General features: G+C 39.9%; 2 protein-coding genes and 1 long non-coding RNA gene across 6 annotated transcripts; 2 read left to right on the top strand and 1 right to left on the bottom strand.

The window, feature by feature from the left end:
* Positions 1-3356: 3356 nt before the first annotated feature.
* Positions 3357-68721, bottom strand: Jam2 (junctional adhesion molecule 2). Of its 4 annotated transcripts, XM_045150147.1 has the most exons (11): positions 68332-68349; positions 60152-60268; positions 29608-29670; positions 21629-21736; positions 19118-19270; positions 16592-16794; positions 14006-14105; positions 11990-12097; positions 9187-9202; positions 6822-6864; positions 3357-4691 (listed from the first exon to the last, which is right to left on the bottom strand). In XM_045150147.1, the coding sequence occupies exons 2-11, from the start codon at positions 60186-60188 to the stop codon at positions 4659-4661; spliced, it is 864 nt and encodes a 287-aa protein (XP_045006082.1). In that variant the 5' UTR covers positions 60189-60268; positions 68332-68349; the 3' UTR covers positions 3357-4658. The 4 variants fall into 4 exon arrangements, with proteins under 4 accessions (XP_045006082.1, XP_045006081.1, XP_045006083.1 ...); XM_045150146.1 differs by lacking the exon at positions 60152-60268 and having other exon boundaries at positions 68332-68720; XM_045150148.1 differs by lacking the exons at positions 11990-12097; positions 60152-60268 and having other exon boundaries at positions 68332-68721.
* Positions 68722-69146: 425 nt separating this feature from the next.
* On the top strand, positions 69147-82077 carry LOC123460788. The gene is made up of 3 exons (XR_006637196.1): positions 69147-69225; positions 78355-78455; positions 81525-82077. It is a non-coding gene; the product is annotated as an uncharacterized LOC123460788 (long non-coding RNA).
* Positions 82078-101843: 19766 nt separating this feature from the next.
* On the top strand, positions 101844-119204 carry Mrpl39 (mitochondrial ribosomal protein L39). The gene is made up of 10 exons (XM_004654376.2): positions 101844-101929; positions 102391-102597; positions 104534-104673; positions 106997-107096; positions 108767-108834; positions 112455-112567; positions 113569-113634; positions 114727-114880; positions 117846-117893; positions 119104-119204. Exons 1-10 carry the CDS (start codon positions 101857-101859, stop codon positions 119149-119151), a joined length of 1017 nt encoding a protein of 338 aa, XP_004654433.2. The 5' UTR covers positions 101844-101856; the 3' UTR covers positions 119152-119204.
* Positions 119205-122989: the final 3785 nt, after the last annotated feature.

The following is a 122989-nucleotide window of genomic DNA, read 5'->3' as shown; positions in this document are numbered from 1 at the left end:
GGAGTAGCAGCACATGTTTTAAATCCAGCACTTGGGAGGTGAAGGAAGATCACTACTTTAGGGCCAACCTGCTACATAATAGACCTTATCTTAGAACAACAAAAACTTGAGAGATAAGAACTCTACTGTAGAAAATGGAAGTTTGCTCAATGTCTGTATATGTTTAAGAATAAAGTAGTACATTACATGTAAAAAAAAAAAAAAGGATCACAAAATGGACTGTTAAAGAATCTGCCTTCAGACCAAACAAACTTGTTGACACTTCATTGTTTTAAGAGTATATTTTGTGTAAGTATAAAAACATTTTATACTATGTTTTATGCATTTCTTCAAATTTGATAATGTGAAAATTTTGTGTGGGAATGGACACCTAATTATGGAAATGGCTTAAGGGAAAAATGAACTCTGTCTGTCCTTAATTTCATGTAGCAATAATAGTGGTCTGGAGAGATGGCTCATTGGCTGTGATGTGTACTTCCTATGCAAGCATGAGGGCCTGAGGGGGCCTGAAACCACTGCAGTTCAAATCTCTAGAGCCCACATAAACAGTTGGGTGTAGCCCTGAATCTTTAATCCTAGTCCTACAAAGGTAAGCTGAAACCAGAGAAACCCCCTCCCCAGGAAGACTCCTGTTTAAAGAAGAACATGCAGAGATCGATGGAGCTAATGCCAAGAAATGCTCCTTTCTCCTCACTTCATCCACTGTGGGTGAGCTCAGGAGGAGCTGCAAGGGTCCATACACGTACATATACCATGCACATACCACATTACAAACATGCAAATGCAAAACTATTTGTGTAATTCAGCGTAGTATAAGTGAACTGGGTTATGTTGTAGGGGACAGCATTTTATTAATAGTCTAAGTAAATCTATATTTTATCAGTATTCTTTGCTCTTTAGAAATATTCTTTTGATTAATAAAAATTATTCAGCATGTTAGAAACTGACTATTGGGTACTGTTGAGTTCCTTGGTGTTTATTAAGACCTGTATAGCATGGATCTCAAGGTGTTTACAGATTGGTAGTGGTGTCAGACAGTGTACCTACCTGTACTATGACAGAGGAACCAATCAACATAATAGGATCAGTCAGGCACGTTGGAAATTTCAGAGAGGCAATCCCCAGCTTAGAAATGGAGAGATGTCATGTAATGGGAAGACTCTGCCCTGTCTCTTCAAGAACTTGTGACATGGAGAACTAGTATATCAGGTGGAAGAACTGTTTATAAGTAAAAACATGCTGGAGAGTGAGAATGAGCTGTTGGGATGAAATGAACAGTTTGGTTTGCTGGATACATATGGCAACCAAAGAGGAGGGTGGAGTGTGGCTGAACCAGGTAAGTTGTGACAGTGTGAGAGCATATGTGGGAGGATCTAACTCCCACGTAAGAAGTTTAGACCTTAGTAGTAAACAAAGGAAGAGTGAAAGACTTAGCCAGATGGAAGAAAAAGGCATAGGAAAAAGCCAGATTTGGCAGGGAGTTAGAACCTTTAGAACAGTAGAGAATAAAATGTGACTAAAAGAAAAGGCTCCTGAGACAAGCCACGGGAAAAGGTGAGAGAATGACAAAAACCTATGATAAAAAGATGAAAGCAGTGACAAACTGCCACCAGTAAATGATGGAATCAGAAAGGGGGGGGGGGGCTAAAAATGGAGAGATTTAGAGATGGGTGATGGTGAGGCTAGAGTTTAAATATAATCCTCACAGTTAGCTTCAGCATTTTAAAAAAGATGATTGATTAAGTGAGGAGAGAATGGATGAAGATGAAATGTCCCACCATGACACGTGTACTGGGGGCTAGGTGAGAGGCAACAGGCTTAGGCTGAGAGTGGGGTATGGTGAATGTGGCAGAGATGACTGAGGATAAAGGGGAAGGTATGAGAGAATTTAAAAGCAAGTTATCAAGAGTAGAGAAGAAAAATACTCTGAAACATCCTGGATCAGATGAACCTGGGTACATAAAGACCTTGACTCCTCAGTTAACAGCTCTGAGCCTGTGAGGTTACCAACTGTGTCTACATCAGGGTCCCATGACATTGTCCACTTCATAGCATCTTGGAAAGGAACGAAATATGTCCTTACCCACCCTGCATGCACCAAATGTCCATAAAGAGTTTGTTGTTTTTGTTTTCAGAACTTTGTTTTTTTTTTTAAATTTTCAACATTTTAGAAGTTGACAGGCATCCAAGCTGAATGCTGACAAGATTGTAATCTTCAGTGGCTCAAGCTAGTTGCAGGTGGTAGGAGGGTGTAGTTTCCTGGGTTTCATTTAACAATAGGTGCGTGACTCTTTCCCTGCACTGCTACATGAGGCTGAGCAGTATAACTGTGTGTGGCTATTTTTAGAATAAGGACTTTAATCAAGCAAAGCCAGCTGTAGGGTGAAGGAAGTTCTTTGCAAAGTTGTATTAAATAATAAGTAGTTCCAGATTTAGTTATGCTAACACTCCCTTCCCCCACTGCTACAAAATAAATTGAATCTGGTTACAATAGCAACAATATTAAAAACTTGGTCAGAGCTCTAATCTTAACAATTTTACTGCATGAAAATGCTCTATCAGAACTGTGATGAGAACTACCTGTTATTAATGTTCAAGTCCCTTTAAAAAAAAAAAAGCAAATGGAAATAAATCTAGACACCAGTGACCCACAGGTAGAAATTCTTTAATAATTAGGTAATTAGTGCTCATAGTATGACCTTTGTAGAAGAAAATACTCTTTACATAATGAGTTCTATGTAGCTGTAGACAGTAGTTTAAGATAATGTATAGTATGTTTTGGGGCAATGATAATGTCTGATGTCTGCACAGCATGAAGTGTATCTTCATCTTCAGTGTCCTGTGAAGCTTTTTGTGTATTAGTGAAGTTAAGGCACTGCATAGTTTTCCTTTCACAGCCTGGATTTGTGTCACTTCAGCAGAAGCAGTGGGTCTTGGGGAGATCGGTGCTCCTGAAGTCATCCTTGAGAGCCATGTGTTTACTGGCGGTGCAAGAGGAAAGCCCTACCCGAGTGGGTCCTTCAGTCAAGGCATAGGCAACGTGTGGACTGGTTTTGTATGGACAGGGCTTCTTTGTCTCTTGCCACCAGGAGCTAGGAAACTGCCAACCAGATCCTGCTTGTGCTGCTGTTTTTCTGAAGACTGTTTCCTGCAACTCAGGCTTACTTTCTGATCTCTACTATGTCACTATGGTATAGCAGAGTAGCTACAATAGGAACCATGCGGTTTAAAATATTGACTGTTTGCTCTTTGTGGGAAGGTTTACTGGCCCCGCAGCTGATGTGATGATCTGGCACTCCAGGTGGAGGCCTGACCTCTAGGATGGAGTCTAGTGAGAAGCACTGAAGTCAGCGGGGGGGGGGGGGGGGGCAGAGGGGGGGGGCGGGAGTAACTCTGGGCATCTCCCCAGTTACCGGGTGCCCACGCCATAAACCCAGTGAGTGCTTATGTGGATCCTGGACATCTGTTTTGCCAAGAAATTTGCCAGAAAGCAAATTCTTTTGAAATCAACTTAATCTTGTTCAAAGATGACAGGTAGTAAGTGACCTTTTCATTCAGATTTGCCCAGAATAGGACAACCCTGGTTGTACTTTATCTGTAAGATGGATTGGACAATGTAAAGTGGTTCTGGATAATAATTTTTTAACACAGATGAATTGTTTTTACTACTAAATGAATCACTGGAATTTTCATGTTACGACACTAACTGAAGGCCTTTGGTTCATCCACAAAACATGATTAAACCCATTTGTCATTTCAGCCATAGTTTCTCATGTGCCTTTGCTGATTCAAGCAGGTTCCAGATGCTGGAACTCACAGTGAGCTCATTCATTCATACACATTTTATCAGGCAGATATTTTTTTTTCCCTTTGTGTCCCTGCTTTGTCATTTGTCACAAGCAGTATTGGCCACACTTTAACAGTGAGGTACTAGACCCGGTCTAGAATTTCATCCCATGATGTGTAGAGGCAGATGTGGAATCATCACACATACAGGGAGGGACTGCAAAGCTGTGGATCTAGTACCACATTCTGAGGAGGAGTCACTGAGCTTCTCCAAGGGCATCTTAGGAAGTGGAAATAGCAGCCAGCAACTCCTCACCTTGCTTTTGGGTCTGGGAAGTGAAAATAAACATGAAGTGTAATCCTTGGGAAAGAGACCAGCTCTGCTGCTTTCCTGTATATGTTTGTTACACGTGAGCACTGGTGCAAGGGGCATTCTAGAGAACAAAGAGGATGCTGGTGGAAATGAGACCAGAGGTTCCTTTTGCATCTGTCAGTATTTTCTGAACCTCGCAAATCACTCCTGCACAGAGGGCATATACAGTTTATATTTGCATGCTCTATGGATTAACTTCACAGTTAGGAAGGTATAATAACTTTCTAGAAGTTGGGACATTTTGCATTTCACAAAACTAAAATTACCAAGTATTTTGTTTCTTTGGGACACAAGATTATAGACTGTATTGCAGTGATAGCAGAACTTTTTGCATACAAGAACAACTTTAGGTGCGCTAGAGGTCCTAAAAATTGTAGCAAAATGTCCCTCATTTCCTCATCCACCTCTTTGCAAATGTAAGACGAAGCAGATTTTTTTTAAGACTTTAATAACTTGTGTAACAACTGTGGTTTTGGTGAATCTCTAAAGTGAAATTCTCTTAAATTATGAAGGATTTTGTGTGCTTGAAATCCTAGGACAAGAAAGAAAAACAAGTTTAAATAAAATGTACTACATATTTAAGGAAATATATATAAATATTATGAACTATCAAACTTAAATTATGAATAAATAACTATACTATAAGGTTCTCAGTGATCTAACTAGCATACGTGCAGCCCCAATTTTGTAAGCAGTTAAAAACCCTAGACAACAAGACACTTGTAACATGGCTGTGAGAAAGGCACTAGGAGCACGGAGTCTGATTGGTCAGGAGCATGCTGCTGGCACAGTTGCTGCACACCCCACAGTGCACAGGGAATCCCTACTGCAAGCCAAGCAGCCAAAGGAGAGGAGCCCTGAGCTGACGGGACAACTGAAAGGATGACCAAGGGGCAAGGTCCCTCTTCTTTTCAGTTTAGAATCAAAGTGTCCCTTACTGTTTGGTGGCATGATACCATTTTGTTCCATGTCTAAGGAGTTCGTGCTATAAATGGTAGGAGTAAATTTCAAGTATTATTGTCTCAATTAAGGAATACTACACTTCCAGTATAGAAAACTCCAAAACATGGTGCCTTCTGTGACAGATTCTGGAGTGGATAAGTTTAAGATATTAGAATTTTTACAGAAAACATATGGAGTAATTCAATTGAGTGTTACATACTAGTATCTATTCGAATCACTTAGTTTACTGAGTTCCAAGATTTGCTGAAAGTAAATCTTGAGACTCCCTCCCCCAGAGTCCTAAAGAGTTCTGGGAACCTTTGCTCCATTTCTCAGGAAAGGCTTTAACCCTCAAAAATTGGAGGGCTGGAGAGATGGCTTAGTGGTTAAGCGCTTGCCTGTGAAGCCTAAGGACCCCGGTTCGAGGCTCGGTTCCCCAGGTCCCACGTTAGCCAGATGCACAAGGGGGCGCACGCGTCTGGAGTTCGTTTGCAGAAGCTGGAAGCCCTGGCGTGCCCACTCTCTCTCTCTGTGTGTCTTTCTCTCTGTGTCTGTTGCTCTCAAATAAATACAAAAAAATATTTTAAAAAAAATTGGATACATCTCTCCATTACATTCTTGCAAAGAAGTGCCTTTAACCACTGAGCCATCTCCCTAGCCCCTTTCATTATATTCTTAAAAAGAATCCAGGCTGGGCATGATGGTGCAAACCTTTAATCCTAACACTTGGGAGGTCAAGGTAAGAGAAGAGCTGTGAGTTTGAGGCCAGCCTGGGACTACATAGTGAATTCCAGGTCAGCCTCTGACAGAGTGAGACCCTACCTCAACAAAACTGCCCCCCCCCCAAAAAAATTGCAGGAAATTTAGTGTTTATCCAATGAATTACTAAATCTTAGCCAGAGTGTTGTTTGCTGCTTCACTATGGCATCTGAAAACATAAAAGTAAGCCAGGCATGGTGGTGCACACCTTTAATCCCAGCACTTAGGAGGCAGAGGTAGGAGGATTGCCATGCCTTCGAGGCCACCCTGAAACTACGTAGTGAATTCAAGGTCAGCCTGGACCACAGTGAGACACTACCTCGAAACAGTAACAGCAACAAATGTGTGTGTGTGTGTGTGTGTGTGTGTGTGTGTGTGTGTGTATAAAGGTACAAATAATGTTCTCTAAGCCATCTGAAATTGACAAAATTTTTTAAAGGATTTCTGAAATGCTCCTTTTTTTTTTAACCATAGCAAAGAATATTTTATATCCCTAAAATTTCCAAGTGCTTGGAATAAGCAAAGACAAGTCCTAGAACCATAGACATGCAGGTATCTACTTGGTTAGGCTGCCAAGAAACAGGGTACCTGGGGTTCCCTTGTTTGCTATTATCCTATGAGAACGTGTGCCTCAGTTTCCTCACCTGTTAAATACAACTAAAAATACCGTACCTCATGATATTAAGGAAGTGGACTGAACAGAATACCACATGAGAAAATATAATGATACAATAAAGATCACTTCCTGTCATTGCTTTATAGATGTCAAGCAGCTTTATCCTGTATCCCTGGTAGGGAAGGGAAGCTAAATGCTTTGTAGATCCTTTAAAGTACCAGGGAAGGACACTAATGCCAAGTGTATGCAAAGTAAATCCACAATGTCCACACAACTGCTTTATTTCCCTGCCCTGCTTCCTAAATGCACCCATGTATCCTGTAAATGTGCTTTACGAATACTCACGTTTTCACTCATTGTAGGGGCTTGAGCTGCAGAACTGTTCTTCCTGTTTGTGGAATAGAAAAGATAGCCTTTACTACATTATCACTCCCAATTATGCAGTACATATCCTCAGTCAGCAGGAAGATGAGTATCTTAGCCAAGCTGGGGGTGAGGGAAGCAGGCCAACAACCCAGACTGAATGTCTTACATTTGTAGATAGTAGTCACAGTGAAAGCTATGCAACACAGTATAGGTTTTGTGTGAAACCCTATGCATCTAAATGTAATCCAAGACTAACACGATAAATTTATTTTTTAAATTTTAAACATTTTTATTTATTTGCAAGCAGAGGGGGGGCAGTGAAGAGAGACAGGCAAAGAGAGAATAGGCTCACCAAGGGCTCTAGCTGCTGCAAACTCCAGATAAATGCACCACTTTGTGCATCTGGATTTATGTGGGTCCTGGGGAATTGAACTCAGGTTGTTAAGCTTTGCAGGCAAGCGCCTTAAACACTAAGCCATCTTTCCAGCCCTAAACATTTTTTATGGGATATACAAACTAAAGATTTTTCAACTTAACGTTAAATATTTTTGATATTTGGTCATGGTAATCTCAAAATTCATTTTGGACTGTGGAAAGTTTTCTGTGGTGAATGGAATTCCAGTAGAAGATCAGTAAAAGGTGAAGAATAAAGATTTCACAAATGGAAAGTGTGATGGTTTGAATCTCATGTGTTTGAGTGGTACTGTTTGGGAAGTTTGTGGAACCCTTAGGATGGGGAGACTTGCCGGGGTTAAGGGTGTCACCGAGGGAGGCGGGGGCTGTGTTTGTCCAGCTCTGCTTGGTATTCTATCACTCTTCTTCCTCCCTGCTGATGTAACGACATCACACAGACTTCTTACGCCTGTCATGCTTCCCCCACCAAGATGGACAATCTCTTTGAAACTGTAAGCTGAAAATAAACTCCTTCCTTAAGCTGCTTCTGGTCAGGTATTTTGGTATTTGGGCACAGCAATGATCCAGAAGGGAAAGCTATGAGGAAATAAAGACACTCCTTTCCTGATTGAAGGGCTCCCTCCTGATTTAACAGAGACAGCAGTGGAAGGGAGCCTAAGTCTTCTCTGCCTACACCAGAGCCTACTTCCTCTCTGTTTCAAACCCTTGAATTATTTTCCATCTTACTCAACAGAAGGTGGAAGTGCTCAGTTGCCTGGGGGCTAAGAGTGGGATGGGCTAAAGTCAACACTTTCAAGCTTCTTTTGATCGCCTGAATTACTGCTACTGGTAGTCTTGATATCTTGACTTGGTCCTAAATTTTGACTGGGATATCATGAGATTGAGAAACTAAGGTTGAGGCAGGCATCTAGGAACAGGATTCAATGGCAACCGAGTCTACAGGAGGGAGTTAGGAGATGACAAGCTATCTGCAGTCAGGCAGCAGAGAATAAGGGGGAATGCTGACAGGAGGTCTGCCATGTCTACGAACAGGAAGGGCAGCCACACATCCACTGCACAAAAATCGGGCTTTGGCAATCTCAGCCATGTATCATATGCCAACAGCTCCTACAAGGTGTTCCTCTGGTCTTATGCCACACTTACTCTGCTCTAAGCACACAGTGCTCTTCTCCATGTTTTCAGACCCTATAGGCAACTGGGCCTTGAACTCTTTCCACTCTTTCCCTTCTGCAAGCACACTCCTGTGGATATGCGTGTGACTTGCTTCCTCATATCCATCAGGTCTTTCCGCAGCATCATCTCAGAGCCTTTCTTGACCCTCTTGACAGTGATACACTCCACGTCTGCTTTTCGTGTTTACTTTCTTACTTGCTTTATGCGACAGTACACCGTTCGCTTTGCCTTGCTGCTACTAGAATAGTCCATAACCAGTATTTTGTGAGTGTTTTGGCCACTTCCCCCCCCTCCCCACTACTACATTTCCAGTGCTGAGAACAATGTTGGGTGCAAAGTGATAGTCAACTAAATATAATATGACTAAGGAAAAGTTCTTTTGAGAATTTTCAGTTTAGCAAAATATGACAAATAAGTTTTTGAAGTTGTTGCTTAGAAATGTCTACAAAGTAAAATTAATGACCACTTTTCTTTTTTAGGTAATTGATTGTCATTTACAAGTAGTCATAATGACTGAAGTAGGATATATATGTATTTTGTAAATTTGAGTAACTTCCCATAGGATTAATCTGCACAAATAAGTTACTGTTGACTTTAAGCAGATCATTAAAGAATATTAGTTGTGTGAGTCAGAATGTAGCTCAGTACCATGTACAGGTCCGTGGGTTCAATCCCCAGCACTGCCAAAAAAAAAATAAGAATATAAGGAATATATTTATATGGATAAAACCCATGCAGTTTAAGAAAGTATACTTACTGGAAGGAGTTTTTTTCTGAAAAAGAACAAGTATATAGAGTTAATGCAAGAATTAATATGGTATGACACATTCATTCAAAGTAAATTTGGCCTTAATTTTTTTTTTAAAAAAGTATATTTTAAGTCTCACCTATATATTTGGACCTTTTAAATCAAGGGTCAATGCATGCTTTTTCTATAAACAGCAAAACATATAGCAAATACTTTTAAGTTTTCTGGGCTCAAAGGCAAAATCAAGAATTTTCTATGGTGGGGAGGAAATGGGAAAGGAAGAGAAGGGACAGATACAGAAAACTGAAGACCATATGAATTAGTACTATAGAAACCTACTTATTTGTTAGCAAATTAAAAGATACAACTCTTAGAAAGTAGATGACAGATAGACGGATAGATAGATAGACAGACAGACAGACAGATAGAGAGATTAAATGGATGATGGATGATAGATATTGGGCAGAAGGATCCTGATGGGGTAGAGAAAAATTAACCCTAAAACCGTGAATTGCGGCTGGTAACTCCTGCTACCACAACTAGCTCATCTTCTCCACAGTGAGCTGTTGGTCATGGGGTTCTATGAGACCCCCATTATTACAGCAACTTGAGAGACTGAAGCAGCCTGTCTCAAAATACAAAATGAAAAGAGAGCTGAAGGTGTTGCTTAGGGGTATAGAGCTTGTCTGACATATGCAAGGCTCTAGATTCAATAACCAGCACTGGAAAAAACAGGAGGAGAGAAGTGAAAGTCAGGTATGGACTGACTGAATTTGGTCCAGAAGTCATAGTTGGACAATCCAAATTTTAAATTCAAGTTCAAAAATGTTTCTCTATGCCAGGTTTTTTGCCAGATGAAAATTGAAGTAATATTCTTATTTAATTAACTGTAAATGTCTACATCAGCTCGTTACTTCAGCATTTCAAGAAAAATATTGTTTACTGCCTCCATTAAAAAATACTCTGTATTTGCAAATAGTAAAATATACAATAATCGTGTCTTGTACTTTCACTGTTAACCAGCAGGGGGACACAGCCAGATTCCATTCATAAAATTACAACAGACTTCAACTGAAGCAGTGCACACATGAAAACTCACAAAACAGGGTTTCTTATACTTAATTTTTTTCAGATTCTTTTCTTAAATTTATTTTTATTTATTTGAAATGGAGAAAAAAGCAGAGAGAGGGAGAGAGAGAGAGAATGGGTGCACCAGAATGGGCACACCAGGGCCTCCAGCCACTGCAAACAAACTTCACATGAATGTGCCACCTTGAGCATCTGGTTTACATGGGTCCTGGGGAATTGAACCTAGGTCCTTTGGCTTTGCAGGCAAGCACCTTAACTACTAAGCCATCTCTCCAGCCCTCAAGATTCTTTTGATACAAGGTCTTCCTATACAGACCTATCTAACTTTGAACTCACGTTCCTCCTGCTTCAGCCTCCTGAGTTCTGAAATTAGATGTATGCGCCACTGTACCCACACCCAGTGAGTTATTCAAATAAGAATAGCTTTATTATGATTTTTTTTTTTTTTTGGTTTTTCAAGGTAGGGTGTCACTCTAGCCCAGGCTGACCTGGAATTTACTCTGTAGTCTCAGAGTGGCCTTGAACTCATGGTGATCCTCCTACCTCTGCCTCCCGAGTGCTGGGATTAAAGGTGTGGGCCACCACATCTGGCTATAATTAATTTCTTATATTATAATTTAACTTTTTTATAATAATAAATTGCCTTGAATCAATATTCATGGATATTTTCTGACATGTGAGATTTATTTATAAATATTGTTAGGAATTCCCTATAATTTTGTTGTACTTTTAAATATATTATTTTCAAGATTAAAATTTATTGCTAATAAATTTATTATTACATCTAAAAATTCAACTTAATAATGTGCTGCCAGACCCAATGGAGTTCTGCAGATTTTGAGATCTCAGAAATGTAAATGCTGGGAGTGAAGAAATGCATTAAGAGAATAAAATATTACTTTTAAGTCTCATATTTACATCAAATCTATTACATCTTCAAATGTAGCCTGAAGTTACAAGAGGTATAAACCCGAGGACCTAAATATTTGTTCAGAAGCATCTCCAAGATAATAGGTTTTCATGTTGATTTTGCCTTCCTTCCTTCCTTTTCTTTTTTATTTTTTAAGTGCTGAGATTAGAGACATATATGCTATCTCACTTGACTAGGTTTCTGGCTTTGACTGAACAATTTTCCTTTACAGTTGTGCTAAATTTTATATTTCATATTGTACCATTTTGTAGTAACAAAACATTTTGCTGGTGCATTTTGATGAAAATGCTTATAAAACTAGAAACCAGTACATATATTGCAATACATAGTTCCTAACTTAAAACACAAGTATCTTACATGCATGTAAATGTACATTTTCTATCTGCCTGTATTGGATATCTGTACTGTGCCACTCCAAGGCTGGATCTCATGTATTCTGTTGAGTTACCTAGAATTTTGCAACAAGGAAACTCTCTTTGTACTCTAAGGTCACCAAGGTGAGTCATAATCCACCTGCAGGTTCTCACAGCCCCTTATAGTATGTAACATAGCAGAAAATCAGTGAAAGATACTCTCCAAAGGGAACACTTCTTAGGAGGAACAGTATTCTAGAAGAAAACCCCATAGGGTTGAGGATATAGCTCCAGTGGATCCCAGCACCACAAAACAAAGGAAAGAATGAATGAAGGGCGGGGAGGAAGGAAGAAAGAAGAGAGAAGGAAGGAGAGAGGGAGGGAAAGAGATTGCTCTGTAGAGGAAATCATGTATCAAAGAAGGGTGAGTTTCACTTACTTGAAAAATAGCCTTTTCTCTGAGCATAGCACACACCAAGGCCACATAGAGAAATTGCAAAGGCCACGCCTACTACGGCTGCTATGATGCCACTTACATTAACAGTTTCTGGAACATGAATAAATCATGCTTAAATTCATGTCAAATGAGTAGATGCTGTCATTACCAAAAGCACTTGCAAAAGCTTTCCTTTGCAGCTATGCCAAGGAGAGGTTTATGTTTCTGAACTGGGTCCAACTAACTCACTTATGTTTACAAAGAGTCTATATGTGGAAATCATGTTCAAGGTGATCCTATGAGGGAATACAGTTTTGTATCTTGTTCTTTTTTATTGTGTGCTATGAACAAAATAATTGTACATCAAAACCATGACACATTGTTACTTTTCTATTTTTTGCTTCCAATTTTATTGTTTTTATTTTTTTAAATATTTTTTATTTATCTGAGACAGTGAATGGGCATGCAGAGCCTCGTGCCACTGCAAACAAACTAGACACATGTGCCACTGAATACTGGGGAATCCAACCCAGGCCGTCAGCCTTCATAAGCAAGGACCTTTAACCCCTAAGCCATCGCTGAGGCTCCTACTGTTCTTTCTCTTACCTTCTTTTCTTTCTTTTCTTTGCATCATCAGAGCCTGCATTCTAGACATGCTCTACGACTGAGCGGTATCCAAAGCCCAATACTATTTCTTATAAATGGAACTGAAAATACTACATGTGCCAAAAGGTTATGATTTTAAAAACCATGAAGGTAGTATGTGAATGAGTGAGGTTAGAAAAACACTTGATTACATATTAATTTTTAGGTATGTTCAGGTAAAAATGTCTAAAGGTAGTTCCAAACCACTGTCTCATAATCCTAAATCTGCCTGTGTTTCACTATAATGAAACTTGAAAAGTTCTTGATTGATCTGTACTCTCCGGTGTGTGTTTGCTCATGCACTTGTGCGCACACATGCACCAGGATCTCTGGCTGTTGCAGATGAACACAGTGTATGCACTACTTTGTACCCGGCTTTGCATGGCTACTGGGGAATTGAATCAGGCTTCCAAGCTTTGCAAGCGACAGCCTTTAACCACTAGGCCCATCTCCCCAGCATTCCTGAACTTAATAAAAACACCAAAAATTAAAACTCATAAAAGCTAGAATACAAAGCAATGCTAAGTGTTTATGCACGGGTCCTAAAAATTCACGAGTCCATATCTGCCATCCTCTAAGAACCTTGAAAAATACAAATTTCCGAGTTCACAGAGCACATACTCTCCTGCAGCAGGGAAGCCCTTCCGTACTGTGTTTAAACGTGAAGCCCACCTGAGTGATCTGACTCCTCTTGGTATCAGTTCTAGCATGACTCTTTCTATTGCACATCTCTAGGTAAGGCATATAGCTTTCACCTCAAGAAAAACTAAATCCAACTATTGAGAATTTTGTGAAATACATTATATGCAACTAGACTTTACAACAAGCTAGATCTGTAGCTATTCCTTGTGTCTTTGGAGAACCTACTCTGCAATCAGTATAAGTTTAGCACTTCAGGGTATTGAGAAAATTAACATTAGTGAACTGAGAACAGTAACTGCATACACTGCTTCAAGTGTACTTTTACTCTTCATCGTAACCCCATGAGGAAAGCAGATGACTGCTGCCACTGGTGAGATGGAGGCATAGAGCATGTACAGGCCAGCTGGACATGGAGGTCCTATACAGACAGGCTTCTGGACCCTCAGAAATTTACACGCTACATGACACTTAGCCTTGGTTTGAAAGACAGATTTCTCAGAACAGCACATTTTTTTAAAAAAATGCATATTTAAAGAGTTTAAAACTTAATTGAATACAAGCTAAATTCTCTTCCCTTGGTTAGAAGATGGATTAAAAAGGACATTGACGTTCCATTGTGATCTTTAGCTAATTTTATCCATCCTTAAGATACTTCAGATCACTCAATGCAACCACCAACTACTCCCCCATTCTACTTGAAAATGATCTCTTCTTCCCGCACGCTGTGCTTACCTACTTGCATTCGCTTCCCGGGACACCTGCGATGTCCAATGGAATTGCGGGCTTCGCAGTAGTACTCTCCACTGTCCTTCTTAGAAACGGTGTTAAATTGCTGTTTGCAGAAGGGAAAATGAATATGCATTTAAATTGCAAATCTCTGCATAGGCTTCTAAAATAACCAAGTCCCTTGAACTTTATCACTGAATTGGTATCTGCCTTTTAATGACTCAGGACTTTATACGTTTGTTGCCCAGGCTGGTTTCCAACTCTTGATTGTACCTGCCTTCAAGAAGCTGAGATTACAGAGGTGCGTAACTTGGTATTTCTAATTCCTGATTAGGTGCTACTGTAGATGAATGTCTCCCCAATGAAAGGATTAATGCACTTTTCTAAGTCACAGGAGTTCTCTACAGGAGCAAGCATGAACAGTGTCTCCAAAGACCCATAGCTACCATCACGGAGGAGTGCAATGTAAAATTCTAACAATTCCAGAATGTTTGCATATTTTATAAACAGTCCAGCCCTTGCTTCTTCTGCTCCTTACCTGAGAGATAAGATTTTGCTATCAAAGGCTCCATAATTTGTACCATTGAAGAATTTCTGGAAGGAATGAGGATGCACAGGAAGGCAGGGAAGAAGGAAAGAAGGGAGGGAGGGAAAGAAGAGAAAGGAGAAAGAAAATGCAGTCCTGGATACCTGGAAGGTTCCTGCAGAGTCGGTACCAAGGGTGAAAGTGACCCAGTCATCCTTCCAGAACCCTTCTGAGCACATTCTCAGCACTGCAATGGTCACTGCTACCCACATCCATGGAGGCCCCTCCTTGTCTCAGATCCTCCTGAAACTGCTGTTTCTAAAACAGCCAATGCTGGTCACTCCTTTTCTGCTTTCACCATTCCATGCTTACTATCTCTAGTCCCTTCTCTCTCCATAGTTCAATGTAGTACGATAGAAAACTCTTCCTAGCTTCCTTCACTCTACAGAATCATGTCCCCTTCTCCCACAAGAGCTGGAATACTTTTAGACTATTCACCATAAACACAGGGTCTGGGTTGCATATAAAAAACAAGTTAGACTCAAATCCCAAATCATATTGCCCTATATTGTAACCTGTCATCAAGAGGAAGGCACTGAAGTCTATATACTGGCGTCTGTTCATTTCTCTCAAAAAGAACCCACTCTAGCTCAAGCTCCTTCAGCTTTACAAGACACTTCAAGGGTTCAGACGCCCTGAGGAAAGGGGATCTGCATCATCACAGACTTGCCTTAGGCTTTTATCACCCTCTCCGAGAAAGAATAAATGTGAAGAGTAAATATAGCAGAGTGTGACTGCAGGTTCTGTGCCCAGTTTCACAGTGTAAAATCACTCGGACCTGCTGACTGTGCCTGCTGACTATGGAAACGGCCAGAGTGTGGCCTCACTCAGGGGGCAGCCGCCTCTACTGTGGGGTGTTCTCATTAGCCACCGAATCAATGTGCTTTACTGGACATCAGATGTAGTTTTGAAATATTACTGTGAGCTAGTTGATAGAAAGAAGAAAGGAAACATTACATGTCATTTCAAAGCTCATTAAAGCTGTTATTACCTCACCTGGAACAGGCTTTTTTCATAATGGCTATGGCAGTAGTTTTGTACTGTTGGAAATTAGACATTTAAAAATGAATGTTACTTTTTTACTGGGAAGAAAAAGCTTCAAATTAAATGTCCTTGCTTTGTTTTTGAACTCCCATATCTATGCTGAAAAGTCACAGGTGAAACATAAAACTATGTTTTTGTCATTAACTTTGAAGAGCGCTTTTTTCCTAGGGCCCCATCAATACCCCTAGAAGGGCATTTATTAGAATGTTTTTAAGGAGGAAACAATCAGAAAATCTGGACTTAGTTTAAAAATAGATTCTTAAGTCACAGAGACAGTTGTCACTGATGTGGAGCAAGGAAAAGTTTAATGACGTAGACTTCCGAGCATGGTTTTATTATGGTCGTGTTCTCACATGGTCAGTATCTCCTCACGAGTGTGCATACATTTCCTTGGTGTTACTTGGAATTGCACTTAGGAATTTTCCAAGCCAAGGAAGTTACTGCGTGAACTGTCATGAACCAGGCTATCAACCACATCATGTGTTCTCAGCATGGAGGTTTCCCGTACTATCTGAACCTCTTGCAGTAGTCTTTTATAAAAATGACTTATTTATGTATTTGAAAACTGAAAGACAGACAGACAGAGAGAGAAAGAGAGAGAAAGAGAGAGAGAGAGAGAGAGAGAGAGAGAGAGAGAGAGAGGGCGCAAAGGGATGGGGGGGAGAAGGGCATGGCCTCCAGCCACTGCAATCAATCTCCAGACACATGCACCACTTTGTGCATCTGGCTTTGCATGTACTAGAGAATTGAACCCAGGCTGTCAATCAAGCAGGCGAGTGGGTGCCTTTAGCTGCTGAGCCATCTCTCCAGCCCTCTTGTAGTCGTCTTTCGCATCACACCTCATTACATGCAATGCCTAACGATCAATGATAGCAATCTTCTGTCCTACATCATTTAAATCCTCAGAACCTTTTTATCACAGTGCCAGACAGTTATTAGGTCAGTGCCTGAAATGACCTTACCAGTGTTCCAGATTTCGTATTCACTGTGTATGAGATGTTGGAGTTGTGTAAGCCAGGTTTCGCATCCCCCAGCAAACGGACACCGTCTTTAAACCATGTGTACTCAGGAGCTGGATTCCCTTCTTCATCTTGACATCGTAGCTCTACCACAGTCCCACTCAGAGCAGAAGTGGGCACTTCACATGACGGGACTGCTGGAGCCACTGAACAATGGAAGCCAAAGGGGATTGGTTACTCATAAGCGAAGCATGGGCTTTAACAGACAGTTGAGATGTACTTACTAGACCACCAAGATAAAAAGTGGCCAATGGGGAGGTTGTGCAAGCTTTGGGAGGAAGAGCCTCATGGGAGCCCTTGGCGATTGGCCTTGAGGCTTACAGCTCAGCCCTGCTTCATGTCCCATGTTTGACCTGCTGAGTGTGAGCAAGCAGCTTCATGTTCTGCCAGCACAGATGAACTGTCCTGCCCTGGCTTCCCCACCATGATGAGCTTATGTCCCCCTCAAACTGTGGGTCAAAATGAATCCTTCCTACCTTATATCGCTTCTAGGCAGGTATTTGGTCGCAGTGATTAGAAAAGTAACTTATACATATAATAACATGATGCAATCATCACCTCTACCCCAATTATCTAGGCCTCACTTAAGTGAGAAAGAACTTTCTATTAAGTCACTCATAAATAGTTCAGGACCTAGTTATTCTCACACCTAGCATTACCTTACCTAACAGCGATTATTTTAAAGATCATTTCTACTGTTTCTTTTACCAATGACTTTAATGTTTATTACCAACTATGTACAAAAGAAATCTGAGGATATTTTTCATCCCTGGTATTCAACTAAAATCCTACTCTATTACTGGCCAATTAAAAAAAAAAAAACACTTGCTCTAGAAATTTCATTTATTTTGGTCTTAGGGATTTACATAGTAAAGCAGAAATTATTTGGTGACCTAATGTCTTCGAAAATCCAGAACTGTTGGTGTTATGCAGAATTCTAAGACAGTCCCCAGCATCCCCATCTTTAGTAGACATATATGCTGTCTTAGTCAAGATCTAATTTAGGAACTACTGTGAAGAAATTTGGAAGATGTCATTAAGGTCCCCAATCCATTGTCTTTAACAGGGAGATAAGTTTAGCCTAATGACATGGGACCTTTAAAGAGAAAGTTCACTCCAGCTCATTTCAGAGAGGAAAGGCAGTAGTTCAAGTGCAAGAAGGATTCATCGTGTTTTGTTGCACTGAAGGTGAGAGAAGGGGCACAAATGGCAAGGAATAAGGGCACCTTTTAAGAACTGAGTGTGGCCCCAGCTGTTAAGCAGCATGGATCTCAATCCTACAACTTCAAGGAAATATGATCTGACTATGTCAAGAATGCTCCCAGCAGATTTTCCTCAGAGACTGGAGACAATTCAGCTCATCCAACATTTTGATTTGAGCCTTGTGAAACCCTGAACAGAACCCAACCTTGCTGCCAAAATTCTGATGGATAGAACAGTGAGCTAATGAAGGTGAGTTCATCTAAATTACCAAGCATGTGATAATTTTCTAGACAGCCATAAGAATGTATGGACCAGCTGGATCTGCTGAGAGGGATTCTGTGAACTTTTCTCCACACCAACACAATGCCAGTGTGCTACACTTGGCCTTAGCTAAAGGCTATTTCAGGGAGACTGGAAAAACATAAAATTTTCCTTTGTAGCAGCATTTACCAGTGATTCTTGTCTGATTTCAACATAGAAGCCTTCAGTTAAAGTCATCTGCATCCAAGTCCTGGAATAGACATTTTCTAACTGTATGGCACAGGGGAAATTGCTTAACTTCCATCTCTAAATTCAGTTTGATAGTGAATATCAAATAAAATTAATATGTGACATATAGTATCCATATACATATGTGGCCTAACTACCAATGAATGCTAGTTATTTTCTTTACCAAACACTTTCAAATACTTCTGCTGGTTTGTTTTTTCTTTCTTCTATAATCTTTTGTGGTAACATTTTATTTTTATTTTTTAAAATATTGATTTATTTGTAAGGATATAGAGAGAGGGAGAGAACAGGTAAGCCAAGTCCTCTTGCTACTGCAAACAAACTCCAGACACATGTGTCACTTCATGCATCTGGCTTTATATGGATTTGGGGGGGATCAAACCCCAACCAACAAGCTTTGCAAGCCAGTGCCTTTAACTTCTGAGACATCTCTCCAGTTCCTGTGATACCATTTTAGATGATATGCTGAAAGCTATTAAAACTTGGATCCTGGAAAAGATGTTCCAATACACAGGAATTGCCTCGATCAATTTTAAGCAAAGAGAGAGAAGTGTGTGGCAATGGGTTCATGGTAGCAAAATTTCAGCAGCCAATGAGGTGATGGGAATGAGTAGGCAAGATCTCCCTAGGAAGGTGATGCTTATGGTCCCTATGACATTACTGGCTAGGGCTCTGGGTTAACGTCACTGCCTCCAGGGCTGGGTTGGAATAAGAACGGGTTGAGTGGCAGTAGTTACAAATGTTCCTGCACATTACCCAGTACTTCTAGAATGACAGTATCCTCTTCCAGGTTTTGGCCTTGCTCAGACGGAGCACTAACTTCACAGCGATACTTCCCGGCATCATTTCTTGTGACATTTTTGATCCGTATATTGAAATTTCTCATCTCAGCTCGATCTTTAAAATCACCTTTAGAAAATGAAGGCAATTATGTTAGAAATAATATGAGGAACTTTCTCTCTCATGTCTTCAAGTCACTACATCTGATAACACATTAACTTTCCTACTAATAAACTTAATTTTCCTCCTTAAAACTTACACATGTATGCTATGACTTTAAATTCCTATATTTGGAAGGCATTTTAGGCTGTTCAGAAAAAAAAAAAAAAACCACCATAGTTTAATTTAAAGAACTCAAGCGAGAGCAGGGCAGTATGGCACAAACCCATAATCCTAGCATTTGAAAGGCAGAATTGGAAAGGTCAATACAAGTTTGAGGTCAGCTAGAGGTTCCTAGCAAGATCCTATCTCAAAAAAATCAAGCAAAAAAATAAAAAAGGAACTCAACAAGATGCCTCTCTGACTCCTATCTAGTAGCCATATAAAAGTATTTCTGCTTTCAAATATGAAGAGTTGGTTTAATTGACCAGAAAATTAGCATTATGTGTGTGGTCCAAATGATGGTAGCAGAGAAGAATAGATGATTGGCATTTGTCTTAAGTATATTATCTTGATTATATTTTAACAATGATATGTACTGAATTAAAATAGAAATTTGTGCTAGGTGTGGTGGTGCACACCTTTAATCTCAGCACTTGGGAGGCAGAGGTAGGAGGATCACTGTGAGTTCAAGTTCAGCCTGGCTACAGAATGAGTTTCAAGTCATCCTGGGCTAGAGTAAGACCCTGCTTCAAAACAAAAATAGAAAGTTTGTGTAATATGCAAGGGTTTGAATTGGCAACTGTCAAACATTTAAGGGGAGGCAGCTGCACTGTTGGCACTCCAGCCTAATCTCAATGGATAAGAGTCAGAGGGATGTCTTCAATGTTCCATGAGCTTCAAACATTTGTTCTACTTGATTCCTTAAAATTAAAATAATAAACCAGGTGTGGCGGTGTATGCCTTTAATAGCAGCACTTAGGAGGCAGAAGTAGGAGGGTCACAGTGAGTTTGAGACTACCCTGAGACTATACAGTGAATTCCAGGTCAGCCTGAACTAGAGTGAGAACCTATCTCAAAAAAAAAAAAAAATTAAAGTAGTAATAGTATTTTAAATAATCACATGTTGGCCATGGAAGTACTCTAGTTACTGTCCAGCCTGCTGATATCTTACAAGGTGCTCAGTAAACTTCCTTAAAAATAACATGTTATAAGCCAGGTGTGGTGGCGCACACCTTTAATCCCAGCACTCGGGAGGCGGAGGTAGGAGGATCGCCGTGAGTTCAAGGCCACCCTGAGACTTCATAGTGAATTCCAGGTCAGCTTGGGCTAGAGTGAGACCCTACCTCAAAAAACCAAAAAAAAAAAAAAAAAAAAAAACAAAACATGTTATCTTTATTAAATTTTACTTACAACTTCAAAAGTATGGTGGAAAAATTCAAACATATAGAAAATTAGAGAACAGAAGAAAATGACCCTCATTGTATCCACTGTCCAGCTATAACAGTAATGAATGAATCTTTCATCCACCATTATCACCTTATAATTAAAAATTTGTCACATATTCAACAGAAAGAGTAGAAAATAAAAGAAATGTACAACTAATAGAAAAGTAGTTATTGAGGATCCTTGTAACTAACAACATATGTCTTAACTCTGTAGGCTCCTCAGTGGTGACCTCACTTTATACAGGGAGAGAGAAAATAGGGCAAGACCCTGCATTCCAAGTCCTCATAATTTGCATTTCCCTTCTGTTGTAGTTACCTTCATGTTGCTGGGACAAAACACCTGACCAATAACAACTGGTGGGAAGAAGAGTTTACTCAGGCTTATAGTCTAGAAGGGAAGCTTCGTAATTGTAGGGAAAGGGTAGTGGAACAGATACTAGACATCACTTGCACAAAAAGTGGAAGACAGCAGCAAGAGAGTGAGCTGACTTCTGGCAAGGAAGAAGCAGGACTATAACATCCGTAAGCCCACCCCTAGAAACATAAATCCTCCAACAAGGCTCCACTTCCCAAATTGCCACCAGCTGGGAACCAAATATTCCAAACATGCATGTTTATAGGGGGTCATTTGATCCAAACTACTACATCTTCTCTTGAGAGTTCAATTTACTGGGATGTCAAAATAAGCGTGTTTTGCATCTTGTAGGACTGAGCTAAGAAACTAAGAGTCAAAGGAATAAATAGAATTCACCTCCTTTTGTTCTCTGACTTGTTTTGTGGCAGTTGCATTTTAAGTCTCAGACACAACGTTTTTCATCTTATGCTTGCAGAAGCACATTTTCAGTGGTCAGTCATGTCCTGCTCTCATTTGTAAGTTAAAGGGTGTGAATTGTACTTGCTGCTTCCTTGCTCTGGCCTCATCAAATCTATAGCTTCTCACCTTTGAGAGCCTGTTGATAGTAGACAAAAGAGACATCATCTCCCAGTTTCTTCCACTCTAATCTGGAGGAAGGTGTCTGTTTTGGGGTCTTACAGGTTAAAATAGCATCTAGGAACAATAACAAAAGTATTTATGTTATAATTGTTCTTGTGAATTTATACCTTAAGTTTTTGTTGTTTTTTATTTGTTTGAAACAGGGTTTTCTGTATTCCAGGAGAATGTAACTTAAAGCATCCTTAAATTATACACATCTTCATACATGCATGCATACATACTTCCAGTCATCTATGAATTCATACATCTAAAAGTCACATCAACAGGTAGGGTGACCTAGCTCAAAGATGAACTGGAAACATGACATCTCTTTCAGATTGCAAGTAAGTGACATGATCCCACTGTCTCTGGTTCTGTTTTGGGGGTAGGGGGTGGGAAGTGTTCAAGGTAGGGTCTTGCTATAGCTCAGGCTGACCTGGACTTTACTATGTAATCTCAGGCTGGCCTTGAACTCACAGTGGTCTTCCTTCCTCAGCTTCCCGAGTGCTGGGATTAAAGGCATGTGCCACCTTGCCTAGCTGTCTCTGGTTCTTGAGTCTAAGTTTTCATCAGCAAAATGGAATAGTACCTCATAGAGATCTTGTGAGTTTTCAAATGCAGTAATAGGTGCAGAACATGTAGGCCTAAGCACAGAACTTGACACTAGCTAAGAGTATTTATCTTCTTGTTCAAAATCTCAGTGTTTGAGGAGTCTAAAGTTTGGTATAAAAGGTAGAGAAGATAATATAATTTCAGTTCATTGTTGGGCAGTGTCAAGATGAAAGTCTAGGGAGAGTAATTTAGACTTGTACCTAAGACAGTCACTTAGGGGGGTGGAGAGATGGCTCAGTAGTTAAAGATGCTTGCTTGAAAAATGTGATGGTCTGGATTCGATTCCCCAGGACCCACATAAGCCATATGCGTGCATCTGGAGTTTGTTTGCAGTGGCAAAAGGCCTTGGCATACACATTTCCTCCCTTCCCCTCTCTCTCCCTCCTTCTTTCTCTCACTGCTTGCAAATAAATAAAGCAGGATACATGTATGCATGTGTATATATGCATATATATGTGTGTGTGTGTGTGTGTGTGTGTGTGTGTGTGTGTGTGATGAAGGTTTAGGCTATACTGGGGAAGCCTTAAGAAACTCCCTCAACAGACAATTCCCACTCAGATCCCTTCTTTGCAGAATCACTACACAAGTACATTAATAGAAGTCCAATTAGTAAATTGTTAAAACCTACTGCATAATGACTCCCTGTAACTGTCTCAACCAGCATCAACTATTAAAAGCTTGATTTGGCATCAAGTTTGCCTCAGTGTAGCTAACTTCATTTTTATTACAGGAAATTTGCCACAGCTGTATCATTAAGGAATTCCTGAAACCTTTAAGGGAGCCACCACTTTTTACCGTGTAAACAAGGTGACTAAGGCAAGGAAAACCCCATGCTGGTCTCAGAACTGTTCCAAGTTGCCAAACCTCTAGTTATAAACAGTTAAAAATTATGTTTTTAAAAAGTGTCTCTAAAATGTTAGCTTCATGTTTCTAAAATGTTTTTGTCTCCAAAGGCAAGTGGTTTGGCATATAAAAGCATAGGATTGCTAACTAGAAAGAAACTTATGTTAAAATCCTTTAACATACCTATGATTTTGTTATTATGCCATTTTAAAAATATTAATCCAGATCTCATTAAAAATGCACACATAGTCACAGACAAAAGTCTGCAAATGTCTCTTTGCAAACAGTAGCAGCACTGATTTCGGTGTGATGGATTTATGATTATTTTCTGTTATATGTAGCTTCTAAGTTGTACTCAGAAATACAGAAATAAAATAAAAGGTAACAGAAAATAAAGAAAAGAAAGGCAAGGGGAAACAGAACCAAAAGCTCTATTTTAAAGGTGCTTAAAGTTTTTAAATCAGCTTCCATCTCACAAAGAGGTGTCATTTCACAGAGGTGTTGACAAGTGTGCCACACTGACAAATGTGTGCTGAGGGACCTGTCTGAGGAAACAGTTCTGGTCTGTTGATTAAGGAGAATGGGTGGTAACCTTCCGGAGTCTTGAGTTTTAGATAGGCTTCCTTCCCGTATTTTGTTGAGTTTTCCAGCAATTAAGCACACACCCACACTCATTTTTCAGTCATGCTCCATGTCTTACTCCTGTGTCATAGAGAAGATTTTCAAACTGCATCACATTGCTTGTTTAATTCAACACACACACCACCTCTTTTACAAATCAGTCCTGATTTCTCTCCTCATTGATCTATGGGGAAACCTCTAAGGAAATCATATTAGAAAATGTAACTAATGCTGGGTATGGTGGAGCATGCCTATAATCCCAGCACTCGGGAGACAGAGGTAGGAGGATTACCATGAGTTCAAGGCCACCCTGAGACTACTGAGCTAGAGTGAGACCCTATCTAAAAAAAAAAAAAAAAAAAGAAAGAAGAAAGATGTAACCAATGATTTTCCTAACTCTGGCGTCCTCGCTTTTTCTTCTTTCTCTCTGACCATATAAAGTGTCGATAGGTGGTCTACCTAGTTGTTGGAAACATGTCCGGTTGGACTGTGTGGCCAGCGTTCATCTTGAGCTTGTCCTTCGGTATCTTACATTCTGGCAGGGAAGTCAGTCTAACAAAGCAATATCATGAAGGGATTCCACAGTACCTGAGAAGGTCTGTGGCCTGGAGATGGAGTTTCAGAGTAGTTTGTGAGGTTTGGGAGTGCTGAGGACAAGTATGAAGTTAAAAAAAAACAAAAAACAAAAAACAAACAAGGTAGTCAGAGCTTACTTTTTATAGAGGGTGACATATGATTAAAGATTTAGAGGACAGAGGGGCTTGATCATATGACTTTGTGTAAGAGTGCCGTGAGCAAGGGAATAGCTGCGGCCTATACTCCAGTACCAATATCCTCCAGTCCTAATACCCCCAGGACCAGTATTGTCCAGTGCCAGCAAAACTACTCACTTCCAGAAATGATTGATAGTAAATTTCTGTTATTTTAAATCATTGGGTTTGCAGAATGTTGTGGTAGCAGCTCTGAGAAATTAATGTAAATAGTAAGAATGCTGAAAGTATGGGGTCAGTAAGAATTTTTAAAAAACCTAGAATCTAATTCAATAGATTCTGTCCCTTCAGCTAAAATTCAAAACCCATATCCAGCATAATTTTCCACATCTGGTTTCTGGCTTACAGTGACACCGTAGTTCACAGCACAGGCTTTCAAGTTAGATCTCTGTTGTGCACTAGGTATGGGGAATGGTAAAATTACTTGAATTTTTTTTTGTTTTTTGCTTAGGTTTCTTCAAGGTAGGGTGTCTATCTCTAGCTCAGACTGGCCTTGAACTCACAATGTTCCTACCTCTGCCACTCAAGTGCTGGGATTAAAGGTGTGCCCCACCACAACCGGCCGAATATTTTGAACAGTACTCTTTTCACAAAGTTCTTGTAAATATTAAACAAGATAATGTATGTGTATACTTGGTACACAGTATACTTTACATATATAGCATGTGCTTCAAAAATGGTCATTATTTTCATCTATGAGGAACTTCCCCTTAGTTGTAATTGCAAGGTTACCTTCACAATATAGAAATCCACACTTTAGTCATTTCAATAGATGTTGATATATTTGGTCAAGAATATCCATGTTCTTGGATTTCTATGTCGTGAACAATGGATATTTAAACACATATGTCTCATTCAAATATATACTCTTCCATATTTGGTTTTAATATATACATTATAAGCTATATGTCATTTTATTTAAAAGGGACAATTGGCTAAGTAGCTTATGGTCTCTGAGTGGTAAGATTCGCACCTCAGAGGAGCACTCAGTCGTTTAAGGACAATGGATAAGCACCTGGAGGTGCCTTTACCTCATACAAATATCTGATGTCACACCAATGCTCTTGGACCTCCCTGACAGCCACACCTGTGTTTATTCTGTAGAATATGCTCATTTATTTCATGCTGGTGATATACCAAATTCATTTTATACAAAGTCTTTTTTTTCTGTAAGATTTTAAAATTGCATTTCCTACTGTGGTTTTAGGAAGGGCAATTGTTTAATTTTTTTGACCTTAAGGTTATTTCTCTTCCTGTTTGAATGTCTAATTATTATTCAGAGGAATAATGTAAAAGTTACTTGTTCTTGTGAAAACTACTCATTAGACTTAAATCATATATTTCAACTGTTGATATTTGGTATAAATATTTTTGTTTTTCAGTATTTTCTTATTGGAAAATTCTTATTTTATCTGCCTGAAGGAAAAATATATTTTCTATATAAATAAACATTTAAAAATAATTGTAAAGTTGAATACAAATGTAATGGTGAGAAATAAGATCACAGAGGACTGTATGTAATGCTGTTGATGTGTGAGGTTGTGTGAACTCAAACTGCTGTTACAAAGTACAGTGAAATACAAAGACCCAAACCTCAGCAAGATCTGAGGCAAACCAAAGTGCTATGAAATTGAAATAAATGCCTTTTTATAATTTCATGAAAAAAAAAAGAAATCCACACTTTATATCATTACACATTGTCTTACTCTAAGCTATGCACATCTGAGCTAAAATGTTGCCTCTGTTTCAGACAGTAGAGGAAGAACCTTAACATACACCATATTTTTCTTAACAAGAAATATTCACCCAGGAAAATGTGCTACAGTTTTCTATGAAGGCGATCATTTCATTGCCGAACAGCTGTTTCAGCTAGATTGAAAGAAGATAATTGTTTAATAAAACGCTCATTGTTAAACACTGAGCACTAGTTTCAAAGTTGAACACTGCAAGAGGCTGCTCAAGTAATTTATAAGCCTGCCAGAGATGCCCTGGTTTCAGTCCCAATCTGCTTCTGGCCCTGCCAAGGGAAGTGAGAGTGGCATCCCAAGAAGCAGGAATTAACTCACAATATTTTGACATCAAAGAAACAATAAAAAAAAGTGAATGAAATAGGTAGACAAACACATACATACATACACATATCACAAAATATAGAATTAAAATTTAGTTACTGCATAACATATCCTAAAATTAAAATGTTAAAGAAAATAGAAATTTAGTTTTGTTCGTTTGTTTATTTATTTATTTATTTTAGTCAAGCCCAACAGACTGGCCTTTTCTTATGTAAGAGAGAGGAAGAGAAAGCGAGAGAGACAGAATTGGCACGCCAGGGCCTCAAGCTACTATAATAGAGCTCCAGACATGAGTGCCACCTTGTGCACATGTGCGACCTTGTGCATTTGCATCAAATTGTGCATCTGGCTTACGTGGGAACTGGCAGATCAAACATGGGTTCTTATGCTTTGCAGGCAAGGGCCTTAATCACTAAACCTTCTTCCCAGCCCTTATTTTTGTTTTATGGAGAGCCAAGTTTTTATAAATAGGGCACAGATAATATAGACTTAAAATATAATTCTGAATTCAAAGGGGAAGAAAATTGAAATAAGAAAGTAGGAAATGCTATTTTCAAGTAAATTAATTATTATTATTTTTTTTGGACATTGGGATTAAGCTCAGGGCTTCATACAGCTAAGCATTTGCTCTACCACTGAGCAATCACTCAATCCTAAGATTTTACTTCTGACTTGCAATAAATTATGAAAGGATTTTCTGTTTAAAAAATAAAGAATGCATTAAAACGTAATGTAAATGGACATAGTGTTTCATGTTGGAGTGATAGAATGTTCTGGAACTACATACATAGAGTGATGGTTCTAGAACATTGTGAATAGATCAAATGCCACTGAAGTGTTCATTTTGAACTGTGAAATTTTTAGTTACAGAAATTTTGCCTCAACAAAATTGTTAAAGTAATGTAAGATGAAAGAATCTAACTTGACATTTTAGTTCAGAAGTTGTGGCCCAGTGCCCAAGGGACAGAGTTGTATATCTCCTCATCCTGCTGGGCTCAGAGAAACAACCTCCAGGAAAGTGAGAAGCAGGACAAGTGGATTTCATTTCTTTTGTCCCCTGGCACATATGTCGTCACCCACTGTGAGCACTCTTTGGCCTCCTTTCTGGCATCTTGCCCAGCTCCAGTTACCTTCCAATAGATTCTCCGTAGTCCAAATTACTCCAGGTCATTAATTCCCTCTTCCCAACACCCTTCATTTAAAACTACCCCACAATAGAGTGTGTCTTACTAGCTTCATCATACAATATATTACAACTTCGAAGAATCTTACTGAAATAAAGTGATTTTGTTACATAGCTGTAGTCTTGTACTTCTTATGGTGCTCTAGGGGAATTCTGCCCTGCCCTGGCTTGCTTATCTTTGAGGACAGAGTGCTGGAGGGCCTGAAATCCCTCTTCAAGTGGAACAACTAAAAAATGATTGGATTTAATAAGGCTGTCAGAGTGGCCACGAGACAAGCCCTAATTTTATTATCATCCCATCTACATGCTAAGTGACACACTCTCTCAGCTCATGACTGTTAATAGTCACCATGACAACACAGTTATTTAAGGAAGGAAAGAAATGGTACCTGAATTAATAGAAAATCTTTACCCACTACATGTTTTTAAGAAAGGAAGAAAGAGGGCTGGAGAGATGGCTTAGCAGTTAAGGTGCTTGCCTGCAAAGCTGAAGGACACAGGTTCAATTCCCCAGGATTCACATAAGCCATAAGCACATGGCAGCACATGCATCTGGAGTTTATTTGCAGTGGCTGGAGGCCCTGGTTCTCTCTCTCAAATAAATAAAGATATAAAATATTTTTTTAAAAGGAAGAAATAAAGAACATTCCTCCATTTATTGGTCAGGCCATTAACTTATTTTTCTTACTCTTTTGTAACCTCCTGAGCCTAACAGTGGAGAGGTTGGATGGTGACTCTATCTCCCACGTCTCTTTTTCTTAGCTAAGAATAAAAGTCTCCCCTTCCCTGCTCAATCTTATTAGTTGCACAATTCTGAGACAGGGAAAGGACACAGTTTGGGGTCAAAATTGGAAAAAAATTCTTCAGTGACTCTTTATTTAAGAATGATAAAATGATGCTTGTAGAAGCATATTTCTACCTCACAAACACAGAGCACTAATGCGCCGGGGACAGTTGTGAATACTATGGAAGCTCTCACTCCTTTTATCCCCACACAGAGCACTGATGGGCCGGGCACAGTTGTGAACACTATGTCAGTGTTCACTCATTTCATCCCCACACACTTCTCTTTCTTCCAACTCCAACTCCGTAAGCTGAAGATATACCTGAAGGTGGGAGATTGGACATTTGGTACTTGTATCTTAAATGTTTATAACCTCTGTTATAAACAAGCCATTCATTTAATAAGAAACACTTATTCTGGTTGTTTTGCATTATTAGTTGTTTAAAGAAAACTTGTAAAAGCCATTATATGCTATTTTTTATTTTTTAAATATTTTTGGCTGTGTCACAATGAGTACATTTACTACTGTAGTCATTTTAAGTATACAAACTGTTAAGTGAATTTATGTCATTATTCATGTAACAATATTCAGAACTTTTTCATCTTGCAAAACTTAATCTTTATACCCACTAATAAATACCCTTTGTAGTTATTTTTAATAAACTATATTAAATAAGAAAATGATACCTCAAAATAGGCTATATTAGCATCATATCAATACATAGACTGAGGTCAGAAGTATGAATTTACACTAACCATTTCTTATGAGCTATATTCTTTTCAAGATTTCTATCTCTGTTTCATAAATAAAATTTTCTTTGCTGCAGATAATTTATATAGTAAGAGATCTTCTACATATATCCAAGTCTTCATAATCTTGCAAAATTTCCTCTGTGGAGGTGGAATAGGTTACCAGGGCAAAGACAGTGGGGAATACTAACTCAGGAGAAAAAATACTGTGGGGTGGGACAGAAATTGTCAGAAAGTGGAAGCACAGTATCATGGATGCCATCCTTGCAAGGCTCTTAATACAATTCCAAAAGATTTGTCAAGTGCCTTACCTTGGTACTCTGTTACCGTAACTACTCGGTCTTTGGGGGCAGAGGATCCATATGCCTTATGATCTGAAAGATTTAAAAAGATGCATGATTAAGTAACAAAAAAGCCCATTTTGAGCCAGGCGTGGTGGCGCACGCCTTTAATCCCAGCACTCGGGAGGCAGAGGTAGGAGGATCGCCGTGAGTTCAAGGCCACCCTGAGACTACAGAGTTAATTCCAGGTCAGCCTGGACCAGAGAGAGACCCTACCTCGAAAAACCAAAAAAAAAAAAAAAAAAAAAAAAAAAAAAAGCCCATTTTGAAATGGTTGAATGGTATGAAATATTCAACAAAACTTCCTTAGGTTGTGTAACAATTTTACATTATTCATAACACATGGACTATCAAAATAAGAAACCATGTCATGTATGTTATGTTAATGTTCTTTGTAGTGGTTTCAACCTTAACATTTTTCCCCAAAAGCAGAACCTATGACTGTGTTCAGTTCCCACAACAGAACACACTCTCCCCAGCCTCACTGAAAATAAGAACTTAAAGCATTAATTCACCTGACTGCAGTGTGGTGTCCATCCATCCACCCGCATAGACAGAAACAGCTTCTTGAACTCAACTGCCTCATTTTCATATAGGATTTTATTTTCTCATTGACTCAGTTACCGTTATTTGATAAAGAAAGCTCTCAGATCCACACTCTTAGCTCTGATCTCTCCTCTGAGAGGAAATCCACAAGCCCCCTTTCTTCTGGGCATCTGTACCTTCATTTCTTCCTTACATCACAAATTCATGGGCAAACATGAACTCAATTTGCCCCCAAACTTTGTTTTATTCTATAAAGTACATCACATATGAAGGCATCACAATATACAAGGTCATGTAAGCCCAAATATTGTGCATTTTTCCAGAATATACCTGCCTTTTCATTCATAGATTTAGCATCATGTGTCATGCACAGCAATGTTTTGAAATATTTGTCTTTTTCCCCTTGCTCATCTTTCTGAATGCTCTTTGTCTTAGCAGGAGATATAGACAGACAAAACCAAGTAAGAGAACAATAGGGTAATTATTTTTCCTCTTCACATGTCAAGTCCTTAGAGAAGTTTAAAAAACAAACAAACAAAAAAACAAAACCAAAAACCAAAAAAAAAAAAAAAAAAAAACCCTCATAGCATAGGCAAACATTCCAGAGAAACCACTATGCCTAAAATATACTTGTTCCTCCAACTTGGGCAAGAGAGAGGAAGAAGTGAGTTAGAGGATATGGATCCTAGCAGGCTCTTTTTTTTTTTAATTTTTATTTATTTATTTATTTGAGAGTGACAGACACAGAGAGAAAGACAGATAGAGGGAGAGAGAGAGAATGGGCGCGCCAGGGCTTCCAGCCTCTGCAAACGAACTCCAGATGCGTGCGCCCCCTTGTGCATCTGGCTAACGTGGGACCTGGGGAACCGAGCTTTGAACCGGGGTCCTTAGGCTTCACAGGCAAGCGCTTAACCGCTAAGCCATCTCTCCAGCCCCCTAGCAGGCTCTTGAGTAAGAACAACAGTAGGTAACATTTTAAAGTATGTAGGTATCAGGCAACATCCCCAGTTCATTTTTTTCAATTATTTATTTTCCAGCAGAGAGGAGAGAGAAGAGGGTGAGGGAGGCGGAGAGAGAGAGAGAGAGAAAATGGGCACACCAGAGCCTCTAGCCACTGAAACATGAACTACAGATGCATAAGCCACTTTCTGCATCTGGCTTTACGTGGTACTGGGGAATCAATCCCAGGTCATTAGGCTTTGAAGGCAAGTACCTTAATTGCTGAGTCATCTCTCCAGCCCCCGCCCCCACTTCTTTACTAAAGTACTAAGTCATTTAACCCTCACAAAAATACCTATGATGCAGATTTTGGTCGAGTGATTTCTGCCAACATTGCGAACCTGACAGCAACAGTAAAATTGGTATGGAGGAGTGGTGGCATTTGCTGCTAGACACCTGACTTTGGCATTGTGGAGCTGATTTCCAAGAGGAATATGGAAGGATTTGAAACCTTGACCTAAGAGATGCCTTGAAGTGCTGTAAGTACAGCTTGATGGACTATTCTGGTCAGACTTGAAAGACCTGAATGCAGTAAGAACTATGGACTGTGAGGTTTGGCTTGTGAGGGTGAGAAAGAGCTTTGCCTGGACTGGAGGCAGTTTGTGTGAAAGGCTTGCTGTTATGGCTGTGTCCTGAGAAGTTGTGCAAGGTTCTTTGTGTAGAAATGGACTTGTGTGAGCAGAGGGATATGGCACAGAAGAAAATAAAATCTTTGGGTGAATGACTGCCTGTTTAGCTGCAATTGAGAGATTACAACCTTTAATATTGGGCCACCTAACTTGCACTTGGGCAACAAGAAGAATGTAGACTCTTTTGAAGAGGATGAGTGCTTAAGGAGTGTTCCGTTCTTCAAAGTCTGTTTTATTCCCCCCTGGATTAACAAATTGGCACCTTACCTGGTATTGTGGAGTATAGGAAATGCAGGAAAGAGAGGGTCATTGAATTTTCAACGTGGTCTTGTGTTTTGGAAATGGCCATGGGCATTGTGAAACAGGTTAGTTGGATGCCTACATAGAGACCCATTGGGGCTGTGAGGATGAACCATGGGTTGCAGTGGGGACCCAGTGAAGATTCTGGGACCAGAGATAGCTGCTGAGGGTAGCTGCTGGCCCCAGATGAAGTTTGCCAGGACTGTAAATCGCCTAGCTGCAGGGGTGGCATTGGAACTCCAGAGACTTGTTGCAGGTTAGAGTTACTGGACTTGGAGATTTGTCACTGACTAGAATTGTTGGACTTGGAGCTACAGAATTTGATATTTGCCTTGTTTAAATCTTGTATTGGTTGAATATTTCTTTGCTATGCCCAATACTATCTTTTGCAGTGTGTTTATTCTGTGTCATTATGGTTTTGAGTGGTGCTTCTTTTGGTATTATGGCTCAGCTAAAAGACCTTAGATTATGGGGATGTTTGAACAGCATTGGGATTGATAAAAACTATGGGGACTTTTAAAGATGGACTGAATGCATTGCCTTTTACATCATGGATGGTTATCAGTTTATGGGGACCATGGGCAGAATGTAGTGCTTTGATTCAGGCGTCCCCCATAAAGCTAGGTGTTCTGAATGCTAGGTTCCCAGTTGATGGAGATTTGGGAATTACTGCCTCCTGGAGGCAGAGTATTGTTGGGGGCGGGCTTATAGGTGTTACAGCCAGGGTCCCCTTGCCAGTGCTTGGCACACTCTCCTGTTGCTATTGTCCACGTTATGTTACTATTTAACTAGTCAGATTTTCTCTGTGACTTTTTTTTATTTAATGAGAGAGAGAAAGAGTGAGGCTGGTGGGGGGGGGGGGAGAGAATTGGTACAACAGGGTATCCAACCCCTGCAATCAAACTTCAGACACGTGTGCCACCTTGTGTGCATGTGAAACCTTGCATGCTTGCATCACCTCGGGCGTCTGGCTTATGTGAGGTCTGGAGAGTTGAACATTGGTACTTAGGCATCGCAGGCAAGCCCCTTAACTACTAAGCCATCTCTCCATCCCCAGATATTTAATTCTAGATTACAAATATCTCCCAAACAGAAACTATGAACCCTGGTAAGTTGTGTGAAGAGTAAGCCTGAACTAATCCTTGTTACTGATGGTTGCAAATGCACATACAGTTTTGGAAGGTCATGAGCCATGTGATTCAGTCACAGCAGAGAAGAGTCAGGGCCACTAAATAAGTTTTCAAACTAATTCTTTTGCTTCTGTATTTTAAGAACTCTAAAAAGGAATCAACTACTCTTTTTAAATAAATATCTTTTTTTTCAGGCTGGGGTTTAGTGGATAAAGTGCTTACCATGTAATTCCCAGTGCATACCTAGGGTAAGAAGGGAGGCAGAGACAGGAGAATCTCCCAGAAGTGCAAAGGTCAGATAGCCTTGTGAATGCTATTGGTGAACAGGAGAAATGTGCACCAAACAAGGTGGAAGGCAAGGACTGACATCTGAAGTTGGCTTCTGACCTACACTGTGACACACACATACTTACACACACACACACACACACACACAAAATCCTTCTCCATATGTGTGTGTGTGTGTGTGTGTGTGTGTGTGTATCTGTGTGTAAGTGTATATATAAATCCCTTATCTCACTTTTTTCTATATACTTCATTCTCATATAAATTTCTTTTTTATCCTCTTCCTTTTTTCTCTTCTCATTTTGATTCATTTCTTTTGCTCTTTTTCTTTTCTTTGCTCCTCTGAAACCTCTCATTCTTACTTTCCCCAAATCTGTCTTTTCCACCTTTTCCTTCCCTCCCCTAATGTTATTCTCTAAAGTTTGAAGGGAGACTGCCCATCTTCAGAGAGGAGAAGGGTTAGACCTGTGATATACCCCCACACCCTCTGAGGTGAGCTGATGCATGCATCCTTGTGTTACCATGCACTGATGACAACAGTCTTTGGACATTTGTGCACTAAGTATGATTATAGACTGTTATTTTGTGAAAATTTCAAAGGACACTGTGAAAAAGTTGCTTCTCCATTGGCAGTGAATGATTAGTACCCCAGAAAAGCTACAAATCCTATGATTTTTGAAGTATTTTAGAACAATTCATAGACAAAACAATACAGATTCATATTCCTTGGAATCCATTTAGGAGAAGTCTGGGCAAAATAGGAAAAGATGATTTTTGTTCTATCACTTCATCCTGTACTTGAACTTTTCAAAAACCACACTGCCCACTGAGAAGGTTTATTTTCTTCATTTGTCTCTGCCCTTCCTTCATCTGAAGCAAACTTTCACATAAACTGAGACTCAGAAGTCAATGCAAAAGTATGCATTTTTCTTCTTTCTCAACTCATTTTCCATTTGCTAAAACTTCCTTTGAGATATATTTTAAAATTTTCAAAAATCCCTATAACTAATGGACAATAACATAAAATTTACTTCAGAAATTTAATCCATTCCTTCATAAATTTTACATGCATATATTTGAGTGATTTTTATTTAACTTCTCAAATGGGCTCTCACTGTGTTTTCTAGGCTGATCTTCAAATTTGGAGCTAAAGAAAACTTGTCACATACACTTATTTGAACATACAAACAAGGAAAAAAATGTCTTACACATTAAAAATGTTGAATTGGTAAGGTGATAAAGGCAAAAATGGTATAATAAAAGGATTGGAAATTTTGTTTATATATTTTACATTAAAATATTTTTTTTTTTTCTAGGTAGGGTTTCAATCTTGCCCAGGTTGACCTGGAATTCAGTATGGAGTCTCAGGGTGGCCTTGAACTCATAGTTATCCTCTTTCCTCTGCCTCCAGAGGCTGGGATTAAAGGCATGCACTACCACACCCACTTCATAAAAATATTTAAAATAGCACATGTTACTAGAATAACAAGCAATGATTCAATACATGAATACCTTGTGTGATAAAATCAGATTAAATATATCTGTCTTCTCACACATCTATCCTTCCTTTATAATAAAAACCTTTTAAGTCCTTTCCCTTTTAAGTCCTTTCATCTAGCCTTTTAAAATTTGTAGTGGCCAGGTGTGGTGGCACACACCTTTAATCCCAGCACATGGAAGGCAGAGGTAGGAGGATCGCCATGAGTTCAAGGCCACCCTGAGACTCCATAGTGAATTCCAGGTCAGCGTGGGTTAGAGTAAAACCTTACCTCAAAAAAACCAAAATTAACTAATTAATTAATTTAATTAAATTTATAGTGTATTACTGTTTTCTGTGGTCACCCTAATGTACAATAGCGTGCCAGAACTTCTTTCTCCTTTCTAACTGTAACTTAGTGCCTGCTGACCAACCTCCCCCATCTCTCCCTGCTACTGTCCCCGCCTCTGGTAATTGCCATTCTCCTCTCAACTCCTAGCTCGTCAACTTTTGTGGATTCCACTTATGAGTGAGATGATGCAGTACTTGTCTTTCTGTGGTTTATAGACAAGTGGGTTTTTATTGATTGACCATTGTGAATATTGCTACACTGAACTTAGGAGTACAGATATCTCTTTGACATATTGACTTCATTTCTTTTGGGTGTTCACTTCATATTGAGGAGGCTTAATTTTTATTATTATTAATAACATATTTTGTTTGGATACATCATGTGTTGGTAGCCTCTTTTCCCCATCCTTGCCCCCATTCCATTGGGGATGTTCCTCAGTGGGGTGACAGGTATTCCATATGGGGTTGTGGTTTATGCATTGTTTCAAGGTAGGGTTTTACTCTAGGCCAGACTGACCTGGAATTCATTACATAGTCTCAGATTGGCCTTGAACTCACAGCGATGAGGAGGATTAATTTTAACAAATTAATACATAGGTAGAATTTGTTGGTACCTGAATATTTATTCTTGTGTTATTAAGAATCATATCCTTTTGCAACATAGTACTGAGAAGAAGGCACAGAGGAGTGTCCAGCACTGAAACATCTCACACCTTCCAAGGATCAGGGCCCATTGCAGAAGAGGTGGTGGAAAGAATGTAAAAGCCAAAGGAAGGGTACCACTCCTTACGTATAACTGTCCAGGCATAAATTAGCCTCGATATCCAGTATTGCAGTGCCTAGCAATACCTACACAAGACCCTCCTAATGGGAGGAAAAGATGATGACATCTAATTGAAAGAAAGACTAATGGAGAGAGGGAGGGGATGTGACGGAGAGCAGAGTCATGAAGGGGAAAGCGGGGGAGGGGAGGGAAATACCATGGTTTGTTGTTTGTAAGTATAGAAGTTGTCAATAATATATATATTAAATATATATATATATTAAAAAGAATCATATCCTTTTAGTGAGCTTTCCTCCTTGAATTTTAGTTACTTCCAGGATTGCTTGTAAGTTAAATAAAACCTTCTAAAGATATGATCACTTATGTTGGCCTTATCCAAGTAAAATCTTCTGGATCTTAAAGTTTGTAAAGTAGTTAACATTTCTTCCTTGTTTCAGGCTATATACTTCTAGAGTTCACTTTTTAAAACTTGTACCTGATAACTCTTTATGAAAGCAAAATAGTTGGTTTCATCTCAGCATTTAGGTAATAGATGTTATGAATAGTCTTTATTGGCTGCTTTACTGAACTAATATTTTCTAATAAAAGTAAACAAAAAAAGTTATGTATGCCTAATGGTTGAGGTGAACAATTGTTCAGTTAGCTACAAAGTATTTTTAATAGCTATAGATGTGTCCCATTATGACTGTCAGAAGTTCACCAAATAATGATGCATCTCCAGCTGCATTAATTCCTAATCAAATGGAACCCTTTGTGCCCACTCCTCAACTTAAAGGATAAAAATTCTTATAGTTTCTATGACTCACCTAAGAATAACTACTTCATTTGCAACAATTTTTAAATTTCTATAAAATATTATTTTATATTTCTAATTAAACATTGAAAACAATTGAAGTATTATAGACATTTATTACCAAACTATAGACAATGACATGTATTAAACCAAATTATAAAAACTGGAAATAAGCTGGGTATGGTGGCACATGCCTTTAATCCCAACACTTGGGAGAGAGAGGTAGGAGGATCACCAGGAGTTCAAGGCCACCCTGAGATGACATAGTGAATTCCAGGTCAGCCAGGGCTAGAGCAAGACCCTACTTTGAAAAACAAAACAAAAAACAAAATAAAACAAAAAACTGGAAATAGCCAGGCGTGGTGGCACATTCCTTTAATCCCAGAACTCGAGCGGCAGAGGTAGGAGGATCTCTGTGAGTTTGAGGCCACCCTGAGACTACATAGTGAATTCTAGGTCAGCCTTGGCTAGAGTGAGACTACCTGAACTCCCGCCCCCCCGAAAAAAAAAAAACCCTGGAAATAAATTATTTGATAAATTTTAAAAAGTAAATATTTAAACAGCTATATGTTTTGACAATAACTGATAAATAATTATTATACTAACAAATTTTACAGACTCAGGCTGTAGAGATAGATGGCTTAGCAGTAAAGTGCTTGCCTGTGAGGCCTAAGGACCGTGGTTCGAGGCTTGATTCCCCAGGATCCACATAAGCCAGATGCACAAGGTGGCACATGTGTCTGGAATTCGTTTGCAGTGGCTGGAGGCCCCTCACCCATTCTATCTCTCTCTCTCTCTATCTGCCTCTTTTTCTCTCTGTCTGTCACTCTCAAATAAATAAATAAAAATAAAAATAAAAAATTACAGACTCACGGGGCAACAAATTACCATGTAGGATTTATTAAGGGCAGTGACTTATATGGACAGAAAATACTCCAGTGAAGTAGGAATTAGAAAGTAGATAATTTTTTCATGTGTTTCACAATAGTTCAACCAGACTAAATCTAGGCAGTTAGTGAGAGAGAGAGAGAAGAGAGAGATTCTTCTATATGATGGCCCTTACTCTTGAGGCACGCAATTCTACTTGCAGGAAATGGAAGTCACAGCCAGAGATGGCACTCTTGACTTTATAACCACTGACTGAATGAACTTTCCCTTGAGAACTCATCATCTGAGTCAGATATGAATTCTTTTTGTTAGTATCATCATAGAGCATGTGATGATTGAGAGAGCATCAATATGTTGCACAAGGCCTCAGCTGTTTAGAAAATAAGGAAGACAAAATGTCCATCTAGTTAGTCAACCTCCATAGCTCTCTGTCACTCAAATCATTGTCAGTTATCATGAGAAAGCAGTATCAAATATGATACTGCCAGACACTGTGAATGGCTTCATACTCAAACTTTACTGTTGTAATGATACGCAGAGAGTATATTACAGGAGGGCTGGAGAGATGGCTTAACGGTTAAGGCATTTGCCTGTAAAGCCAAAGGATCTCGGTTCGACTCTCTAGGACCCACGAAAGCCAGATGCACAAGAGGGCGCATGTGTCTGACATTCCTTTACAGTGGTTGGAGGCCCTGGTGCGCCCATTCTCTCTCTCCCTCTCTCTCTCTCAAATAAATAAATCAAAATATACTTTTAAAAAAGAAAGTTGATTACAGACAGTGTAAATGGATATTAATGGTAGATAGAATAATTAATGAACCATGTATATTTATTATATACTTGACAAAAGTCACATAAATTTCCCCTTTTCTGGTTCTTCAGCAACTTAGTTAATTAACTGGTAGTTCAGAACTGAGTATAAAGTTGCCTTTATATAAGATATATGAAAGGGTAAATTCAGTAAGCACCCAGAGCATTCCATTATCCTCAAAAACTTGATTAAAAAATTTCACGTGATATTATAAAGAAACAAACTACTATTAGTCTTAAGTCTGTAATCCCAGTACTCAGAAGGCTGGGACAAGAAGATCACCACTTGTTTGAGGCTGGCCCCTGTCTTTTAAAGCAGAAGTAGGGGCAGCATAATGAGTTAACTTTTCAAAGTAAAATAAGTCCTCAATAATTTCAAGAAATACATTATTTGGCACATCTTCAAATATTTAATCATGGTTTTGGTATGGAACACCATCTGTACTGATTTTCTAAATAGGGATTCCTTGGCAGGATATGAGAGGAGTTTTAGGATTCTGTGAGCTTCCTTCAGTATTTCCCAAGAGACAATCTCAGCTGAGGTGGTTTGAATGTAAAATGTCCCCATTGGCCTCAAGTCTTTGTGATTAAGTCTTACACTTGATCCCCAGCAGGTGAAGCCTTTGGAAGGTGGAGCCTTGCTGGTGGAGGTGTGTCAATTGGGGCAGGCCTTGCGACTTGATAGTCCTGCCCACTTTCCATTGCTAGCTCAGTCTCTCAGACTACTTTCTTCTTGCTGTTGTGACAAGATGTGACACCCCAACTGTCTGTTCGGTCATGCTTTCTCTGCTGTGATGAAACTTCCCCTTAAAACTATAAGCCAAAATAAACCCTTTCCTTCCATAAGCTGCTTCTGGCCACATGTTTCTGTCTCAGAAACAAGAAGGTAACTGCTACATTAGCCAAGCACAATTTACTAATCAGTGACAATATCTATAGATTTTACATAGACGATAACAGTCAAATTAGAGACCTTCATTCCAAGATGCAGAAGCATCTTCCAAAGGTGATGCTCACGAGAATGTCATACTCAGTGGAAGCCACAGTTGTTGTCCATTCTATGCTCTGCCTGGTTCCCTGTGAGATTAAGGTACCAGGAAACAATAGCCACATGACTTCACTACTGTAAGTCAGGAAGTCATGTATAATGTCAGATACTGTGCCGGGAGATGGTTCAGCGGATACGGGAGCTTCTGTGCAAGCTGGCACACCTGAGCTCTATCTCCAGAGTCCACATAAAAAGCTAGAAGTTAAGCCAGGCATGGTGGCGCACGCCTTTAATCCCAGCACTCGGGAGGCAGAGGTAGGAGGATCGCCGTGAGTTCGAGGCCACCCTGAGACTCCATAGTGAATTCCAGGTCAGCCTGGGCTAGAGTGAGACCCTACCTCGAAAAACCAAAAAAAAAAAAGCTAGAAGTTGTGACATACATCCGCAATCCCAGAATGCTCCACCAACTTTGCAAGACAGGAGAATTTCTGGGGGGGCTCAGAGAAAGTGGAAAAAAACTGCAAAAGGAGCAAAAACCCTGCTTCTAATGAGGTGAACAGGCAAAAACTGCCCCAAAAGTTGTCCGCTGACCTCTACATATATGCTACAGCATGCTAACATCCACTCTCCTCACATGAATGTGCACACACATACATACACACATTAAATATTTTTTAGAATGTCAGACACCAAAATAAGCACCTGATGTGGTGATAGCAGACTTTACCTCTATCCTCCTCATCAGTGAGATAGGTGGTCTAGGGTGTATAACAGGCACTCACACTAAGATTTTTGCCCTTTAATCTGAAATTGTAATTACCCAATTCCTACACCTTGATATGGCTTTTAAAGATTAAAATTCCAGAACTCATGTCAACATGTGGCAGTTCAGTACAAAGGAAACAAGTAATGATCAAACAAAGAACTTTTGAGGTCGAGTATTATACATCTCTCTGTCAGAGTCTGATCAGCTCTGGGTACAAGGCTGAAACCAATTTCTGGACCTACCAGTTCTAGTTCTGAAATACCCGAGAACTTAGAAATTCGTACAAAGTGTCCCCAAAACAGGTTCATACCAATTATTCAGGGACCCTCTGAAGACAAATAGTTCACAATTATTTGATATTTATGAAATCACATTAAAATGTTGCTTAAACTACTAAACTCTCTCCAACTCCCCACATAAATACTGGCTGTTGTTTTAAATTTTCTTTATTCCTTTCAAGTTGTATTTCTTTGTTTTGCTGAGCAAGTTTCAGGGGTTGCTACTGACAGTTAATGTTTTGCTTATAGCACTTATGAATACAAATTATGTTTTGTAATAATTAGTATGAAAGCATCAAAAGATTTCTTGATTGTCAAATGGTTATATTTATAATCTGTGCATTTATAAAACAAAGATAGCATTGGTAATGTTTTCAATTTTCCTCTGAAATAGAAAATTCATAAGAGATAAGTGGATAGACCCATAAAGGGAGAAAGAGCTGGCCATCACAACAGAATCTAGAAATGTATGCATGTTTTGGGAAAATTGCAAGAGTAATTTTTGTGGGCTGGAGAGAGAGATTGCTCAGTGGTTAAAGAACATTTTTTTTTTTTTTTGAGGTGGGGTTTCACTCTAGTCTAGGCTGACCAGGAATTCACTATGAAGCCTCAGGGTGGCCTCCAACTCCCAGCGATCCTCCTACCTCTGCCTCCCGAGTGCTGGGATTAAAGTTGTTCACCACCATGCCCAGCTTTAAAGAATAATTTTTTTGTGCATGTGGTTCAGGACATTGAACCCGGGGGCTTTGTATATGCTACGCAGTACTGCAGCATTGAGTTAAAGCCTCGGCCAGCAGTGGTGGTGCACGCCTTTAATCCCAACACTCGGGAGGCATAGGTAGGAGGATGGCTATGAGTTCAAGACCAGCCTGAGACTACACAGTGAATTCCATGTCAGCCTGGGCTAGAGTAAGGGCCTATTTTGAAAAACAAAAGAACAAACAAACAAACAAAAAGATAAAATTTGCCAGGTGTGATGGTGTACATCTTTAATCCTAGCACTCAGGAGGCAGTGGTAGGAGGATCGCTGTAAGTTTGAGGCCACCCTGAGACTACATAGTGAATTCCAGGTCAGCAGACACTACCTCGAAAAAAAAGACTAGAGGGCTGGAGAGATGGCTTAGCGGTTAAGCGCTTGCCTGTGAAGCCTAAGGACCCCGGTTCGAGGCTCGGTTCCCCAGGTCCCACGTTAGCCAGATGCACAAGGGGGCGCATGCATCTGGAGTTCGTTTGCAGAGGCTGGAAGCCCTGATACGCCCATTCTCTCTCTCTCCCTCTATCTGTCTTTCTGTCTGTGTCTGTCTCTCTCAAATAAATAAATAAATAAAAATTAAAAAAATATTAAAAAAAAAGACTAGAGTAATCTAAAGCCTCAGGCCAGCAATAATAATTTTCTTGTATAGAGCATACCATTATGGGCTTCTCCTCATTAACAGGTTAATTCAGCTCCATAAACTTTGGTTATAGAGCTTGGACAAAGGAAGAAGTCCCAAGGGATTGTGGTCTGATAATTCAACTTTTAATTCTCAATCTCTCTCTCTAACTTCAATTTTCAGAATGTTAAGGGTCATTTGGATTTTACTGTCCAAAGCTCTTGTTGGGTGATGACTCATGAAATCTTAACCCTAACATTTCACACATGTGTTGTTAATTATATTCTACTGACATAGTGCTTACAGAAGAAATCTAAAAACTGAGGGAACCTCCCAGCTTATTGTTGCTTCTTGTTTCCTTTGATTAGTCTTCAGGAAAGCCAAAGAGAAAGAACCGTTTATTTTGAAGTGCAGAGCATGGAAACAATGGATTGGCAATGCTCTACTGTCGTATTTGTGATTGGCAGACAAAATTGCTCAGATTTAGCTACACTGATTCCCAATGTATTTTAAATCTAAGGACTGTAATTTCTTTTTCTTTTGGTAAAGGCAGTTCTCTGATTCACTCTTTTATTTCAAAACTAGTCACACACACACACACACACACACACACAAAGCTCTGAGCTCACAGAAGCATGCATTTCTCTCTCTTCTCTCTCAAATAAATAAATTAAAGCAAATATTTCCTGATCAAATGAGAATGTGGTGAATGGTGGTGAAAATGGCACAATATAAAGAGAATGTAGCTTTAAAATGCTAAAGGCAGGATAATTATAATTATATGATGAAGCCATTGATTTTTGCAGCAGTCCATCTTGAAACTGAAAATATCAGCTTCTGTTGTGCAGAATTGTGAGGTCTCCCTCATGTCAAATTGTAGCCTTGGATGCATGAAAGCCTTGAGGTGTGGGAGCTAGTGATGAAAGTTAGTTGACAGAGGGATAACTGTTGTTGCACAGGACCAAGGAACCTGAAAGAATTGGACATGAGCACAGGTGAGGCACAGGCTTAGGGAGGAAAGACTCATCTGCCTTGAGAGGAGGAAACGGCAGGAGACGTGTAGATGTGGATGACGTCTGCAGCTTACCCCAGGGCCAGACTCCTTTAAAGCAAGGTGACCACAGCTAGCTCCCTCAGAGCCTTCCCCTTGCCTTTCGGGTAAATTTCAAATTCCTTCAAATGGCCTTTCTATCTGGTTCCCATCCTTTGACCACCGACCGCCTCTCATAGCTCTGGGGTTTGCAGTTACATGGGCTTTTTGCATTCATGTCCTCTGCCTGGAATTCCTTCCTCCAGGGATCCACCGCCACACGGTGAACTGCTGTGTTTCTCAACACCCTACTCAGAGTATCAGGAAAGGTAAAGACTGATGTGACCATCACTGTCCTCTGAAGTTTCATCCTAGCATGTATCTGGTGTAATTATTTTTCTTTTTAATATTCCTTACTCTTTTTCTCTCCTCTTTTTTTTTTTTTTTGTGTGTGGTTCCAAGGATGAAACCTATGGCTTCACACATGCTAGAGAAACATCCTGTCGCTGAGCTATATTACCCTAGTAGTTCCTGTCATAGTACTTATTTATTTATAAATCTTTTAAGTCATAGTTGTTTACCTGTTTGATCCTTTAATTGGATAGTGTTAGGAACATAATGATATTAGTAACTATCATGCTCAAATTTGTACCTATATCACACTCATCTCACAGCAGAAGACAATTCAAAGTTTTATCTTCAGATGTATAAATTTACCCTATTTACAAATAGTATAGATTATACTTATATGTTATTCAAAACATAATTATATTTTAAGGGCTAAGTTGGTAGAGTGCTGGCTTAGCATTCACAAAGCTGTGGGTTTGATCCCCAGCACTGCATAAACTGGGTCCGATGATACACAGATGTGACCCAAGCACTGGGGAGGTACAGGCAGAAGGATCAGAAACTTATGATCATTTTCAGCTAAACAGTGAATTTGAGTTTAACCTGGGGTACCTTAGACCCTGCCTCAAAAACTAGTATGATTATATTTTTAAATGTATCACAACACACACCAAATCTACAAATATTAACTGAATTGAAAATAAAAAAGTGTTTTTTATATTTTAACATTTCTTTTGTTAATATGAAAAGTTTATATTTTATAGCCACTTCTTAGAACAATATGAAAGTAAATTTGACTATGAATATTTTTAGAGTATCCTACTTTAAGTAGATAAAAAAAGACAGTCATTTAAACACTCTATATAGTGATTATTTTTAACATTTTTTTCTTGTGATTTTTTTCTCATATTGGCTAAAAATGAACCTTGAAAAGGAAAAACTGTTTCCCTAAATATAGAGTATGTAAAAATTTCCTGTCTTCAACTGTCACAAACCTAAAAATTTTAGTAGAGCACTGAAATGTATGTAATTTTCATGCATTTATTTTAATCCATTGATTTGTAAACCTATCAGAACCTTTCAATAAATGTTAAATTTCCCCTTTACTATCCTAAACCAGTATGTATGAATAACATTATATATATATATATGTTCAGAAAACTAAATGAAACGTTTCTTAATGTTATAAAGAAATAGAAAAGAAACCAAATGATATATATTTTAACTTACAAATGCTTATTCATGAATATGCTGAAAGACACATTGTTATAATTTCTTACTGTGGGTGTTTGAATAGAAATTATATATTCAGTTATATAAGATGGTATAAGAAGTGCTTATAGATAAAATAGTATAATTGTATAGTTTTCATTTATATGGACAGACAGTAACATTTTGGAAAGCAGTGAATATTGAAGGATGCTTGAGGGACACAGGACACAAAATTGTCTTACATTCAGCAGGCCTAGTACCAGCCATGGTTCTTGGGTAGTAAATAAGCAATGTCCACTGAACGTTGTGACACATAGTTCCTACAAAAAATCACAGCACCCCCTCTCATTGACAGCTCATGATTCATTCCTTGAATATGTTCACTCGACACAGCATGAAAGCTTTTTGTTATAAACTTTGGGTTATTTTCCATTTACAAAGCTAATGTAACCTATTCACAGAGTTAATTGTTACAGTAAAACTTATGATCTGAAGTATGTTCTATGGGTCTGACTTGTTCTTATATAAAAAAAAGAGATACTGAAAAGGACACTGGATTTATTCAAGACCTCCTTTTGTACAGTTTGAGACTTTCCAACTCTGTTTTCTCCCTGACATCTCTAGACTTTCAATTACTCACTGGCTAAATTTGAGCCCAATATCATTTATCCTACTTACAATACACTGTACTTTAAGAGATCACAATAAAAATTTACATAAGTTTGACATATTTAAATCTCATTATTTGTCTAGAATAGTACATCTACAAATACTTAATTTTTAGATACTTCTAGAACATTTTAAATGATCTTAAGGATCTTTTATTCAAATCTAGTAAAATACATGAAAATGCAAACATAATGAAATCATAACCTGAGTTTTTCTTCCTTCAAAAATTTAACACAGAGACTCATGTTAAGTAAGCTATCAGTGTCAGAACCCAACTTCGAAATCTCAGACTCAGCACTTAGCACTCGGAGTTCCAAAGAAACTAAAGCTGGGGAGTAGTACCAGACAAAAGACATGATGAACATCCCTATCATGCCTTCCAAGGCTCAGGGGTCATTATGGAAGAGGTGTTGGAAAGAGCCCGAGGGAGGAAAGGCATGCCTAGCAATACTGTCTTCCAGACACAAAATGGTTGTGGAATTCATGACTTCACCGTGGCTGTCACTACTTACACAAGACCTGCGTAATAGGGAAAAATACGATGACATCAAAGTAGAAGAGAGACAAGTTGGGAAGAAGGGATTTAGTTGGGGGCGGGATAAGAGAGGGAGGAAAAGAAGGGTATTATGATCATGTATGTTGTCTGCATGTAAGGAGGTTGTCAATATAAAGTTCAAAAAAGACATTATGGGGGCTGGAGAGATGGTTTTGCAGTTAAGACACTTGCTTGCAAAGCCCAAAGGCCCAGGTTCAATTCCCTAGAGCCCATGTAAAGTCAGATGCACAAAGGGGAGCATGTGTCTGGAGTTTGTTTGCAGAGTCAGAAGGCATTGGCATGTGGACTCTATCTCTCTGTATTTTTCTCTGCATGTCAAATAAATATTTTTAAGATATTTAAACATTTACCACATTCATAAATACAGTATTCAAATTATTTTCATATCATGACAGAAAAAGTTGGTGATGCTTATGGTGGCCCTGCAGGGTACTACATCTGATCCTAAACCTACACGATGAGAAGGCTTCCTCTCTCCTGCCCACTACCTTTGTCTTAAGGAAAGTATACCAGTAAAGAACACCTTCGTTTTTCCTAAAATTGCCTCTACCTTCTCCCTTTCCTTGCGCTTTCCAGCACAGTCATCAGATTCTATTCAGAGAACAATGTGGGGCTGGGAGTCAGAGACCACAGTCAACTTGCGCCTCTGTGTATTCCTAAAATATTCCAACTGCCTATGTTCCTTGTTTGTGAAACAGTGGTAAAAATAGCTTTATGTACTTAACCAGCCTAAGACTTAAGCTCAAACATTGCTCTGAGAGTATTTGTCAAGTGTGAAACTCCATTCAGAAGCTACTTTTGATTTTTCATTACTTGTTTATTTGTTTAATTTATTTACTGATTTTTATTAAAAGGTTGTACTCTTATATTCTCTCCCCCACCTCTATTCTGCTGAGATTCTTCTTTGGTGGAGTTATTGGTAATCATTGTGAGGTCCTAGAGGTCTCCCTCAGTCTCTGTGGGGGCAGTGTAGAGAGGAAGGGAGGGGACACACAGCTGCAGGCTATTTCCACCTACCAGGAGGCTCTTACAATCTTTCTGGCCCTCCTGCAACGTTCCCTGAGACCTTGGCAGGCAAGTTAGAGATCCAATTTAATGTTGAGTTCGCTAGCTCTGTAGCTGTACTTTTAAATCCTTGGGTTGTCGGTTACTTCCTTCATTCTACCCTTTTCCCCTCTTCTACCTGCCCTGTAGAAAACAAACAATAACATGTATTAACCTTTCTGATTACTATGACACAGGTTATTCTGGTCATTTCTTACTTCTCTGTATTTTTTCTTCATTGCTTCTATTTCTTCACCTTCCTTAGTCAAGAACACTGCCTAGAGTTTGGGCCTTGGGTCCCTCATAGTCATTCCATGTTCTTCTCCAGAGGGTTTCTACATTGCCGAGGTTGTTGACCACTTACATAGAAGATGGATATAGATGGATCACACTTCTCATCCTCTGTCTGTCCCAGGGCAGGAATTTCAGACACATCTACATGCTGCCATTTGCAGCAGCCCAAGGAGTGCTATGTAGAGATTTCTGCTCAGGTGAAGCCTTGAGTTTTGGTTTTACCATAGAAAAGAATTTCAGGATGAGTCAGCATGAAAGAAGCAGAGTTGGGGTTTATTCAGAAGAGATTTTTTAAAAACTGTTTATTTTTATTTATTTATTTGAAAGTGACAGACAGACAGAGAGGGAGAAAGAGGGGGAGAGAGAGAGAGAGAGAGAGAGAGAGAGAGAGAATGGGCACACCAGGGCCTCCAGCCACTGCAAGCAAACTCCAGATGCCTGTGCCGCCTTGTGCATCTGGCTTACGTGTGGCTTGGGGAATCGAGCCTCAAACCGGGGTCCTTAGGCTTCACAGGCAAGTGCTTAACCACTAAGCCATCTCTCCAGCCCCAGAAGAGATTTTTAACATAGATGTAAGCATGAAGACTAATAGAAAAAGAGGCATTCAGGAAAGCATAAGACATCAAGCGTGGGTATGGGCTTCACGCTTAAATGTCTCAGCAGTTTTTCATGGCTTTCCTGTTACAGCTCAAAGGGCTGCTAAGGAACCTTCTTTTCCTTCCTTTTTTTCAAGGATGAGATTATAATGTAGCTCTGCAGGTGTTTTGAATAGGAATGAAGTCTGATAGTATAAAATCATGGGTCACAAGGGTTGCAAAAGAGGGTGAAAATTTAAATACAATTAGATATGTTATATTAAAATCTAATATAAAATTAATCAACTTATAACATGAAGTGCTTTCATACCCTGGCCTTACCCCTGAGATGTCATGTTAGAGATGATGGCACTATTATTCTTCCAAGTAAAAGATGGAAAGTTTGCAGAGACAAATTTGGATTCCACAACATATTAGTGAAACAAGTTTGTTCTATACATGAATTTTTTTACTGTATCTACTGCCAAAATGGTCTATACTTCTGTTTTCTTTTTTAAATTTAATTAATTAATTAATTAATTTGAAAGAGATAGAGAAAGAAAGATAGATAGATAGGGAGAGAGAGAGAGAGAGAGAGAGAGAGAGAGAGAGAGAGAGAGAGAGAATGGGTGCATCAGGGCCTCCTCCAGACACTGCAAATGAACTCCAGATGCATGCACCACCTTGTGCATCTGGCTTACATGGGTCCTGGGAAATTGAACTGAGGTCCTTTGGCTTTGCACACAAATGCCTTAACCACTAAGCCATCTCTCCACCCCTATACTTCAGTTTTCTAATAGGTAGAAATATTTCCTCAACCACTTTAGCCCATTCAATAAAACAACTGGTCATGAGTGCCCTTCTAGATACAATAGGCAACAGGAAGATTCTTTATCTAAGAAGATTTGGGTATATTACTCTTAAAGATAAATAACTGAACATAGAAAATGTTAATATCAAGAGAGATACATCTGTTTGGTCAAATAGAACTCAACATCTATTTTATTTCAGGGCTGATGTGATCTTGCTTCTGCCGTAAAAGTGAGAGCTAAGGGAGAAAGTGGTGGACAGAAACTTCCTCCTTGGTTAGCATCTTCATCCTCTCGCTCATGAATTCATAGTGCATTTGGAGAAAGTGATATTCAGTACTTAAACAGCTTCTGACATAAATGACGAGACACTGTGCATATACTGCTGACGCAGGCTCTAGGCCGCTGCTAATTTGGCAACTAAATTCCTCTACTTCTCCCATTCTTTCTTCACAACCCGTGACATCTAAAGAGCATTGCTGTGCATCTTCAAGGTTAAAGCAATTGTGCGAATTGCATCATAGAAAGAGCCCACATGGAACTTGATATAAAGTTTTTGAAGATTAAATGAATATTTTAGAAAGTATGCATAATTTGGAAATGCGCTTCAGTTGGTATGTCAAGTGCTAGCTATGCTGTGACCCTTTAAGAGTAAGTAAGTAGTCTCCTTTGTGGATCAGAACAGTCAGGGGGTTGACAAGAAAGGGTTGGTGAAAACATTAAGGGTAAATTTTGATATTTTTAAGGAAATTAAAACAACTCTTTTTTAAAATATTCATCCACTTTTTTCATCAGTCTATGAATGGAACATACACTATCTAATGGATACTTGTAATTTTAGAGGATAAAATGTTGAAGTCCCTTTCAGAGGAAATATCCTGAGAGGTTGACATAATATCATGAAATTTTAAAATATTTTAAAACTCAGTGATAGGCAGTGAGTTGACTAGTGGCCTTTGTGTATAGCTCAGGCACTGAGCTGATGACAGTGTGGTTTTGTTTTCAGGAATTCTACTTTTCTAACTGTATCAGACAGATTCAGGTTCGCTGAGACAAACTTCCAGACGAAGCACAGTTATGGAGGAAGGGATTTATTGAAGCTTACAGATCCAGGGGAAGTTCCATAATGGCAAAAGAAGCTGGCCTGCCTTCACAGGCCCAAGCAGAGGGAAAGAGAAGCATAAGCCAAAAGCCACACAGCACAGCACACTTCAGGAACTCCAGCTAGGCACACTTTGCATATCTTTAGATTGAAATCTGAAACCCACCACCACACCTTAAGATCCACCCCGTGACATTGCTTCCAGTCAGGTGGCTACAGATGCAAACTACAAACAATAAAGAACTGAATATATTGGGGGCCATCTATTCAAACCACCACACTGTTAGTATGAAATGGATTAATACATTTAAAGTGAATTACTTAAACACAGTTTATGTTTATTATATAGACCATGTAGGTGAAGATACAGAATTTGAGAGTTCAGATATCTCAGATATTTCCAGAAGATTCACATGGTAGTCCGTTACTGCTATTAGTATAAATGACCTTACACTGGGTAGTTTATAAATAACAGCAATGTGTTGTTCTCAGTCTGGAGGCTGGAAAGTCCCACACAGTAGGACTAGCAGATTTGATGCCTGGTGAGGACCATCTCCTCATTGCTGTGGATAGGTGACACTCTGCATCTTCAAATGGCAGAAAGAAGAAACAAGCTCACATGGGTGTCCTCTCTCTCTCTGATCTTCACTTTGCTTTGATTAAATACCTGATAAGAACGAGTTTAGGGGAGGGAAGATTTATCTTAGCTCATAGTTTCATAGTTCTGGGTTACAATGCATCATAGTGGAGAAACAGACTGATGAATGGTACTGCACCATGAGTTCTCTTCTTTTAATGCAGCCCAGGACCCCAGGCCTTGGCATGGTGCTGCTCAGAGTTATGGTGGGTTTTCCTACCTAACTAACCTAGTCAATACCCCATCACAGACTTGCACCGAGGCTAACCTAATCTATATAATCCCACACAGGTGATTCTAGGTCCTGTCAAGTTGACTTTCAATATAAACCATCACAGCATTATTCTTAGCCCTTTTTTATAAGGGAAATCCTCCAATTCATGATGACTGTGCACTGGATTTAATTATGTCCCAAATGCCCACCTGCTTGAATACTATTATCATGCTGGAATTAAATATCAGTCTAGGACTGTAGCACTAACTTTGATAAATTTCCTTTACCATTTAAACAAGTCCACTCAAAAGAGGAATATACAAGAAGACTCACAGGGGTAGAGAACAAAATAAAACATAGATATGAGAAAAAATGGATGTATATCATAACCCCATCCCCAATTACAATGCTATACGTAGTGTCTTGTTTATTTTGTAGTACTGAGAAACAAATCTATCACCTTGCGTATGATAACCATATGTTTTTATGATGAAATTATTCACTATATACAAAACTAGAAAAGAACTATTAACCCATATATTCATCATCTACATTAAATAGCTATTATGATTTTGCCATATTTACTTCATACATTCCCTTGCTTGCTGAAGAATTTTAAAGCAAATTATACATACACATCTAAATATAATTATTTTAGTATGAATCACTACTAATTAAATACATATAGCAAGGACACCATTAGAACAACTAACTAAGTTAAAAATAATTCACTGGAGTGCTGAGCTTATATAACTAGGGCCAAAATAATTTGTTATAATCCAATATCTCACCTTAGTCAAATGCCCCAATGTAGTATTTGAATCAGTGTCAAAACCTGGTACACTTCATTTTGTGGCTTTTTGTCTTACTTTATTTTTTTAAAGATGTTATTTATTTATTAAAGGGGGGCCAGATAAAGAGAGAGACTGGGTGCACCAAGGCCTTCAGCCACTGCAAACAATAGATAAATGCTACATATGTTAAAACAATGTTTTAATATGGTTATTAACATCCATTTTTCTATTATTTATCACATTTATATGTTACTAGCTTTACATATACTTTTTTTTGGCAGGACTGGGGATCGAAACCAAGGCCTCAAGCATAGTAGGCAAGAATTATGCCACTGAGCCCTACTCCAACGTCCTCCATCTGCATTATGAAACAGGATGAAGAATTACTGAGCTTCAAGACATCAGAGAAAACAGGAATTTATTTCATTAATTCTAAAGTGATCAAAAAGTGATGAAATATTTTACTTTAATAATTTTCCTCTCCTTTTAGTATTTTTATAACAAACACATTTGAATAATACTTATCTTTAAATTAACTGTATTGAGGTTCACTGCTTTTGATGTTCAAGTTACCTCCAATTTGGCAAAAGGAGTCTCTTTATGCTCTTTTTTTGTCTTATTTAGATGTAATTTCACTATTCTTTGAGAACTAACATGCTTTGCAATGGAATCAAATACCCCTGCTCATCTTATGCATGCCTGACTCCAAACATAGAACCAAACGTTCCCCTAAAGATTCAGTGATTGTTAGTATGGAATATTTGATATGGTATATTTTAGTTATGCTTATTTTTATGAGGTCATAGGCCATATTACATTATTATTCCCAACTGTTAACCTTTTCCTCAATTTCTATCATCTTATTTCAAAGGCCTCTGGCAGACAGAGCACACTTCTCACCTTAATCATAGTTTGGGTTATGCTACATGTTTTGACAAATTAACATACATCATAATAAATGCAAGTTTTAAGGAATTACTTATTACCTGTACAGGCAGGGTAGCCCATGCCTATGACCCCAACATGAGGAGGCTGAGGCAGAAGGATTGAAGCCAGCCTGGTAGCCCAGGCTGAGTGAGACAAATAAAACAAAACATACCTGCGACAGCATTCCTCTCGGCTTCTCTTTTCCCTAGGCCACCAGTCCTGTCTGAAGTAAAATAATCCAGACTAAAATATGACAAAATATGGGCTGGGGAAATGGCTTAGCGGTTAAGACACTTGCCTGTGAAGCCTAAAGATCCCGGTTCAATTCCCCAGGACCCACATAAGCCAGATGCACAAGGGGGCTCATGTGTCTGGAGTTTGTTTGAAATGTCTAGAGGCCCTGGCATGCCCATTTTGTCTTTCTCTCTGCCTCTTCCAGTCTCTCTCTTGCTCAAATAAATAAAACATTAAATTTTTCTAAAAGAGAATATTGCATGTTTTCTTTCATATGTGCAATCTAGGTTTATATATATGTATGTAGGAACTGAAAGTCATGTAAGGGTTGAGGAGAGAAAACCGCTTAAAGGAGGGTGGACAGGAGAACAAGAGAGGGTAATGGGAGACAGAAAGACTAAAGCCATGTTTTCTCTATGCAGAACCTAGATTTTAAAATATACATATGTATACGCACATATTTATATGACATAAAAGTAGAAGGGGGCCCAATGTGGTGGTGCACGCCCTTAATCCCAGAATTTGGGAGGCAGAGGTAGGAGGATGGCTGTGAGTTCGAGGCTACCCTGAGATTACTACATAGTGAACCCCAGGTCAGCATGAGCAAGAGTGAGTCACTACCCCCCAAAACAAACAAACAAACAAAAAGTAGAAGGAGGATTATCTGGAGGAAGAAGGTAAGGATGGACAAGGAAAGGTAACAGGGTAATTAGTTTGAGCAAAGCACAATGATATATGAGACACTGTAATGAAGCCCCATATTCTGTATACTAACTGAACAAAATTAATAAAATGAAATGAATATAAACAAGAGCAAGGGTCACCTGTCCCAATCTGTCACTCCTTTAGTCTGGTTTGCAGAAGGAAAGGCAGAGACTCAGCCACTGACTCACAATTATTAAAACAACACAAGCAAAAGTTAATGGGTTCAATGACAAACTACCTGTGACTGTTGAGTTGATGGGTCCAGTTTACAGTAATTTCTTTTGGGCAGAGAAAAGAAATATTCAGCATTAAATAAAGCATCATAAGTTCATACTGATAATTCCAACTCAAATACAGCGATATTGTGTTTTTCCTTAATTTTTAAAACTTTACCCACACTTTTCATTCCTAAACTAAAAAAATTGTTATCTATGTACATTAATATAATTACTCCTAGGTTTCCTAGCACAGACCTGTAATCCCAGCTATTTGGGAGGTGGGAGCAGGGGCATTGTAAATTCAAAGTCTGTGTAGGCGACTTAATGAGTTCAAACCCAGAATAGTCAACTTAGACCATCTCAAAAAAGTGAAAAGAGGGCTTGAGACACAGCACACTGATAGAACAGCTGTCTAACATGTGGAGTCCTAGCCTTGATCACAATTGCCACCAAATATATACACATAAATGATTTGCTTTATCCTATACACTAAGGATATAGCCAAAAAAATAAAGCCACTATTTTTAGCTGGGAAAGTTTAATGTGTACTTGAAGTTATATTTATCCCTCAAACATATCCTACTGTACAGTGGGATATTATGTTCCAAGTTCAAACTGGAATAAATCTTTCCTCTATATGATTATACCACTGATTTCATATACAGCAAATTCAATTCTCTTGTTTTCAACTTTGAGTGGAGGCTGCTTTGTGTAAATTTATCGCTGAAGTAATATATTTAAGTTTGAAAATATTACTTATTTAATTAGTTATTTGAGAGAGAGAGAGAGAGAGAGAGGGATTGAGAGAGAGGCACAGAGAGGGAAAGAAAGAGAGAATAGTCATGCCAGGACATCCAGCCACTGTAGATGAACTCCAGAAACAAGTGTCACATTGTGTATCTGGCTTACATGGGTCCTGGGGAATCAAACCTGGGTCCTTTGGCTTGGCAGGCAAGGTCCTTAATCACTAAGCCATCTCTGTACCCTATATTTAAGTTTTTAAAATAAAGTCTATGTCATAAGTTCTGGTAAGAGAAGTGTTCCATCCCCTCTCTCTGTGTTTCCCTCTTACACAAAATGTAAGCTGCGTGCTGTGGTCTGCCGTTCTACATCTTGCTCACTATGTCCTACAGACACGTGTATACAGAGGTCACCCACACTCCTTCATATGGTTATATGTGATATGCCACTCCCCTATTTGTGGACATTTGATTATTTTATATAAAAATAACTTTGGAATTAATACCATGCCTAAGATATATTCCACTTTGCATCTTCAGCTGTAGACATGCTCTCAGTAAGGAGGTCAATGGGCCTCCATACTACAGAATGCCCTCTCCAGCAGTGGTTTTATTTCACAGCCCCACAGCAGAATGTAGGGGCATCGGTATCCATGGAGTCTCAAGCTGAGTGTGCCCATGAGTTCTGTGCTTCTGGTAGTACAGGAGGGACATGTGCTCTCCTTGAGACAGGTGACTTGGCATTGTGAGGCTTCATCTCTGAAGAACTGTTTAGCATGTTCTGCTAAGAACTCTTGGTCTTTATGGCTTTTTAAAGATTAAAATTCCTACTTTATTTTCCTTTAACTTTTAGAGACTTTATGTGTGTGTGTGTGTGTGTGTGTGTGTGTGTACATGTGTGTGTATGTGCACAGCATGAGGGATGTGGGGTGTGTGTGTGTGCATAACATGAGTGATGAGTGGTGTGTGTATGTGCACAGCATGTGAAATCAGGTGTGTGTATGTGCAGAGCATGAACAATGTGCTGTGTGTATGTGCATAGCATAAGTGATGTGAATGTGTAAGTGCATAGCATAAGTGATGTGGGCTCTGTGTGTGTGTGTGTGTGTGTGCAATGCACGTGTGGTGTATATATGTGTACATGCTGATGTGGTATATGTATATGTTCCCTGTGCTTAAAGCAGCAGCTGGCAGGAAATGTCAGGTGTCCCCCCCGCCCATCAGTCACCCAGCTTGTTTTCCCTTGAGACATAGTCTCTCATTGATTCCAGAGTCTGGCGTTGGTGAGCCCAGCAACACTGCAGCCCCCATTTTCTGCAGGAACGGAGCTACATTTGTGAGTGGACTTGTCCAGCTGTTTATGTGAGCTCTGCAGATTCCAACCTGAGCAGGCTCAGGCCCTAATGCTTGGGTAGAAAGTGCACTTATTTCCTTAGCCATCTTTCTATCCTGATTTTTTTTTTTTTTTTTTTGAGGTAGGATCTCACTCTAGGCCAGGCTTACCTGGAACTCACTGTAGCTCCAAGCTTGCCTCGAATTCACAGTGATGTGCTTACCTCAGCCTCCTGAGTGTTTTGATTAAATGCATGTGCCATCACGCCTGGTTCAGTCTGAACTATTTTTTTTAATAGTAGTGATAAACCTCCTTTGAGACTTAAATTGCAAAATATCTTTGCCCAGTTTGTCATTGAAATTTTGATTTGTATATGGTGTTTAATTTTTCCTGTATAGAAGCTCTTTCACATGTAATACAGAACTCATCCCTGCTTTAACTTTTAGATAAAAATTGGAGGGAGAGTGTGGATTTGTTTACTTACTTATATTCATATTTCTGATCCACTGGGAGCTAAAGGACAAGTGTTTTCTCTTCATATGGCTAGCTTCATATGTAACGGTATTCATGGAGCATTGTACCTGCTTTAGACATTACCATATTTATGCACATGTACACACACACACACACACACAACCCACATGTACAATTCTCAAAAAAATAGTTGGGCTAATTTCCAGAATCAATGTTCTTTTCCAGTGGTGTGTCTGTCTAGTCCTGTACCAATCTGATAGTGTTTTAGTCTAACTCTAGAAGTTTAACAGAATACTGCACCACCTTATTTCTCCTATTGAGAGTGTTGTTTTTCTATCTTTTATTTCCTCATTCATTTGATATTCATTCTACATGGGTTTTAATAACTAATGTAATATGTTGATATAGAATTTCATGCATGTAATTTATAACCCAAAGCTTTGTTGGGTCTTAGGCTCTTTTGTGCTAGATCACTGGCCCAGAGAGATTTTTTTGAACATTCCTACACCCTCAGACAGCTGTTCCGGGGTAGTGGGGCAACAGAGCTGAGAGTCTCAGGATGTACCTAATCTTGGCATTTGCCTAACACTGAGCAGGGAGGTGATACCCTTGGAGGGAGCTGATGAGTCACCAGAATCCACAAGAAGTTTTCTTCACACTAATGAGCACAGTGAGCCCACAAGATGTTATGAAACCCTGACAATTATGTCTTAAGAATATTATCTTTGGAAATAAAGTCCACCTTGCCAAGCTCCATCTCTCATCTCTCTGTATAAGCTGTCCATCACGGGACATGATTTGCATACCATCATCAATTGACAAACAGATTCAACCAAGAGAGGACAGTCAGGCCTCATTCTAAATAGTATTTTATAATTCTCCAGCTTCCTTTGTTTCATTTCAGAGACCTTCTGAGGGTGGATTGTTTGACTCATCTAAGATTTCAGCCAAAGCTAACAAACTCAAGAGGAGTTGATGTGCTTTTACTCTCGGACAATTAGCAAAATATCTTACATCTCTGTAAGACAGGCCAGTCAATATAGTTCCCTGAAACACTGGGAAGGTATGATCCTGAATCCACATTGTCAACTTGACTGGATTTATAATTGTCTGAGAGGTTGGTATTTCTGGGTGTGTCTGTGAGGGTGTTTCTAGAGAGAATTATCTAAGCGGTAGAGTTTGGGGTGGGACCATGCCATGGACTGGGTCCTGAATGAAATAAAATGGGATAAAGGAGAGCTCCAGTGGGCACTGACACTCCTGTCTCTGCCTCTTGGATTGCCAGGATGTGAACTGCTCTGCTCTCTACACTGTCCTTACCATGTTGGACTGAACCTATTTCAACTGTAAGCCAAAATAAATCCTTCATCATTAAACTGTTTCTGTAAGGTATTTTGTCACAACAATGCAATAATAATTTATACAGAAAGCCACAGTTAATAAGGGTCAGAGATAATGCAATTATGAATTCTTCAGGGATTAATTTTAAATATACTAGGATTTTAATTATCAAAGAGTAATGCGATTTTATGAAGCTAAGAGACAAGTAAACTGGAGGTTGCTTAGTTCTATTAATTATTAAAGAACCACTATGAACCAAAGACTACTTGATGTGCTAGGACTCAAAGATGTGTTACCTTGGGACTAATGAACCCAAAACCTAGAGAGCTGGGCATGTATCAATATATAACAGCATGTACAACCCAGCGAATGCCTTGTGAGAACCAGGAACACACCAAGAGCCCTGGATCAAAGTATGTAGAAGACTTGAGCTTTGAAGAGTGGTTGAGTTGGAAAGATTTGAAGTTTTCAAAAATTTATTCATTTATTTTTAGCCAGGCATGGTGGTGCATGCCTTTAATCTCAGCACTTGGGAGGCAGAGGTAGGAGGATCGCCATGAGTTTGAGGACACCCTGAAACTAACTACAGAGTGAATTCCAGATCAGCCTGAGTTACAGTGAGATGCTACCTCAAAAAAAAAAAAAATTCATTTATTTTTGATTTTTTGAGGTAGGTTTCCATTTTTGCACAGGCAGAACTGGAACTCGCTTGTAGCTCCAGGCTGGCCTCAGACTCATGGTAGTCCTTCTATCTCAGCCTCCCAAGCACTATGATTATAGGCGTGAGTCACCATGCCCCAAAAGGTGGACTCTGGGATACAAACCCTGCACTAATTTAACTATTTGTGATGCTGGGAATGGAACCTAGGCCCTTGTGCATTCCAGACAAGCACTCTACCATTGAGCCATATCTTCAGTGTGCAAAGTCTTAAGAGGTAAGAAATTCAAGAGTTAGATAATATGGGAAATATGACAATAGTTGGGGGCCCAAAGTCCAGTGATACCACAGCTCCAATGTTTAGCTACAAAGTCAGTATTTTTTGTGACATAGATGGCCGCATGTTTCGGTTATTGAAAAACCAGATACTTTAGTCATGGTTAATTCCATTGTGTTTTTTTTTTTTCTTTTTTCTGCTGCTAGCCAGAAACCATCCCTATTTTAAAGTGCCTTTATAGCATTTTAGAAAACACAAACACCCTGCTCCCTTTTCAAAATTAGCACTTTCTCCCTGATTCACTGTGCTCCCTCTTTATGTGTGGACACGACTTCTTCTTTGGTCTCCTTTAAAAATAGCAGCCATTTGCCCCGTCTGTGAACCTGAGCGGGTGCTCTGTCGCTGTCCTCTGGGGTTTGGCCCACACCCCTGTCTCCTTGGGGCTTTTTAAATTGGTTCTGGTTTGCATTCTTCCCTCTTAAATCTGTAACTACTTTGGAATTCTCTCTCTCTCTCTCTCTCTCTCTCTCTCTCTCTTGCTCTTTCTCTGTGTTTTGGTAATTACTTTGTTCCACTATTTATTTCTGGTAGCTTTTTGTTAGAAAATTGCTTTTGTTGCATTATAGCATACAAGTTTAAAGGCTCCTGTAAGATATGATCATGAGTCCTGACTGAGAACCATCTTTGGTGAGAAGGTAGAGAGCATGATAGCATTTGACTTGCTGGAGGATGCAGAACAGTACACATACACGGTCAATGTAGATGTTCATTTTTTGTTTGTTTGTTTTGAGACAATCTCACTATGTACCGCGGGCTGGCCTGGAGCTCCCTACATAGCTCAGGGTTGTCTCAAACTCATGCCCATGTACTTGCCCCAGCCTCCTGGGTGTCAGCATTACAGATGTGCACTGCTACACGTGCCTCTTTGATTTTAATATATTGAATTAATTAATTTGCAAGGGTGGAGAGGGTGAGAGAAAGTGAGTATGGGCATGCTGGGGCCACTTGCTACTGTGCATGAATTCCAGATGCACGAGCCACTTTGTGTATGTGGCTTCCTATAGGTACTGGGGAATTTCATCTGGGCCAGCAGGCTTTGCAAGCAAGCACTTTAATCACTGAGCAATCTCCCCAGCCATTAAAAAAATTACTTATATATCTGCAAGGTGAGAGACATGGTTTTGATTTTTAAAGAAGCTATACAAGTATAGTCATATTTACTCTAATGATTGTTTTCCAGTTTCCTGGAACTATATGCATGAACTTAAGTGTGAGTTACACGTGAGCCATACAACAGAGGTCCGAAGAGCTACAAAGACGCCCTATTGCATGCTATCTGAATTGACCACTCACATATTTGATTTCTTTTGTTTTTTATCAAATGTATTTGTTTATTTATTTTTGGTTTTTCAAGGTACAGTTTCACTCTAGTCCAGGCTGACCTGGAATTTACTATGTAGTCTCAGGGTGGCCTTGAACTCATGATGATTCTCCTACCTCTGCCTCTTGAGTTCTGGGATGTGCGCCACCACACCCGGCTTCAAATTTATTTTATGTATTATATAAGTAAATGCATTTATAAGTCTAATTTTATGCTTTGTTCTGCTCATAGTAGAGTGTTTAGCAGATGCTGATGGTATAAAGAAGGCTAAGACTAAAACCAGAGCAAACATTTGTGCAGACTAACATTACAGCAAGAAAACTGGACAGGACCAGCAGGCAGGAGATGGGGCAGGTGAGGTCTTCCCTCTTTACAGGTGGAATATCTGCCTCATCTCAGACATTTGGAAAGAGAAACATTTTGCATCCTGGACTATTTGCATAGATATAGTCAGATACCAAGTGGACCCAAGTCTCAACATGCTTATAATACATAAGTACCTATAAGCAGAAGGTAATATCTATTGTATGATATTCACCGTGTACCTGTGTCAGGTGTAAAATCTTCTACTTGTGGAATCATGTCAGCACTCAAAAGTTTCAGATTTTTCAGGATGTAGAATGTTCTTATTAGGGATGTTCAATCTGTCTCAAATTGTTCCCCTGGGAAAGGGAAATTTTAACAACTAAAACAAAGCAGAAAATCTTATTCAACAAATAAAAACCATGTGCTAGTGATTAAGGAAGAGCAGAGAGAGAGAGAGAGAGCGTGCTCAATCCAGTGAAAAGCCAAAATTCCTGTCAGATAAACTCACAAGGAATTTTGCTCTTGCTCAGGACTGTTTGAGCCAAGACAGTGAACAGCTCAAAGCATAACTCAAGCATTTTCTTAGGACCTGACCAGTACCAGCCTTTGCTTCTCTGACCACAGAAGGTAAGAACTATTCAAATGGAGAGCACTTCAGCCACTCACTGGCCTGTTAAAGGCTAGGAAGGCTAGGGTGTGGGCGTCCTGCTGGGAGAGAAGACATCCATTTAAACAAGAGCATGCTTCTCTCTCTCCCCTTTCCTCCCCCCTTGTCACCCCTCATAGAAAAATACTCTTCAGTACATCACATAAATAAAATAAAATATAAAATAAAATAACCTTCCAAAGGGTAGGAACATGGGCATACTCTGGAAATACTTAAACCAATTCTGAAAGAAGGGAAGGGAACCAAAGTTGAAAGAAGATAAATTGTCCCCATAAGAGCTTATGTTTTGATGTTGGGAGCTGAACAGAAAGTTGGAAACAATTGTGGCATACATTATTCTGAAAAATCCCTTAGGGGTTTGGGGAGGAGCCCAGGGATAGAGCAAACAGTATGTGCCAGGCTCTGGGGTGTAATCCCTGGAACCAAGAAAAGAGGGAGAGAGGGAGGGAGAGAGAAGGAATGGTCAGAAAGAACCAAGACAATTTTCAAGTCCCTGCTTATATGAAGCTACATTTTCAATATAAAAATTACTTGTGGGCATATAAATTTGTGTAATTATGGATGCATATTTCAGTAAGATATATAAGAAATACCTATAGAAGTGATTGTGGACTCTTCAGTCACCCCAACCTGTCCTTTCTCTATCCTGCTCTGAGCTCATTCTCTTTCAAATCCAGATCTGACTGCTTGTCTGTTTGAAGGAACTGTGAACATCATACCCAGTTTCCTAAGTGTGCAATAGATGTCGGCAATTAATGCTCCATAACCCATTATTCAGTTAGAACCACCACAGAGTCAACAGATGAGAAAACTGTACAGAGACTAAACAGTTGGTTCAGAGTCACACAGCTGGGAGTAGACCCAGAACTCAGATCAGAGCCCTTGTGCTTTACCACTCCCTGTGCAGGCTGAAATTCACGGCAAAGATACAGCTTTACATCATTATAAGATATAGCCTGAAGGTAAAGGATAGTTCTGACTGCACAACAGATTAAACTGCTTCAATGTTTGTGCGTTCAGACCTTATTCCTGCAAAGGTGTTACTTTACACAGAGAATAGGAACTGAGACTGGTGATGGACTTGAACTTGCTGGCCAGCTGACTTTGAGGTGGAGATATTAGTCTGAAGTACCCCAGTGGGCCCAGTGGCTTCATAAATGAAAGAAAGAGACAGAAGAGTAACTACCACAAAGTTGGCAGCTTTGTGCTGCTGCTGGCTTTGAAGGTGGAGGAAGGGCCTGTGTAGATGGATAGCTTCTAGGAGATAGACCAGGCTGGAAATGTGGCTTGTGAAGACCTTGATTTTAGGCACTTGAGACCTATTTTAGACTTCTGACCTCTAGAAAATTAAGATCATGAATTTCTGTGGTGTTAGTTGTGGCCATTTGTTTTGCAACTATAGAAAAGGCATCCAGTTGGGTTGACTGTGTAAGTTCTACCCCCGCATACAGCAATGCCTACCAAGAAAACAGAGCCAAGTGGGCTGGAGAGATGGCTTAGCGGTTAAGCGCTGGCCTGTGAAGCCTAAGGACCCCGGTTCGAGGCTCGGTTCCCCAGGTCCCACGTTAGCCAGATGCACAAGGGGGTGCACGCATCTGGAGTTCGTTTGCAGAGGCTGGAAGCCCTGGCACGCCCATTCTCTCTCTCTCTCTCTCTCTATCTGTCTTTCTCTCTGAGTCTGTCGCTCTCAAATAAATAAATAAATAAAAATTAAAAAAAAAAGAAAAAAGAAAACAGAGCCAAGTTTTAAGATTGTCTTTCCTTCCTTTGCTAAAGGAAGCACCTGACCCAGGTTCTAATCCTCCCTTTCCAAAGCCACTCTCATCTTCCTCTGTATCAGTATATGGAGGTCGTGTGCTCTGGAGTAAGGGCTTAGCAGTGCCACCACTGTCACTAGAAGATGAAGCACACTTTAAAAATATTTATTTATTTATTTATTTGCAAGGAGAGAGAGGAGAGAGACAGAGAGAGAGAGAGAGAGAGACAGGGAAACGAAGAGAGAGAGAGAGAATGGGCATATCAGGGTCTCTAGCCACTGCCAATGAACTCCAGAGGTATGTGTTGCTTTGTATATCTGGCTTTACATGGGTACTGGGGAATTGAACCTGGACTGTTAGGCTTTGCAAGCAAACAACTTAAGCACTAAGCCATCTCTCTAGCCTGAAGCACATTTTAAGTGACAACCTGGATAAATTCCTGGTGGTCTTTGGCTTCAACAGAGCTGCAGCTCTTGCCCATCATCCAACACACATCTAATATCTAAAAGGCCTGCAGTAGGAAAGCCAGTGCACAGGAAAGCACAAGTAACCATCTGCAAGCTCTGGGTTATGCTCTGTGCTCTGCTAAGGTGGAGGGCGAAGGGGTGCTCTTGAGACGAAGAGAAGTCCCTATTCTGTTTAGGTTGAACTTTTGTTTTTGACCGCTTGAAATGCAATTTCTGACCCAGATTGTCAGGTCCAGCAACAAGCTCCCATTCTGACCTTCAAGTTCATCAGATTATGAGCCTGTGCTGGGTTGAATCCCATTCTCATCAAGCTGATGATGTTGCTTTGTTCTTAGCAATGTTTATAGAACACAGGATATTCCTGGAGTGGTTCTCCAGGAGTGCACTGATTTGAGTCAGTTCTGCCACAGAGGAGGAAATTCGTGATTTAATGAAAGATCCAGATCCCTCTTTTCTACCACAGTTCCTGATTGGTTTATGAGAGAATACACAATTGGGCCAAGTGGTTGGCTCAGGGTCCAGTCCAAACCTGAAGACCAGATGCTACCATCTGACTATGTGACAGGAGTTGCTGTATGAGAAATCCCAACACTCATGACAGCCTCCATCCCTGAATCCTGAATGTTCATTTCTCTTGTTTTCTGAAATACCAGCCTAGGCTTTACAGGTATGTGATACTCCAACTATGCAACATGAACTTGGGGCTTCACAATTTATACAATGTTGTAGTTATCTTCTCATTGCTGGGACAAAGTACCCTGACCCAAGGTAGCTAATGGGAGGAAAGGGCTTATTTTGACTTACAGTCTTAAGGGGAAGCTTCATGATGACAGGAAAAATGTTAGAGCAAAGGTTGTACATCACTTTTTTGCCACAGCAGCTGGCAGAAAGCAACAAGAGAGTGAGCTGAGGGCTGGAAAGATGAATTAGTGGTTATGGCGCTTGCCTATGAAGTCTAAGGACCCAGGTTTGATTCCCTAGTACCCACATAAGCCAGATGCACAAGGTGGTACATGCATGTTGAGTTTGTTTGCAGTGTCTATAGACCCTGTTGGACACTTTCTCTTTCTTTTTGCCTCTCTCTCTCTCAAATAAATTTAAAAATTTTTTTAAAAAGGAGAGTGACTGGAACTAGCATTGACAACCCAGAGACTAATAAGCCTCCAGGTCCGCTTCCAGCGACATTCCTCCTGCAGCAAGGCTCCACCTCCCAAACTGCAATAAGCAGAGGACCGAGCATTCAGAACACAAGAGTTTGTAGGGAGATCTGATTCAAACTACCGCATACTGTAGTCACAACTTCCATCCATATATTTTACCTGCCTACACTTTCTCATGCCTTTCTCATTCTAGGGTATGAATGTCTTTATCTGTCAAAGTTCACATGGAGCAACCACATCACCAGTCTGGTAGCTTCAACATGTGAGGCTGCCAGGTGGTGATTAAGTTATGAAGAACAGTTACTGTAAATGAGATTGGTGCCTTTATAGAAGAGGCTCCCAGGGAGATGTCCTGCCCTCCTACCATGTGAGGATAGCAAGAGGAGGCATCTATGATGTGGAAGGTAAGGTTGCTGAAATCATCCTTGCCTTGCCTGTGTGCTTCTCAACCTGTACAACTGTGAGAAATACACTTCTGGTGTCTATATGCTTTCTGATTTATGGCATTTGTTTGCCGTATCTTGAATGGACTAAGAATTCATTTTGACCAACAGATATATGTTCACTTATGCTATTGGCCACGTATTTTGCTCACTATTGGGCATAGAGTAGTGGTCAAGAGTCAAGAATTATTTTCTTTATTAGAATAGGAAAGAAAAACATAATTCAATTACCATGGTTTGGATAAACATCTCTAAAGACTCATGTGTTAAAGACTCAGATGGCATTATTGGTAAGTGGTGAAATGTTTAAGAGGTAAGGCACTGTTGGTGGCCTTCTAGTCAATGGTGTACTCTTGAAGGGACTAGAGGGATTTTACCCCTTCCTCACTTTTGGACCCTCTTTAGGAACTCTGTCTCATCACCTGCTCCCCTCTGTGATGTGCTGTGTCCCCACAGCTCCAATGGCAAAGAAGTCAACTTTCCACTGTGGAACTATCCTCTTTTTAATGTGGTTAGCTCAGATATTTCATTACAGTGACTGCAAGCTCGTATATCAACTAAATACATATGTAAATGTCGATATCGGTAGAAACACTGAGCTCATACTTTAACAAGTAAAACAAAAAGTCTCCTAGACTACTTAGAAAGACAAGAAATGTTGATAAATGGTAAAATAAAGAATGGAATAAACATAATATAATTAATTATACATGGTAGATCTGGAAAAAAGGAGTGGTAGAACTGTATTTCTGAGGCATATTAAAAAGATGCAACCATAGTATCAGAAACCCACGATGTATTTACTAAATAAAAAGTACTACATTGTCAATCAAATATATGCAATTTATAAATTTATACTGATACAAAGGTTACGTGTAAGAATAAATAAGTAAACTAATAAGTGGGAAAAGACACTCTCCTATAATAAGTTTAAACAATTTATGAAGATATTCTACCCTCAAGGAGGTGAAGTACAATTCTCCTTTCTCAATCTCTCTGTGTGTGTGTGTGTGTGTGTGTGTATGTGTGTGCAAGTGTGTGCTAAGCAAGTGTTCTGCCACTAGATTCTCTCCTCAGCCCTATGTTTATACAACCGAGCTGAGCTTGTCCATAATCCTAATCCTTTTTTTTTTTTTCTTGAGATAAGTTTTCAATGTAGCTCATGCTGGCCTTGGATTTGTGATGATCTTGAATGACCCTCCTGCCTTTACCTGAGTGCTGTACCGCCATACCTTGTTGCCCTTTCCTTGGTTGTGAGTTGCATTTAGTGACTTTTCTTTTAAAAATGAGGATAGGAGCTGGGAGATGGCTCAGTCGTTGAAGGCACTTGCTTGTAAAACCTGCGAGCTTTCAATTCCCCAGCCACTGAGATAAAGCCAGGCAGACAATGAACTGCAGCAGCAAGAGACTATGGTGCACCCATATACCTAAATAAATAAGGAAATAAACTTTTTAAAAATGAGGACAAGAAGTAGGGAACCTGTAGAGAAACCTGAGCCACACTACCTCTGCTAGGTGGGGAGGGTTAACATCAACAGTGACAAGTCCTGATGACAAAATGCTCCCTGGAAATGACATGATGAAATGACGCTTTTCTCTACAGTCTACCTTCAAAAACCCGACAGTCTCATCTGAGGCATGAGCAAGCATCAAGGGAATACCAACTCAGGGGTAGTCTACAAACTACTTGACCAGCATTCCTAACACCTGTCAAGGTAATAGAAAGCAAGCACAGTCTGGAACCTTCCACAGAGGAGAGGAGTTAAAGGAATGGGACTATTAAGTGAATGGAGAGTACTGGAGCAGAAAAGGAGGCAGAATAAGACTGAGGAAAATCCGAACAGTGTGTTCCACACTATGTCTAAAATTAATCATAGAGGACAGTGTGGGTGGAGTATAAGAAAACTTTCTATACTAACTTTGCAATTTTTCTTTAAATCTTTTATTTATTTATTTGAGGGAGAAAGAGAGAGAAAGGATGGACACACCAGGGTGTCCAACCACTGCCAACAAGCACCAGATGTGTGTGCCACCTTGTGCATCTGGTTTTATGTGGGTGCTGGGGAATCGAACCTGAGTCCTTTGGCTTTGTCAGCTAAAGCCCTAACTGCTAAGCCACCTCTCCAGTCTCAATTTTTCTTTAAATCTTTTTTTTTTTTTTTTTTTCCCGAGGTAGGGTCTCACTCTAGCCCAGGCTGACCTGGAATTCACCCTGTATTCTCAGGGTGGCTTGGAACTCACAGTGATCCTTCTACCTCTGCCTCCCAAGTGCTGGGATTAAAGGTGTGCGCCACCACGCCCAGCCCCAATTTTTCTTTCAATCTTACCTGATCTCAAGACTATATAGTGGATTCCATGTCAGCCTGGGCTAAAGTGAGACCCTACCTCGAAAAATCAAAAATTTTAAAACTTGCAAAGTTTATTTAAAAGAAAAACAAAAGCCCTTGAAATGCCAGGCTTTTCAACATAGGAAAGGTTCCCATAATACTTCAAAGTGATCCCCTACGGGCGTCAGAAGTGGCAGCGCCCATGGATGACATTTACGCAACATCTGAAGACCAGCTCATTCTGCCTCCTTCAGCTAAGCTTTGGCTTGTTTCTTGGCTACAATTTCTAACATGGAGTGTATTGTTTCTATTCTGATGACTGAACTTGAATGACAGAGAAAAACTCCTCTCTGCTTTAGTTAATAATTCCGCACTGGTGTCACAGTCTTTTAAATATGACATTCGAGATCTCAGAGGAGCCCAGAACTCTCCCAGCAACTTCATTACATTCCCCAGTCTGCTTCATTGTTGTTTTCACAAGCACGAACATACTTTCCTCTGAATGATGCTAACTGAGATTTCAACATTCCGTGAAGGTTTCATTGTAAAACCCTTCCTTCTGGCAATGTGTACCCTCCTCTGGCTCTAAGGGACATCACGTCCATCACTTCTGCTGGACTATGAGAGAAAGGCGGGGGGGAGCCTTTATGTTGTGGCCTAAGACATTCGTCTGGCAGTGTAATTCAAACTGTATTATGTGACTACAACTTGAACACCAGCAACCACACATTTTCCAAGCAAAAGAAAGGAAAAATGAAAAAGAAAGAAAAAACACAACGTCATCACTTCGAACCTATTGTGATTTCTTCCTTGTTCCTAAAAAGTTAACGTGGAGCGGGGAAAAAAAAGAAAGAAAGAAAGAAAGAAAGAAAGAAAGAAAGAAAGAAACTGTCAGGATTGTAAATCTCAGGATCCCAGTATCTGTGCAAATCCTGTTTAAAACCAATTGGCTTTGGGACGTCTCCAGGGCTAAGCTAGCGCTCAGCCAGCTTCAGCACCTAACAATGTCCCCTGGGTGTCCCTTGAGGACACAGCAGCTGGCGGGAGAGCAAGTCCGTGTGCAGGTGTTGGAGAGAGAAACAGCCGCGAACTGCTCCCACCCCCGCACCACAAGTGGTCCGCACACCTCCCCACCAGCTGCGACCCTGAGAAGCCAGAATTCCCTGCCACCACCTCTGGGCCGCTTGCCCTTACGGACGGCCCAGGGCTGCCTCGTGGGGATGCCATCTTTCTTGGGGCTCTTTGCATCTTGAGTACTTAGTGACTTTTAACATTCTGACCACGTCCCAACGTCTCTGAGAAGTTACCCCAACTTTGCAAGGAAATGAGAACCGGCCCGTGGGCACCCCTTAGTTCTTTCCAAATAGATATTGGCAAACCCAGATGCGACTTCCAAGTAACCCGAAAAGTAGTCTCTGCGCCCCGGGTCCGCCAGCTCCCCTGGGTAGACCCTCAGTCCCGAGCGCGAGCGCGAGACGCTGCCCTCGTGTGCCACGCCTGGGGGGTGAGGGGGGTCACATGTCTTGGGGAGCGGGGGACTGGTCCAGAGGGCCGGTAGGGAGGTGGGTGACGGGGGTGGAGGTACCCGAGCAACTTACAGCCCAGGGCGACCACCAGATAGCGCAGCAGCAGCAGCCGGAGGCGGGGGCGGCCGGTCCTCGCCATGGTGGCGCGCGCCAGCCGGTGGCTCGACGCGGAGGGGTCCCGCGGCAGGGGCGCGCGCGCGGCGGCCGCCAGGGGAGGCCCCCCAACTTGTGAGGACAGTCCGAGAGGTCCGCGAGGGGAGGAAGGAGAGAGGAGGGTCCCTTCGGGATGTCACTCTTCTCGGTCCCCCAGGAGCGGCGGTCTGTACTGGCTGCCAAGGGGCAGGTCTTCCAGCCCTGGGATGAGGGCTTCCAAGCTGGGGCTTTTGAAAGGTGGAAGGGTTGCGGGGGAGGGGAGGGCGTGGAAGCGGGCCGAGGTGTCCACGCGGTGTCCGCAGGGTCCTAAGTGAGAGGCCGCAGACGCCGGCAGCTGAAAGGAAAGCCCAGCGGGGTGGTCCCCCCCCCCCGCCCCGCCCCAGCCGGCGAGATTGATCCGCTTTGTGTCTGGTCCCGCGCGAGGTGCCAGCTGTCCCCGGGCGAGGAGCCGGGGCGGAGGCGCGCAGGGGGGAGGGATGGGGGGCGCTCAGGAGTGCATGTGGGGGCCGAGGGGAGGGTGTCAGGAGGACTGTCTGCCTGACCCCGACTCCTTTCTTCCCCGCTTGCAAAACTTCGTTTGCAGTTTTTAGCGCAGGGTGGGAGAATTTTGAACAAGTTCAGCCTAACGGAAGAAACCGCGGGGAGAGCGCTCCGAGGAGGTGGGGTTCCCCAGCTCCGCCTCACACCCCGGGGCGGGGAGTTGGGGCGGTGGGTGGGAGCCATTCTGAGTCGTGCTGGAAGTCAGGTCCCAGATTTTCGAAGCAGCCTTGGGGCTCTTCGCAGTCCAGCTTTCTGCTGCCTGGGGAGTTCAAGGTGTGTTCTCTCTTCTTGCTTTTTTCGAGTGTCCGAGCTGCGAGTTCATCGAACGGTCTGAAATATTTATCATGTTTCTTTCCAGTTACATAAGTGTCGCCTGTGGAGTTTTCCACATGTTAAAACTCTACAGCTGCCCTTTGTCAAGTTTATTTTTGGTCTACTGTGCTTTTAAAAAGGGAAACCCATTATGAATGGTCTATTGCATGCCTTAAAACTGTCCTGCACTTAACGTCGCAAACACAAAGGCTAACTGGCGGCTTTCATAGTTACTCCCAGGGACTAAAACTGTCTGGTGAATTCAAAATTTTCGGGTCTGGAAGGCCATTCCCGGCACAAAATTTCTGGCACAAAATTTTAAAGATTAGTTTTTGTAAGGTAAAATTAAAGAAAAAAAAATATGTCTCTCAGATAGATAGATAGTGGTGGATGAAGACCTATAAAGAATTCAGCCATCTCAGTGGACAAAGGGGACAAGAGTTTAGATATGCAGAGCCGAGAGGAATGAGGCATCCCCGTGTTGCCCTGGCAACAGTGATGGAAGCTTATGCCCAGTGGGGAGGGGCAGGAGGAAGGGGACAGAGGATGCAGAGGCCCTGGAAAGGAAAGGCACAAATGACGAAATGTTGAAGCTTGTAGTCCTGGCAAGGAAAGCGTATAGACTTAGGGCTCCTCTTAGGCTAGTTTCTGGGCAATAGCAATATATACATATATTAATGTTTTTGGAGTCATTTTCCCTCATTCTTTCTACAACTATGTCTTTTTTTATGCCTGGTGTTTTTTTTTTTTTACTCCTTAAAGAAACACGTAAAAAACGATTCTGTGACATTCTATGTGAGTAATTGACCCAGTCATTTATTTGCTGCCTAACCAAGGCATTTGTCAAATGGATACAGTGTGTCTCTCTAGGGGACAGTGATGAATCAGGCTGAGGCTTTGCTGCTAATAAACTCCCAGTCTTCAGGAGAGAGTGAGACAGTTCCATCTCTAGAGACACAGACTATCATGTAATAACTGTTAGGGAAGGACAAAAAATAATCTCAGCTGATTTTATTTCATACTTTCACAGTGATAGAGTTAAAGTACACGATATTGAATTGATTCTTCAATAACTAGGTAAGGGAGGAAATTTTACTTCACAGATGAGAAAACCGGGCTGAGGGATTCTACATGCTTTGTTCAAGGTCAGGGACAAGGGGTGGTCTCTCTGATGGGGATGGGGGTCAATGTCTTATATACTAGGCCTTGGGAAATGGAACACATTGAAAGGAAAGAAATAAATGACAGGCATACTAAATAGAGCAAACAGCAAAAGACAAGAGATCTAAAATGATGGCTTGCTTAGGAAAAGCCGGATTTTATGGGGCAAAAGTATATATGGAATTGAAATGAGAACAGCCGAGGTGGTGGTGATGGAAAAGCAAGAAGTTAGATTATGTATGTCCTCCAGTATCATTACTGCCATTTATAGACATTATGCTGTTAGGAAGGAAGTGTTTGAAAGCAATAGGTTAGAGTATGAAAAAGATTTATATTAATTAACATTCATTAATTATTTTGTTTAGACAGAGTCTTGCTATGTATTCAGGTTGGTCCTGAAATTGTGATCCTTCTGCTTCTGCCACTATACTCAGCCTCTAGATCCAGGTGGCTACAGAAATTTGAACTTAATTGTATTTAAATTTCAGTACCCTTGATTTACAAGCATGTAAGACTTATATCGTGGGCTACCTGCATGGTCCAGGAAGTGAGATGTGCCAAGTATGAGTGGAGAGGAAGTTTGCAGTCAGCTGCATCTCGACCTGTGTTTCTTCTACTGGGCATTTTTCAAAGTATTGAAACACTGAAAAGAAGGTCCCTACATCTGAGCGTTTGCACAAGTTACATTTATGAGTATAAGAATGCAAAATCAAAGCTCTTCCAAGAAATAATTACTACAGTGAAGAGGGTGGGGGAAGACTACAGAAGCGATATGAGTCCATGCTGACTTAGCCCAGTCCAGGGAAGGTAGAATTCAAGGCGATGAAACAAAATAACTAAGTGGTACATGTCAATATACTCTTCTTTATCCAAGTTTTCTTTTGGTTGTTACCATTATTAATAGAGCTTATTACAAGGGTGACAAGATAGATGGGCAGTCTCACAACCAACAAACTATGATTTTGTTAGAAAGTATTTTAATAGGTATTTTAGGATATTTTTCTTCTATACTAAAAAATTACACTAAAATATATCCATATTCTCACTATCATATACTGGTTGATTATAGTAGCAGAAGAAACAGCGTTCCATCAGAAACGTTAAGTTTTTCTGGTCTACCACAAGCAGGTTGGGAAGATTCCTGGTACAATATCTCATGGCCACTTCATCTCTGCAGTATTATTCTCTAGTGCTGTCGTTCCAACATACAATGGATATTGACAAACAAACGTTAGGAAATCTTAATCAGCATCTCACCATGGTGGAGAGTAGGGGGAAGAAATTTGTAAGGTCATTAGGAAAGAGCCCTTAAGAGTTCTGTATCTTGCGCTGGAGAGATTGCTTAGTGGTTAAGGCACTTGCCTGCAAAACCCAAAGGCCCAGGAACTATTCCCCAGGACACACGCAAAGGTGGCACATGTGTCTGGAGTTTGTTTTCAGCGCCTGGAGGCCCTAGCATGCATATTCTCTATGTGTCTTCTCTCTCTCAAACAAACAAACAAACAAATAAACATTTGAAAAAGACTTAGCCATCTTGCTTTTTTTTTTTTTCTTAGCTACAGTGCAGCTACTCTTTTTGGCTTTTGTCCTTGCTTTAAAAATATAACAGTTCAAGTGACCATTATTGTTAAGACAGAAATTTTGGGAACACTAGAGAAGAAGGCTCACAGCTGGATGTGAGATACCCAAGCTGACCAGACAACAGGAAGGACATGGCTCTGGGAAAAGCAACAAATCTAGGCTTGACAGGCTTTTACTAGAACCCATGAAGCTGTAACCCCCGACTTGTTTTCTTTTTTGCAATCAAAACTTCCAAAAGGGCAGGTATGCACTGAACCCTTTCCCTTGCCCAGTCACAGAAACTAAATGTGAATCATTCCCTGATTGGAAAACAAACACTTGAACATCTCATGGAGACTGATGACTGGGCCAGAACTTTACTTCGCCATACCTCAGTCAAGTCATTTTGAAAATCAACTTATTTCCTTAGCCAGAAAGCCTTATAAACCCCAAGACAAAAACATTCATTGGTAACTTTTCCTTGGGTCCCCTCTCCTGTGGATTTTTCTCATATGAGAACTACTCTGCTTTTTCTTATTTTTATATTTATTTATTTATTTATGATATTTTTTGTTGTTGTTGTTTTTTGAGGTAAGGTTTCCCTCTAGCTCAGGCTGACCTGGAATTCACTATGTAGTCTTAGGGTGGCCTTGAATTCACAGCAATCCTCCTACCTCTGACTCCCAAGTGCTGGAATTAAAGACATGTGCCACTGTGCCCAGCTTATTTTATATTTATTTATTTATTAGAGAGAGTGAGAGAGACAGAGAGGCAATGGACATTCCAAGGCTTCTAGCCACTAAAAATGAACTCCAGATACATGCACCACCATGTGCATCTGGCTTATGTGGGTTCTGGGGAGTTGAACATGGGTCCTTAGCCTTTGTAAGCAAACACCTTAACCACTAAGCAATCTCTCCAGCCCAACTCTACTTTTTCTATTCTATACTCTGATTTATCTATGTGATAAGGTTTTTCTTTGGGTAATAAAATTTCTCTCTTTGAACTCATTCTTCATGGTCTGTGACATTCATTCTTTAATTCTGTGAGATAATGAATTCAGAGCCAGTGACTCAGTCGAGCTTTGGTGACCATTGAGATTTCAGCACCCTAGTTCCTAAGGTTAAGGCTGAGAGAAGATCTTGTCATTGACAGTAAGGGCCATTTTAATAGACTAGGAACTATGTTTTAAGAAAAAAAAATGTTGAAAGAACTGGGAAGTATTAAGTTAGAGAGAAGATGGTTTGGAGGGAATGTGGCTGTTCTTTTCATACATGTGAGAGCATGTCATGGGTAGAAGCTACTCCAAGGGATTGTTTTTAGGACCAGGAGACATAAATATGATTCCCTGAATGGAAAATGTCCAAAAATACAATGAGCAGCCTAGAGACAAAAATGAGTGTTCTCCCTTCTCAAATGCTTAAGCACAAACTGTCTAGCCACAGATGCTAAAAGACTGTCAAGTGTAATAGCCAAGAATGGAAAATCTGCCACTGGAATGTCTGGATGTTTTTCTGGGCTCCTTCTGTGTCTCTCACTAGCTGCTTACAGCCCAAGATCTCCATACCTAGCTCACAAATCCTTATGGATGTTCATAGATGTGAAATAACATATAGTAAGAATGAGGACAGGTATTAGCATTTCTTATAATTGTTGTCTAAATGCCATAGACTTCTGTACAGAGTAAAAAGATCTATCAAAGTTCCTTCAAGTTCTAAGAGTCTTTTCTCTTATGGTGGATGATTTCTTTCCAGTAGTTAATTTTCACTAGTTTCCTACTTTTTCCTCTTTGTGGAAGTATACGGTATGTTATAATAGAATATGAGAGTTTTCACCACCAAACTATGCTCTAACCACTTAGGTTTATGTCCACATAATAATGCTATTTTCATTTTGGGTTAGAGAAGCTTCTCTTTTCAGGTGTCAATGATCACTGGGGTTCTCAAAATGGCTATAGTGATGAAAAGAAGTGAAAATGGTTCTTCAGCACTCAGTGAGACATCTCTATCACACCTTTCAAGGCTCAGGGTTCATAGTGGAAGAAGTAGCAAAAAGAATGTAAGAGCCAAAGGAAGAGTGTGACTGCTTACACTACTGTTCCAAACACAAAATGGCCTTGATATTCATGACTTCACAGTGGCTGATACTACCTACACAAGACCTTCAAAACAATAAGAAAAAAAATAATGACATCAAAACAAAAAGGGACACGAACGAGCAAGAAGAAGGTATTCAATGGAGGATACATTTGGGAGGGGGAAATCAGGTTGTCGGGAGGAAATTATCATGGTTTACTGTCTGTACTTACAAAATTAATTGACATCTTCCATGTTTTTCCAATTATGAGTTGGAAGTTATTTATTTTGGTTTTGAGGTAGGGTCTCACTCTAGCCCACGCTGACCTGGAATTCACTATGGAGTGTCATGGTGGCCTCAAACTCACGGTGATCCTCCTACCTCTGCCTCCCGAGTGCTGGGATTAAAGGCATGCACTACCACGCCCGGCTGGAAGTTCTTGATCGGTGAGTACATCTTGATTTAAAAGTAACTGAGATAAATATTGAGTCTTGTTCTTAAGTCTATAAAAGCAAAGTAATACAAAGCATAGGAAGTATAACTTCATGAGACCACAATACACTCATATAAAAATCATATGCTAACTGATTGCACCACTGGAGCTCCATCCACAGTACACTCAATGTCAAGCATACCATTGAGACTGCTCAAAATGCAAAAAAAAAAAAAAAAAAAAAAAGTCTCATGCTTCCCTGGGATCCAGAAGGAAGATCACAAGTCTTGCTATATCCAGCACTGGTCAGAAATGGCTGACATCTTGGCTTATAATGTAGAAAATATATTTTATCAAAACTGAAGACAAATGGCAATGGTTGGTGGGAGTGGAAAGGAAACTCACAACTATGTTAATGATTAAAGGTGAGAAAACCCCCACAATGAAGATACAACCAGGGGAGAGTACCAGCTCAGCTCAAACATCTCAAAAGCTACCATGAAGAAGATAGAATGAATTCATTTTGCATGACGTCTCCAAGGACAGCTAATATGAAAGGAATTTAGTAGATGGCCAAAATATTTTTCCAGCCAATTTTCTTCTTTGTAGATGTAATTACCTTCTTGTTGTGTGGACAAAGCACTTGACCAAAAGTAGATGATTGAGGAAAGTCTTTATTCTGGCTTACCATCTCTAGGGAAAGATCATGATGGCAGGGGAAAGCATGGCATGAGCAGAACCTGGAATCACCTGTGCCACAGCAGGTGGAAATAGCAGTAAGAGAGTGAGCCCAACTGTGGCAAGTGGGAACTGGCTAGAACACTCTTTTTTTTTTTTTTTTCCAGGTAGGGTCTCACTCTAGCCCAAGCTGACGGGGAATTTACTATGGAGTCTCAGGGTGGCCTCGAACTCATGGCGATCCTCCTACCTCTGCCTCCCGAGTGCTGGGATTAAAGACATGCACCACCATGCCCATCTAGAACACTCTTAAGCTGAACCCCAACAATGCATCTCCTCCAACAATGCTGTACCTCCCAAATAGCCATCATCTGGGGACCAAACATGCAGAACATGTAGTTTGGGGGGCACTTAATTCAAACTACCACAGTGGAAAACAAGCAGTTTTCTAGATCATTGTAGCAAGTTAAAATTGAGAAACTGCCAAAGCAAAAATAATTGTGAACATGTGGCCTTGGAAACATGCTTTCATTTTTATATGTGAAAATTTTATTTATATATATATATATATATATATATATGTATGTATATATGTGTGTGTGTGTGTGTGTGTGTGTGTGTGTGTGTGTGTGTGTGTATGTATACGTATATATATATATAGGTAGGCTCTCACTCTGGTCCAGGCTGACCTGGAATTCACTATGTAGTCTCAGAGTGGCTTCAAACTCATGGTGGTCCTCCTACCTCTGCCTCCCGAGTGCTGGGATTAAAGGCGTGGGCCACCATGCCTGGCTTGAAAATAATATTTTTATTTATTTGCAAGGGAGAGAGAGAAAGAGAAAGATCATGAATGAGTGTACCAGGGCCTCTTGCCATGGCAAATGAATTCCAAATATAAGCACCACTTTGTGTATCTGGCTTTACATGGGTACTGAGGAATCAAACCCAGGTTATCAGGCTTCACAAGCAAACACATTTGACCACTGAGCAATCTCTCCAGTCCATGAAAATTATTCTAATGAAATTTTCTTAGGAGAAAACAAGCATTTGACATTGTGAAACAAAGGATGGGCAGACATCAGTTAATCTATAGGCATTGAACCAGTCACTGTAGCTTGAACATATAGTTTCCAACTCCATCCCACCATTCATCTGTCACTGCATAGTTCAAAAAATGAGGCTCAATGTGTTTAAATAATTTCGTTGAGATCTTATAGCAAGATAAGAAAAGAGTCAGGACTTGAATAAACAACATGTTTTTCCTGTATAGTTTCCAGGTCAGCACAGATTTCTCCACCCCTTACATATATGAATCTGCCTTCTTGTATCTAACTGGACACAGGTTATTCCTTATGTTCCCCCAGAGAACCCTTGCCTAGGAAAACAACACTTTGTATATGCCCTCAGTTAAAAAGTGGCAGAGAGTATAAGATCTCTCTATGGGTAAAAGGGAACTGTGCAGTTTAACTTGACTTTTGGTTCAGGGCTTATGTAATCCAAATGAGAGGTCACTCTAAGGATTTGGGAAAGATTAGGTGATTCTTCCATTTGATCCCTGTTCCATAGAATGCTCATAAAGATAATGATGGATTCTTCTGGCCAGATGGGAGGGTGGCTATTAATGTTGATGGACACTGGTTACAGTATGTGTGGCTTTGAAAGGACTGAAATCATGACAGGTTCAGAAACTAATGCCTGATTCCATTTCCATTGTATTAAAAAAAAAAAAAATTCAGTCCCTTACATCCTCACGCATAGAATGAACTGGGAAAAAGTAAGCATGAACATTAAAAAAACTATTGAAAAAGTAGTTGTGCTTGGGTATGGTGGTATGCACCTAAAATTGTAATCCTGGCACTCAGTAGGCAGAGCAGGAGAATCAGGAGATACAGAAGAGGATGGGATATATAAGTAGATTGCTTCAGTAGAAAGGATGCAGAGTTGCCTGGTTATATACAGAGACTTGTAATGAGTGCTGCAACAGGAGAATGAGCACTAAGAAGAAGGCCAAGAGGAAGAGGATGGAGTCCATATAATGCTCCTCCTTGAAGTCCTCAGTGGTTCTTAGAAGCTTTTACAATAAAATCAGACATCACAGAGAGCTCCATCCTTTCTGCTCATCACGCTCCCACAGAGCCTTTGTACATGGTCCCTCTTTGTAGTTGATTCTTCAGTCTTTTTAAAAATTTAGTATTACATAGCACTAATTCAATATTTTCTACATATTAAGCTCTATGCTAAAGTCTTTTCATACATAAAACTTAATTCCTCATAACAATCCTACTAAATAAGGAAGTATTTCCATCTTATAGGCAAGGTAATTCAGACACAGGGTTTGAGCAATGTGCTGGAATTATCACAGTTTAGGAGGCTTGTTGTTCATTGAACATTTGCATCCTGCCCCAGATTCTTAAGTTGAAGTCTTAATGCTCAAGGTGACTATATCAGGAGGTGGAGCTTTTGGGAGGTAATTACTTCATGAAGGCAGAGCCCACATGAGCAGGATTAGTTACTTTACAAGAGGAAATGGCAGGCCTTGTTTCCTTTCTCTGTTCTCTTAAGTACAGAGTACAAGAAAATGGCCATCCATTGTGGGAACAAACTATAAGAATGAAATATGAGAATGAACTATGGGAAAGAACTGTGAGACTATTTCTTCTGGGCTTTACAAAAGATTTTTCTGAGAATATTGCTATAAGATGCTTTATCTGCTAAATTCCTGCCTTGTAACTTGCCCTGAAGTTAATCTTACAACCATGTAATCCAGCTGCTTAAAGCAATGTGGCTAAATTTCCTCTGCCTTGGTATACTTTGGCCTGAGCAGCACAGATGACCAATATTGGCAAGGAATGCTTAGGGGTGCTGACTGCTCTTAAGCTATTCTCATTGCCCAATTTCCTTAGTGGCCTGGTTGCACTCTCGACCCAGAGCAAGTTTGCATGCATGAGAAGTGCTGTCCATAGTGTTGAAGACAACATGATCAGTAAGAAATTGCTTACAGAGTTACCACAGATCTGCTAAAGACAAGGGGTGGGTTTAGAGTGTTTACATCTGTGAATGGTGTGTATATGCACGTGTGCTCTGGATGAGCAGAGTCCAACAGGTCATATCCCCAAATCTCTTCCTTGAACAAATGTTTCGGCATCATCTGAAGTCAAAACTTCTTCCCTTTGCTCTTGCAGTGTCCAACTTGTTCACGTATTCCTGGCTTTTGGCTGTTTAATAAAGACACCAGCGAGTGCCTGTCATTGGAAGCTGTAGCCACAGACTTCTCAGAGCAGTGGTGAGGGCAGATGCAGTGCTTCACCCGTGGTTTAAATTATTCCTAATGCCTCCTTTGTGTCCTTCTCTCGGGCTCTGCTGTAACAAGCAGCTAGCATGGTTCTAGGTAACTCCAAGGGTTAGTTTTTCTCTCTGTCAGACTGTGCTATAGACATGGCTAGCCCACTGCTGGGTAACTCCAAGGGTTAGTTTCTTTTACTTCAGGTTCTGCTTCTAGAAGCAATTGGCCCACTCTTGGATAAATGACTCTATGGACCATTTTCTCTAAATCCATGGCTATATGCCTCCCTCCCCTTCACACACACAACTGGACAGTGAACCTTACCAGATTCCTAATTTGCTAACACTGACACTGGACTTCTCATCCTCCAGAAACTATTAGAAATAAGTGCCTCCTCCAACCCCCTCTATGGCATTCTGTTACAGTAACTTGGAGGGATTTTGGAAGAGTGGAGTGGGGTCTGGTGCCACCACATCTGCCTGCCTGCAGACCCACTGTACTTAAGCAAACCTGAAGTGTGAAGCACTTCTTACTCTGCCCATCTCATCATCAAAGTCCCCCCCCCACACACACACACACTTGCCCCTGAGGTCTCTTGCAACAGTGGAAACTGTTGACACGGAACAGAATGTTGCCTTTTCACCCCCAAAGATTTAGGAATTCTGCTGTGTTCTTGGATCTAGCCACTGTAAAGCAGGTGGATGGTTTTAATCTTTCTGGAGTGCTCTTTTTGGCTTATGATAAGTAGCTAACTTCCATAGAAGCAGAGGATTAACACTTAGTTTCACAGCTGATGACACCACGACAATATGCTCTCCATTCCGTAAAACACGATGTTACTTTCTTTGGAGAAGTTAGAAAAAAGAGGATATTTTCTCATGCAGCACTTGCTCATTTTAATTTATGACTTAATTTTAAGACTTACCTTGTGCAGTATAGAAATAAATGCTCTTAGAAATGAGAATAATTCTCAAAAACAGTCTTTGTCTTGGAAAGGCAATGATATAAAGAAAGCCAGTCTGTTGATCTTTGAAGTGCTATGAATTGTCACAGACACTGAAGTTCAAATGCTTTCCTATTGGCTTGGAGCCAGGGGCCACAATGCCAGGGAACTATAAAGACTCTGAGGTGGATGGTGTCTCACAGCAGGATGCATGTGAGAGGCCGGGTGGAAGTAGCCATCTACGTTATCTTTCCTGGAATAAGGACTAAACATCCTAGAACGCTGAAAATCAAAGATGCAGCTATACTGGCCATACCAGAGGCAGTCTCTTGATGCCTCAGACACACCCTCAGTACCTCTGGAACTGTGGTTATTCTTGCATAAGAAACTGTACTTACATATGGAAGTTTAAATATGTTTTCAACTGTAAAACTAAAATGCACTTGTATTTGAATCTTCAAATTCAGAAATAAATAATAATTTTTCATTAGAAAACCATATTGTGAAGTAGTCAATATGACAAACAACTTGCACTTATCTATATGAGTTAGTCAAGGATGTTTGAAGAAGAAAGGTATATAGGGAGGTAAAAAGAAGAGATACCTTGACTGTGGTATATGATTTAGGGTTTATAGAAGTGTCTCTTTTCTCTTCTGATTATTCTCTTACCACTTCTTATAACCCTTCCTTCCTTCTTTCCTTTTCTCTCCTCTTCACTCCCCTCCCCTCTCTTTTCCTTTCCTTTCCTCTCCTCTCCTTTCCTTTCTTTTTCCTTTCTTTCCTTCCTTCCTTCCCTCCCTGCCTTCCTCCCTTCATGCATTCAAAATTCCAACATATTGGCTTAGATTCTTAAGAAAAAGCAGTTTAGCCAAATGCTTCCACAGCATTTCCTAATGACAAAACCTTCAGGCATTAGTCTAACTTGACCACAGTTAGCATCAATAGTTAAAGATAAATGAATCATGGTTTATTGTCTATAATTATGGAAGTTGAAAATAAAAGTTAATTAAGGCTGGAGAGATACCTTAGAGGTTAAGGCACTTGCCTGCAAAGCCAAAAGATCCAGTTTCGATTTCCCAAGACCTATATAAGCCAGGGTGGCACATGTATCTGGAGTTGGTTTGCAGTAGCTGGAAGCTCCAGCACACCCATTCTCTTCTGTCTCTCTTTCTCTCTCTCTTTCTTCCTCTTTCTCTCTCAAATAAATAAATAAAAGTAATTTTAAAAATAAAATAAACTTTTAAAAGAGATGAAAGAGAGTTTTGCTTTCTGTTGTCAAGCACCCTGTGGGGGAAAAAGACCCAAAATGTAAACTCTTAACTGTTCCTTTGACCTAGTCTAAAAAGTGCAAGTTTTTTTTTTTTTTTTCTTCTTCAGTCCTATTAGGAGAATGGTGACAGGAATAATAGCGAAAGCATTTGTGCACTAGAGATGACATATTTTATTCTTAAAAGTTTTAGTTAAGTAAAATTCATCAGTTATATAAGAAAATATTATTCTTAAAAGATATAGCATGATGAATCAGAGATGGAATGTCATGCTGTCTGTAATTTATATTAAAATATTTCAGAAAAATTAAGTAGCAGCAAAATGTGGCAATTGTTAACCTAGGGCTTTAGTTTGTTAAGACAAAATACTATAAACCACATAGCTCAGAAGCAACAGAAATAAATTTGTCACAACTTTGTGGCCTTGAAGTTCATAGTCAAGACAGGGGAAGATTCAGTGTCTACTGCGGACACACAGTGGGGTACAGAGGTGCCTTTTCATGGCATCCTGAGATGGTAGAAGAGACAAGCCAGATCTCCAGGGTCTCTGACAGGAACACTAATCTCATTTTTGAGAGCTCTGCCCTGTGAACTAAACACTTTGCATTGGCTTTACTCTAATACTGTCATATTGGGAATAAGTTCAGCATAGTAATTATGGGAGTACAACTTTCTGACCAGAGCAGAGGCTGGAGGTGGGCACATGCATTCATCATGTGATCTTTTCCTTTTGTCCTACATGCCTGCAATGTTTCAAACACATAAAAATTATTTAAAAAAAAACCCTCATCTCCATAAATAATAAATCTAAGTATACTGAGTTACCCCATGCCTTTCTTCTTTGTGCTTAATTTTCAGTTCTCCAGAATTATGAAACTGCACCTCTCTGAAGAAGCCACATCTCTCTTTAAGATCCTGACCTTGGCCTCATGGAACACTGTGATTATGGAAGGATGAATTGTTACAGGTTTACACACAGGATTATCTTGGGTTGTCTCTGATCCTTTAAGAATACTTTCTTTGACTTTTATATCTAACCAAATGTACTTGTGATTCCCAGTTAAAGTTCTCACAATTTACTCTAAGCTTAGCAGATGTCTGTCCTTTACTAATCCCAAAGCTAAGGAAACTATGACGACACCTGAGACGTGTAGAAAACATTTCCCTGCATTGCTATATCCGAGTGCCTAATGCCCCTACTAGTGTATTTTCAAGTGTATGGATTTATGGTTTCTCTCTTTGTAAGTTTAATGTCACTTCTTTGACAGTGGAACATGCAACTCAGGGTAATTTAAATCTGTGTTCCTGGGCCATGGCTACTCATAATTTGGCTCAAAATAAACCATTGTCTTTGTTTCATTGAAGCAATTATTTTACATCAACAAAACAATAAAAATAGAGAAGCTCTTTAGATTATGTTCCTGTCTCTATTTACTTGATCTAACCAAAATGACCACATTTAAAACAGCTTTCATTTTACAGAGAGCTTGGTGAAAAGTTGAAAGATCAGTTAACTGGGGGCAAAAACAGAAGCTTTATTGTTCGCTGTTTTTATCTTGTTCTCTGCAATGATGTCTGATGTGCTTGGTTTGGGAGAAAGACAAGCACAAGGACAGAGGTCACAGGGGAGGTGGCCAGTGGTCTTCCAGGGAAGACAGGGCTGCTCTGCCACGGAGTGGCTGCAGGTTGCTGAGGAGCAGGGTGTGATTCATAGGCAGCTCATTAGAGAAAATGAAGAGAAGTCCTCCATCTAATTAGCAGGGTTAAGGAGAGAGGGGAGGAGAGATGGGGGAGGTCACCCATGCAGCGAGTTACTGGGGGAGAACAAAAGACACATGCTTCAATATGTGTTAAAATCTTTACTCCCTCTGTGCTGGCAAAACCAACCTCCAGCCCCCGCTGGTTCTCCCTGAGGACCGTCTTCCTGTGCCAAGGCCCTCTGCTGCTGCATGCGTAGCGCTGCCCTCCTTCCTTGTCTGAGTTGTGTAGGTGAACTGTCAACGTTTTGTGCAGTTAACACAAAACACATAGCTTTCACGTCAAAGGGAATAAGAAATAGTTTATTCTGGAGCCAAATATGAGTGACCTTGGACCAGGAATATAGATTCAGGTTACCCCCAAATCATACTATCAGTTTCATGAAGGTTTTACAGTTGCAGAAAAAAAGGAAGGCATAAATGGAGGCACTTTTCAAGTGCAGTGGAAACATCCAGAGGGCAGGTAACAGCTAAGCAGGAAAATTTCTGCTATGGGCTTTAGATGTTATCTGATGAAATTTTTGACCTTTGAGTTGGTGGCAGCTGGTGATACATTCCAAAAAGGTTTTATCTGATTATTTGAGAGTTACAGGATGTTGATCAGACATAGAAATGGGCAATAAATGGCCATTTAGGGGCTAGAGGTAGACCAAAGTAACTTGGCTCTGATCCTGCAATACTCCATCTCTCTTGTTTAAAATCACTCACCAGCCAGACAAGGTAGTTCATGCATTTAATCCCAGCACTCAGAAGGCAGAGGTAGGAGAATTACTATGAGTACCAGACCAACCTGAGGTTACATAGTGAATTTCAGGTCAGCCTGGGCTACAGCGAGACCCTACTTCAACACCAACAACAAAAAAATCAGGGCTAGAGAAATTGCGTAGTGGTTAAGGTTTGCTTGCAAAGCCAAAGGACCAGGTTTGATTTACCAGGACCCATGTAAACCAGATACACAAGGGGGCACATGCATATGGAGTTCATCTGCAGGGGCTGGAGGCCCTGGCAAACCCATTTTCTCTATCTTCCTTTCTCTCTCTCTCAAACAAATAAAATAAGATAAGATAAAATAATTTTTAGTAACTCACAATGCCTTCCTTTCCTAAACATTCACAATAAAAGAAAAACCATGCCCCCTGAGACTGATGAGGTGTCTCTGATTAAAGAGATTTGCTCTGTAAACTGTGCCAACTGGAGTTTGGAAGGCTGGCACCCATGTAAACCAGAAGCAAAGTCGTGCATGAGTCTGTGATCCCAACACACCTTAGGCAATAGGAAAGGGAGACCGTCAGGAGAATCACAAAGCTCATGGGCCAGCTAGTTCTGTCCTACCCAGTGCTGAATAACAAATGAGGGCGACCCTGTCTCCACAGACCAACCCACACCATACCTTCACATACACTGTGGAACACATTTGCCTATATACACAATACATACACCCCCACAAGATTTTTTTAAATGCCCTTAGCTCTGGTCCAGGAGATATGTCCATCTGCTACATAGCTTTGCTACTGGTAGTTGTGGGAACTTTTCCAAGGACCTGGTCCTTTAGCTAGCTAGCATCTGAGACAGCTCTATAAAGCCTTTTATTTCTAGGTTCCCTCAGGCCCAAGAGTCTTAGTTTAACACAGTAACTATAACTTTTTCTGCTACTGAAAATAACATGCTTAAGGAAGAGCTGTATTTAAGGATGATTGCTATTGTTTGGTTTTCTTACTGTATGAAATCTGGATACTTATTCTAGATCAATATTTCTCAATGGAAGTTGATATTGCCTCTGTTTATGTAAAACACAACTGATAGAGGTTAGGAGAGATTGTGTAGTGGTTAAGGCACTTGCCTGCAAAGTCTAAGGACCTATGTTCTACTCTCCAGATCCCACATAAGCCAAATGCACAAAGGTTAGGCAAGTGCAAGGTAGCACATGCCCACTAGGTGGCAAAAATGTCTGGAGTTCAATTTCAGTGGCTGAGGCCCTGGCATGCCAATTCTCTCTCTCTCTCTCTCTCTGTAAAATAAAAAAAAAATTAAAAGATGAAGTAGAAAACTGAATGAACTTAATTCTTCCAAGTGATCATCACTACACTTATCATTTAGATTTTATAAAAGAAATGATTGGGTTTCATCACTATGAAGTTTGTTCTTTGCCAAAAGACTCCCCATGTTCTGGTAACTTTTTTTTTATTTTTTATTTTTATTTTTTTAGGTAGAGCTCCATTCTAGTCCAGGCTGACCTGGAATTCACTATGTAGTCTCAGGATGGCCTTGAACTCATGATGATCCTACTACCTCTGCCTCCCAAGTGTTGGGATTAAAGGCATGCACCACCATCTGGCTTATGTTTTGGTAACTTCTGTGCTTCTTTAGTTTAAAGCCATATTGAGGGGCTCCATTCCCAATTCCTGTGTCAGAGTGAGTTAAGCCCATGCTATAGCACCAGAATCTTCTATTTACAAACAATGTTAATGCTATTTGAACATAAACTGTTGATCTTATCTAAGCAGCATCTATTTTAAGTCATGAGTAATAAAAATACAATATAAAGATATATACATACATATATGACTTATTTTAATCAAAACACCTCTAATGTACATCAAATCACTGTAGATTTCTCTTGTCTAGCTGTGCTCTTCCTTTCAAAATAAATATATCAAGGTTTGTATCTTGTTCAGCTTAAACAAAAGGAGGGTTATTTTATTTTATTTTTTAAATTTTAAAAATATTTACTTGTATTTTAATTTATTATTTTATTATTCACAACTTCCATAATTGTAAACAATATTCCATGGTAATTCCCTCCCTCTCCCACTTTCCCCTTTGAAACTCCACTCTCCATCATATCCCCTCCCCATCTCAATCAGCCTCTCTTTTATTTTGATGTCATGATCTTTTCCTCCTATTATGATGGTCTTGTGTAGGAAGTGTCAGGCACTGTGAGGTCATGGATATCCAGGCCATTTTGTGTCTGGAGGAGCACATTGTAAGGAGTCCTACCCTTCCTTTGGCTCTTACATTTCTGCTACCTCTTCTGCAATGGACCCTGAACCTTGGAAGGTGTGACAGATATTTCAGTGCTGAGCACTCCTTTGTCACTTCTTCTCAGTACCATGGTGTCTTTTGAGTCATCTCAAGGTCACTGCCATCTGACAAAAGAAGCTTCTCTAGCCAAAAGTGAGAGAAGAATTAATATATTTTATATATTATATATAAAAAATAATTATATATTATATTATATATAATATATCTTATATATTATATTATATATAATATATCTTATATATTATATATATTATAGATATAAATATAATTAATATACGGTATAAACATTAAGAGAAGTGCTTGCTAGGCAGTTTTGTGAGCATCGTATATACATTTAGCCAGACAGCTGCAGATGTTACACCCCTAGGGCTCATTACTACCCCTGTTGTAGGTTTTCAGTATCAGGGATATATTCTGTCCCATGGAGCCTGCCCCCAGTCAAATTAGAAGGTGGTTGGTTTCCCCCATAACAGACGTGCCACTATTGCACCTGTTTGCTCGTTTGGCCTGGCTGGCCAAATATAAGGCTAGCAGTGTCCACTTCTGTGTATCTTCACTGGTACTTTCTGTCTCTTCCATTGAACTGCATGCAGCATGGCTTTTTCCAGCTTTCTGTCAGATGGTCTACATGGAAGAGGTTTTTAGCTCAGCTCTAGCAGGATTTTTCAGTGATCTTGCAGCCCAAGTATGTGGAGTCTTCAACAATAGGGTCTTAAAATCTATTCCTGGTGGGAAACCAAGAGCCTTGGCAATGGCCTGTAGTGTTTTAGAGTCATCAGGGACCTCCCTGGCCAACAACTCACTGGAAGGTATCCCATATATGGCACTGAAAATTTTCTAGTAACAATATATGGCTCCTGAGTGTTCTATTGTCCAAAAAATTATGTTTTTATATGACTTATTTATATCCTCTTTGATTTTGATTAGGCCTCCCTCCACCTTTCCTTTACTCAGTCTCTTCCCCTGACCTTACTTAGGTCTTTAGACCCCCATTAATCTGTTCTTCTACTTACATATATACAATACCATCCTATTAAGTTGCCCCTCCCTCTCTTTCTATTTCCTTTATGTCTCCTATCTAGCTTGTTGACCTCTGCTACTGAGTTAGGAGGGTTATTTTAAAACCAAGATATTTGCTATTTTAGTTTATGAATTAACAGGCTCTGCTTTTCTTCTAGTAAGATATATGTAGGGAAACATTCCTACTCAAGATTTTATTTAGTAAATGACTGTCTCAGTTCTGATATCTCAAAAAAGCTCTTATCCCTTAAAAGGAAATAAATTAATTAATACTCAAGGCATGATATCTTCTATTCCAGAATGTAGTCTCACACTCAAACAATTGTCCCTGTCTGACAGAAATGGTCCTCTTAGGTCTGTTGTTCCTGAAGTTCAAAGATTGACTTGTTTACTTTCAAGTTTCCTTGAGTAATTGATTGTCTCCAAAGGTATACAGATAAATCAAAATGTTTTAAAATAGAGAGGCCATGACTTTATGCTGCCTCAATTGCTTTTTTTTTTTTTTGACAAATAGCTGTATGTTTGGTAGATATTAGTCACAAAAATTAATTTAGATTTGTTGGTAAAAGATCATTCCAAGAGCAGTTAACATGTTTTGCCTGTACTTACAACTGATATTCAAAGATAAGACATACATGGTTTCTATATTTTAGATATGGCATACAATGTCATCAGGCAACTAGAGTTAAATGTTCAACAGAATTATTTTAAGCCTGTATATCATTATTTAACCAGATCAGATCTATTGTGCTAAAGACAAAGGTTATCGGATGTGCTCTGTGTCCACATTTTCCTGCGGTGTGGTATAATTGTCTTTCTGGGTGTTCAGTAACCATGTGTATAAACCAAAGCCAATGAAGATATTGGGGCTAAAAGTGCAACCAATATTTGGTTCCCTCCTCTTGGGTCAAACAGGCCCCAGGAGATGACAAGACATCTGTAAGTGATGTATCCTGCAGCTCTAGTAAGTCACTTGTTTTCATCATGAAGACCCAGAGATTAGACTCCAACCAGGGGAGCGCCTGCAAGAGGAAGGCCAGAACAATAGAACAGAGGGAAAGATCCTCAATTCTCTCATAGGGTAATATATTTGAATACTTGGTTCCCAGATGGTGGCACTGTTATGAGAAGTGGTGGAACCTTTGGGAAATGGGCCCCAGCTCTGTGTTATTGTGTGTGGGCTTTGAATTTTATACTTTCTTGTTCTGGTCTATGTTCTCTGCTTTTTGGTCCACCAATATATGCCAGCTGCCTCACACTTCTCATCCCAAATGGATTGAGCTGCTCTTAACATCATGCCTTACTTTTCATTATAATACATTATATCTGGTCCTTCTTAAACAACGTAGGCACAATACCTAGTAGGCTGTCTTTGATTTTGGAGGTAACATATTGTACACTTTGGTGTAGTACTGAGGCTCATTTATGAAATGTCTTTATAAAAGCTGCTAGTTTTGAGCGGTGTTTTGTTTACTTTCTTGTTATTATGAAAAAACACGTGGTCAGAAGCAGCTTAATTAAGAACAGAAAACAAAGTAGAGCTGAGGAGATGGGTCTTCCACTAAAGGTGCTGGCTTACAAAGTCTGCCAGCCTGGGTTCAACTTCTCAGCCACCCATGTAAAGCTGGACAGACATTTGCAGTGATAAGAGACTGTTGCACATACATGTGTGTGCACACAACACACACATACACACACAAAAATTTTTTAATAGAAAAAAGAAAGGTGTTTATTTTCAGCTTACAATTTCAAGAGGAAGTTACAAAACCAAGAGAAAGTCCATCTTGGTGAGGAAGGCGTGGTGGTGGGAGCAGGAAGCCAGTTCACATCATCACATCATTGAGGAAGAAGTAGAGAGTAATGAATTCTGAATGCTCAGCTCTCTCCCTCTTGTACAGTCCAGGAACATAGTCCATGGGGTGGTGCTGTCCACATTTAGTGTGAGTCCTCCCATCTCAACTAATCTAATCTAGAAAATCCTTCACAGACAGGACTAGAGATTTGTTTGCATGCTGATTCAAAATCCTGTCAAGTTGACAATTAGATATTAACTATCACAAATGGGGTCTAGCACAAGAGAAGGATCTTCCCAGGATATGTGTTTTGTTTACACTTCTCTGCTGCTTGGGCCACAAGACTGAGCAGATCTAATCGTTCCTAAAGTGTCAGTGGTGGGCAGGGATGCTGTCTAAAGCAGTTGGCAGGCCCCCACAGGTGAATCACAGAGTAGGGTTTGAGGATTGTGGAGCACAGCCCCATCATCTTCCACAGATAACTACTTTCATTTTGAGAAACAGCTCTTGGTCTTCTTCTGAGCCTTAGTAAAGACTGAAAACTGAGTTGTGGATCACCAAATTATAATGTAACCCGAGCTGCCAATCATGAAATGGGTGTTGTCTGACCCAGCAAGTTATAAATTTCTATGTTCACAGCAACACTCCTTCATTATGTGAAAGTTGCATGTGTGGTGTTGGGCCTCAAAACAAGCTTCATGAAATGGCCTAAGTGGCCATGGTCATCATGTTTGCTGTGATGTTTTCTCTCTCCCAATGTACACCTATGACATCACAGGGTGTTATCTATGATTGGTTTCAAGTGAGAGAGAGCGGGGGGGAGAGGTATTTATAGAGATTTATAGGTTTATAGATCATTCTGCCCAATATAGAGACAACACCAAAAAGTATAGCTGAGACATTCCTGAAGGACAATGGTACACAAGAAATGATTCTAGATGATGTATTTTAAACAGGACATACTAGTTTTCAACTTGCTTAGAAGAAGAAATGTCCAGGCACATAATTACACATTGATTCTTGGGTTCTGGCCATGGATTCATGGGTTCTGAACACAGAGAGAACAAGAGTTGGAAAGTGGCGATCAGATAATGCAAATAAGAGCTATACAGACTCTCTAAATGGGCACAAATGTAGATATGCAAACACTCACCAAACTGTGACATCATCAGAGAAGGATTTTAATAATGAAATGCTTAGGTTGACTTGTCGTGTGTATGTCAGGCAGCCTCTGATCACCTCACACCCACCATCATGGGCTCATAAATAGACCCAAATGAAAGCATGGATGGAAGTTGTACATGTTCTTGAACACATGAACTTTTACTCATTAAGGCTGAGGCAGGTTCAGCAAGCCAGGGCATTGCTTCACTTGGGCAGTAACACAGCCCTTTCCAAACAATGTACCTTCTCACAACCTGGGATCCCCACCTGCATCAAACTGCATATACATTCCATTCTAAAGAATGAAATAAGTCTCTTCCCCTACAAACCTTTGAAACACCCCTTTTGTGGTCAGGTATTTTTATTGATTTATTTATTTGGTGGAGGAGTGCATGTGAGAGAGAATAGGCATGCCAGGGTCTCTAGCTGCTGCAAATGAACCCCAGATGCATATGCCACTTTGCACATCTGGCTTTACATGGGTACTGGGGGACCAAACCTGGGTTGTTAGGCTTTGCAGGCAAGTACCTTAACTGCTGAGCCATCTCTCCAGCCCCTAGCGGTCAGTTTTTATTCACTTATGTTCCAACATTTGATTGCTTAGAATCAGGCAACAGGGGACCATTCTGCCTGGACTATTTGGAGTGCATGTGCAGTAAGACAAACTGTGTCTCCTTAAGTGAACTTTAAAAAGAGAGTATCATATTTAGCATCTCATGGCTTTGCATAATTATACATAATTGTAAAATCAGATGCATCATGGGCAAGGACACGTGGAGTAGAGAGGTTATACAACCCAAGCCTGTTAATCAAACCAGAGTACCACCCAAAGTACACCATTATCATCCAGCTCCTCCTTCTAAAATCCCATAAGGGGAAGCCCTGGGCAACTATCTAAGCCCTTGAGTACTTTCCCACTTTGGTGGCCCACTGCCTCTCTTGGCAGTGTACTATCTGTTTGTTTAGGCAGTGTCTCAGTTTAGTCCAGGATGAGCTGGAACTCACTTTGTCGCCCAGGCTAGCTTTGAACTCACGGTGTCCTCCCATGTGCTGGCATTAAGGGCATGCACTAGCATGCCTAGCTATCTCTTCTCTCTCTTTCTCTTTTAAGGTAAGGTTTTAGTCTAGCCCAGACTTACCTGAAATTCACTATGTAGTCTCAGGGTGGCCTTGAACTCATGGTGATCCTTATCCTTCTGCCTCCCAAGTGCTGGGATTAAAGACATGTGCCACCATTCCCACCTACCTGTTCATTTTTTAAAAATGTTTATTATTTATTTGAAAGAGACGAAGATAAAGAGAGGGAGGGAGGGAGAGAGAGAGAGAGAGAGAGGGAGAGAGAGAGGATACCAGGGCTTCCTGCCATTGCCAATAAACTCCAGGTTTGTGTGCCCTTTTGTGCATCTGACATTATGTAGCAACTGTGGAATCAAATCCAGGCCATCAGGCTTTGCAAGCAAATGCTTTTAACCACTGAGCAATCTCTCAAGTCCCTTCATTCTTCTTACTTTTTTTCCTTTTTTTTTTCCTTTTTTTTGAGGTAGGGTCTCGCTGTAGCCCAGGGTGACCTAGAATTCACTATGTAGTCAGGGTGGCCTTAAACTCACAGAAATCCTCCTACTTCTGCCTCCTGAGTGCTGGTATTAAAGGAGTGTGCTTCCAAGCCCAGCTAGCCCCTTTATTCTGAATAACATTTCATGGTGCTTTGCTTTCTGTGTGTATCTTTTCCAGTTCTTTGAATTAGGATCCAAGAACCTGTGCACAGACCACCAGTAACACCAACTTGGCTATAACTACTTCTTAGTGTACAATATGCCAGCAACAGAGACCCACATGGAGTTCAGGGTTTCCCAGAGTGACCAGGCAGCTGCCTGGTGGCAGGATGATTACATTGGCAGGGGTGGTGCTTTTTCCCCCTTACTTCGGTAGACATGTGAATGCAGATTTGTCTGTCCTTGTACAATGCTCTGTCACAACTACCATCTGTGGACCTACAGTATGGCTCTGGTAAAGGAACTCTTATCACAGTAAAAGAAGTGTGACAGTTTGCCATATGAGTGGAATTCACTGGTTTTGCCATGGTCCTTACTGCTCTGAAGCGTCTGGGTAGCTAGAACTGTCAGGTGGCCTTTCGATCTACCCTAACCCTGTAAGGTACAGCCACCTCACAGATGCTATGGCTGAGTTCGCAACAGGCTCTCACAGTTGTTACCATAAGCTCTCCTTCTCCTAGGAGACACACCACCAACTTCCACTCTCCAGTGGAATGCCATGTGCCTGATTTAGGCTCTTTATGCCTCTGAATCAACTGGCAAAAAAAAAAAAAAAAAATAGAGTTTCTATGCTGGGTGGTGTGACTGATTTTGGTTGCGAAGGAGAAATTTGACTGTGACTGTATCATAGAGGTATTGAAGAGTATGTGTAGGGTAGAGCATAGAAGAGTTTATGTCTGTGACAGTCTCTACATTGTCTCTTAGTATTATCATCCCTTGTGATAAAGGCCAATGGAAAATTATGACAACTCAATCCATTAAGGAGTACTTATGCCCAGATCTATTAGAAATAAAGATTTAAGTTACAAGTTGAATGGGGTTTAAACAAAAGATCCTTGTCACACTGCTAAGGATGCGGGTATTCAAAGTGAAAAGAAGGTCTTATTTTAATTTAATTTTACTGTCGAAGTTAGTTCCTTTATGGGCTATATTAACATTCTATGTCAACATATCTATCTTTTAAAAAATCATATCTACTCTTAATACATTTCAAATCAAGCTTTTCTGTATACCTCTGGTACATATCCCTTCTTTCTGCAAACAGGAGACTCTTTTCTTGCATGAGGACTTACTTACTATGAAATGTTCAAATGTTAAATGACTTACAGAGAAACAATGACATATTGTACTCTCAAAAGTCATTTACAAATTATGCTAATTCCAACAAATTTTCTGTGCCTTACAGGAAAAAAAAATCATGCTAGGTGAGTGGCTTGCTGAAGGCAAAGGGAATAGTGAATTGATAGTAGAAGAAGATAGATGTAAATCTTTGCTATGATCGTACTTCCAGTTTCAGAAATGGGTACATTTAATGATGGCTGCATACAGATAGCTTTTTTAAAATAATTTCTTTTTAAAAATTTTATTTATTTGTAACTAGAGAGAGATAGAGAGAGAGAGAGAGAGAGAGAGAGAGAGAGAGAGAGAGAGAGAGAGAGAATGGGTGCACCAGGGTCTGCAGCTGCAGACAAACTTTGGATGAATGTGCCACTCTGCGCATCTGACGTTATGTGGGTACTGGGGAATCGATCCCCAGGTCGTTAGAGTTTTCAGGCAAGTGCTTTGACAGCTAAGCCATCTCTCCAACCCCCAAATAGCTTATTGTGGCATTGAATGGTCATGATCTAGCTTCTGTCTTCTTCCCAGTCACATCCAGATGGATGGGAAGAAGCAAGCTGCATCATGATATACATGATGAGTTTTGATAAGCTTTCATGTATCAGAGTGTTTTCTAGATTCATTCATATTGTGAAATGTATTAGTAATTTACTTTTTAATTGATACTCCTTTGCATAGTTATACTACAGTTTATTTCTTGCCTGCTAGTCGATGGACATTTTTTATTCTACTTTCTACTTATACATGATGATGCTATGAATATTTTACCAATATACCTTGGCACATTTGTGAAAATTATTTAACCAGACATATGAGTTCATTTCTGATGTCTAAACTTCTGTCACCCACTGTGCATCTCTATTTATGACCCTGCCATAGTGACATGATAATTGTACCTTTTGAGTTAAACTTTAAAATTAGGAAGTGTGAGTCCTTTGTATTCATTTTTTATTTTCCAAGATTGGTTGGGCTAATATGGATCCTGTCAATTCCATGTGAAATTTGAATCATCATAACATTTCTTTTCAACAGCCTGTTGGGATTCTAGTAAGTACATGTTGTATTTGTGAGCTAATTTGTGGGGTATTGACACCGTTGAAATACTAAGGCCCATGAACATGGCAGATATTTCTACTTATCAAGATCCTTAATATTTTTTAACAATATCTTATAGATTTCAATGTATATGTCTTGCATATCTGTTGCTAAATTGTGGCCATGTAAATTATTCTTTGTGCTATTATTGTAAGTAGAATTGTTTTCTTTTTTCTTTTTCTTTTTTTTTTGTTTTGTTTTTTGAAGTAGGGTCTCACTCTAGACCAGGCTGACCTGGAATTCACTATGGAGTCTCAGGGTGGCCTCGAACTTAAGGCAATCCTCCTACCGCTGCCTCCCGAGTGCTGGGATTAAAGGCGTGCGCCACCACGCCCGGCTAGAATTGTTTTCTTAAGGTAATCTTCTAAATTTTCACAGTCTACAAAAATGCAATTAATTTTGTATGTCGATTTTCTATGCTGTAGCCTTGCTATATTTTATTATTGATTCTAGTAGTTTTTCAGTGTATTTCTTAGAGTTTTCCATGTACAAGATGTTACCTGCACATAGAGATAATCTTACCTTCTCATTTCCAATCTACATTTAAATTTTTGTTGTTGTTGTTCTTGTCCAATATCTCTGGACATGGCTTCTGGTGATATGTTAAATAGTAGTGGGAAGAGTACCTATCCTTGTCTTGTTTCTGATTAGGGAAGTTTCAGTCTTTGAGTTTGATGTTCAGCTCTGGAATTTTCATGTGTGCTCTTCTTCAGGTTCAGGAATTTCTCAGACTTTTCTAGTTTGTTGAATGTTTTTCATTTGTCATAAAGGAGTATGATATTTCATTAAATCCCTGTTTTGCATCGACTAAGGTGTTCATGTGTTTTTTTTCCCTTTATTGTAGTATAAAATGTTGTGTTGATGATACTCATATGTTAAACAATCCTTTCATTTATGGGAAAAATAAATTTGGTCATGGTATCTAGTCTTTTGATATATTGTGGGATTCCATTTGTTAATACTTTGGTGAGTAATTTTTACCTCTATATTCTCAAGGGATATTGGTCTGTAATTGGTTATTTGCTTAGTTATTTTTGTTATATATTTGATGTTATTATTAACACTGTCATCATAAATGAAGTGAAAAGTATTCCCTCTTGTCTTTTGAAAGAACATAGTAGTGGCATGAATTCTCCTCTGAATGGTTGGCAGACCGAACTAGGGAAACCATGTATATCTGATCTTTTACTTTTAGGAAGTTTTAGTTATTAACTTGATGTCCTTATGTCTTATAGATCTTTCCAATGTTTCTGCTTCTCCTTGAGTCAGTTTTGGTAGTTTGTATCTTTCTAGAAATTTACCTATTTCATCAACATTATCTAATTTCTTAGCATATAGTTCAGTTTTCCTTATAGTCTATTTCTTTTTAAAAATATTCCATTTTGCTTATTTGAGAGAGGGAGAAGGAAGAAGAAGAAGAAGAAGAAGAGAAGAAGGAGAAGAAAAAGAGAGAGAGAGAGAGCCATTGCTTGCAAAGGAACTCCAGACATATGCTCCACCATGTGCACCTGGATTTTGTGGGTATTGGGGAATTGAATATGGGTCATTCAGTTTTGCAGGCAAGTGCCTTAACCACTAAGCCATCTCTACAGCCCTGTTTTATTTCTGTAATAAATACAATATGATCTCTTTCATTCCTGAGTTTAATAATTTACATTTTCCCTTTCGTCAGTATAGCTAATGTTGTGTCAATTTTATTTATCTTTTCAAAGAATCAGCGTTTGCTTTTGTTGATTTTTTCTGTATCAGTTTTCTAGTCTCCATCTCATTGGTAGCTACATAGATATTATAATTTCCTTCTTTGGGCTTAGTTTGCTTTCAGGGGAGATAGAGACTCATTTAGCTTGATGATTTAGTAGTCTGAAATAAAGCCTATGAATAAGACTGAATTATATGAAATCCTGCTTGGATCTTTGATTAGCTTCTGGTTCCATGACAGTAGTATACAAAACAGTATACGAGCTGAACACAGGAACTCCAGCACAGCCTCAGCCTCAGCCTCAGCAGGAACAGAAGTGCAGAGGGTTTGGGTAATTTTCAATCTGGAAGGATGAGTTAATTCATGGCAATTGTGAAACATTCTCCAACTGTCCCAAGCAGCGAGTCTGCAGGCTGAGAACCCACTACTGGCATTTGCAAGCATGACAGAAATTTCATAAACTGTCGCCAAACTATTTGCTTGTTTGAATGCCAAGGTTTCCTTGTCCACATCACATGCAGTGTCCTGTTGCCAATGGTTATCAAAATACTCCCACAGCTGTCACAGAGAGCTGTTCAAAGAGTTACTATTTCTTTATTCTTCTTGTCCTTACATTGCTCTGCCTTGCCACTTTTTGGAGATGTGTCTGGATAACATGAACAATGTCATTATGAAGCAGTTAGATTCCTAAACCCAAATGAAATATTAAATAATAATATTTGAGGCCAAAGTTGGTGGCACATACCTTTAATCCAAGCATTTGAGAATTTGGGAATGAGACCCTACCTTGAAAAAGCAACAACAACAAATTGAGGTACATAGAGTGCAGGGAACTTGAGACCAAGAAGTATGGTTTTCATGCTTTTCTTTATTATTTTAATTTTTAATTTTTTTTTTTGAGGCAAGCCCAACAGACTGACTTCTTCCCACAAGGTAAGGTCTCACTCTAGCCCAAGCTGACCTGGAATTCAGTATGTAGTCTCAGGGTACCTTTGAACTCTCAGCAATTCTCCTACCTCTGCTTCCTGAGTGCTGGGACTAAAGACGTGCACCACCACACCCTGCTCTGACCCCCACTTTGTTTAAAAATAAGAGAAAGAGAATGAGTGAGAGAGACACAGAGAGGGAGAAAGAATTGGCATGCCAGGGCCTCCAGCCATTGTAATTGAACTTGTGCTTGCATCACCTTGTGTGCCTGGTTTATGTGGGATCTCTAGAGTCAAACATGGGTCCTTAGGCTTCATAGGCAAAGTGCCCTAACTGCTAAGTCATCTCTCCAGCACGTAATGCTTTTCTTTCTGTATGTTCCTAGTATTTGGATTATTATAATTATGGAATGTAAAACAGCAATAAGAATGTAAAAAAAAAATCAATAAAAGTGTAAAAACCCAAGGAATAAAAAAAGTGCTGAAACCCTAGCTTTCTTAGGTATTCTGTACATGTATATAGAATGTATTTCTTATGTACTATGTAATTACATATATAATTGTGGGGTATAAGATGTTCCAATCAGATTCAGAGATAATCCCAGACCTTTGAACCTGGCACAAACAACTCTGAGTTTGCATTCTCCGTGGTGACTCCACTGTGGAATAGTTAGGCTAGATATAAAAACCCTTACATATGAAGCAGGAAAGGTAGAAGATTGCAAAGTGAGATCCTCACTTCAGCCACAAATTCAAAGATGCATGAGGTGTAGCCATTTCTCACAAGGATATTATTCAGAACTATCTGAAATATATATATATATATATATTTATATATATAACTTCTCTGTTTTGTATGTTAATGACCTTGACTGATGGTCACTTTAACAGTCTATCAAAACATCAACTGAATATTCTTATCAACAAGCTGTTCCACTGCTACAAACCTCATTAGAAGAAACACAGATATTAGATCAATCCAGCAAAAATTTCAGATATGTTAAGTATATATCCAGAGAGAGGGAGAGAGAGAGGAGAGAGCAAGTGTGGTTAAGAAAATAGTTCTCTTTGTCACAGGGCTAAGAAGTGGAGAGCTGGACTTTCACCCCTCACATCACTACATTGTGTGAGGAAATGAGTGTGGATGGATTTTGGGTGGTCATGACCTACCATCTGTGTGTTATTCCCAGAGCATGTTGAGATTAGTGGTGAGGAGAGGGTGGAGAACAGGAAAGTATTATGTATACAAGGCAAGGTGGGTCAGAAATTTATAACAACAACAAAAAGTGAGAAGGAAATTATGTGTTATCAAAGAAGGGTATTTTATAGGAAAATATTTTCATTCATCAAAGAAAACATTACTTGAACCAATTTTCACTCCTATTCCTCTGGAGACATGAATCTCCACCCTGAAGATTCTAAATGAATGTGTAGCTAGTCTCATAGAGTTTCTTACTCTGAAATAGGATGGGGCGTGGCACTTCCATGGGAATATATTTGTCCCTTTTCATCAAAGAAAATTCATATTAATGTGTGTTTGATGGATTGCTACATCTCTGAAATCTGCAACAAATGAGAAGGAAATTCTTGTAATGTTCCCAGAACTATGAGATGAAGGATTTGGTGGCTCCTGCAGGGTGGGATAGTCCAGAGCACTTTAAGGACCATATGCCACATGCTTCAGGAATCCTGGCATTTCCTGCATGCTCCAGAGTTTCCAAGAATCCCAGATGCTACACTAGCATTCGCGATGCCCTTGAGCCAAATACTAGTTCTCCTGTGCTTCATTCATTTATCTACTTGAGGGAGGGAGTGGAATAATGACCTCTCCAACTTGTGAAACTTGTGATTTAATTTATAATTTATGATACTTACTGACTCATCTGCACTTACATGAACATAATTTGTTATTTACTAATGAGGGTTAAAAACAACAACAAAAAAAACCCTTACATACAGAATTCACATAAACATATACATGTTTGCATGTTAGGGCACATCTTTTTGTAAAATAAACAGAAAAAAAATGTTATCTATAAGAAACTCTATACCTTGATGATCTATATATTTGGTTTTCTTTTTACTGTTAGGAAAGAAATGACAAGATTTTCTTACAGTTTATGGGAGACAGAGATTGTTTAAGGAAGAAATATAGCTGAAGAAATAGACTGTGTTGCACATCGATGTTTTATTTGAAGCAATGGGATAAAACACAGGGCTCTATGCGTACTGGGCAAGCCAGTTCCAAAGGCAGGTGCAACACAGTTATGGCCCTACTTCTGATACTACATTTCTGTGTTAGTTACTTTTCTCATTGAAGTGACCAAATACCTGAAATAAGGCAACTGAGAGAGGAAGGACATATTTTGGCATACAGGTTGAGGAGACACAGTCCATCATAATGGGGAGGGTACAATGGCAGGAAGATGAAGTAGCTGGTCACATGACATTTACTGTCAGGAGGTAAAATGTGATGAATCCTTGTATTTAGTTTAAACTTTCTCCTTTATTTTGTTTATTCTGAGATTCCCAGCCCATGGGATGGTGCTGCTCACACTGGGGGCTTTCCACTTCAGTTAACCTAATCTAGAAGTTCCCTCATGGACACGCCCAGAGATTTGTCTTGTAGGGGAATCCAGCTCCTGTTAAGGGTCAATATGAACCACCAGAGGCCATTTGTCAGAGTCTTTGAAAATTCTCACAAACATTCAAACATTAATAACAGTGGTGTATCTTCTGTGAGGATGAGAACTTGAAAATAGGGGAAAGAGCTGGGAGGAAAATGATTCAGCATGTACCTAGTAAGTTTTAAACTTTACATCCAAATACATGTATGATAGTTTTAAAAAAATCAAATATTTGTATTAAAAGGGAGTTTCATAAAGAAGAAATCAAGGCTTTGGAGACAGCATACCAGATTTGAAAAGACTCACTTACCCTTCTGTAAACAGTCAGTGTTATAGTCAGGTTAGCATTGCTGGCAGAAATCACTTGACCAAGAGAAGCTTGTGAGAAGAAAAGGTTTATTTTGGCTTACTGACTCAAGGGTAATCTCCATGATGACAGGCAAAAACAATGGCATGAGCAGAGGGTGGCCATTACTTGTTGACCAACATCAGGTGGACAACAGCAACAGGAGAATGTGCCAAACACTGGCAAGAGGAAACCGGCTATAATACCCATAAGCCCATCCCCAAAATACACTGCTTCGAGGAGGCATTAATTCCCAAATTTCCATCAGTTGGGAACCTAGCATTCAGGACACCTAAGTTTATGGGGGACACCTGAATCAAACCACCACTATCAGTAATTTGTAAAGTGATAATTAAGTGGATATTTTTTTAAAGAAGAACTTTATTTTTATTTATTTATTTGAGAGAGAGAGACAGAGAGTGAGAGAGAGAACAGAGAGAGAAAGAAAGAAAGAGAGAGAGAGAGAGAGAGAGAGAGAGAGAGAGAGAGAGAGGGAGGGAGGGAGGAAGGAAGGAAGAAAGAGGCACAGAGAGGGAGAGAGAGAATGGGCGTGTCAGGGCCTCCCCCCACTCTAAACGAACTCCAGACACATGCGCCCTTCTGTGCATCTGGCTTACGTGGGTCCTGGAGAGTTGAACCAAGGTCTTTTAGCTTTGCAGGCAAACACCTTAACCACTCAGCAATCTCTCCAACCCTAAGTGGGTATCTTTATCCCCTAACAAACTTTCTTCATTTTAGCATCCAGTGACATTCCACTACTGAACCAATTATAACAATAATAGTTGCAGAATGCTGATTTATTTCATTCTATTTTTGTAGTACATTTATTATTTGGTATTCTTCTGTAAAGAACTTCCCTCCACTTCTCACTGCCATTTATTTCTGGGTATCATGGTAGATCCACACCTTATAAGTACACATGCTTTAATTCTCTCCTCATAATTCTTTTTATTATTTAAGTTGTCCTAAGTTTGGAAAGTGGGAGCTCTTTAAATTGGCTCCTGTATTATTTTAACATGTTTCTGTCTGTCTTTCTGGAACAATGATGCTTCAAGCACGCCTTGGTATTTACTGTCCCAGATTTGACTGTTGTTTATTTTTATTTTTTTTGGCAGAGATAGACAGATTCAGACCAACTTTTGGGGAAAGGGTTGACAAAGAAGGCCAGAAAGGAGACTGGAGGGATGGCTTAGTGATTAATATGTTTGTCTGCAAAGCCAAAGGACCTAGGTTAGGTTTCTCAGGACCCACATAAGCCAGATACACAAGGTGGCACATGCACCTCGAGTTCATTTTCAGTGGCTGGATGTCCTGGCATGCCCATTCTCTCTCTTTCGTTCTCACTCTTACTCTCAAGTAAATAAATAAAAATATTTTTTTAATAAGAAAAGAAGGCCATAAAGGAGACTTAGGGTGTGAAAATATATTTTTAAATTTTTTATTTATTTGCAAGCAGAGAGAGAGAGAAATAGAGAGACAGCCAGAGAGAGAATGGGCACACTAGAGCCTCTAGCCACTGCAAACAAACTCCAGATGCATTTGCCCCTTGTGCATCTGGCTTATGTGGGTCCTGGGGAATCGAACCTGGGTCCTTTGGCTTCGCAGGCAAACACCTTAACCTCTAAGCCATTTCTCCAGCCCATGGTATGAAAACATTTTTGAGGAAATTCTTGGTCAAAGATCTACCTCATTTAGCTCTCCCTAGCTCTTTAAACTTGAATTTCCTTCCACAGCAAATTCTATATATTGTTCAGGGCAGTTGTGAGGATTAACAATCAGCCCTACAATTGGCATGTACCAACAACATTGGTTGGCCATTATCATTAATGAGATCCATCCAGGTTAATTTCTGTGTTACTCGTAGCTCCAATCACACACACACACACGCACACACTCTCTCTCTCTTCCACACTCACACACGGTGGAGGGGATTGGTTTGGATTTGGATTTCTGTTGGTGTCGAGGAAAAGTCTCCCTCTTTAGCCCAAACTAGCCTCTAACTCTATGCGTGGGCCTCATCATCTCGGAATGCTGATCACAAGCATGCATGAGCACACACCCAGCTGAAATAGGATTTCATGATCGATAGTCCAGTGAAATGAACAGTGGTTGAATGCAAGCCTGGCCATTTTCCTTTCTCACTTAAAAGGTGACAGCAACAGGGCTTGACCCTTTCCTTTATGGATGCAGTTGTCAATCTAAAGCTTGGGCCTGGAGAGGGCTTAGTATTCGTGTCTTAGCGGGCACTTCCATCTGGTGGCGGAGAACTGGACTGCAAGTCGAAGAGGAGGGGCTCCCGCAACAAGTAATTCACTGAGCGCACACCCAACTGCACCACAGCTGGGGGCTCTTGGGATGAGACAGAAATTCTTCGCCCCGAAATGCCGTTTGCTATGCTCTGTAGACAGACTATGTGCAAGCAAATGTAGATAATTTTTGAAGATATCTAGAACGTTCTCTCCGATTTCAACACAGTGCGTTTCCAAGCCCACAGTACTGAGGCTGATTAAACACTGAACCGAGGCGCCTGCAAAACTCAAGATTTAGACAGTCAGCTAGAGGGATCCGGCCGGGCCGGCCTAAATGCAAAATAGAAAATCTTTTACACTTTTCTGCCAAGAACTAAGCAAAGGCTTGGGCCAGGAGGGTGGCAAACCCCGGAGCGGCCCCGCGCCCACAGCTCGCAGACTCCCCGGTGCCCCAGCAGACCGCACCAGGACGAGCGCCGGCCCGGAACGGAAGTGTGCTACGGAACCTCCGTGGCGCGCTCGAGTTTCCGGGGGGGACGAGGGAGGCGAAGGACCTGCGCGCGCCGGTTTCCTGGCCCGCCATGGAGCCCGTGGCTGCTGCGGCCGCGGCCATGCGTCTTTGGCGGGCCGCCCTGCGCGGCGCAGCCGGCCGCAGTGAGTTCCGCGGGGCGGCGGGGTCGGGCGCGAAGCGTAGGGAGTGGGCCCTTGGAGGACGGCGGAGGCTTTCCTTCCGGGTGGGGGTCCGTGTGCGAGGACAGCCCTTGGGTGCGGGGGGTGGCGGGAGAGAAGGGAGGCGGCCCCGGGGGAGACTGGTGCCTTGAGATGGGAGCGCGGGTTTCGTGGAAATAAATGAGTCTCTTTCTTCCCCGGGTGTCCTTTCCCAAACCACTTATGCTCTGGCTCTTTCCACGGATAGTTCTGGCATACGAATATTGAGAATGTCAATATTAAGAACGCCCCTTGCCCTCATAAGTAAATAAATGATCTCTCTCTCTAAAAAGAATCTTATTCAGAACTCTGTTGCCTCCTGTTCTTGTTAGAAGACGGTGGTGATTTGAGAGTGGAATATCAGCAGGAAGTTATTTATCCAATTTTCATGGTTATTGTCTCGACAGGATTTATAGCAACTTCACCAGCTGCTCAGCTGTCATCCACCGAACTGACAGAAATGCGGAATGATCTCTTTAATAAAGAGAAAAACCGACAGTTATCATTGACACCCCGAACAGAAAAGATTGAAGTGAAGCATGTCGGGAAAACTGACCCTGGCACCGTCTTTGTGATGAATAAAAACATATCAACTCCTTACAGTTGCGCCATGCGTAAGTAACAGAATCAGGGCCCAGTTTACACGAGAGGTGCAGGGGGAAGCCACTTTCTGTCGGTGGCTTCCTCCGCAAACTTATAAAGTTCTTCGTGCAGCACCTTATTAATCTGTTCACTCTTCCTTTAGCTCTGGAAAGTATTAGGCTGTATTGTAAGACCGGCACTGCGTTGCACAGATTTCTTGAAGCTTCTTGAATTGGGCTAGATTGATGGTATTGCTTTTTAGTCACCTTCTCCTCTTTGCTCATTCTTGCCTAATACATTGTTTTTATCTGCTTGTCACTTGCTCCTTTGTGCACTGTTTTAATTTACACTTATGTATCTAGGTAGTAAGCATGTGAAAGAAAATGCATGGGATGACAGGAAAAATTATTTGTTTGGTTCTATTTTAAGAGAGATATTTGGGGGCTTGTGTATGATTTAGTGTGAAAACCAAGGGTCCAAAGACATTTGGATAGGGCTTTGATAAAAATAGTTGCATTTAAATTTAGATATTCCATATTTATTTGTGGATGTATATATACATATATGTAGGCATGACTAGCTACATTGTTTAAACTTTTCAAAAACTCAGTAATGATTCTATTTAAGTAGTAAACAACATTAGCTACTAGGTTATGTTAATCTAAGCAATGTATGATTTATATCCTTTTCTACAATGGAGCTTGAATTAGTACTAATGGTAATTACTTACTCATTTGATTTCCAAATGTCTTTTTTTTTTCTTTTTTCTTTTGGTTTTTCTAGGTAAGGCCTCACTCTAGCCTAGGTTGACCTGGAATTCACAATGTAGTCTCAAGGTGGCCTTGAACTCATACTGGTTGTCCTACTTTTGCCTCCTGAGTGCTGGGATTAAATGCATACGCCACCACATGCTGTTCTATTTCTTGAACTTCTATATGATAGACATTAGCATTACAGAGGTGAAGTAAGACAGACCGCAGGACCTAATTTGCTTTTTAAAACACATCTGTAGAGATGAACTTTTTGAACTGTCCTCAGTATGACTGCTAACTTTCTTGTCGTTCATGCCTTCTGTCACTCTGTAGCTTTAATTGAGCATCTACTTAGAGTTGAGGCCCAGTGAAAGGCTGCAGATGTACTGATGTGTGAATGAGAAAAACCATACCTAATTTCCTCTATGGAACTTATGTACTAGTTGACTGTGTGTTAGGTCTGATCGCTTGCCCATTTCTGAGTATATGTACTTGCAAAGTACCTAATCAAGTTTAATGGACTAGAGCAGATTAGCTCATGTGTGAATTCATATTCATGACTTTAAAATGGGAACTACAGTGTTTAACTTGAAATGTCTGTCATGGAAGTAAGAGGTGGTTTGGGAGCAAGACAAAAGTCTAGAACAGATTTACATGGATGCATGTTAGTATATTTTCCTTTTTAATGCATGTGTTCATCGATCCTAATATATCCACTCTGTTGCTTTTTGAATATTTTAATTGTAACACTTTGAAAATTATTTTATTAACAATTGAAAAATTCTGAATTACACTTAACCTTAATGAATTTTGTAAATGGTTTATATAATTTTGATAATATATTGCCAGCAATACCTTGAGTATAGTAAAAAAAAAATTTGTTTCTGTTTTTCAAGGTAGGGCCTCACTCTGGTCCAGTCTGACCTGGAATTAACTATGTAGTCTCAGGATGTCCTTGAACTCACAGTGATCCTCCTACCTCTGCTTCCCAAGTGCTGGGATTAAAGGCATGTGCCACCATGCCTGGCTAGATTTCTTCTTCTTCTTCTTTTTTTTTTAACTGGCCATAGATTTAGTATGTTATAGTTCTGGAAAAAAAGACAGTCCACAGAATTTTGCCATTCACTGTTTTGTTTCACAATGTAGTACTTAAACGTGTAACTTTTCACTTTGGATTTTGTTAGATTTAGATCATCAATCAATTTTAAATTCCTAGATTTGAGTGAGTGGTACTGCAAGAAATCCATTTTGGCTCTTGTGGATGGACAGCCTTGGGACATGTATAAGCCGTTGACCAAGTCCTGTGAAATTAAATTTCTTACCTTCAAAGACCATGATCCAACAGAAGTGAATAAGGTATTTCTGTTACTGTATCCCATTTATCTCCTTCCTTTTAAATCAAACCTATTTTTTATACAGTTTAAAATCTACATATATAACCAAGGTCACAGGTGGTATTGTACTTGTGTATTTTCATGGTTCAATAAGCACCAGTGATACTGATTTGTATTTGGGATTGAGAAAACTATGGCATGTCTTTTACATCCATAGCTTTGTAAAACATTGATAACCCTGTATATTGCTCAGTTTGGCCCGTGGAAAATTTCGATAACTGGCTTTTATTCTTCTTTCCTCTCCCCCTCCTCCTCCTCCTCCTCCTCCTCCTTTTTTTTAAAACCCCCTTCTACTTAAAAGTCTTCCTTCACATACTGATTAAGTTTTATTAAGTGACTGTAACTAGAATTTTGTGAACCCTAAAGAACTTCTCTACCTGTAGGAATTATATAAAACTCCTGGTCCTGAGTGATCTGCTCCAGCCTATCTTTGTGGTTTTACCTCTTACTGCGTAGTCCCACCTCTTTGCCACGTTAGAGTGCCTGTTCATTAGTCATGTCGGCTTTCTTATCCTGCCTGCTTTTGTTCATGCTCTTATTTCAGCGCTGAATGTTTTCTTTGTGTTCTTAAAATCCTGTTTATTTTTTTATGGGTCAGTTAAAATGCCATCTGCTCTGTGGAACTTTTCTAGGGATCTGCATGTCAGAATTCTTAAGGCTCTAACAACACTTGGCTAGTGTCTCTAGATAAAGTATTTTAATCTACTGTTGAATGCATTAGATTCCTGCCTCTGTGATCATAGGGATAATTCCTCCATGTTCAGCAGGTGTTTACTAAATATTTGTTGCAATAAAATACTTAAAATGATAGAAGTGTTAACAGTAATAGTAACATTGAATATTATTATATAGCAGGCACTATATTATATAGTATCTCAGGCACTATATTATATAGCATTATATAACAGATATTAATCTCATACAAATTTATGAGGTATTATTCTCCCCATTATCTTGATGAATAAATGGACAAAAAGAGCTTCTGCAGCTTGGCCAAGGTTTGTAGTTTTGGAGGTGGTGAAACCTGTATTTAAATCTAGGCATTCTGGAAACAGTTCAGTAGACATTTAAAAACACTCAAGCTGGGTGTGGTATCACACACTTATAATCCAATCCCCAAACCTGGAAGGTTATAACAGATAGGTCATGAGTTAAGAGTCAGCCTTCACTATATGGTGAGTTCTAGGATGGCCTGGGAGATATATATATGGCAAGACCCTATCTCACAATGAAAAAAGAAAAACCCTCCCCCAAAGCAACAGTCAGCAAAAAGCTATGGAAGTAGGATAGAAGAAGTACATTTTGTTACTTGCAAAATTAAAAATTAAAGCTTTATTTTGTACTTATCTTTGTCATGATATGATTGTACTGAATACAGAATGGAATGGTTGTCTCATATACATGTATCTAAGTGTCCTTAGATGTGATGAATTGCTTATGAAAGTCAAATCTTGATTAATGTAGTGCCTGCAAGGGGAATTTTGGTGGCCAGGAATTGTACTATTTCTGTGTTTCTCCTTTTGATTCTGGGAAGGTCATTTCTTGGATACCCATGTGTGGCATGTCTATGCACCCAAGTTTTCTAGTAAAAATGAGAGTCCAATTAACGATGCTACTTTGCTATAATATGAGTCATGTGAATAATGTGTTAAGTGATGTTAAGTGCAAGTAAACTTATAATTTTTAAAAGTTGAGGTTTTCCCCATCACATTTATAAATGATACAAATGATTTAAGAAATTCTAAGACATGGAGTGGAGAGATGACTTAGTGGTTAAAGGTGTTTGCTTGCAAAGCCTGATGGCCCAGGTTCAAGTCCTCAGTATCTGTGGTAAGCCAGATGCACATAGGGTGGCGTATGCACCTGAAGTTTGCTTGTAGTAGCAAGAGGCTCTGGAGCGCCCCTTCACTGCTCTTGTTCTCTGTTTGCAAATAAGTAATATAAATAAAAAAATATTTTTTTAAAGTACTAAGACCATTTATTTTATTCTAGCACAAGTTGGTTAAGAATTTAACTTTATCATCCTGAGTTAAAAATAAATACTATCACATACTAAAATTGTCTTGGCTGATTTATCACCAATACAGTGTCTGTTATTTTAAGTTGGTACATTGTTTTACTGGTTTTTCTGGGCAGAGGTCCTGTCACACCCTGATGGTGACTGTTACTCCATGCTAAGCATGGACACGTACTTGAGAAATATGTCCCAGGCCAAAAGTTGACTTAAATTTCAATATTATAGAAACTTTAGGTGATCTCTGTGTGTTTTGTTCTTTTTTTTATAGGCGTATTGGCGTTCTTGTGCCATGATGATGGGCTATGTGATAGAAAGGGCATTCAAAGATGAGTATATGGTCAGTTTGGTCAGAGCCCCAGAAGTTCCTGGTAATGTACACATATAAACACTTATCCTTTTATACTCTGTGAATATTTTATTTCCTATATATGATGATGTAAAGAGTTTATTTCTGGTTTTACTAGTGTAAAACAGTGCCTGTTTCATTTATTTTAGGTAACAAAATCATCTTTTGATGATGAAATACTCATCCTTCATTTATCTACTTACATGGGCTTTTCTTTGGCAGTCAATAATGAATGTATTAAAATTAGTGAAAAGTGTCTCTCTTTTGAAAAATATTATTCATTTATTTACTAGAGAAAGAAAGAGAGAGAAATGAGCATGCCATGGCCTCTAATACTGCATACAAAATCCAGATACATGTGACACCTTCTGCATCTGACTTTAAGTGGGTCCTGGGGAATTGAACATGGGTCCTTTGGCTTTTGAGACAAGCACCTTAACACTAAGCCATCTCTTAGCCTAAGTCTCTTGAATATCAATTATGAATTTTGTGCAGTTATATTGTCACAGTGTTCAATTTTTTTAAACTATTTAAAGCCTGTCTTTCTAAACTTAAGCCTATCTTTGTAAATGGAATGTGTGGAGAACAAGGAGAGGATATAGGCGTATAAGTACATGACTGGAGAGGGATAATACTTGGCTGAAACTAGGTTTTCTCATCATTATGTGCTATATGTCATATTTATTTTATTTTTAAAAAATTTTTATTAGCATTTTCCGTGATTATAAATATCCCATGTTAATTCCCTCTCTCCCCCTCCCCCACACTTTCCCCTTTGAAATTCTGTTCTCCATCATATTACCTCCCCATCTCAATCACTGTACTTACATATATATAATATCAACCTATTAAGTACCCTCCTCCCTTCCTTTCTCTTCCCTTTATGTCTCCTTTTTAACTTACTGGCCTCTGCTACTAAGTATTTTCATTCTCACGCAGAAGCCCATTCATCTGTAGCTAGGATCCACATATGAGAGAGAACATGTGGCGCTTGGCTTTCTGGGCCTGGGTTACCTCACTTAGTATAATCCTTTCCAGGTCCATCCATTTTTCTGCAAATTTCATAACTTCATTTTTGTATAAATGTGCCACATCTTCATTATCCACTCATCAGTTTAGGGACATCTAGGCTGGTTCCATTATAAATTGAGCAGCAATAAACATGGTTGAGTATGTACTTCTAAAGAAATGAGATGATTCCTTCGGATATATGCCTAGGAGTGCTATAGCTGGGTCATATGGAAGATCAATCTTTAGCTGTTTTAGGAACCTCCACACTGATTTCCACAATGGCTGGACCAGATTGCCTTCCCACCAGCAGTGTAGTAGAAGGGTTCCTCTTTTTCCACATCCCTGCCAACATTTATGATCATTTGTTTTCATGATGGTGGCCAATCTGACAGGAGTGAGATGGAATCTCAATGTTCATATGAAGTGTTAATATTCCTCAAAAATTGAATGTTAGAAAGTTCATGCTTTTGGATTACAAAAAGATGAGTGAATTTTGGGAATTGTGGAAATACAGAACTCTGGCAAGTGGTTGGGATAATGGCAATGGTTCTGTTGTTTGTAGAGTTGGGAGAGGTTGCTGACTTTTCATTTTATGGTTAAAAATAGCCAGCTAATGGAAATTAGTATCTTTTTGCCCTAACAGATTTGACTTAAAATAAACAATTTTGATTGAATTTGCAGTAATTGCTGGAGCCTTCTGCTATGATGTAATTTTGGATAAGAAATTGGATGAATGGATGCCAACAAAAGTACGTATACCCTTTGGGGTACTAATTTTAGAGTACAGCATGTTCTCTGTTAAAATGATTGCTGTTAGTACTGAATATTGAGGACATTTAAGAGAAGTTTATACATCCAGAGAAATCCACCCATCTATCCACTCATTAATGTATGCCAGTGATTTTTCAGTGTATTTAAGACAGGCATGCATGAATGAGGGTGTAGCAGTTACCTTATCATTACTGGGCCAAAACACCTGACCATATGTAGCCTGTGAAAGGAAAGGTTTCTTTGAGCTTACAGGTTTTTTTTTTAAATTTTTTTGTTTATTTATTTATTTGAGAGCGACAGACAGACAGAAAGAGGCAGATAGAGAGAGAGAATGGGTGTGCCAGGGCCTCCAGCCACTGCAGACGAACTCCAGATGCGTGCGCCCCCTTGTGCATCTGGCTAACGTGGGTCCTGGGGAATTGAGCCTCGAACCAAGGTCCTGAGGCTTCATAGGCAAGCGCTTAACCACTGAGCCATCTCTCCAGCCCAGCTTACAGTTTTGAGAAGAAGTTTCATCATGGTAGGGAAAGCATGGCACCACAGACATCTGGGAATCATATCATGTCATATTGGCTAGGAAGAAGCAGGAAGCATGAGCTGGCATTGGCAAGCGGAAAAATAAAAACTCAAGGTCCACCCCCCAGTGACAGACCTCCTTCAGCAACGCTCCACCTCCCTTAGGCTGTACCAGCTGGGGATTAATTTATGAGGTCTTTTTACAAACACATGAGGCTGTGGGGGACACTTTGTATTTAAACCACAAATATCCTTCCCCTGACTCCATAGACTCCATGGCCATCTTATGAAGCTAAATATATTCAGTTCAACTTTACAAGTCCCCATAGGCTAGCAGTCCCAAAGTCTCAAAGTCTCATCTGAGACTCAAGACAGTCTCTTAACTGTAAGTCCTGTAAGATCAAAACACAACCTAAATGTGTCCAACATATAATGGTACAGAGTAGACATTTCCATCCTAAAAGGAGAAATGAGGGCATAACAAGGGAAGCTAGAAAATCAGAAGATAAACATTAAATCCTATAGCTCAGTGTCTGCCACCTGGGACGCCTGATGAAATCCTCTCAACTCCCAAAGCTTGGCAACCCCACCTGCAGCTGTGCTGCTTGCAGCCCAAGCAGAATCCACCCCGAGCCAGCCGCAGTCCTTGGTGGCTGTCTCAAAGTCCTAGCATCTCCTGACGCTGGAGTCTTCTCTGTAACCTGTGGTTCCTTTTCACAGCTTATAGGGCCTCCTTGCAGACAGGAACCTCAACCCCACTTTCACTTAGTGTGTCTAGAAGTGTGTCACTACATCTTACTACCAAAACCAGCTTCTGGTGGGTTTGTCCACCTTTGTTAATTTAGGGGAGAATAAAGTCCAACTCTAAGGAGCAGGAAATCTTACTGGAAGCAGTAAGATGTAGGAAATAGTTTCATGAAGTGCACACAGAATGGTCCACTAGACTGCTTTTAGCATTGTAAAGCTTCTTTAGTCCAGAGTTCCAAAATCCTTCCATATTCCTGATAAAAATCAGTTCCACAACATAAAAGAAACAACCCATGGATGGGTTTGTTGTAGCATTGGACCTACTTCTTGATACCAGTTTTTGGATGCAGTTATCTTCTCACTGTAGAAACAAAACACTTGACCAGATGCAATGTATGGAAAGATAGGGTTTATTTTGGCTTAGAGTTTTGAGGAGAAGGCACGTAATGGCAAGGAAAGAAAGGCAGAACAGACAGCCAGGTGCCATCACTTCAGCAGCAAGGAAGCAGTGAGAGTAAGCTAGCTGGCATTGACAAGTGGGGCTGGGCTGTAAAATCTCAAGGCTCACCCACAGTGACACACCCTATCCAACAAGGCTCTACTTCCCAAAGGCTCCACCTGCTGGAGATCAAGTATGAGGCTTAATTACAAACATGAGGCCACAGGGGACACTACATTCAAACCACCACGGAGTCTTCAGTCGAGCATAGTCAGGTATATTGAAGTTTTATGTCCTATTTGACCTTTCCTTGAAGTACTATCTATTTCTTAAGGGAATCTTCTTAAGGGAATCTTGAGGATTCCCTTGAGTGTGGTGGTTTGATTCGGGTGTCCCCCATAAACTTAGGTGTACCCAGTGTACAAAGCATAGAAGTTTAATCTTGCTGTTAGAGGACCTGGAGCCATACCTCTGGATTCCCAGAGCAGAATTTGAAGACCACAGTCTTAAACATTTTATCATGTGTTGCATACTCTGAGATCACTGTATCCACAGGACCATATCAAGAGGATCAAAGATAAATAAATTAAAGAATCACACCTGACAAACCTCACATAAATAGATTACATACCTGTGTCATTTGAATGCCTGCAGTAGACTCAGATGTTTTTATTAAAACATGTCTCCAGCTGCCTGGCTGGGGGAGGTGTCACTGGAAGTGGGTCTGGTTTCTTGCCCAAGAGTGTGCAAGGTGTGTGAGCTCTGCCTGGGTCCCTGTTGTTGCTGCTGGTTTTGCTCTTGTTTGTGGTGCTGGCTGGTGATGGTTTTCTCAGTTGGAACTGTGAAGGGGAGCCAGCTTCTGCCCTTATGGGAATTCTGGGGCTGTAAGCTTCAAATCAGTACCTTCTTTCATAAACTGTATCTGGTTTGGAAGTTCATCCCAGCATTGTGAAGCTGTCCACAACAATATTCAAAACTTAATTCATTGTGAATGATCTGCCTTCATTATTTGGGAGGTCCTTGCTGATCTGGGATTTGATTAGCAGCAAGGCCTAACAAGGACGGTCTAGGTTGAGTGGCCTGTAGGTAGATGTTACTGATGATTACCAAATATCAAGTGTGGACTCTTAGTTATAGTTGGGGAGAATAAGTAAATCCCTAATTCTTAGCTGAGTAAAACTATCTTGTGGGTTGGGGGTCAAAATCACGAAAGAGAGGTAGAGCAGCACACCAGTTTACCAAGTCCACTGCTCTTTTCTTGTATTTTTTTTTTTTTTTAATTTCTGAAACTAGATATGCCTTCCAAAAGATGGCATCTTAACAGTTTTAATTCATGGTGCCTTTTTTTTCCCTCTAGTGATATATCTTAGAATTTTGTGAAATACTGTAGTTAGTAAAACCAAGAGCAGGAAAAGACTAGCTTTAAATTCTGGTTTTGGAAGTTACTTTGTTTTAAATCTCACACTTACTAGTTAATAATAAAAATGAGTGGAGGAAATAGGATAGAATAATAAAGGGAAAGGAGAAGGAAGAGTGGTAAAAGTTGGGAGTGGGCAAGAAATTGAAATTGTTCCCCATGATTTCTGTGCTTTTTAAGTATGTCTACATATTTAAAAATATGTCCTCATTTTATTGGGAGGAATTAAGTAAAAGTAAGGTTTAATTGTCATTTCAAACTTGTGACTCTGTTTGAAACTTTTATTTGTGTGCATTTGTTTGTGTGTGTATGTATGTAAATTGCAGGTTTTATACTTTGTAGAGTTGGGAGTGCTGCTGTAAAGTAAAAGTATTCCTAAGAAGTTATTTTTAGTTAGATTCTTAATGCTAAACATATTTTATCTGGTTTATGGAGAAATGCTTTTAGGTATTGTTAAAGGTTAATGCTTTCATTTTAAGGATAACCTACGTTCCTTCACAAAAGATGCTCATACCTTAATCTATAAAGATCTGCCATTTGAAACTCTAGAAGTTGAAGCAAAAGTGGCATTAGAAATCTTTCAACACAACAAGTAAGTTTTACTATCAATATGTAATAATTTTAAATTTCATAGTCAAATTAGAAGTACTTAGAAAGGGAAATCTGTGCTACAAAATAATACTATAGCCTAAGGCCAAAATAGATACCTACACATGATTAAAGGTATGGGTTAGAATTTCTTTAGGAGTATAGATAGAACCCAATTCACACCTTCTCATAGTTAGTCATGCTGGGTGATTGTACATACTCATGCATGCCCACACATCCATGTCTACGTAAATGTCTAGGATAAAGCTCTTAGTAAGTAGTAAAGTCAGGGTTTTCTCCTGGGTTAAGCAGTTAAACATGCTTTTAGCTACATTGACAAAGTTGGAAAGATTCAAGACTCATTTAGGCAGTAAAATTGATAAAATTTCATGGTAAATTGGATGCACAGGTCTGGTCTAGAAGAAAAACTGAGAAATCTCTGAGGTTTTCCACTTGGACCTATGGGATCATATTAAGACAGAAATTCATAAAGAACAAGTTTTGGCTAGGAAAGCATAAGATAATTTACTCAGTTTTGAAATGTTGGGGTTTAAGGTGCTTGTAGAACATCCTGGTCTATATTCAGAGGAGTTTCAGATAGAGGCATGGGCTAGAGACAGAGTTATGAAGGAAAAGCTGCATCAGTGGAAGCCAAAGCTTGTAAATAAAAAAGCTAGCTCAGGGAGGACGAGGGAAAAGAGGGCCTAAGATCGAACACCCTTACAGGGTACAGAAGAGTGGTGAGAGACAAGGTAGCAGTTAGAAGGCCATGCCATGGAGGCCTGTGGAGGATACTTACAGTGACGATGGAAAGTGTCCTTTAGCTTGTCACCAAGCAGGTACGTGTACCTCTGGTGGAAAGCATTTGGTGGCATTGTGGGATCAGTGATTAGAGGTGAGGAATGGGAGGTGCCAAGGGACCCATGGCTGAAGTGAAGGGGAGGTGCCTTTAGATAAGTTTTTGTATATTTTGAGTGTGAAATTTTCTTCTGTGCTGCTTTTCAGGTATAAAACAGACTTCATAGAAGAGAAGGCATCTCAGAACCCTGAGAGAATAGTCAGGCTACACAGGTAAAGAAGTCTAGAGCTAGGTTACTGTGTTCATTTAGTGTAAGCTTAGCTTTCCTGTTGTCTAAGTCAAGTGTCAGGGCTAGCAGAAATGAATTTCATCATGTCCCATTACTACTTTGCCCTTGGTTTTGCTTTGTCGTTTTGAGATGGTGGTAAATGGAAGCTTTATTTGACCTTTAAGGACAATTGTGTGTCCCTGACTTTTATTTTTCATTTTTTTTGTGTTTGAAACGGTCTCTCTATGTAGACTGGCCTCAAATATGTGATCCACCTGTCTTGGCCTCTTGAATGCTGAGGTTATGGGCATGTACAGCCACATCTGACTTTATTATTTACATTTATTCATTTTAAGATTCAAATTTTTTTAAATGTAATTTTTATGAATTGATTTTGTAATTGGGAAAAGAAAATCATAGTTATAAATTGCATTTTTGGTTTTTGGAAGCAGGGTTTCACTCTAGTCCATGCTGACTGGGAATTTACTTTGTAGTTTCAAACTCATGGTGATCCTCCTATCTCTGCCTCATGAGTGCTTGGATTAAAGGTGTGTGCCCCCATGCATGGCTCATAGTAATTGAACCCAATAGTTTTGTGTCGAGAACCCTGAATGCCCCTTTGTTGTTATATGGTACATGTAAATTAAGTTAGAATTTCCTGTCTAATATAAGGATGAAGAAAGTCCACTGCTTATGTTGGCATTCTCCCATGGGGAGGAAGTCCAGGACTTTTCCTTCTAGAAATAACTCTTTCTTATTGATAAACTAACCTAGTCTGTCTGCATCCTGTGCTACAATACGTTGCTCTAAGATTGTAGTTATCAGTGTTAAATAGTTGGATGTGCTTGATAGCAGACTGTGCTCCATGAGCTCCATGGCTCTTAGACCCTTTATGTTTGTATGGTTCTTCATAAGAGCAAGATTCTCCTGTCCTTTCTACTTTATCCCCTTGAGATTGCACATTTGATGATAATGGTTGTTACAGATGGAGCTGAGCCATATGGAATGAGTGTGTACCCGTAAAGAGAAAAAAGATTTCTTTCAAACTGCTGTAAATGATGTAATGCTACTTTTGTTTGTTTTAAAATCACATCAGGATTGGTGACTTCATTGATGTGAGTGAAGGCCCTCTCATTCCAAGGACAAGCATTTGTTTCCAGTATGAAGTTTCAGCGGTCCATAGCCTTCAATCTGAGCAACCAAATCTTTTAAGACGATTTCAGGGGTTGTCTTTACCCACCCACCTACGAGTAAGTAAAGCTTGAAGTTCCACAGCTTTTAAACTGGGAGTGGCTGGTTCTAGGTAGGGCTTTGTATTAGCTTGAGGACATGCATACTTTTTTATGTGCCACTAGTAATTTGTGAGCTCATTTATGATTAAAAACAATGTATCCAGGATGAAAAGGTTGATTTACAAAAGAAACAGTTATTAGGGGGCTGGAGAGATGACTTAGCAGTTAAGACACTTGCCTGTAAAGCCAAAGGACCCAGGTTTGAATTCCTAGTACCCACGTAAGCCAGAGATGCACAAAGGGGCACATGTGTCTGGAATTCGTGTGTAGTGGCTGGAGTCCCTGGCACACCCATTCTCTCTCTGTCTCTCCTCTCTCTCTCTCTCTGCTAGCAAGTAAATAAATAAAATAAAGTTAAAAAAAAAAAAGAAACAGTTGTTGGAATAGTTAAGTTGAGAGAGCATTTTTATTTTCAGAGTAGCATTAGTGAAAATGAGTATGGTGGTGCACTGAGGGATTTTATAGCACATATTAGTGAGAATTTCTGAAATGTCTTGGCCTTGGTTTGCTTTTTCCCCAATGCTCAGGGTCTGTTCATTACTCATGACCTATCATTTTCCATATTACCCCCATTTCTTGCTAATGGTATATTCTCTTTTCTGTTTTAATTTAAATTTTTGAAGTCTTTTTTTTTTTTTTTTTTTTTTTAGTTTTTCGAGGTAGGGTCTCACTGTAGCTCAAGCTGACCTGAAATTCACTATGTAGTCTCAGGGTGGCATTGAACTCATGGCGAACCTCCTACCTCTGCTTCCGGAGTGCTGGGATTAAAGGCGTGCTCCACCATGCCTGGCTGAAGTCAACTTTCAATTATTTATTTGTGTGTGTGTGTGAGTACACGTGCATGCGTGTGTGCTCCAGGGTCTCTTGCCACTGCGATCAAATGCCTGTCTGGCTTCAATTGGGTGGCTAGGGAATTGATCCTGGACCTTCAGGCTTTGAAAGCAAACACTTTCAAATGCTGAGCCATCTCCCCAGGCCCAGTTATTTTGTTGTTGCTGCTATGACAAAAACCTGACCAAAGTAAGTTAAGGAATGAAGGGTTTATTTCAGGTGACAGCTTGTTGTTTACAGTCTCATTGCAAGGAAGGCATGGCAGCAGAAGTGTGAGTCAATCAGTCACATTGTATTCACAGTAAGCAGAGACAGTTGAATGCCGCAGCTCAGCTTGATTTCTTCTTTTTAATTATTCCAGGATCAGCTCGGACTGATGTCACCCACAGTTAGGGTGAGGTATATATATATATATATATATGTGTGTGTGTGTACGTACGTGCATACATACATAACATGCTTGGGATTGGTCTCCTAGGTGATTCTAGATCCTGTCTAGTTGACAATATTAATCATCACAAGTCCACCCCTTGTCTTCATAGGCTCATAGTTGTCTCATAATACAAAATTCCTTCAGTTCAGCTTCAAAAGTTCCCATGGCCCTTAATAGTCCCACCACTATTCAGAAATCCACAGTTTCTTCTGAGACTCAAGAGAGTCTCTTTAACTGTGAGCCCCTATCACATTAGAAAACAAGTTACATAATTCCAGTATACAGTGACACAGAATAAATATTGCCATTCCATAACCAAGGAACAGGCAATGCCTAGGAGATATTGAACCAAAACAAAACTTAGCAGGACAAACACCAATCCTATAGCTCCATGTCCAGCATCTGGGGCTTGTGATGGAATTATTTGGGCTCCCAAGGACTTGGGGATCTCTTCCCTTCTGGCGGCTGTTATACTGCCTGTAGCATGTTCTACCTCTCTCTTAGTTTGGGTTCTGTCCATGCATGCAGCTTTCTGAGCTGTTGCCCCATGGTTTTGACATTTCTAACATCTTGGAATTTCCATTGCAACTTAGGCTTCACTTTCCAGTTTCATGCACTGACCTCTCCAGGCCTCTTTGCCTGGTCTTCACAGTTCTCTGGTGTCATTGAGCCATACTCCGTGAGCCTTCTAAATCTTGCATCTTTCTTGCCTACAAAGCAGTACCATGTGGACAATGCTGCCATGTTTTGCTGGCAGCTTGGGATGGAGCCTGGTCTCCTGACCTTCATTACCTAGTCCTGTTTGCCAAACTGTTTCATCTTATAGCACTCTCTCTTCACCTCCTTGATTGCAGACACACCCTAAGTTTTCTGTGCCAGCTCCTCATTCTGCCTGAATGGTATGGTTTTCCCTTTAGGTGTACCATACTGTTCTTTTTCCTGAAAGGTTTGCTTGTAGACAAGTAGTAAGTTTGACTTCTGTTACACATTTTCTGAGCTCATTCTCTTTGAAATCATCACTGACCTGTATGCCTCAGCATCACTTACCTGCAGTTGACCTAGTAAGGCTGATATCATCATATGCTTTGCATAAGTTTTAATAATGCATTCTTCTAACCTCTGATATATAATATTAAGACTTAATAATGCATTCTGAGAACTCTCTGATATATTAACAGTTAAGGAAATTGACTATAATTTTACCGTTGTCTTCCTTAGTTTCTTCTTATTCTTTAGTTTTTCCTGAATCATTGGTACTGCCATTTCTATGTAAGGACTTATAGGAGGTTCCTAATGCACCTCCTCCTGTGATTGCTGTGGCTTAAAGAATGGCCTGGAGCACGTTGAAATTGGCTAAGAACTGCACTCTTTGGAAAGTGGGACACATTTTTGCCTTCCATTGGAATGAGTGCTTTCTGTGGTGCACTGATGTAGAAAAGGACAAGAGAGGAAGAATGCCATATTTAATGCTTAAGTCTTTCCTAAATACCAAGAATAGCAGGTATTCTATTTAGTGCCCTCCCCTATTTACTTTTGTAATCACTGTGTCTCTGTAGTACTGCCTAGCTTCTTGTATGTTTCTTTAAATGCTGTGTAAAGATTTAGACTCTTTTTTAACTTCCTACTTAATTTAATTCATAATAAACATTTTCTTTTCAGGCACATTATACAATATGGAATAAGCTAGTGGAAAGATCTCGGAAAATGGTAAGATTTTTTTTTCACAGCTAGAATTTTCTTCTGAAAAGAATTTTCATTGAAAATAACAAAAGCAACCAAAAACAGGGGTCAGGGTATAGAGAAGCAAAGAAAACAAGAAGTAATTTGTCTCAGTAGCAATCAAGGCTATGATGTTTTACCCTAGTGGTATTTGGGCAAGAATAAAGACATAACTTGCCTTTGAGTTTGTTAGTAGCATAGTGATAATGTAATAAGAAGATTAGTATCATTATAGTAATTGTTCTTCATAGTTGTGTTAATTAGATTAGACTTAATGAACATTTATAAGCTTAAGACTCATCAGATGCACTTTCAAGCTGCCTTAACTATTACATGTAAAGGCCTGGACCCCTGATTTAAATATGTGCCTTTAGCATTTAAATTGTACAAGTAAGAGAGGTTACATTTCTTTCTTTCTTTTGTTTGTTTTTTTGAGGTAGGGTCTCACTCTAGCCCAGGCTGACGTGAAATTCACTATGTAGTCTCAGGGTGGCCTTGAACCCATGCCAATCCTCCTACCTCTGCCTCCCAAGTGCTGGAATTAAAGGCGTGTGCCACTATGCCCGGATAAGACATTACATTTCTTGATCTCAGCTGCTCACTGTTCACTGTTGTTCGCAGACTCCATTTTTCTATATTATCTGTAGCTGTCCTATGTGATCTGGCCTCTCAAGCCCTCCTGTTTACTCTCTACAGACACCCACTGAGGCGTACAGGCAAACATACGAACAGCAGCCAGAGAACTTGTTTTCAGGGACGCTTATTCCCTGACGACAGTTCTGGTCATGCTAGAAATAAGGACGTGTCAGATATCTGTGTGCTCAGTCTGTAGCATACTCTGTTCTGAACAGAATTATACCTCACAGTAAATGGATAAGTGGATTTAGAATACCTTATGTCTTACTTCTTGTATTTTTTTATTAACCCAGCATTTTTCTTTTACACATGAAACATAAAGTGATAGACTTAGGAGGCTTAGATATAGTATGCGTCAGATGACATCATATGAAAGGAATTGTATATTACTTGGTAATTTCTACTAGTAACTTGACCATTAGGTCTCTCTTCCTGTTAACTTTTTACCATAATTCCTGTTGAAGGACAAGGGAAAAGGCATGATAGGAGAGGGGCTGGAAGATTTAACTTCTGTAAAAGTGAAAGTGTTATTGGAGAAGTAAAGCTATTTGTATTTCTACAGGTAACTGAAGATCAAACTAAACCCACAGAGGAAATTGGATCTACCTAATGACTTCCTAACATTTACATGTGTACAGCAAATTAAATAAAAGTTTTATATGATGTTGGTGTGTGCTCTAAAGTTTGAACTGTTTCCTCCCTGAGGTTGACAGTGATCATTATCTTTTCTGTTCTCTAGAGGACAAGATAATTTATGTTTACAACAAAAATTTCACATACAACCCCTTCTACTTTATGAATTCAGTACTTCAGCAAGTTTTCTTTATTTTTACATTATAAACAGGCTTAGGAAAGCACACTGTGCTTGTTTCAGTTTTCTCTATTTTATTTATTTTTGTTTGTTGTGTTCTTAGAAGTGGGGTGTCACTGTAACCCAGACTGACCTGGAACCTACTCTGTAGTTTCAGTCTGGCCTTGAACTCATGGCAATCCTCTTACCTCTCTGCCTTTCGAGTGCTGGGATTAAAGGTATGTGCCTCCATGTTTGGCAGTTTTCTCTGTTAAACACCATTGTGGTAAACATCCTTGTACAGAATGACACCTGCTTTTAGATAGAAGAGGATGGTAACTAGTTACTGTGTACAAGGCAACAGAGTAAACCCTTCACATGAAGCTGCTTTGTTGTTTTGTTTGAGACAAGGTCTTGTGTATCTCACTGTGGCCTGGAGCTCACAGTGCCTTGCTTCTCAAGTGCTGGGGTTATAGGTGTGGGCCTCTGTGCTCAGCTCCCTTGTGGCATTTTATTTGTTCTTGGCATTTCCATTTCATAAGTGATGAAACAATGTGAAAGTAGCAGAGCAGAAATTTGAACACAGGTGATTTCACTTATCTCTGCAATGCCCGCCTGTAAGTAACTTCACACATGTCTGGTTGTGGAAGTACTGGCAGATGCTGCCCGATGCCAGTGTCCAAATGGCCTTATTGTTGTTTTTTTTTTTTTAATTTTAAATCCTTGTCTAGCTTGTGTATTGGAATATTGTGTTCTCAGGGAGCAAATATTAGGAATTTTTAGAAGTTAAGGTTCTTGCCTGTGAAACCTAAGGACCCAGGTTCAACTCTCCAGAATTCATGTAAGCCAGATGCACAAGGTAGCATGTGTTGGTACTATCATTTCCCTTATTGGCCTGTTCAGGCCTTCTATTTATTTCTTCATGATTCAGCTGTGGGAAGTTTTATGTGTGGGAAGTTGTCCACTTTTTTTTTCTCATCAAATGGCATGTAGTTGCTTATAATCTATAGGTTGATTTTTGTTTTGTTTTGTTTTGTTGTTTTGTTTTTCAAGGTAGAGTCTTGTTTTAGCCCAGGTTGACCTAGAATTCACTATGTAGTCTCAGGCTGACTCTGAACTCACATGATCCTCCCACCTCTGCCTCCCTTGTGCTGGGATTAAAGAAATGCACCATGATACCCAGTAGATTGTTTGCATTTTGTGTCATCAGTTGTAATGATTCCCTTTTTACTTCTGATTTACAGTAATTTTTTTTTCTCATTCTAAAGAAAAGTTTGTTTTATCTTGAAGAATAGGCTGTTCATTTTATTGAGTTGTTTTTAGTGAATTCCAGGTAAGCCTGGGCTAGAGCAAAACCCTACCACAAAAAAAAAAAAAAAAACACCAAAGAAACTTTGTATGGATACATGTGTTGGTACCATCATTTCCCTCCTCCCTGCTCCATCCTCTGAGGCCCTCTTCAGTGGGATTGCTGCTATTTACCTTGGGTTTGTGGAATGCGAGAGTAGAAAGTAGCAGTTAATCATTTGTTGGCGGGGAGGGGTCCGGGTCAATACCTTTGGATCTGCTGTCCCAACCTGTGGCTCTTAGAATCTTTTCACCCTCTCTTCCACAAAATTGCCTTAGCTGTGGTGAGTGCATTTTACTTAAGTCTACTTTAGTGTTAAGCTCTCAGGAACTTCTGGATTTCTGCTTTGGTATGCGTTGGGTATCTGCAGTGTTTTGTCTTTTTTTTATTTTTCCTTTTTTTTTTTTCAAGGTAGGGTCTCAACTCTAGCCAAGGCTGACTTGGAATTCACTATGTAGTCTCAGGGTGGCTTCGAACTCCCAGTGATCTTCCTACCTCTGCCTCCTGAGTGCTGGGATTAAAGGTGTGCACCACCATGCCTGGCTTGTTTTGTTTCTTACATTCATGTCATGTTACTATACTGTCCCACTCCCAGCCAAGGGGGTTTTGTTTCAAACTATTTTACCCCAGGGGAGGTGTTGGTAAAGGTAGCTCCTTGGCCACTGAGGATGATTGTAACCTGGGTAACACTTGATTCTCCCAGCTGTATGGATCTGCAGTCTCAGGAGTTGCAGCAGGCAGTGATAAAGGTCGAAACATTATACTACCTCATGAAGGTGCAGGTCTTTACCTAGTGTCAGTGCAGGGCTGGTGTCTGAGCATGGGCCTGGGATAACTTTGATTCCCAAGATTAGGAGAAAGGTGGTGGAGACAACCTGTGACCATCAAGGCTGAAGTTAAGCTGGTGTGCTTCTGACTCTCACAGCTGTAGGGATTGGTGCAGCCTGCAAAAATGGGTGAATGGGGAGAGATGGCTTAGTGGTTAAAGGGCTTACCTGTGAAGCATAAGGACTCAGGTTCAATTCCCCAGTACCCATGTAAGTCAGATGCACAAGGTGGCGTGTGTCTGGAGTTTGTTTACAGTGGCCAGAGGCCCTGGTGCACCCATTTTCTCTCTTTTTCTCTCAAATATTATAAAATATTTTTAAAAATAGGTGAATGGTATGCCACAGGCTGGCAGGGATGCTGGCCAGAGCCTGAGTCTGTTCCTCCACTTCTCTTTAATTTTTTTAGCTTTTTAAAGTAGGTCTCACTCTAAAGCCCAGGCTGACCTGGAATTTACTATGTAGTCTCAGGGTGGCCTTGAACTCACAGTGGTCCTCCTACCTCTGCCCACTGAGTGCTGGGATTAAAGGCATGTGCCACCACACCCGGCTTACTCCACGTCTCTTGATACCAGAGTAAGACTAGAGGCTCCAACTGGGAGCTCTAATCTGGGTACTGGGGCTTCTGCTTTGTGCCTTGTGCTGGGTCTAACCTGCAGTTGGCCCAGCACTGAGTGCCAAGGCCAAGTCCTGTGCTAGTTTTTGTGTGCCTCTCTACAGTGAGAGGCCATGCTCTGTATGAGGTTGGGGGACAGTGGTAGATACGGCCTCTTAGCCTAGTTAATGAGGTTGGGAGTTGGGTATTGTGTCTACACCTTCTTGTCTTCGTCAGTGTCTCCCTTTTTGTTACACTAGAACCTCATGCAGCTTCCTTAGATTTTAGAAAGGGAGCTTAGTGTGTGATGAGCTGTTCAAATTGATGTGCTTTTGGGGAAGTTCTAAGTCACTGAAACTTTGTTCAAGGTATCTTATTCCACTGTAGTTGTTCTTTAATCTGGCCCTAGCTGGGTATTTTGCAGTATGTGCTTCCAAAATTTTATTAGAAAATTAGAAAATCTTTAAAGATTTTATGTTACTGGATTTCAAGACTATTGTAAATACTATGAAATTGATTTTAGCATTAAAAGAATTGTTTTTCGTTAATATTTAATATATACTCTCCTGTGATTATGATTTCTCTGCATTCCTTCTTTCCTCACATTTTGGAATGATCCAGTTTTCCTCATTTTTTCCTGTTCTTTTAGAAACAACACATTTTTTTCTTTTTTTTTTTTTTTTAGTATATAGTATTAATAGATGCCTCACTATCTAATCTGTTTTCTACTGGTGCTTAAGTTTTGCTATAATAATGGTTAGTAATCTTGTATGCATATAATTTTACCTGTGATAATAGATCTGTACAATAAATCCTCATAGTTATTCTGGTTAAAAGCTTGTGTTTAGGGCTGGGGAGAGAGCTCAGTTGGTAAAGTGCTTGTCTTGAAAG

Source organism: Jaculus jaculus, chromosome 5 (assembly GCF_020740685.1).
Source record: "Jaculus jaculus isolate mJacJac1 chromosome 5, mJacJac1.mat.Y.cur, whole genome shotgun sequence".
In the NCBI taxonomy this organism is placed as follows: Eukaryota; Metazoa; Chordata; class Mammalia; order Rodentia; family Dipodidae; genus Jaculus; species Jaculus jaculus.
The sequence above is the reverse complement of the archived record's forward strand: the minus strand, read 5'-3'. Positions and strand labels throughout refer to the sequence as shown.

Coding starts and splice junctions, on each gene's coding strand:
- Mrpl39 (XM_004654376.2), top strand. CDS start 101,857: ATGGAGCCCGTGGCTGCTGCGGCCGCGGCCATGCGTCTTTGGCGGGCC. Junction 107,097..108,766: donor CAGAGCCCCAGAAGTTCCTG/GTAATGTACACA, acceptor TTGAATTTGCAG/TAATTGCTGGAGCCTTCTGC. Junction 114,881..117,845: donor CTTTACCCACCCACCTACGA/GTAAGTAAAGCT, acceptor TTTTCTTTTCAG/GCACATTATACAATATGGAA.
- Jam2 (XM_045150146.1), bottom strand. CDS start 68,398: ATGGCGAGGACCGGCCGCCCCCGCCTCCGGCTGCTGCTGCTGCGCTAT. Junction 21,737..29,607: donor TACGGTAACAGAGTACCAAG/GTAAGGCACTTG, acceptor TATTGTTCCTAG/ATGCTATTTTAACCTGTAAG. Junction 19,271..21,628: donor CTATCAACAGGCTCTCAAAG/GTGAGAAGCTAT, acceptor CATTTTCTAAAG/GTGATTTTAAAGATCGAGCT.